Below are 144,179 nucleotides of genomic sequence, written 5' to 3'. Positions count from 1 at the left end.
TCTAGGTGAGGCCCTAGTCACTGTGGAGCAGAAACAAGCTGTCCCTGTTTTATCTGAATTCTTGATACTCTTGTCCCCAAAATTGTGAGTAAAATAAATGGCTAATGTTTCATATTTCTATGGTTTGGGGAATGTTTGTTACAGAGAAGTAGATAATTGGAACTCCAGTGGATCTTCCAAAATCTCCCCAGGCTGTTCCAATGCACATCTATGTTGAAAGCTGTTAGTGGAGGTGCAGGCTTGGGGTGCTCACATCTGATATCCAAGTGCCTATGTTCAAGTCCATGGCTTGCTCTCCAGTCCAGCTTCCTGCTAATGCATACCTTGGGAGGCAGCAGGTGATGGCTCAAGTAGTTGGCTCCCTGCCACTCACATGGGAGACCAGGATTGAGTTCCTGGCTCCAGGATGACCTAGCCTTGACTTTTGCATGAATTTGAGGAATGAACTAGTGGCTGGAAAATTTCTCTATGTCTTTGCCTTTCAAATAAATAAAGTAAATAAACAAAAATGTTAAAACATCATTGGTTTATATCATTAAAAGCTATATGAACATACTTAAAAATGATTGTGGAAAGTGGAATTAAAAGATAAATTTATTTTGGTGCAAAAAATTGAAATCTGTGCATAGGAGGGGCCTTCAAAAAGTTATAGGAAATTGTGTATTCTGAAAATATGATGTATAGATTTTAAAAAGTTTTTATCTTTTAATTCCATTTTCCATAAAGTTTAGAGTTTCCTCAAATTTTTGAGTTTCTGCTATGTGATTACTGACAAGTTTGTTTTCTTGAGTGAAAAATAGAAAGTTACTGAACAGTTTTTATATGATGCTACCATTTGAGTAAAAATTGTAGATAGAGATCATTTCTGAGAGAACACATTTTTTTTTTTTGAGAGGCAGAGTTAGACAGTGAGAGAGACAGAGACAGAGAGAAAGGTCTTCCTTCCGTTGGTTCACCCCCAAATGGCCACCACGGCTGGCATGCTGCGCTGATCCGAAGCCAGGAACCAGGCGCCTCCTCCTGGTCTCCCATGCGGGTTCAGGGCCCAAGCACTTGGGCCATCCTCCACTGCCTTTCCAGGCCACAGCAGAGAGCTGGAGTGGAAGAGGAGCAACTGGGACAGAATCCGGCACCCCAACTGGGACTAGAACCCAGGGTGCTGGCGCCACAGGCAGAGGATTAGCCTAGTGAGCCGCAGCACCGGCAGAGAGAGAGATCTTCCATCCGCTGGTTCACTCCCCAGTTGGCCAAAACAGCCAGAGCTGTGCTGATCTGAAGCCAAGAGCCAGGAGCTTCCTCTGGGTCTCCCACACGAGTGCAGGAGCCCAAGCACTTGGGCCATCTTCCGTTGCTCTCCCAGTCCATAGCAGAGAGCTGGATCAGAAGTGGAGCAGCCAGGACTTGAACCAGTGCCCATATGGGATGCTGGCACTGCAGGCAGTGTGTTTACCAGCTAAGCCACAGTGCCAGCCCTGATAGGCAATTATTTTTGACTGCAGGACTTCTCAGGATCTTTAGTGTGTCAAGAGTATTGTGGCCTCCCAGGGAAAGGCTGTGTAACAGGTTAAGGCCAGGATTGTTGTGTCCTCTTGTCCTGGAGTATCTCACAGAGCAGCAGCTCCCACAACGCACCTGAGAGTTGCTTTGCTGCTCACCTGTCTCCGCTCAGACATCTTCGCCCTCTTACCCACTGAAATTTCCTCACCCTGCAAGCTCTAGCTCAAGGACAAACTCTTCCATAGTAGTTTTTTCCTTTGCTAAGTCTGACATACTTGTCTGACTTCCCTCATAATGCACAAATTATATAATGGTTAATATTTCAGCCATATGATGTCATATATGCTTTAAAGACCCATGGTCTTTAGAGGACACTCGAGTGTTCAGCAACAGATCTAAGAGGGTGTGCTCCAACTACTTCCAAGCTGTCCTGGACCTGGGGCCTCCATTCCCTAAAGCAGTTTCCCTTCTGTTGTGTCAGCCCATGGCTATGTGAAGCTACAGACGGATTGTGAGTGACTCCCTCATCCTTTTACCTCTGCCCCCAGCCCATCATCCCTGAAGCCTGGGAATTTGACTTCTGAACCATCTCTTCCACTCATGGCTTTCGTCTGTCCCCTCCAGCGATGCTCTGGTTCAGGTTCTTACCATGTCTCACTTTGCATTATTGTAACAGCTGTGTACATAATCCCCTCACCTCAATCTCCCTGCTCCACTGACCTACCTCCCACTCTGATGCCAACACACTGATCATGCTTTTCTTCTGCCTCAGAACCTGCACGTGAATGCCCATGGCTCACAAGACCAAGTCAGAAGGGCTCGCATTGCAAATGTGCCCTTCCCAATGGGGGGACTTTGGCTTTGCAAGCATCGACTCGACTCCTGTTACTCTTTCCCATGCACCCTCTTCTTCAGTCATCGTGTCTTCTCAAAGCTTCCTGGACATACCACACTATTGCAAGGTGCCATGATTTTCATTCAGCCAGGGGTGCCTCTTCCTTTCTCTGTCTAGAGAATGGCTCCTCTGTAGACAATGTTTGTGTCCCTCAAAAGTCACATGTTGACTTACCTAACACATGTGGTTAGGTAAGGAGGGTGGAGGCCTGAAGAATGGCGTCAGTACCCATATAGAAAAGTCTCTAGAAGCTCTGTCACTTATGCCTTGTGAAGACACAGCAGGAAGACATGACCTATGAACCAGGAAGTAAGCCCTCACCTGATGCTAAGTCCACTGGCACCTTGATCTTGTACTTGATTTTTTCCCCTAAACATTTGTTTATTTACTTAAGAGGCAGACTTATGGAGACAGACGGTGAGACAGAGAGATCTTTCATTCGCTAATTCACTCCCCAAATGGCTGCAAGGGCCAGGGCTGGGTCAGGCCAAAGCCAGGAACCAAAGCCAGGAACCAAAACCAGGAGTTTCATCCAGGTCTCCCATGTGGGTGGCAGTGGCCAAGTAGTTGGGCATCTTCTGCTGTTCCCCAGGTCGTTAGCAGGGAGCTGGATTGGATGTGGAGCAGCTGGGACTCAAACGGGCACTCACATGGGATTCTGACATCACAGGTAGTGGCTTAGCCTGCTACACCACAACGCCGGTCCAAGACTTGATCTTCATCTTGATCACCAGTCTCTAGAACAGTGAAAGATACATTTTTGTTGTTTATGAGCCACTTCGTCTACTGTGTTCTGTTACAGCAGCCCTAGTTGATTAAAACAGATTTTTAGTCATTGGAAGACATTTCTAAATATCATTCCTGGGAAGTCATTTTATGACACTTTGATAGTGTTTGTATCCATTCCTTTTATCTAATCACAGGACAACAGAAGTTGATTGGTTTGGATGCTGTCTCCCTAGCTAGAATACGAGGCTTTGTGTCCCTAGCGCTTAGCTCAGCACCCAGAAGAGCATCTGTGACTCACAATGACCAATAGTTACTAGTTACTGAATCGTCACTGTGTGCCCAGCACCAAGTGCTGTCACACACTGGCCTGATTCTTTCACTAATTTGTCACACTCAGCCCTGTGGGAATTGTGAATGTCTTCATGTTATAGGAGCGAAAACTGAGCCCCAAAGGGTCTAAGGGCATTTCTAAAGACATGCATCTGGTCAGTGTAGGATTGTATTTGCTATTTTACTTTATTTTAGAACTTTATTTCATTTATTTGGAGGTTAGAGTGACAGAGAGAGTGGGAGAAACAGAGAAAGATATCTTCCATCTGCTGGTCCCTTCTCCAAATGGCCGAAGTGACTGGAGTTTGGAAAACTCAAGCCATGAGCCTGGAGTTTCCTCCAGTTCTCCCATGGAGATGGCAGAGACCCAGATACTTGGGCCATCTTCCACTGCCTTCCCAGGTGCTTTAACAGGCAGCTGCATAGGAAGCAGAGCAGCTGGGACTCAAACCAGCACTCTGATAGGGGATCCAGCATTGCCCAGTGGCAGCTCACCCTGCTGCACCAAAATTTGAATGCTGGTTTATCTGTTACTTTATTTTTTTTAAAATTTATTTGACAGGTATCGTTATAGACAATGAGAGAGAAAGAGAGAGAGATACAGAGAGAAAGGTCTTCTTTCGATTGGTTCACTCCCCAAATGGCCGCTATGGCCAGCACTGTGTTGATCTGAAGCCAGGAGCCAGGAGCTTCTTCCTGGTCTCCTATGTGGGTGCAGGGGCCCAAGCACTTGGGCCATCCTCCACTGCCCTCCTGAGCCACAGCAGAGAGCTGGACTGGAAGAGGAGCAACCAGGACTAGAACCTGGTGCCTATATGGGATGCCGGTGCCACAGGCGGAGGATTAACCAAGTGAGCCACGGCGCCGGCCCCTATCTGTTACTTTCTTTTTTATTTATGTATTTATTTATTTATTTTTTGACAGGTAGACTTATAGACAGTGAGAGAAAGAGACAGAAAGATTTTCCTTCTGTTGGTTCACCCCCAAATGGCCACTACGACTGGCACTGTGCCAATCCGAAGCCAGGAGTTAGGTGCTTCTTCGTGGTCTCCCATGTGGGTGCAGGGGCCCAAGCAATTGGGCCATCCTCCACTGCACTCCCGGGCCACAGCAAAGAGCTGGAATGGAAGAGGAGCAACCGGGACTAGAACCCATGCCCATATAGGATGCCGGCACCACAGGCAGAGGATTAACCAAGTGAGCCATGGCACCGGCCTCCTGTTACTTTTAATGCTAGTTATCATTATTTCTTGAATGAATTACTGAACAAATGAATGGATGCCAGAGTAGAGTGAAATGGATGAATGCTTCAAATAGCAGACCGTGGGCATGTCCTTGGATTGGAAAAGGGAGAGAAGACTTGTAGGGAGAAGCAGCAGAGTGTGCCAAGCCTGAGGAACATGACTCAGTGAAGTGAGGGCGAGAGTCAGGCTTTGAACTCAGGTTTCCAGCAGAGGGCCCTGAGCCTGGGTCCCCTGTGCAGCTGTCTGCTTCTCCAGGACAATTCTATTCCCAAGGCCTTTCTAGTTGGCTTGTGCTCCCTGGGAAAGACTGCCTCTCCCAGGCCTTCATTTTCCTTTGCCTGTGGCTGAGGGTGCCCACTGCTCGGGGGTATTTTCTGTGCCCCCTTAAGAGGAAGTGAGGAGGATGTTCCAGAACTCTGTGCTCCCGTCAGGAGCCCTGTTTCTCCTGCAGCACTCAGAGCTCCACCTAGTTCCTGTTCTGGGGCATCTAGGGCACCTTCTCTGTGCGCATTCTTGCTGTTACCATAGTCCCCACATAAAGCCCAGGTTGGGGACTTAACTCATCTCCTGGATCCCACACAGCTGTGCACAGTCCACGTGTGAGCCCGTCGCTCAGTGCTCCTTGTCTTCTGAAACCTTCTGCTGTCGATCTGGGACCCTAGGATCAACTCCCAACAGTACCATGTGAAATTTCCAAACTCCCCCCCTGCCTATCCCATTTTATTTTTCTTCCTGGTACTTACCCACCACCCAGCAAGCTGTATGTGATGGGACTTCAAAACATCCATGAGAAGAAAATGGAATTAAAAATTAAGTTTATTTTGGGACAAAAAAATTGAAATCTACAGTTTTTTTTAAAATTATTTATTTGAAAGGCAGAGCATGAGAGAGAGAGAGAGAAAGAGAGAGAGAGATATCTTCATTCTGCTTGTTCACTCCCCAAATGGCTACAACTGGGGCCGGGCCAGGCTGAAGCCAGGACCAGGAACTCCCTCTGGATCTCCCCCGTGGCTGGCAAGGACTGAAGCACTTGGGCCATCTTCTGCTACCGGGATGGCTGTTGGGGTCTCAAGCCCTAGGCTGGCCCCTGACCAGCAGGGGCCACTACAGACACTCCCCAACGAGGCGAACGGGAGAGGTAAGGTCGACGGGTGATGAACACACCACAAGCACCCGTGAGTTCTGTCGAAGCAGGAACTGCTTTATTGAAGAAGTGTGCAGGCTTATAAAGCTTACAAAAGACATGCGCAGTAGGGGAGCCAATCAGCGAAAAGGTCATGCAGCCGTGGGTGGGCCACACACACACGGGCATCTTAAACAAAGTTTAGGGATCAAACACTGTCCACGTGTCCAGAACTAAAGTGGACCTATCCCTGCTGGTGGTCTGATCTTACGTAGCTTAACCGCAGCAGCCACAGACAAGCCCCTCGAACATCCGCCAGGCGCCATATTGTAATGGAGGTTTTAGGCAATGCCCAACATTGGACTGGAGTGGGCACTCGGATAGACATGGGGTGTTGAGGTCACGAGCAGCAGCTTAACCTGCTGTGCTACATCAGCTCGGTAGTTTTTTCATAACACACATTTTTGATGAACTGTTCGCAGACTCCCTCGTGCTCTATCTTATTTATTCATGTGATCCTCAAGGGCTGAGGGCTTTCTTTTTCCCTCTGTTTTTCCATTGCTGTATCTTCAGCACCAAGTATAGTGCTGACACACCATAGGTCCCCGAGGAGTGGTTGCGGGCTTGTCTTTTCTGGCTGGTTTATTGCAGTGGGGCGATTCTTCCTGACAAACGGGGCGAGTGTCCACAAGGGTGCTACACTGCTGCATTCTCACTCAGAGGTCCTTAGAGGAATGCCTCTCAAACTCCAGTGCGCATCTGCACTGCATCTTGTTTGAATGCAGGTTCTGATTCAGCAGGTCTGGGGTGGGCCTGAGATCCTGCATTTCTGACAAGTTCGCAGGTGATGCACTGGCTAGGGACCCAAGCCACACTTTGAACAGCAAGGCTGTTTTCTTTCTCCTGAAAAAAAAAAAAGTGAGCACACATGTTTACCCTGTACATTTACATGCTTACCTTATAAACATGACCCTGAGTTCAAGCTTCTGTAGCTGCAGGATATGCCATTTGCATGATGTACCACGTGAGGAAATGTTGGCTAGTGAGCTGAAGAAATGATGACCATTGCTTCTTCTGGACAGAAAATACCTTTTTTTGTTTTTTTTGTGTGTGTGTGTGTGAAGATTGTTGTTGATGCTAATAAATTTCCTGGCACTTGTCTGATGCAATTTGCTGTGTTTTGATGTGAAATCAAGACCAAGGTGAGCCCTGCCTTTATGTTCAGGTTATTATTATTATGTCATTCTGCTTTTATCTAGAGAGCAGTGTGGAGAGCTTCTGAAGATAACCACCATCATCACTTAATTTAAAAGTCACAGTCAGAGCCTCCCTGTACAGTCTGTACATGGCATAGGGGGTCTCAGCTAACATGACAGGTGAGGATTCAAAACAGCCAGCATCCCTTTGCAAGCCAGGTACTGCGGATGGGCTTGCATTGCCTTTCTCACCAAGAGGGGATGCCTTTTTGCAGTCTGTATAAAAGTACTTGATGTTTCACAGCCCTAATCAGAAAGCTAAAAAGAGTTATAGAAGGGAACAGAGAACACCAACCTCAATATTTTCATTTTAGAGGTCTGGAGATACCGAGGACCAGAGCTGCCGTTCCAGTTCTCATCACCTTCATCAGCAGTAGTCTCACTACCATCTGCATCAGCAGCAGCATCACTGTCATGGCCATTTAGCAAGTGCTTCTGACACACAGACGCAGGGCTAACTGCTTTATGTGTGTTATGTATGCTTCCTACAGTGACCCCAAAGTTGAGTACTAGTATTACTCTTTTTTTAAAAAAATATTTATTTTATTTATTTGAAAGACAAAGTTACAGAGAGAGAGGTAGAGACAGAGAGAGAAGTCTTCCATCCACTGGTTCACTCCCAAGATGGCCACACAACTTGAGCTGCACCTATCTGAAGCCAGGAGCCAGGAGCTTCCTCCGGGTCTCCCCCATGGGTGCAGGGGCCCAAGCACTTGGGCCATCTTCCACTGTTTTCTCAGGCTATAGCAGAGAGCTGGATCGGAAGAGGAGCACTCGGGACTAGAACCAGTGCTCAAATAGGATGCTGGTGCTTCAGGCCAGGGTTTTAACCTGCTGTGCCACAATGCCAGCCCCACTAGTACTACTCTTACCATCCCCACTTACAGACATATAAACTGAAATGTAGGTTAAGCAATCGCTTAGGATCAAAGGGCTATGTTAAAGTATAAACTTCAAAGATGTAAATAGTAACTCCCAAGCATAAATAAAAACCATATTTCATGTAATGGGTTTTATTTAACTCATTAGCTAGTGAGGGAATCAGTAAGAAGTTACAACTTATCCAGAGTGTTAGAAAATTTAAGTACATGTAGATGTTTTAGGAAAGAAATGTTAGAAAAGGGTAGTAGACTGAATAGTGAAACTGTCTTCCCATCTTAACAACATGATGTACAGTCTTGGTCCCTGAAAATTGTGAATATGCTCCTTTACATATAAAAAGGACTTTCCAGGTGTGATTAAGTTAAGGATTTTTGGGGTGTGGGGAAATTATTCCAGGATATCTGGATAGGGCTGATGTGATCACTTTTGTTTTTACTAGAGGAAGGCAGGGATGTCAGAGAGAGAGAGAGAGCGAGAGCGAGAGAGAGAGAGAGAGAGAAATGGGAGCAGAGGCTGGAGTGCTGTGTTTTGATGATGGAATGACCCCTAGGAGGTGGAAAAGGCGAGGACACAGGTCCTGCCTTTGAGACTCTAGAAAGAACCAGTCCAGCTGACATCTTGATTTTAGCCCAGGATTCTGATTTTGAACTTCACTGTAAGCTAATAGATTCACATTGTCTTAAGCCCCAAGTGTGATAAATTATTATAGCTGCAGTAGGCAATCAATACAGAAGGATTCCTGGGTTAGATAGAAAGCTGGTTAATGTCCAACAAGACCACGAACCTTAATCCAAGGAGGCAATTCTTCCAGCAGTGTTAAATTATTTACCTTTTTACTGGCCCAAGACTTTTAAGTTAATATCCACCCCTAGGTGAATACTGCCTTGTTGGTAGAAAGCCCAGCCTTGTACAATAAAATCCACATTTCTTCTGCATTTCCTAATCTTAAGATATCATTTTGGGCAGCTAGGAAGTAGAAAAACTGGGACTTGAACTAAGCTCTTCCAAGTCTAGGATCTGAGTTCTTGATCATTAAGAAACATACTTTTTTCACTAGCACTTTTTTAGACTAGCAGAGCCATCAAAAACAGATAAAACTGTGAATGGGAACTGAGAACACAGCTCAAAATTTGCCAGGGTGAGTTCACCACCCCCTTCCTTTATGGTACTTCCCCTGAACAGGGGTCTGCAAATAAAGCTTTGTGTCTTCCTGAATACCAGCAGTGGAAATTCCTACCCCAGCTCTTTGAAAACTTACAGCCAGGCTTTTATTCGGTTTTAGATGGGTTCCAATTACTGTAACTTAAGGGATGGGATGGGAAGCTGAAATATGGCTCCCTTCTCTTCCTTGTAAAGCAAGGGATCATGACATTCCCCACCCCTTTAAACTATATTTCTTCGTTAGGCGTCATCACACCTTGCCTATTGAGAGAGGTAAAGACTTTGAAGCTGGAGAAAAGTCAGTAGGAGCAAATGAGTTCTATTGGCCACCAGCATGGCATTCTTAAGTGACAGTGCAGTAAAGGTCCTGATTGCAGTAGAGAACTTTTATGGGGAAGTGGATTATGTGGTTGGACAGGTAGGGAATCTTGAATGGGGGCTGAGGAATGAATGTAGGTTGACCTTACAAGGCATTCATAATTGACAATGACTGGACAGTAGAATCAGCTGAGCAAGAGTTAAATGATTATGCAAAGACTATTAATTTTCTAGGATTCTGAATTAGTCAGTCATTCATCACTACAAATAAATACCTAAAAGAGATCACTTATGAAGCAAGAAGGTTTATTTGGCTCATGGTTTTGGAGGTTCACAGTCCAAGATTGGGCAGCCCCAATGGTGTGGACAGCTGGTGAGGCTGGAGAAAGGCAATGGTGGTGGTGATGGTGGTGGTGGTGGTGGTGTATGTATGTGTGTATGTGGGGGAGTGGGTGTGTATAGGGAGGATCACATGGCCAGCCAAGAAGCAGAGAATGGCTAGGACCAATTTGGCTTTTAAGATCAATCCTCTCATGAGAACTACCTTCCAAGGGCATAGCCTAGGGATCTAAGGGCGCCCCCCCGCCATGAGGCTCACCATAGATACCATAATTGGATTATGTCCCCTCTTTGTGCCATTAGCTTATAACTTTGGAGATCAAATATCTGCATGAGTTCAGGAGCCATAACCTCTTGAAACTACAGTAGGCTTCCATAATGAAGGACCACAGAGTAGGTGAATTAAACCATAGAAAATTAATTTTTCACAGTTCTGAGGTATGGACATCTGAGATCAAGGTATCATCAGGGCTTCCCTCCTTGGCTTGCAGATGGCTGTCTTCACCCTGTGTCTTCACATCATCTTTGGCCTAAATACCCTTTATATACAAAGGCATCAGTCATAGTGCAGTAAGACCTACCCCAATAAACTCATTTTGGTTTAATTGCTTCTTTAAAGATTCTATCTTCAAATATAGTTACATTCTAAAGTATGGAAAGTTAGGATTTCAACATATTAAAGTTATATAATGGGTCTCATCCTCTGAGAGTCATTCACATTGGGAATGTGACTGAGCCTTCATATGAAAAGATGTATTTTAATTCATCCAGGAATGAGAAGCTGCGGGGTCTGTAGTGTAGGTGATTGGGCAAGCCAGCTGGAGACGAAGTGAGCAGAATTGTCTGCTGGTGATAGCCTTGTACCCAGCTCCCCACTGCCTCCACCAGTGGATGGCTTTGGAAAGTGACTTAAAAACTTGGAAGGGCGGTGTTGTGGCATAGTGGATAAAGCCACTGCCTGTAGTGCTGACATCCCATATGGACGTTGGTTCAAGTCCTGGCTGTTCCACTTCTGATCCAGCTCTCTGATATGGCCTGGGAAATCAGTAGAAAATGCCCAAGTCCTTCGGCTCCTAAGCCTATGTGGGAGACCCAGAAGAAGCTCCTGGCTCCTGAATTTGGATTGGCTCAGCTCCGGCCATTGCAGCCATCTGGGGAGTGAACCATTAGACAGAAGATGTCTCTCTCTCTCTCTCTCTCTCTCTCTCTTTCTTTCTCTCTCTCTCTCTCTCTCTGCCTCTGCTCCCTGTAACTCTGCCTGTCAAATAAATAAATAAATCTTAAAAACAAACAAACAAACTTGGAGCTTCAGTGGTTTTGTCTGTAATACAAGGGCACTAGCACCCTGTCTGCCTTTAAGCAGGGAAGTGGAAATATACTTTCTTGAAGTTTCTTCCAATTCTGAAATGTGTCATTCTGGAAGCAGTTATAAGGACAACTTTAGGTGCAATGAGGGTTGGAGTAGAGCGGAAGAGAGCCGAGTGTAATGTACTGTTATCACCTGCAGCCATTCCCTCACTACCACCATTATCATATCCATTAGCATCTCACTAAAATCACTTGTCCAGCCCCATAATTATAAACATTATCATCACCCCTGCTCTCTCTATGCCGGCCACCATCACCCTTTCCCAGCTATCATCATCGGGGTAGCTATAACGACAGCAGTTGCTTCAGCAGTAGGCTCAATATTGACAGAGACGTTGGTAGTCACACACATTTGAGAACCGATCACTTAGTCCAGGTTATTAAATTTAGGTTATAGAAAACTGAAGTGCAGACAGATCAGTGGACTTATTCATGGTCATGGAACTCTTTTTTTTTTTTTTTTTTTTTTTTTTTTTTGACAGGCAGAGTGGGCAGTGAGAGAGAGAGAGAGAGAGACAGAGAGAAAGGTCTTCCTTTTTGCCATTGGTTCTCCCTCCAATAGCCGCCGCGGCCGGCGCACTATGGCCGGCGCATCGCGCTGATCCGAAGCCAGGAGCCAGGTGCTTCTCCTGGTCTCCCATGAGGGTGCAGGGCCCAAGGACTTGGGCCATCCTCCACTGCACTCCCTGGCCACAGCAGAGAGCTGGCCTGGAAGAGGGGCAACCGGGACAGAATCCGGTGCCCCAACTGGGACTAGAACCCGGTGTGCCGGTGCCGCAAGGCAGAGGATTAGCCTAGTGAGCTGCGGTGCCGGCCCGTCATGGAACTCTTAAATAGAAAAACTGAGTTCAAGATTCTGGTTTTTGGCTTTATATTAAGAATTCTTTCTACTGACCCACATGACTTCATCACACCCCATCAACTCTGCTAGGAGGTTGGGCTATGGAGGTCTCCACTATCTAAATTTGTTGTTTTTCTCATCAAGAACAAACTCTTCACAAAGGCAACTCAATGAAACAACTCTTATCCCCTATGTTTGGGATCAAGTTTCCCTTCCCAAGGAGCTGAAATGCTCTCATTTAAGGATGCTTGGACTCCATCTGATAGAAAATGGCAGCATCCTCTAGTACATCAGAAAAGAGGCAGTCTGTTTCTGAAAAGGTCAAAGAAAACTCACAGAATTAATTAATTCACAAATATTTATTGAGGCTCTATTAGGTACCAGGTCTTTTCTGTGTTGGGGATACAGGAGGACAAAGAGAAAAGAGGGTCTTATCATCATGGAGCTTATATGAGCTGGTCCAATCCTCCAAGGAACTCTGATTGGACTGTCTTTAGGCATGTGCCATCTAAATCAATACTTGAACCAGGAATATGTGTTGTGCTGACTGGTTTGGGCAGGGTCATATGAGCCATTTACAAAGTGGAAACTTTTTGAGTCCAGGGACTATGACATAGTTTTGTTTGTGATGTATCCAGGCCATTCCCTAGGAACTTGCCCATAATAAGCAGATGAGAAATGATGTCAAATGAGTGAACGATTGAGTAAATAAATAAGCGAGGGGAAGAGAAAATACATGATGGGCAAATGTATAAAAACATGTCAAATGGGGATAAATTGAAAAAAAAAAATGGCTTTCAGCTGATAATCAGGTAAGAGACAAATGCACAGTAGATTGTTTGCTAAAACTATTTGCCCAGTGTGTGTCACATGAGGCCAAGGGCATCCTACTCAATATCTGGGGAAGTATTAAAACTGAAATGAGGTTATAGTTACTTTCAGAATTGTCCATGGAGTCAACAACCCAAGGACTCACTTCTGGCCTCACTCTTTGAGGAGCCCATGCAAGAAGAAATGAAGACAGCTCACAGCTGGTAGCTAAAATATGTTGACGTCATCATGTAGATAACTGCCATCCTCACTTTCCCACTGTCAGCATCACAACTTGTGTGGATACCTGGGGAACATTTCTCCCCTGTCTGATGTTCTTGGGACACAGCCTATCAATTCTCTTGATAGAGGCTCCCTTTGGGATTCATTTTGCACAGATTTCAATTGAGAAAAAAAATAAGGTCAGACAAAAGTCTAGAAGAAGAAAATTTAGGCCTCTAAAATTGTTAGCATCCAAGAGAGGCTTCCACTGGTCCCAGATGTTCACTGTGTGGCTTTGTACATCTTGTAAACAACCTGGGTGGGTCATCACCTAGGGGGCTCTGCAATTTTAATGGTTGTACTATGAGAGGAAGGACTTAGGAAAACACAGGAAGAGACAGACTAAATGATCAAAAGATTCTACATTTGAGCAAGAGCTCAAAGGATATGGATCCAAGAATGGAAAGACCAAAGCTTTGAAGAAATAAGTGCTACAAATTTGTGAAGGGCATAGAAAAGATGCAGCAAGTAAGTAAACTTGTTCGCCAAATTCCAATAAACCCAAATCAGAGGAGCACCCATGAAGTTTCCAAAGGGTTCAATATCAACTGTGAATACTTTTAACAATGCTGGTAAACATGTGGGATGTATTACCTTTGGAAGTGACATTTCCTAAAAATATAAAGTCCTTTAAGAGACAACAAAGCAAGAATGAGTCTTCAGAGACTTGAGGATGCTCTTGATATTATAGCCTTACTTGTGGAGGACAGTCATGTCTGCCACCAGTGCTTCTATCAAGAAGGGAATGTTAGACAAGAGCACAGAGCGGTCACAGACAGGTCCAAGACAGGCTGCAGCTTTGTTCTGAGAGTAAATAAAAGAGAGCTGCTGCAGGTATGCATGTTTGAGGTTTCTATTGATAGGGACAGTTATCATAATTAATGTCATGAATGAATAATTAAGGGAAGAAGTTAATAAAATGAATAGATGATGATGAATAGAATGGCTTGTGATAGTTTTTTTCTTTTGAAATAACTATGGATTCATAGAAAGTGTCCCCCAATAGTAATATTTTACAAACTGTAGAACAATATTAAAACCAGGAAATTTGGTACATTACTGTTACCAATTAGGCTGTATTCTGGTTTCACCATTTAAATTCTGTGTGCATGCGCACTCGTGTGTGTGTGTGTGTGTGTGTGTGTGTAATTTGTTCCATGTACAGATTCATGTAATTACCATCACAGTCAAGATTCAGAACGGGCCGGCGCTGTGGCTCAATAGGCTAATCCTCCACCTTGCGGCGCCGGCACACCGGGTTCTAGTCCCGGTCGGGGCGCCGGATTCTGTCCCGGTTGCCCCTCTTCCAGGCCAGCTCTCTGCTATGGCCAGGGAGTGCAGTGGAGGATGGCCCAAGTGCTTGGGCCCTGCACCCCATGGGAGACCAGGAAAAGCACCTGGATCCTGGCTCCTGCCATTGGATCAGCGCGGTGCGCCGGCTGCAGCGGCGGCCATTGGAGGGTGAACCAACGGCAAAGGAAGACCTTTCTCTCTGTCTCTCTCTCTCACTGTCCACTCTGCCTGTCAAAAAAAAAAAAAAAAAAGATTCAGAACGGCTCCATCTCACAGAAGAAATCATGCACCTCTTTGTATTCCTACTCTACCATCACCCTTTGCCCCTGGCAACCATTTAGCTATTGTCCAGTTCTATGGTTTTGTTATTTTGAGAATCTTACATGAGTGGGATCATATATACAAGATGTATAGTCATCTGAGACTGTCTTTTTTCTCTAAGCATTATGCCCTTGATGTCCATCCAAGTGTTGTATGTTCCAGTAGTTCATTTGTTTTGGTTGCTGAGCAGTATTCCATCATATGGAAGTACCTGGGTTTGTTCAATCATTCACCTATTGAAGGACATTTGCTTTTTTCCCCAGTATTTTGTTAATCTGAATAAATCTGCTATGAATGTTTGCACATAGGTTTCTGTGTGAACATAAGGTTTTATTTCTTTGGGATAAATGCCCAGGAGTGTATTTGCTGTGTTAAATGGTAAATACTTGTTAAATCTCATAAGAAACTGACAAACTTTTCCATAGTGGCTGCACCATTTTACATTCTCACTAGCCATGTATAGATTATTGTTATTATTCCTATTTTTTTGTTAGCAATCATTGATATTTGCTAGTGATCATTGATATTGATAAGGCTATTACGGCATATGATAATGATATGGTATGATTAGGACATGTGATTATGATAATGATATGATCACTGATATTGATAATGTTAGGGATCATTGATATTATCACTGTTTTTTATATTATCCATATTTTTGTTAGAGCTATTATAAGAGATGTGTAGGAATATATCATTGTCATTTTAATTTGCACTTTCCTAATGGATAATGATATTGAACAACTTTTATTGTGTTAATTTGCCATCTGTCTCTCTTATTTGGTGATATATTTGTTCACATCTTTTTGACAATTTTTATATTTATTTTTTTAAAGATTTATTTATTTGACAATTTTTAAATTGGATTTATTTTTGCTAGTGAGTTTTGAGAGTTATTTATCTGTCTTAGGTATAAGGTGCTTGTCAGAGATGTGGCTTGCAAATAGTTTCCCACATTGTAGGTTGTCTTTTCACCCTCTAAGCAGAGCCCTTGGCAGCATGAATAAGTGTAGGTATCCGATTCCCATTCCAGAAGCCTGGCCTTCCCTTGAGAGCACTGGGCATGGTCATACCACTGTCAGCACTCATGAAGGAAGATCACAGGCTCAGTTTCTGCTTGGCTGCACTCAACCACTCATTAGGGTAGCTCACTTACCATGGGCTTCTCCCTGTTCACTGGGCACATGTGAGTGTATGTGAGAACATCACAGAAAACGAGTGGAGAAAGAGCACACTACTGTCAGAGCAACTTGAAGAGCAAGTCCTCACTGACCCAGAAAGTGAGTCTGTAGCATCATCCTCTTGTAGGAAACCAGAGAATGCCCTAGGATCAGGACAGAATGAGAGCCAGCATTCCAAACAGCAGGAACCTTCTCAGGCCATTTCAACCCAAACTAAAGTAACAGACAGACTTGAATTCATCTGGTGAATTTGACCAACACAGACAGCCAAAACACACAAGGAATTCAAAACCAGAAATAATCTCAAGTTTGAGTCATGCAGTGTGTTTGTCTACATGGATTGCACTCATCAGAGAAAAGCCAAATTTGCTCCAAAGAGCAAAGCAGCCTCAGTGTTAGGCTGGGGGCTGCTGCCATGGAGACCATGAGAGAGGAGATTTTATGATACTCAGCCAGCATGAAAGGAATGGATCATAACTCCATTTTATGTACGTTTCCACTGGTGGGTGTGTGTGGGGATGGAGATTAAAAGGAAAATAATCATGCTTTAGTCCTTTTCATTTAGGGTAATGAGATCTTTTGACTCATTCTTGGAATAATGGGCAACAGTTTTTCCATCACAAATGGCAAGACACTTCATTCAGCACTTTGCAGGAACATCATCTTTAGCCAAATTTGACCCAATGGTTGCAGTGAGTGATGTTTTTCAGAGAGATAGATTTTCCAGTTGGCTTCAGACATGAGGAATTAAGAACCAATCGTACCAACCACAATTTCTGCAGTGGACAGAGAAATTTGATCTTTCCTATCTCTCTCTCTCTCTCTTTTTTTTTTTTTTTTTGACAGGCAGAGTGGACAGTGAGAGAGAGAGAGAGAGAGAAAGGTCTTCCTTTTGCCGTTGGTTCACCCTCCAGTGGCTGCTGCGGCCAGCGCGCTGTGGCCGGTGTGCTGCGGCTGGTGCATTGTGCTGATCTGAAGGCAGGAGGCAGGTCTCCTGGTCTCCCATGTGGGTGCAGGGCCCAAGGACTTGGGCCATCCTCCACTGCACTCCCGGGCCATAGCAGAGGGCTGGCCTGGAAGAGGGGCAACCGGGACAGAATCCGTCGCCCCGACTGGGACTAGAACCCGGTGTGCCGGCGCCGCAAGGCGGAGGATTAGCCTATTGAGCCGCGGTGCTGGCCGATCTTTCCTATCTCTCCATGATCATCCAGGCTGAGTGGATTGGAAGAATGGTGGACCATTGGGCAAAGAGTATGCCACATGACCATTAAGCAAACATTGTCTATTTACTCCTACGGCATTTATCCTTATCATTTTAGTCCCCAGCTGTCATGTGGGGGTGCACCCCCACCTTGGCTCTCAGTCCTTGTAGCTCCCTCACTGAACTTTAATGAATGAATGCTTCACCCCTCCACAACTCTGTGAGGTAGGTGCTGTTGTCATCCCAACTACCATTTTCTTGTGAGACAACTGCTTCCTGGGCAGGATACCTTTCCCTAGGTACCTCATCTTGGGGGCCACAAGCTGATAAACGCAGGTAACAGCATTGGAACCCGCATGGTCCTGCTCAGAACCCATGTACTCAAGTCCTCCAGCTCTCTGCCTCTGACAAATTTCACGGCCATCTTTGGTCTTTATCTCCTGCCTCAAATGATAGCTACTCTTGGTTACTTTTCTCTGTAACACAAGAGACGTGTGGAGGAATTTTTAGGTGAGCCATCTTGAGAAGTTAGTCTTACTTTGGGGAATTTCACCAGCATCTTTAGGTGGAGACTTTGTTATTTTTATTTATTTATTTTTTGCTGCCCTCTAGGTTCTACAAGAAGCAGGAAAAAAGATGGTGAGGATACCCTTTGCAGGGTGATGAGTAAGCAGCTCATGGACAGTTTTCCCTCATCCCTGCCATATGCTTTTCTGTCATTGCACCTGACACACACGCCAGACCTTGTGGGTTGGCCACCCACAACTATTCCTTTTCTTTTTTACTTGCTGGCAGAATTGCCTCTCTCAACCAAGGCAGAAAATACTTAGTAATTCCTTTTCCAGCCAGCCTTACAGTCAAGGTCTGGGTATGTGACTGATTTCTGCTTACAAGGATAAGATAGGAAATCTGCTAAGAGATTCTTGGTGAAGATTTTTCTCCATGATGACAAAAGAGTGATCATTTTTCATTTCTGCCATTGCATGCACTTTTGTGAGGATGTGATGTTTAGAGCTGCAGCAACCATCTGGTAACTGTGAGAGAGAAAGCCAAGAGAATCATGAAGAGTGGAGGAAAAGAGAGAGAGAGAGAGAGAGAGAGAGAGAGAGAGATATCCCATCAAGTGATTCACCGTCCACATGCCCATAACAGCCAGGCCAAAGCCATGAGCCCAGAACTCAGTCTGGGCCTCCTCCATGGGTGGTGGAGGCCTAACTACTTGAGCCATTACTACTGACTCCCAGCATGCACAGTAGCAGGAAGCTGGAATCAGAAGCGGAGCTGGGACCCAAACCAAGGCACTGTGATAAGGGATATGGGCATGCAAAGTGGCATTTTAACTGCTGTGCCAAATGCCGACCCTTCCTCCAAATGTTTTGGTGTGTGTGATGTGCTGACAACCCCCTGATGTCTAAATCACATTGTGGGGGTGGGTGGGTGGGTAGGTGGGGCATATTCTGTCACTCACAGGTGAACATATTCCAAATGATTTACCATTTTATGTGGACACTGTCTATGCATATCCCCCTATATTCTCCTATAAGATTTTTGTGGAGAAGGTCAATCTTATTTTCCCTAATGTCTAGCATAGAGTTAGAATTCAGTCAATGTTCACTGACATATTTCTTTTACCATAATTTTCACACTAAGCACTACAGAAAAGCTTATGTATGCCAGCCAACATCTGTCTGAGTCTGGAGGCAGCCCTTGAGTATTGGGGAGTGGGAAATATGTCAGTGAATATCAAACAAGGAACCCCCTAAGGATACATGGGAATGAAGGCTCTGATAGAAATGTTGCCTCATCTCCGTGCTGCTCAAGTTGCTTATTCAGACTGTTCTTCGTGTGAAAGCTTACCACAAGGCCAAGCGTGTATGTCAGGTGAAAGTGTGGTGCACTGGGACAAGGGGACAAGGGGTGGTTAGGTGCTTAGAGGACCTCTCGTCCACGTGGTGGTCCATGGGGTCCCTGTTCTGACCCCCTACACCTGCTCCGTGGAGCAGACAATGATAGTTGCTTCCATGATCTCAAGTCCATGAAATCCATCGAATTCCTTGATCTTCCCTTGGTCCTCAGCTCTGTTATTGAAAGCTGGAGGCCCCTGTTAGCTTCCTGGAGGGTTGTGAGGTTGCGTTGTTATTGAAATGTTTAGATTATTGCACCAGCTTCGGCTCAAGATGGTGCAGCGAATCCAAAAGGCAAAGCTACTTTGGAGACTCCATTTGGCAGTCCCAGTCCTTTAAGTGCACATATTTAATTTTATGGTTTGTTACATAAATCAGTCGAATTTGTCATACCAAAAGGAGCCATGTATTTTGGAAAGCCCCATAAATGAGGAGCAGATATCCTTACATAGCCTTTGGGCTTTTTTGTTCTTACTAATCAGGGAGAAAGTCACTTTAGATTCCAATATTGACTCATGGAGAAGACATTCTTCTTTCAAGTTTCCACACTCATGAGAACACAGTTCCAGTCTCCTCAGACCTTCTTGGCCCTAAAATTCAGAGGGTGGAGTCAGATCTTCATGTGACCTAGGGTCTCAGGGTCTGGAAAGAGAGCTGTCAAACAGCGCTGTCTTGGGGGATGGTTTGTGTGGGGTGGGTTGGAGGGATGTGATGGGATAAAATTATACCTGGATCATTAATGGCCACACACAAAACACGCCAGTGTGCTTTCTAAAGAGAGAAGGTTTGATGATAGTTTTATTTTTTTTCATGACTTCTAGTTGGCTTCCTTTTTGCTCCAGGATATTAAACTTAAATCTCTCAGCCTGGATAAATTGCAAACCTTGAGCCTTAAAGGACCCTATATCCTCAATTTCTTGTCTGGGTTCTCCTTGCCTTCAGGGCTTCTTGAATTCTGTGTCTTCCCTGAGGTAAGAGCATTTTTAAAGCTCTCTCAGTTGGCATCTGCTCTTTCTCCAGCCTAACCCAGGATAGAAAGATGCCTTTGATCCTTCCTTGATTAGCAAGACGAATGGGAGACTCTACCCGGTTCCCTTCATGTTGTAGCTCCTTTGCAGTCCGAGCTATCCATTCATCTGCCCACGCACCCAGCCAACAAGTATTTGTTGAGTACATTCATTTCCCAGATGTTCATTGTGGGAGCTGAGGATACAGAAGTAAAGACGCTTCCCCTTGTTGTTCTAGCATTTGCCTTTTAGCTCGGAGGACAACAATAAAAAAAACCAATAGAGAACATAATGTCAGATGTGGAAATGCTATGAAGAAAACTTGTAGAGGTAGGCATTTGATGAGGTGATTAGAATGCTATTTAGGCTACCCTTGTCCCATAATCGAGTGCTTGGGTTCGAGTCCTGAGAACTGGCAGCCATGTTCTGAAACTCCACAGTGTGTTGCTGCTGGAACTGTGTTTCTCTGGGACTCCTCCTCGCCAACAACCAAATGTGAGAGTGATGCTAAGACAGACTGGGGCTCTCCAGTGGGAAACTTGGACCTGAGCACCCTGTGAAGGCCTTGATAAAGTTTTCTTAGAGTGTTTTACAGACTAAGGCTCTCGCTCCCTCCTTTCTTCCTCTCCTCTCTTTCCCTCCTTCTCTCTTTAATAAACGGGGAGATCTTTACTGCTGGTTGATCGCTCTCTCAACTGCTCCAACTTGCTCCCTTTACTTTCTCGTACGTGTTCTCTAATAACGTTTTGCATTTCTTATCCATCTTTGCATCTGTTCCTAGAGAGCCTGGGCTAACCCAGGACTAAGGAGCTTGGAAGAAGAGAGGGTGACTTAGGGTAGGGGCTACTTTAGATAAGTGACATGGAAAGACCCCCTAGGGGAGGTGACTTTGGTGACCTGGCTGGAGGGTGGGGGGGGGTCTGTACCAACTCCTGGGGGAGGAGCACTGGGAGAAGGGAGAGGGAGAAGGGAGAGATTTGGGCTGCAGAGGAGTTGCCCTAAAAACTGCTGAGGAGCTGGAATGGGAGCAGACACATCTGTGGCTCCCCTCCAAGTCCTTTCCCACCATCTGCTGGTATGCTTGGTTTCACTTAAGAGTTTGCATGAACAGAGTTGTAGGTTTAAGATAACAAATACTCCGGAAGCCACTGCTCTAGGGGCACTCTGATGTCCACTGCGTTTTATGACTCTGTCAGGCCGTTGTCATGGGGAGAAGGGGTGGCAGAAGAAGCTACCTTTATGTGGAAGCCTAACTGTTCCAGAGAGACGCTAGGTGAGAGAGGGGGCAGGTGTTAGAGAGGGGAACAGGAGTCTGTGGTTGAAGGACTTGCTGCGTGGGCCTGGTGGAGAGGGTGAGGTTTGCTAATTCAGGGACTTTTCATCGTGAAGCCCAGAAGCCCTACAGTTGGACGGGAGCCAGCAAAGACTGACATATCCCGAGCAGGCACACGTGAAGAAAGGACAGTCATAGCAGTAAGGTCTGGGGTGGGGACAGGAGCTCAAGGGTTGTCTTCCATGTGAATGGAGAGCAGTCTAGAGAAGCAGTGGAGGAAGTCAGCTGTGCACAGAACTTGGTTTCAAGATGTAAAATATTAATATTGCCCAGAAGGAAGATGAGAGAACTCACCTGATGATAGAAGGCTTGGCAACTGAATGCATTAACATTTCTTGGCACTTTTTTAGTTTTATTCCTCCTCCCTTAACTCCCCTTAGTTTTCAGTGGACAGCAAGGCTGGCAGAAGTTACACAAAGGCTGAGCAAGATGTGATAGATTTCTCTTCTCCAGTGTTTTCAGGCTGGGTAGGGAATGCCAGCACCACTCGTAGGAGAGTGAATATATGAGACACTGAGACCAAGATGTGTTCACCCTGGTAACTCAGGGGGTCCTGCAGGTATGCTTTAGGATGTAGTTTATTTATAAATCAGAGGTTTAACTGTAGTGGCTTCAGCGTATAAAACTCTTTACTATCTTAGAAAAGAATTTTATTGGTAGGTGTTATGGGGCAGCTAAGGCAGCTCTAGGAGTTGTCAAAGACCCAAGAGCCTTCCATCTTTCCATTCTACTCTGTGAACCTTCCATCCTCTAGGGTCCAAGGTGGCTGCTAAAATTTCTGCCACTACATCTGGATTCCAGGGAGCAAGAAGGAGGACGGGAAGACCTGTTAAAAAGTCATGCTGCACAGCCTACACAACATCTCTGTTTATATGTCACTGCTCAGGCTTTAGCTTCTTGAGAACACAGAGTTGCAAGGAAAGTTGGGGAATACATTTTAATGCCCCTAGTTTAAAATTTGAGTTTTTTTTTTTTTTTCATGAGGAAGAAGGGGAGAATGGCTATTGGGAAGCAATCAGGTATCTGAGCAAAAATGTACAAGTACACATGTTTGAAATGGGACATAGCATTCATTCATTCACTTGCTCACTCGTTAGCAAATGCTGAACACCCACATTCTGGAGACATAAGAATGAATAAAGCACTGCTTTTTTCCATAGAGTGCTCCTGAGGTAGGCAGAGAGCAGGGTAATGGTGCACGAGAAGTGATCTAACACGTGAGTCTATGGGCAGTGGTGGTCAAATGGACACTTTAGTTCGGGTTGGGTTTGGGGGATTTGCAGAAATAAAAACAAGTGAACTGGGACCTAGAGGAGAAGCAGGATTTTTTCAAGTGCAGGAGGGGAAAGGCATCCTGGGTAGGAGGCTTGGAGGGTTGGTGGCATCTGCAGGTCCTGATGGTGTGAAATGCTAGGCAGGACCTATTTGAGAGCTACAAGTATAGCCAGGGTAGAGCTGAAGAGATGGCAGAGATGAACACTGAGGCTCTTTTGTGTTCTGCTAAAGACAAAAAGGAAAGCAAGCATGTGCATGTACTGTCTGCCTGATTCCAGTTAAGGATTGAGAACGGTTGAGGCCATCTGGATCTGATCCTGTAGGCAATGAGGAGCCACTCATGGATTCTGGCTAATGGAGTGTGTGTTGAAGTGACATGTGCCACTTATGAGCCTCAGCAAGGACCCAGGCTTCAGCTAGATTGGAAGTGGGGTAGCCTGAATTGGAACCAGTGCTCATGTGTCACATGGGCATTGTAGCTGATGGCTTCACCCGCTGTGCCACAGTGCTGGCTCCAGAAACAATTTACTTTATCTACACTCCTTGGTTGCCCTTGGTCTCACACTGTCATGTATTGCAAAAACATTAGCCACTGACAGTGCTCCTATAAGATTATGCTGATGCTGAAAGTCTGTATCTCTTAATGATGTCCTAGCAGTTGTACAGTCATGGCACAATGCTTTACTCATGTATGTGGAGATGCTGTTGTAAACAAAGCCACTGCACTTCCAGTTGTATAAAAGTGTAGCACATGTGATTATGTGCATGCAATACATAATACTTGATAGTAAGTGACTGTTGTGTATTTTCTATACTATGATTTTATTGCTATTTTACTTTAAAAAGTTTTAATTAACTGTACTTATTTGAAAGGCAGGGAGAGAGAGACAGAGAGAGAGACAGAGAAAGAGAGAGAGAGAGAGTCTTCCATCTGCTGGTTCATGCTCCCAATGTCTGCAACAGCCAGATCTGGGCCAGGCTAAAGCCAGGAGCCTGGGACTCAGTGCAGAACTTCTACGGGGGTGGAAGAAACCCAAGTAGTTGAACCATTCCAGGATGTGCATTAAAAGGAAGCTGGATCAGAAGTGGAGCAGGGACTCGAATTCTGGCACTCTGATATGGGATGTGGGTGTGCCAAGTGGCATCTTCATTGCTGCATCAAATGCCCTCCCCTCTGGTTATTTTATTTTAGTTTTAAAAGCTTTTCACTTCTGAGCAATTTTCAGTTCACCACACGAAATCGTGAAGTAGTGTGAAGCGTTCCTTTACACTGCACAGTCAGCTCCCCCTGTGGTTAGCATCTTCCATTCGTGTGATATATTTGTTATTTCAGAGTCTGCTCCTTCTGCTGCTAGCCCAATGCTGCCATAAAGCAGCGAGCCACATTGTGCTGGCAGCAGCCTCACACAGCTCCTCATTTTATCTCGTGCTTGATTTCATGTCACTTTGTCTATCCCGGCACTGGGAGCGATGGGCCATGCTATATACACACCAGGTGTGTGGCAGGCTGTACCATCTGGGGTTGTGTAGTGACACTCTGTGATGTTCACACGACATTGACACCACCGGATGACACACATCTTAGAACCTGTCCTTGTGGCTGCATGGCTGTCACGGAGTGGAAGCTGCAGGAGACAAGAGCTCTTTATGTATTCTCTGAGTCATTCCCCCTCTGGGACTGGCATGCAGAGCAGAGGCAAATGCAAGTGTGACTGCTCCTCTGTTTGTTATCTTTTCCAAGACCCTGAGTGCTGTGTTGGAAAGTCAAGAGCCGCGCTGGGTTTCTGGGTTTTGACTGCACAGCTGTTCCCTCCTCCTCTCTTGGACTCACCACTCTCTGGCCTCCCAGGCCCATTGGGCACCAAAAGTTTGGAAAGCACTTTGCTGGATATTCCAGTTCTGCTGGCGTCTGTGAATGGGTACATGTACCCAAATCTGTCTTGTGTGTTTCCAACTTGGAGTCTCCTGGAATGGAGGTGCTCCCCTGGGACAGGAGAAATGCAGCCCAGGGAGGTGGGGCCCAGAAAACTGAGCCCCCAGCACTGATCCTGCCCAGCAGAGCCAGTCTTCCTGTCCTGGCAGACTCTGTTCTGTGTGTCTTTAATGAGATTTGGCCTGAATTTCAGGCAGACCTGCTCTTGGGCACTGGGTATGGAAATGAACTGAGTTAGCTCTCCAGAAGAGAAGACAAGAGCTGGCTAGGGGCCTGATTGGAGCCCCGCTACTCTGCCAATGCAACGTAGAGAAAAAGGCAATTGTGCTGAGTTCCTGCATTTTTAAGTAGAGCCTGCTCACACTCTCTTATTTGATGGATGGAGGCTCAGAGAAGGGTGATGATGCCCAAGTTTGTGTATCTGGTTCAGCTGTAGGTGGGACCATGATGGGTTATGCAGAGCCACTGCATGGTTCAGGTGGAGAGAGGCGTGAGTCCCCTCTGAACATGTCCAGGTGCCGCCTCCCCTCTGGACTGTTCCCTGTCCCACAGTTGAGTTTGATGCTCCTATACATCTCTGTGTCACTGTAATTATCATCCTAGGATCACCAGATGGGTGCCTGTCGTGGACCTCAGGGATCCAGGATGGGGTGGGGCACTGATGTTTAGGGCTGGAAGTCACACCCAGGCCTTCCCGTTGGCGCTCCTTCTCTCTCCCCTTTTTCTCTCCTGAGCCTCCACGAGGCTGAGCGATTTCTGCTGGAGGAAACCACCCTGCTAACCCCAGGAGCGCAGCCCTGCAGGGAGGTGGCCAAAGTTTCCCCATGCAAAAGATAACTGGAAAGTGGCATAGAAGAGCCCTGCCCAGTAGAAATATCATAGGAGCTACAAATGGAATTTTGAACTTTCTGGGAGCCACATTAAAAAAAAAAAAGAAAAAGAGGGGCCAGAATTGTGGCAAAGTGGGTTAACCCGCCACTTGGGATGTTGGCATCACATATTGGAACTCCATTTCAAGTCCTGGATGCTCCTTTTCTTCCTTCCTTCCTTCCTTCCTTCCTTCCTTCCTTCCTTCCTTCCTTCCTTCCTTCCTTCCTTCCTTCCTCTTCCTCCTTCCCTCCCTCCCTCCCTCCCTTTCTTAGTTTCTTAGTTTCTTAGTTTTATTTATTATTTGAGAGGAAGAATTATAGGCACATTTGGTTCACTCCCCAAATGGCCACAACAGCTGGAGCTGGGCTGATCCGAAGCCAGGAGCCAGGAACTTCATTCGGGTCTCCCACATGGGTGCAGGGACTTAAGCATTTGCGCCATCTTCCACTGCTTTACCAGCCCATTAGCAGAGAGCTGGATTGGTAGAGGGGCAGCTGGGACATGCGTGAACTGGTGTCCATATGGGATGTCAGTGCCGCAGGGCAGAGGCTTAGCCTACTATGCCACAGCACTGGCCCCAGATGCTCCACTTTCGAAAGAGTTTCCTGCTAATGTGCCTGGGAGGGCAGCAGAGGATGGACCAAGTATTTGGGACCCTGGCATCCCTGTAGGAGACTAAAATGGAGTTCCTGGCTCCTGGCTTCAGCCTGACCCAGATCCCACTGTTGTGGTCTTTTGGAGAGTGAGCCAGGGGATGGATGATTTCTCTTGCTCTGTCACTTCTTATCTCTCTGTTACTCTGCCTTTCAAATTAATAAATAATAAAGTAAATCTTTTTAAAAAAGGAGAGGTTGGTGCTGTGGTGTAGCAGGTAAAGCTGCCTCCTGCAATTCCAGCATCCAATGTGGGAGCTGGTTTGAGTCCCGGCTGCTCCACTTGTGATCCAGCTCTCTGCTGTGGCCTGGGAAAGCAGTGGAAGATGGCTCAAGTCCTTGGGCCCCTGCACCCACGTGGGAGATGCAGAAGAAGCTCCTGGCTCCTGCCTTCAGATTGGCGCAGCTCTAGCCATTGCAGCCAACTGGAGAGTGAACCAGCAGATGGAAGACCTCTCTCTCTCTCTCTCTCTCTCTCTCTCTGCCTCTCCTTCTCTCTCTCTGTGTAACTCTGACTTTCAAATAAATAAATAAATCTTAAAAAATGGGAAAAAAGATGAAACCTATTTTAACAACACATTTTACTTAACCTAAGATATCCCAAATATTATAATTTCCTCACAGATCAATGTAAATAATTATGAATGAGATATTTTGCATCATTTTGGACTACACATGCAAAATCTGATGTCTATTTTATACTCATAGCATGTCTCAATCTGGACTTCACATTCCTGTAAGAAGTATTTGACATGGATATTGATTTTATAAAATTTACTGTTGAAAAAATAGGTTCACTTCCCCCAATTCTTCCAAACCATATCTGAATTGTGTCTGTTTTTCAACTTACATTTAAATTAGTTAAAAATTAATAAAACCATTCAGTTCCTCAGTCACACCACTTCGTGAGAGCCACAGGCTCTGGGGGGTAGGGAGGGGCGAAGGGAAGAGGCGGTGGGATCAGGAGAGAGTGCAATGGCTCCAAGACTTGGTGGCAGCTTCACGCATCCTTCCTGTGTGTCTCAATGCACATTTCATTCTTCTCAAGACCTTAGGGACTGGAGCAGTCACGGTACAGGCTCAGTCAGCTGCCAGTGTAATCTGCAGTGGGGTTTCACTTCTCTGCATTTTCAGCATCTTGGGGAAAATTCAGATGGTGCTGCTTTTCCTGGGGGGCTTGGAGGATGGGTACCCTGGGGAGAGTCTCCCCGGTTCAAGGAGCCCAGAGAATGCCAGGAGGTTGGGGAGGCAAGGGAACTGCTACACCCCCTGCTGGTAGCCAGAGGAAGAGCAGCCCTGCCTGGCTGGAAGGAAGCAATGGGCAGAGGCTGGTGGGGGCTGGGAGAAAGCTACCTCCTTTTCAGTTTCCAAGTCTTGAACACAGAGGCCCTTGACTTTGGAAGCATAGCAGTGTTAGTGCAGAAAATAATTTTGAAAACTTAGAATAAAATTATTTAGTAAATTCTGTGGTTTCCAAATGCAAAACAAAAATCATGTATTTTACTCTGCATTTAGCCAAGTGAAAAACATTTGGTTGGAATGTGTGATCACCACATTCTGAAAGACCTCATGCATGAAATATACATTGAAAAAAAAAATCACATGGCAAATTCCTTCCCTGGTCTCTTCTAGGGTAATTATAAAGGGAAAGTAGTAGTATGCATAGTAAAAAATTCAAACAGCACCAGAAAGTTAGCCAATGAAAGCAAACATCCCCTCTTCCTCCCTTGGGCAAGTGTTAAAGACATTTAAGCACTTGGCATGTAGTAACTGTTTGATAAATGCTAGGTTACTATGATTAATGCTGTATGTGGACCAAAAATTAGCAGCAACTAAAACATTATATAAAACCAAAAGCTAGCCATGCTGTGTAGGCAACAGGATCTCAGGGCCACAGGAGGAGCTGTGGCAGCCAGGCTGAGCAACGCTGCTCTACTATTTGACTGAAGAGTTTTCTCCTTTCTTTAAAAAAAGAAATTCACTTATTTTCATCTACTTGAAAGGCAGAGCAAGAGAGAGACAGAGAGAGAGAGACAAAGAGAGACATAGACAGAGACAGAGAGAGAGAGACAGAGAGATACATACGCACATTGAAAGAGAGACCTTCTATCTGCTGGTTCACTCCCCAAACGCCTGCAGTAGCCAGGGTTGGGCCAGCTGAAGCCAGGAGCCTGGAACTCCATTTGGGTCTCCCATGCGAGTGGCGGGGACCAGGAACTTGAGCCATCATCTGCTGGCTCCCAGGGTGCGTCTTCAGAAGCTGCATGGGAAGCAGTGTAGCTGGGACTCCAACTGGCACTCCAGTAAGAGATGCAGGTGTCCCGAGTGGCAGTTTAACTCGTTGAGCCACAATGCTTGCCCTGAAGTTCAAGACATTCTGCACCATTTAGAAAAGAGTTATTCTGTGCAGACATTCTACACCATCTAGAAAAGGTACTCCGACTGTGTTATTAAGGCTGGCTCTGTAGGCAGTGCACACGGGGTCATGGAGCACAGGCACTGCTTTCTACTGGAGTGTAAGGCTGTGACTGCCATTCTCGCCTTAGCAGCCAGGCTGAATGAACTTGGCCAGTTCAGTCCAACCAATATGCAGAATAGTTCACAGGAATGAAACGAGTCTCTATCTTCAATGAGTTTGCATTGGCTGGGGGAAGGGGGCATAGATTGATGTACAGTGTGATGGTGGCTGATGGCGCATGTCCATGGAGTCTAGAGGAAGCATTGGGGGACGACGGCCTGTAGGCCAAACACAGCCACCGTGGCCTTCTTGTTTTTAGAAACAAACTGCAGTGTTTAGAATAGGTTCTAAAACTTGAGAGGAATGTGCAGAGGTTTCCCTCGCATCCCCCTTCCTCCACACATGCACAGCCTCCACCATTATCAACATCCCCACCAGAGTGGTGCTTCTGTTCTGACCAATAGACCTACCTAGACACACCACTATTGCCTAAGGCTCCCAGTTTCCATTATAGCTCATTCTCATTGTACGTTCAGTCGGTTTGGGTGAACGTAGAGTCACATTTATCTGCCATCACACACAGACAGCTCCACTGCCTATACCCTCTGTGCTCCTCCTGCTCATCCCTTTGCCCCTCTAGCCCCTGGCAACCACTCATCTTTTTCCTGTCTCCATAGCTTTGCCTTCTCCAGGACATCACAGAATCGGAACCATACAGTATGCAGTCTTTTCAAAGCGACTTCTCTCTCAGTAACATGCGTTTAAAATTTCTCCATTCTTGTTATGGTAGTGGAGTATTTGTTTCTTTTTGGTGCTGAAAAATATCCATTGTCTAGATAAATCAGTTTACCTATGGGGTCAGCGCTGTGGCACAGCGGGTTAAAGCCCCAGCCTGCAGCACTGGCATCCCATATGGGCGCTGGTTTAGTCCCGGCTGCTCCTCTTCTGATCCAGCTCTCTGCTATGGCCTGGGAAAGCAGTAGAAGATGTCCCAAGTCCTTGGGCCCCTGCACCTGCATGGGAGACCTGGAAGAAGCTCCTGGTTCCTGGCTTCGGATCAGCTCAGCTCTGGCCGTTGTGGTCATTTGGGGAGTGAACCAATGGAATGGAAGACTCTCTCTCTCGGGCTGTATTTCTCTCTGTAACTCCTCTTTCAAAATAAATTAAAAAAAATTCTTAAAAAAAGAAAAAAAATCAGTTTACCCATTCACTTGCTGCAGGTCATCTCATGCTTTCCAGCTGGGGCAATTATGGGTGAAGTTTTTTTGTGTGCACATTGCTGTGTGGTCATAAGTTTACATCTCCTTTGGATAGACACCCACGAGCAGGAGTGTTGGGTTGTATGGGAAAAGTATGGTGAGTTTTACTGCCTGCCAAAGTGGCTGCCTTCTGCATTCCTGCCAATGATAAATGGGAGTTCCTGTTGCTCCACGTGCTTGCCATCATGTGATGTTGTCAGTATTCTGGGTTTTTGAAGAGTATTTTGCTGGGACACAGCTTGTGTACATTTTGACCATCACCACTTTCCTGACGCAAGTGTGGAATTGAGTAGCTACAACAGAGACAGAATGGACATTTTTTTTAAAGGCTTAAAATATTTACCCCCACTGCGAACATGGCGCTGCGAGTGGCGCGTAGCTTGCGGGCCGCGGCCTGCAGCCTGCTCGCGGCCTCGGCGCCCGCCGCACCCTGCTCACCTCTGCCCTGGCGGCTGCGGGCGGGCGCCGTCCGGACGCTGCGCACTGGACCCGCTCTGCTCTCGGTGCGTAAGTTCACAGAGAAACATGAATGGATAACAACAGAAAATGGTATTGGAACAGTGGGAATCAGCAATTTTGCACAGGAAGCTTTGGGAGATGTTGTTTATTGTAGTCTGCCTGAAGTTGGGACAAAATTGAAAAAACAAGATGAATTTGGTGCCTTGGAAAGTGTGAAAGCTGCTAGTGAACTCTATTCTCCTCTATCAGGAGAAGTAACTGAAATTAATGAAGCCCTTGCAGAAAACCCAGGACTTGTCAACAAATCTTGTTACGAAGATGGTTGGCTGATCAAGATGACACTGAGTAACCCTTCAGAACTAGATGAACTAATGAGTGAAGAAGCCTATGAGAAATACATAAAATCTATTGAGGAATGAAAGTGGAACCCTTACATGAACTAGTATGGAATAACTTAATCCAGCACAGTTTTCTCTTAAATTAGTGGCGGACAGGACTTAAAATAGCAACTTTTAGCAATCTTGATGGAAGAAATACCACTTTCAACTCTGCTACTGGAAGAAAATATACCCTAACTTTGTAATGATTGCAGAAAAAACTCAATATGCATCTTTTTCACAGTACCTTGTGATTTTTATAGTAGGCCCTAGGCACTGGTATTCAGAATACATGAAGTTATCTGTGGTAAAAACTAGTTTTACAAATAATGTAATTCAAGGATAACATTGTTATCTTAAGCCTTATGTAATATTGTAACTTGCTTATACTCATCCCTGGTTTGGGGTCAAAATATGTAATGATCTTTCCATTGGAAGTAACTGGGAATACACAACAGTTTTTGTTAGTTGCAGTGCCAGAGAAAGAACAATACTATCTTAATTTTTGCAATATGCTGCATTTGCTGGTGCTGTTGTATGCAGTGAAGGAGCAGCTCTACAGCAAAATAAGAAACATAAATAAATTTTCAACTTCCTCATAAAAAAAAAAAAATATTTACCCTCAGCCCTGGACTGAAAAGGTTTGCCGGCTGTCGCTCCCCCTCTTCATGGAGGAACGACACTAAGCCCTGCCTAGGCTTCATATCCGAGTCACGGCACCATTATGTCGCTCCCCGTCTTCGTGGAGGAACGACACAGGACCCTGCGCTGTTCTTTCGTCTGCTCGGCCCTTCCCGGGTTTGCTGCTGGTTCTTCCCGGGTTGGCTACCGTCCCTTCCACCTCCGTGGAAGGCGGTTCCCCCTGCCACATTCCCCACTTCCGCGGGGGAGCGGCACACCGCCGGCCGGCTCTCTCAGGGGCTGCACAGGTGTTCCTTCAGATAGATGTTCCCCATAGATGTTCCTGGTGCATGTTGTCTCTCTCCTCCTTTATAGTCCTCTTCCACCAATCCCAACTCTGCTACCCACACGCCGAGTACGCTGCTCTCCTCCAATCAGGAGCAGGTCCTACAGTTTATTGGTTGAACTGGAGGCAGCTGTGTAGAAGCTGTTTCCCTTCTCAGCGCCATATTGTGGGAAAGCAGATGCATAGAATAAGTCTTAATTCCAGTAACTTAGTCTAGTCCGAGTTGCTCCCCACAGCCGGCACTTGGTGTCAGATTTTGGCAGAGAAGGTGTGTTGGTGTCAGAGTAGCTTCTTGGGATACGGCGAGTAAGGGACGTTCCAGGCACGGATAACTGCCTGAGCAGGGACACAGTGACCTGCCTGGACGGGCACAGGCCAGCCTCCCAAATTCCGTTCTTCAAGCCTGTCCCCAGTCCTGAGCTGAACAGTACTGAATCAATTTTTCCACACTCTGAAGAGGAGAGAGAGGTTGCATGAGCTGATGTCTACAAATGCTTTGAGCAAAATGTGAGAAAAGCGCCCATTCATCACAAAACATTATTTCTATTTTATTGTTCAAAGGATGCCAATTTTGTTTTTCTTTTTTCCGCCTTTTCCAGACTAGACTGCCAATCTTCTCCTTCTATTGTCTGCCTTGAAAAACAAAACAAAACAAAACAAAACCAGCCGCACCACCGCAAACCATAACGTAAATGAGTTTACTTAAGGAAATACATTTTTCATTCTTTTCCAAGTAGGTAATATGCTCGCAGGGCCCAGAATTCAGAAGACTTCAAGTCTGTATGGAGGAACATCCCTGTACTTCTCCCTGGGGGCAGCCAATGGTGCTAGCTTCTTGTCTTGCAAAGCCTTTCAGAGAAAATTCTCAATGGTGCAAATATTTGCACATACATTACTGTTTTTCTTTCCTTTAACACAAATGCCTCTCTCTACCCCCACCCGCAACTACACGCGAATGTACTTTAAAATCTTCATGGAAAAGAGGACTAAGACATTTAATTGATAAAGTATTTTTGAAATCCATAGTTTTCACATAATCTGCATTTACCACGATCACATTGCAGACGTCATTTGACCTACCCTTGAATCAAAGTTTTTGGGGGGCTGGTGCTGTGGGGGAGTAGATTATGTATCTGCCTGCATCACTGGTTTCCCCTATGGGTGTCAGTTCGTGTCCCGGCTGCTCCACTTCCAATCCAGCTCTCTGCTATGGCCTGGGAAAGCAGCGGAGGATGACCCAAGTGCTTGGGCCCTTGCACCCTTGTGGGAGACCTGGAGGAATCTCTAGGCTCCTGGCTTCGGATCGGCCCAGCTCCAGCCGTTGCTGCTATTTGGGGAATGAACCAAAGGATGGATGAGCTCTCTCTATCTTTCTCTCTCTCTGTCTGTAACTCTACCTCTCAAAAGTAAATAAATAAATCTTTAAATAAAAGAGTTTTGAGCATTGTTCCACATCAAACTACATCAACAACCTTGCCGCTGTCTTTATAGCTACATGGTACTTTGCTGTATGGATACTGTACAAAGGTACTTTTAAAAAAAAAAGAAAATTGTTAAATCCATGCAGTTTTTCATAATATGAATCCTTAATAAACATTTTATGTCCCTTTAGATGCATCATGGATTTCAAATTTTTTTGCACCAAAATAAACTTATCTTTTAATAAAAAAAAAGTTTGTGGAAAAGTCGAAATAAGAGATTGACTTATTTTGGTGCAAAACAATTTGGAAATTCATGCATGACTTTTCAGAATATACATTTTTTCATGCCCTTTTAAAAGATCGCCTTGAATGCATGGATGTCAGTATTTTGCACCAGAATAAACTTATCTTGTAATCCTACTTCCCATAAACTTTCAAGTTCCCCTCATATCATGTTTAATTGTTTTAGTGGCAACTCAGGTCTGTTGCTCTCCCTTGTTTTTGCCAGCTACAAGCTCCTGGTAGCCCTGCTGTGTTCAGGAGATGGAGTCAACAGTGCTGAGGAGGTGGAAGTTCATGGAGCCGATGGATTGGACACAGCCCCTCCTGATCCTCAGGGCTGGTTTGGCTGCCCGGGTGGGACTGCCCTACCTCTATGATTTCTCTTCCTCAGGCTGCTGGTGGGACAAAGGGCCTGCTATTCCCAGAGACTGGAGACATCACGATTATTCTGATGGAGTGGGATCGGCAAAGGCGGTGGCATTTAGCAGGGGTGTTAGCTGTGGCTTTGTAATTAAATGTTAGAAACACTCCCCTTGAGCTAGCTGGAGCAAAAAGGAGTATCTGTGGGTTTATGCAGGCAAACAAGGAAATCTAGGGGTGGTGGCAGACATGAGCAGTTTCCTTTCGAGGTATTCTTGCAGCCAGGGGTGGCCAAATGTTTAGGTGTAAGGGGAAGTGTCCAATGTGGGACCACAGGCATCTGTTATTTTTCTGGTACAGAGGGATACTTAGGGAGCACAAGCTTTTTGCTGTTCCCATCTGGAATGTGGATATGATGTCTGGAGATGTGGCAATCATGTTGGGAGCATGAGCACAGTTGTGATGACGACAATGGAACAAATGATCCTTGATGGCGTCATGGAGTCAGTTTGCCACATCTTGCCTGCTTGTCCTTTGATCACTCGTCCTTTGACTAAAAGAAACTCGGTAAGCTTTGGAGTTGGGCTCTTATTGTATGCAGTTGAACATAGGCCTCGCTCTATGGTAATCTAGGGTAACTAGATTCTGGGGTTTGCCCAGTGTCAAGTCTCTCTCTCTGTTCCAAGTCTATTCTCAGAATTCTCCAGGAAGCAGGAGACACACCACACCGGCAGCTCATGAGTCTACTCTGACAGCTCCCAGTCCTGGCGAAAGAGAGAGCTGCTACTCTGATTCCAAATGGAGGCGAGGAACTCCAGTGAAGAAATTGGATTAGTTTGCTCTGAAGGCTACTTCTTAACCAAACCCTGTGGACAAAGGAAATGAGGGGGTGATGTGATTGGTCAGCTCTGCCTCCAAACCTGCCTGGAATATGGAGTGGGGAGCAGGTTCCGGAAGAAGAGCAAATATTTTAACCAGGAGAGGGGAAGCAAAGAGGCAGCTGGGAACAGCAGGCTCTGAAGAGTGAGCGTGAGAAGGAGAGGCAAGGGGATTCCACTGGGATTGTCTCCTCCACCAAGGAGCCTTCGCACAGCCTAATTTGGCCTCTGATGTCCCCACCCATGCACTGCCTTGTTTGCCCTTACTGTAGCACGGGTTACTGTATGTTGCTGTGTGTCCTGGCGGCTTTACAGGTGGGTGCTTCGTCCGGTTGATTCTGTCTCTCTCCGTCCCATAATTAGCATGAAGGGGCCACTCAGTGTTGGAGTGAATGAATGGAGGGACAAAGACGCAGAGGAAAGCCACAGGAAAGATCTTTGCTTTGGTTGGAACCTTGGAAGTGTGACAAAACTCCAACAAATGCCAGCATTCTTAAGGTGGTGGGTGAGGGCTAGATTACAGGGGGACCCTGGATACCAGGCTAAGGAATCTGTGCAGTAGAAGCGAGGGAGCTATGAACAGCTCTTGAGCAGGGGAGTGGCACAATCAGAGCTGATGTGTCCCGAGCCTCATTCCTTCCGTACCTGGCTGCTGTCCATCTGGGTTTTCCTTTCTCTGGTTTCTTCATGATTCTTGGTGTGGTTCTTCATCCGTCTTGGATGCCACTGCTGCTTCCTCCTTCCCCTACCTCATTCATGCATCAGTGCTTGGCTGATTCTGCCCTTCTTTGTGGGAGTAGAGAGGATGGTTTCCTCTGACTGGTGCCAACTGGGTGTCCTACAGGGGGATTCCATCGGAGCAGCTCTTGGCTGCCCTCTTCTGGTCACTGGTGGGTATAGCCACCTTCTCTTCCGAAGGCGATATAAACCATGTGGTCACTGCTTTGCCTTTTGATGTGACCTCTGTCTTCTTATACCTGCCCACCAGACCCCCTTAATTACAGAATAGCGAGGTTTTCTTTGCATTCCTACCATGTGTTTCTGCTTGCCTGGTGAGAGCTATGCACAGAATGCTTCTGACCTCCCATGGATCTACATATTTTTCCTTGTTGGATCTTAGTGCTACATAGAACACTTATTTTTGTTACTTTACATGTCTATCCAACTTGTCTGAACTGAGGTCACTTTAATTTTGAGAGCCAATTTAGAGACAATGTGTTCCCACTTTATCAACAGGGGAGACTTACAACTTGCATATTTATATTTCCTTGGAGGACAGCTTACGGATAAATTACACTCTACTCTCAACGAGGCACAGAAGTCCTCAAATGTATGTTTTTAAATTCACGATAGGATCAACACAAGGCCCTAAGTAGTGATTGTGTTAAGAAGTAATTGCTGTTTCAATGAGACTGGGGTCTGTGAAATGGACCAGAGACCGTTCCTGGATTTTTTTTTTTTTTTTTTTTTTTTTTTAGCTTATGAAATGATGGATACATGACTCATCAGAACACCTGTCTGGATTCTTGGCTTCACTGTAAGTGATAGAATTTTTTTTGAATAAATTGTTTAACTCAGGCCAAAGATGAATTGCCTTCACATTTTGATGAGCAGACTCTCAAGAAAACATTTGGGCTGTAGACATTACTCTCTCTCTCTCTCTGAAAATTTGGTGAGAGGACTAAGGGGCAGCAGGAAGACATATCCTATTCTCTGGTTCATTCCTCAAATGCTCAGAATGACTGGGCCAAGGCTGGGAGCTGGGAACTCAGATCAGGTCTCCCACGAGGGTGGCAGGAACCCAGTTACTTGAGCCATCATCGCTGCCTCCCAGGTCTGCGTTAGCAGGCAGCTGGAATCTGGAGCAGAGCCGAGTATTGAACCCAGGCCCTCTGATGTGGGATGTAGCCATCTTAACCCCTGGGCTGAATGACTGCCCCTGCTCTTGTGATCTCTTCACGGTGCCACGATCACGTCTCATGCTCCTGGATCCACACTCTGATTCTTTCCTTTCCTCTCTTCATTCAAACACCACCCGTCTTTCAACACATTTCTTTATTTTTTTTAAAGATTTATTTTATTTATTCGAAAGAGTTACAGAGAGAGGTAAAGGCACACACACAGACACACACACACACACACACACACACACACACACAGGGCTTCTATCCCCTGGTTCACTCTCCAAATTGCCAATACTGAGCTGGAGCTGAGCCAATCTGAAGCCAGGAGCCAGGAGCTTCCTCTGAGTCACTCATGTGGGTGCAGGGGCCCAAGAATTTGGGCCATCCTCTGCTGTTTTCCCAGGCACATTAGCAGGGAGCTGGATTGGAAGTGGAGCAGCCAGGATTTGCACCAGCGCCCATACGGGATGCTGGTGCAGCAGGCTGGAGGCCCTACCCCCTGTGCCACAGCAACAGCCCCTCAATATGTATTTCTCATCTCTCAGTGATTCTTTCACTGCATCATGATCTCTTTCTTCTAGACAACAACACTGTAGTACTAGTTTGTGCTTTTTATTTAGCAAAAGTCATGTATTATCTTCTTGCAGAGAAGTAAAAAAGACATCTTTTTGCTTTAACGCAAAACATTATTTATAAATTCATAGTGTTATTTAACTTTATAGAAATTTATGACCCATGTCTTCCTTTGAATACTAAAATCATTAATTCCAGAGGCTGTATCTTACACTTGGTTGTTTACCCGCAGAATGTTGAGTATCTACTGCTATATATTCAATAGATGAGCAGCAAGTGCTGTTGATTGATAGGTTGTTGTTATCATTTGCCTATCCTAGCTCTAATTAGTACACTTGCTTGAGAAATTATTTACAACAGACAGATTGGTCCAGGCCATCATTAACACTTCTCTGAAATATTTTCATGCATTTAGCTGCTTTGCAAAATGTATTGCTCAAATGGCACTGTGTGTTTATGCCTGCACATAACAAAGGGAAGCTAGATTTAAAAATTCTTCCTTTAAAGTATTGTTGATGAATGATCATTTTAAAATTAAGTCTTCATTTTTATCAAAGTTATACATGGACATAATTTTCCAGGTCAAATAATTTCATAAAGTACTTTGAAGAACAACAGACCTCTCTTGCCTTACAGTTTCCTACTTTGTAGAATCAACATGTTCTATTCCTAGTTTTAGGGAATTATCTTTGATATTACCTCTGTATTTCTGGCATATACTTACATAACTCCACCCTTTCTTTTTCCTTCTTCTAGCTTTAGGCAGTGTCTATTGTTCTCCCACTAATTTAGCTTTTTTTGCGCTACTCTTGTCTTGCCCCATGACTGACTCCTATACTTCTATTATGATACTACTCTTATTTCATAATTTTACTTACATTGCTATTTGGTGTATATTATCCTATCCATATAAATACTCTTCACAGCTGAAACATGATTATCTTCTTGTTTAACCTTTAGGTTTTGCTGGAGTTATTGATTGCATTGCTTTTCCCTTCTTTGTTTTATTTTCTATCACTAGTTCATTCCAGTTTTGTTCCTCAATTGTTTAAATCTACCCTCAGGACATCTACTCAAAGGAGGTATTCCAGCCAGACCGTCTTCAGGAACATTTTTCACGTGTCATTATGAGATCTTCTCCCTTGGACTAGTTTCTTTCTAGGCCGAGTGCCCAGCTGTACTTGGCTCTCACTTCCCCATTCATCCGCAGAATTCCCTCTGCTCCTTTTGGCTTGATGTTCTTACTTTCCAGACTTTGTGTCTTTCATTTTCTTGGTTTGCCTCCTAATTTTGGATAAGAAACTTCTTTAGTAGCTTCTGGAGAAGGGTTCACGATAGGTACATGTTTTGAGATCTGTCACACCTTAAATGTTTACATTTCACTGTAATATTTAACTGATATTTATTTTATGGGTCTAGAATTCCAGTAAGAAATGGGTTTTCTACAGAACTTTACATGGCCTTTTTGTTTCTAAAGTGGTTATTGAGAAATTCAGTTATTCTGATTTTTAAAATCATTTTTGCATTTCTTGTAGCAACTTAAGCTTATTTCTTTGTCTTTATTGTTCCGAGAATTCAAGATGATGAATCAACATGGATTCATTTATTTCCATCTGTTGCATTGGGTTTGTCATGTGCCCTTTCAGTCTAGAAACTCCTGTCCTTTAGTATTGGGAAATGTCTTGGATTATTTCTTGTATCTTCTTCCCTTCTGTTTTCCAAGTTTTCTTTTGCTGAAACTTTAAATATTCAGTTGATGGACTCCTAGACCAGCTTTCTGATATTTTGTCATACCTTCCATCTCTGACTTTTCCCAGTGATTTTTGAGAGATTTCCTTAGCTTCGTCTTCTGGCTCATCTACTGAAGTTTTTATTATGGCCATCACAGTTTGAATATTTGAGCAATCCCGTTTGTTTCACAATTGTTCTCTTTTTGCTGGAATAGAGTCTTGATGTAATAAATTCAATAACTTGTCCTGCTTGTCTGAGGATGTTAATTAGTTGTTATTTTCCTAGAGGTTTCTACAACTTGCCTTTTCTCCCCCTAATACATGGTCTCTGTTCTCCAAGTTCAAGAATACCCTCAGAGGTCTGTCCATGTTTTGAAATGAGGGGCCTGTACTATAGTGCAGTAGGCTAAGCTCCCGCCTGCTGACACCCCATATGGGCAATTATTTGTGTCCCGTTGCTCTTATTCCAATCCAGCTCTCTGTTTATGGCCTGGGAAAGCAGTGGAGGATGGCCCCAGTGCTTGGACCTCTGCATCCAGGTTGGAGATCTGGAAGAAGCTCCTGGTTCCTGACTTCAGATTGGCCAAGCTCTGGCCATTGCAGCCATTTGGGATGTGAACCAGAGGAGCGAAGATCTCTCTCTCTCCCTCTCTCTGTCTGCAACTCTGCCTTTCAAATAAATAAATAAAAGCTTAAAAAAGTAAATGAGTCACTTAAAAGCTATTTGGAAGTTTAGCACATGGACTGGAACTTGTCAATGTGGACTTTACTACTTGTAAGATGGTTGGTCTGATTCTTCAGGTCAATTCTGCTGTCAGCACTTCTGTGTACTTTCTTTGAGAACACAGATCTCCTAGAGATCTACGCTCCAGTTTCTGGCAAGGAGGAGGGTGTTGAGTCTGCCTTCCTATGCTCCAAGATCTAAGGAGGTTTGCTTCTTATTCTTATTAAGTGAGCTTCGCTTAATCTTCCTGTTTCCGGGGCACTGTCCTGTCAGCAATCTTGTATGTGCCCCAATATGCGTTATTCTTCCCAAGGAATGAACCTTCAAATGTTTGGGTTGGGGAAAAGTCAGGATTGGTGGAGGTGGATGGTACTTGGAGAGTCTTCTTATTTCTTAATTATACTTTCAAGCAACCATATCAGGCTAAAAGAATCAATGTCACACTTATGTCCAGAACCCTGGGATCCTACAGTGATTCTACTTGGGTAATTTCTGCTGTCAGTTGTGCTAGGTGGGTTACTACCAGTTCATCTGCTTTCTAGATCTCCAAATGTCCTGTCATTTTCTTTCATGTGGTTTATCATGGAGGTTTAACATCTTAAAATTTTTCTACTTTAATTTTTATAGAGATTTCTGGAAGGAGCAGAAAAATTGTGTATGTTTCATCCCTCATCTTTACATGGAATTCTGTAATATCCTTTTATAGCATTGAGTAATTTCATGATGAAAGCAGGAATATACTTTAGCAGTTGGTTCTAAGAAGACAGGACAATGTTTGCAGAAGGGATAATAGATATAGAAAGTTGGCATTACTGCCCATCTCTCTCTCTTTCTCCCCCCTCCCCCACATTGATTGAAACAGAGATCCCTGGAAGAATTAGTGAGAAGGACGTCTTGTGAAAGCTTAGCCCAAGTGTGGATTCTATCTTATGTTAGAGGAACAGGATGAGGGGTGTCTGCAGTTAGTTTGTAGTACGCTGATGCTTCTGTGGAGCTTTTGTGCCAAGAACCTTGTTGGCATTAATGGCATTAGGAGAGCTTGGAAACTGAGGATCATCAATTCCTAGACAGGAAGCAATGCTGTGGTTCCTACAGACTTATTGTAGCCAGTTTTTGACTTTGAGAGTACAATCAAAACCTGTGGGTCTTTTATTCTTTTTAGAGGGGAGAGGGCTGGGTATTGCAGTCAGAAGAGCATGTCTTTGGGATGATGTTTTTGGGTGTTGTGAATTGCAGCTTGCTGAAATGCTTAGGAAAGAGGTTTATATTAAAAATCTCCTAATCAGCCGGCGCCACGGCTCAATAGGCTAATTCTCTGCCTTGTGACGCTGGCACACCGGGTTCTAGTCCCGGTCGGGGGGCCGGATTCTGTCCCGGTTGCCCCTCTTCCAGGCCAGCTCTCTTCTGTGGCCCGGGAGTGCAGTGGAGGATGGCCCAAGTGCTTGGGCCCTGCACCCCATGGAAGACCAGGAGAAGCACCTGGCTCCTGCCTTCAGATCAGCGCGGTGCGCCAGCCACAGTGCACCGGCCGCAGCAGCCATTGGAGGGTGAAACATGGTAAAGGAAGACCTTTCTCTTTGTCTCTCTCTCACTGTTCACTCTGCCTGTCAAAAAAAAAAAAATCTCCTAATCAGTACTCCAATGCTAGAAAAGGTCTTCCTTTACCATTGGTTTACCCTCCAATGGCCGCTGCGGCCGGCGCACCACGCTGATCTGAAGCCAGGAGCCAGGTGCTTCTCCTGGTCTCCCGTGTAGGTGCAGGGCCCAAGCACTTGGGCCATCCTCCACTGCCTTCCTGGGCCATAGCAGAGAGATGGCCTGGAAGAGGAGCAACCCGGACAGAATCTGGCGCCCCGACCGGGACTAGAATCTGGAGTGCTGGTGCCGCAGGTGGAGGATTAGCCAAGTGAGCCATGGCACCGGCCACAATAACTACTGTTAAGTACTCATTAAGTTTCAAGTTCCACCCTAAGTAATTAACATGTATACCCTCATTTGATTCACACACAAAGACTATATGAGATTTTAATATCATCTGCATAAGCATTCAATAAATACATAAATGAATCACACTAATACTTACTGGAAGATCACTATGAGCCACATAATCTCCAAAGCTTATGTGGCATAACTCATGTAAGCCTCGTAATTACCTTGTAGAGTTGATTCATTATTTTATTTATTTATGAAGAATCTGAATCACAAAAGGTTAAGGAACTTTTTCAGTCAGATCTGGCAGATTTGAAGACAGGTTGGGATTGCATTATTCTTTCTACTCTACTAATGGGATGAAGCATCTGGATTCAAGCGACAAAAAGGAGCAACCATCTTTTGGGGGGATGGCAAGAGAAAAGAAAGTGAAAGTCTTCAGAGACAAACTTCATCTGTCTCAGAGTTCGGCCAAACAACAACCTGGTATCTCAAATAAAATACCAATAATCCTAAGTAATATTTCTGTAAACATTTGCTACTTAGAAGGCACATTTATATTCACAATCTGATTACCTGGAGTTACGGACTCCACTCCACTCTCCTTTTTTTTACAGATGAGGAACTTGAACTCTGAAAGCGAAGTGATTTTCTCATGTTCACGTAGACAGTAGGTGAGAGAATCTCATTCAGGCTTCATTCTTTCATTTGTTCATTCAACATGTGTGTACACATTTTTGGAGCCTATCTTGTACCTGGAAGTCATGTAGGCTCTGAGTATTTAATAATGAGGAATACTAAGTTCATGCTCTTGTGGAATTCACATTCTCTAAGGAATGAATGAATAAGCAGTTGTATAATATATTGATTGATTCTGATAGGTGCTGTGTGATAAAATAAAGCCGAGAAAGGAGATAGCAGGTAGTTAGGTGGGAAGAGGGAATGGACTACTTTAAATATATTTTATTTTTATTTATTTTAAAGGCAGAGGTAGCTAGCTGGATATGGATCTTAAATCAGCTGGCCACTTCCCAAATGCCCACAACAGCAGGGGCTGAATCAGATGGAAGCCAGGACCTAGGAGCTCATTCTTAGTCTCCCATATGGGTGACAAGAACCCAGCTACTTCATCCATCACCTGCTACCTCCCAGGATCTGTTTTAGCAGAAGCTGGAATCAGGAGCAAAGCCAGGACTTGAGTCCAGGCACTGTAATGTGGCACGCGGGTGTCCCAAGTCGTGTCTTAATTGCTGCACCGAATGTCCGCCCCTGGACTATTTTAACCAATTATTCAGGAAATCTCAGCGGAGGTAATATCTGAGCAGAGATCTATAGGAGGTGAGGGAGTGAGCCCTAGAAACACCCTAGATGGGGGGTCTAGGAAATGCAAACTCTCTGATGTTGAAATGTGCTTTGTATATGCCAGAAACAGCAAGAAATCCAGCTTGGACTGAGATGAAAGAGCAAGAGGAAAGGGGCAAAGTGTTGGTAGAGTAGTGGGCTAGAATTCCATGGGCTTATGGGAATATGAAAGGGCTGGATTTTATTCTAACCAGGATGGGAATCCTGTGGAGGACTTTGATTAGGGGAAATGACATATCTAATCCACCCTTTGGAAAATCCCTCTGGCTACTAGGTGGTGAGTTCACTGGTTGGGTGCTGGGCGAGGGCACTGACATGGAAGTAGGGAGGTCAGGTGATAAGTGTTATTCAGGATAAGCGCATGTGTGTTTTGCAGCTCTGTTTCATATCACCTCTACTCTAGGGTCCAGGTTATAGAGCGGCTCCATCTAAAACATTGCTGCGCTCATGGCTGAGGCAAAAGAGATTGCAGCAAATCACCTGCTGATCTTGAACTCTCTTGCTTGGAAGTGCTAAACATAATTTCCATCACCTTTCATTGACCATAGCAAGTCTGATGGAAAGCTGAGCATCATTATGGGGCAGGGAAGTATAATCCTCCCCCAAGAGGAGCAGTGAAGACAGACAGTTCTTGACTTACAATGGTTTGCTTTATAATTTTTAACCTAATGACTGTGTGACCGTAATATGCATTCAGTAGAAACTGTACTTTGAATCTTGACCTTTTCCTGGGCTGGCGATATGTGGTACAATTCTCTTTTGCAATGCTGAGCAGTGGCAACAACAGCTCCCAGTCAGCCATGTGATCATAGGGCAAACAACCCTTCAGTGTACTCTGTTGCAAAACTATGGTGGGGTTAATTGTTCTGCAGTGTACTGTGTTACTAAACTATGCTGGTAGTAGTTACTCTACAGTGTACTGTGTTACTAAGCTATGCTGGTGGTAATATAGGTGTATGAAATGTACTTTGATAGCTCTTTAAAAAGATTAACTTTTTTATTTGAAAGGGAGATAGAGAGAAAGAGTTATCTTCCCTCTGCTGGCTTACTCCCCCAAATGCCTGCAACAACTGGGGCTGGCTAGGAACTACATCAAAGTTGCAGGAACCCAGGTACTTTGGGCCAACATTTGTTGCCTCCAGGCGCATTAGTAGGAAGCTGGATTGGAAGCGTTAGAGTAGCTGGTACCTGAACTAGCACTGTGGTATGGAATGGGAGAGTCCCAGGTGTTGACTTAACCCACTGTACCAAAATGCCCACTCCTAAAATGCACTTTTGAGATGACATTTTAAGCTTATGGTGGGTTCATTAGGGTGTAATGCCATCATAAGACCAGGAGCATCTGTACTTGGAAACCGTGGTGCAGTCTGTCATAGGAGGCAATTGCTGTATTCAAGGCCAAAACGAAGCTGGCTCGGGCAAAGGTGGTACAGTTGAAGTGGTGAAGACTTGCTGATTAGATAAATGTGGAGTATACAGGAAGGAAAAGTTAAGGAAGACTCCAGGATTTTGGTCTGAACCCCTTGGTGAACAGTGGTAACAGTTGCTGAGTTGGAGAAGACTGGTGGGAGAGCAGGGTAAGGGAGGGCTGGGATTAGGAAGTCTATATTGAAAACGTTAGATTTGAGATCCTGATAAGAGAATCATTTGATCTGGAGATAAACCATGAGAGTCAACAACATATAGACTGACTTTGAAGCCACGAGGGTGGATGAAGTCAAATGGAGAATGAGAGGTGAGCAAAGGAACAAGAAACCTGAGGTTGAGACTTTGGGCACTCGAGCAGACACATGGTCAGGAAGAGGAGAATCCAGCAAAGAAGAGAGGGGAATGAGGAAAACAAGAGTGCGAGGTGGCCCAGAAGTCCAGTGAAAAAAAGGATTTCATGAAAAGAGACACTGGCAACATCAGCTATCAGTTGCTGTTGAGATATTAAGTGAGATGAGTATGGACATCCATTGTTGGATTTGGTCAGAGGTCACTTGTGACCTTGACAAGGCATCGGTGACCTTGTTATGCGATGAGGGTAAAGGTCAGATTGGAATGGGTGGAGAAGAGCCCACAGAGCCTTTTGATTTCAAGTCCAGCGTTTCCTTTGGATTGTTACACTGCAAGGGAAGTTCTCATGCACAGAATGGAGTTATTGGAGGTGTTATGGAACCAGGGAGTTTCTGCCTCATTCTTTGAATGACTCAACCCAGGAAGACATCTGCTTAAAAATGTGATAGCCACCTGAGTACACCTAATTCTCTACCTTTTCCTTTGTGAGTGTGTGGAGTCCAATTTGTGCAGAAATCTTCGTTCTGGTTGGTTTGCTCTAGGAAAAGCCTCTATAAAAGATGGGACATGATGTAAATTTGTTAGCCCCCTACTCATGGTAACAAGAAGGGAGGCTGGATGCTAGGATTGGGAAAAACAGAAATGTCTCATTTGTTGTCTAACATCAAATACAGGTAACAAGATCTGCTTCTAAGAGCAACACATTGAATTAAATGAGGTAATTTTACTCCAAAGCAGCAAAACAGACAGTAAAAAAACCTATGAAATAGAGTAAGAAAAAGGTAAGCAACAGAAAAGGAAAGGGGTACATCATTGTTTGGCCTGCTGACAAGTGTTCTGGCTGTGTGGGAGAAGTTCCTATGGAGGGTTACCTGCCACTTCTGTGCCTCAGTCTATAACCAAAACAAGCCAGGTTGGCAGGGCCAGGAAAGCAGGCTCGGGTAGGGGTGTTTCGCTACACTTGAAAGACTTTCAGCATTTTCCAAAGATGGTTATGATGATTGCTTCTTATAATTGTATGCTCCCAGGCAGGGGCAATATTCCAACTATTTCATAACCATAAAAGAAAAGGCCTTGAGTAATTGGAATGGGCACCAGACCAGTCAGAATAGAGGTCGACTCTACCCAACATTTTGGCTCCAGACGAGGCTTGTTTCCCAGCTCTGGTGATGAGACCATGGGTTCCAGAGTCCTTAAAAGTTGAGTTCAATCTTGGATGTGTTCTGAAATCCCTTTATAGTTCTGTCTTTGAGTAAGTTAGAGTGTTGCTGATCTTCATCTATAAATGGAGAAAATAATACAAGGATATTTCCAAAAACTTGTGGAAAATGGAATTAAAGGCAAGCTTCTTTTGGTGCAAAGGTTTTTGAAAGCCATGCCTGTGATGGATCTTCAAAGAGTTCATGGAAATGTGTATCATGAAAAGATATGCATGGATTTCAACTTTTTTTTTTTTCGCATCAAGATAAACTTATCTTCCATTTTTTCTCCTCCATAGACCTTTCCAAGTACCCTTGTACTTCCTTATAGGATTCTTTTGAAAATGAAATGAGATTTGTTTCAGTTTCTATGACTATATTGCAAATCATCCAGATACTTGGTAGAGCACAATTCAATAGGTCAAGAATCCAGGCAGTGCTCAGCTTGGTGGTTCCTCTGTCCCACGTGTTCTGTGCTGGGACTCATTCACTTGGTTGCATTTGCCTGGCAGCCGGGCTGGGCTGAGAGGTCCAGAAAAGCCTCATGTACATGTCTGGCACCTTGTGGCTCCTCCACATGGCCTTTCTCCCCATATGGTGTCTCATCCCTCAGGAATCTGAGCTTTTTCCTTGCATACTAGCTGACATCTCAGAGCCAGAGAGAAAGCTGCCTGGTGTCTTTAAGTTTAACCTCAAGACTGGCACAGTGTCAGTTCTGTCACAATGTATAGGGCAAGACAAGTCATGAGACTAGTTGAGATTCAAAGGGAAGGGGAAGGGGCCCCATTTCTTGTTAAGTGGAGCATGATAGGTGGACAGGGAGGGAAGGGATTACTGGTGGCCATTATTGGAGGATGGACACCTGAAAATGCATTATGTGAAAGGATTCCTAGTGCTTCAAATCCTCCACGGCTGCCAAAATTTTGAGGCTAGCATCCAAAGTCCTTGGCACAGCATTTGAGGCCTTCGATAGTATGGGCCCTGCCTGTCTCTCCAACCTCATTTCTCAGTGCTCCCTCCCTCACAAGTTCTACTATAATCAAATAAACCCTTTGCCATAATTCATCTAGCTCTGTGGCTTTGCATATGCTATACTCTCTAAACAAAACCCATTCATTTCACACCTTTCTAGTTCCTGATTGTACTTCAAAATTTTGCCCAGTGGCCACCTCCTCTGGGATGCCGTCCCAACTCCCTGCCTCAGCCTCACTTCTGTAGTCTCACTGAGCATTGACCCTCACTTGATCAAAGGCTTCATCTCTCCATGTTCCTTAAATCATTTGCTTAATGTGCTTTTCCAACCAGAGTCATTAAGGACAAGAGAAAACTGAAAGAGTTTTCTGTAGGTGGGAGTTGACTGACATGAACCAACTGTTAGCTTTCTGTCACTCAGTGTGACTTGGCATAGAGATCTATTAATTTATTTCACACGAATGGGTGGCTGGGATGAGATGCAACAGAATATGGCTGGAGTTAAGGAGCCAAAGAAGTGATAGACCAGCTTGTGGGATGTGTCATTTATGGGACATTAAACTCACCAGGAAAGATAAGAGGGACTGGGAAGAGGTCAACAGTCAGCCAGCCATGGAAGTGATCAGTGAATTATGCAGAGGGGCTTGGGGTCAGGAGAAGATGAAGAGAAAGGACAATAAGGCCAGAAAGCTCGGTGAAGCAAGCTCAAAAGAAGTGAGTTTGTTGTGGTTGTTTGCTTGTTTGTTTTTACTGGAGGGAGTTTACTGTAGTGGGAGTTTGCTTGTTTGTTTTTACTGAAGCAACAAGGAGAAATTGCTTGGAAGAAACCAATGGGGAGCCAAGAGGATTCCCACCTCACGTCCACATCCCCAGACTTAAGGGTTATGGGAGGAAAGACCATCATCCCTGGTAGAGAGGACTGGAATAACCAGGAGCTGGCTACATTTTGGTTAGTGGCAGAAGGTGGCTGGGATATTCACAGAAGAGGGTGAGGATGAAAGGGAGTTTGCTGGGGAAGCCTGAGTTCCAGAGGGCTCTGTGGGAAGATTTCTAGGGAGACACAGGGCAGGAGAAGGTTCTAGTGAGAGGATGCTGGGAAACAAGGAAATAAGTGTCCATGTGACACCCAGTGGAGCCTGAGTGGATTCAGGGTGTGAAACATGAAGGGGTTGCTCTCTTAGGTCATTGGCTAAGAGTATGGCCCAGTTTTTAGTTGGGGTCACCAGAACTCCTCTGTCCTGTGGCTCATAGAGTTAGGGTAAGAAGTAGGCAGGGAACATAAACAGGTAGCTCACAAGCTGTGGGAACTTGTGGGCAGGACTTGGAGACAGTGTGTGTCTCTTAGCTGGAGTGGGAGCGGCTGGGCTGTGACAAGGTGAATGTTGTGGGGCAGTGGACTTCCCTTCTGTTGAAAGTGGATAATGGACATGAGCGAGAGGATTGGGTGTCTCTCTCAAGGTTGGAGTGCAGCATTCAAGAGTTCAGAATGTGGGCCACAGTTTGTTGAAGGTCACACAGCCAGTAGATGTCAGACTTGGAGTTCAAACTCAGGTTTTCTGAATGTGGGCTCATTTCCTTTGGGGGAGGTGTGACGGGCCTAAAGGGAGGGAAAGAAAACTGCAGAGGAAGGAGAGAGGAGCAGGGAGATGGAGGGTTTTCTAGAAACTTCAGAGATTTTAGGCATCGTCAACTCTTGTTCTGGCTTCCCGGGATCTACTGAGAAGTTCAGCCTCGTGGTGGCACTTGCAGTGGGTGAGACACTGTGGAGGGGGCAGCTCCATCAAGGGACTGAAGCAACACTCCTGGCTCTCTACAGTTGTGAATGGAGTAAGAGGCTAAGGGATCCTGGAGTTTTCAGGTGGCCTTCGGAGGATGTAATAGGTTTAACTGTGGTCCCCAAAAGAGATGACAGAGTCTTAATCTCTTTGTACGTGTGAATGTGACCCTAGATGGAAGTAGGGTCTTTATGGATGAACTTAAGTTAAGGGTCTGCAAAGGAAATCATCTTGGATTCAGGGTGGACCAATATCCAGTGATTGGCATCCTTAAATAAGATGTTAATAGTAGGGGAAGCTGGGTCTGGGTTGTTTGGGAATTCTTTGTATAACTCTGCAATTTTTGTTTTGTAAATTTAAAAAGATTCTGAAATAAAAAGTTAAAAATAAAAAAGGAGAAGGGTATTGAAGCACAGAGACACAGGGAAGATGGTGAGTCAAGGATGGAGGCAGACACTGGAGAGATGTTGTCACATGTTGAGAAAGGCCAGGACCTACCCAAAGGTGGAGGAGGCAAGATGGACTTTTCCTGAGAGTCTTCAGAGGGAGGGAAGACCTACTGACACCTTGATTTTGGAATTTGGAAGCTTGCGAGAGAATGAATTTTGGTTGTATTAAGTCACTCAGTTTGTGGTGATTGATTATGACAGCTCTAGGAAATGAATAAGGTGAGAGATGTGGAGCCTGAAATAGCTGCTAGGTTGGTAGAGGTCATGATGAGAACTGATTATATACAGACTTGTCATTTGCAAGCAGGAGATCAAGACCAAAGGCTTCAGTGAGTTGTTTCAGTTTATTACCCTGAAGGACAAGTAGGGACTCACCGTGCCCCAGGAGGCACCCAGGGGTCAGCTCAGCCCAGCAGCTGCTCAGGGAAGACTTTCCCCCTCCGGAGGCAGCCCCACTTCAGATCTTGTCCCTAGGTACCATGAGATGAATGCAATCATCTGCAATCAGGCAGGGGAAAACACCTGAAAGACCCTCCCAGCCACTCAGCTTAGAAGATGCTGCTTTAAACTGGATGGAGTTGGGAAGCCTTCAGTTGCTAAGTTAATGCTTTCCCCCCACTCCCTTGTGGAATGGGATTCCCGAAGAAGTTGAGATCAGGGACAGAAAATAGAAGAGTGAGTCTTTTCCTCCTACGATTGAAGTGCCGTCTCACTTAGTAATTGCAAACCCCTTACCATGGCAACGAGAAACAAAAGGAATTTTATTCTGGAGCCATGCTGCTGTTTCCCAGCTTGGGAAGGAAGATCTTCCATGGGGTGAGTGGCTAGGCTGTGGGATTACCCGCGGGGGGCTTGCTGGGGGGCGGGGAGGGCAAGGGGAAGCCGTGAAGGAGCAGCATCAGGTGGTATTGCTGGCCTGGGACTCAGGCAAATTATGCAATTGTCATTTGCTTTCAAATCTGCTCCCCTTCCACCCAATATTTTTGCTGAGGGGACAAGTGAGATTCCAAAGATCAGTTTGCTGGAGTGTGCAAAATGCTAAGCAGCTTCTGAGGGCTGCGAAGCGGCCAAGGGGTGGGTCTCTCTGGAGAGAGGAGGAGAGGAGCAGGAGCCAGGGGAGGCTGACCAAGCAGCCTTGGACAGGCACACTGTCTGCCTAGCTCATTTCCACCGCAGTGACCTCTTCTCAGCGGTCAAGGGGAGGACTCACAGCAACTGCTCTTTTTTTTTTTTTTCCCAACCAAGAAGGGTGATGAACAAGGGAGGTCATTCACAAGATGATCAAAGGTTTAGCTCTATTGGGAGATGCTAATTTGAATAAATGCTTCTCTATCTCTACAGGTGTGCTATTCCTGGTCCCCTCTTAGAATTCAATGAGATGTTGGAAGTTGTCCGTTGCACAGTGGCTTGCAGCCTGGCACCTATTAGATGCTCTTTAAATCTTAGCTAAATGAATGAATGGATGGATATCGTCCAAGCTACTCAGTCAGCATCCAGGCGGCGGTAGAGTCAGGGCTGTAAGAGCCAGTGCTCTAAGGGCTCGGCTGGAAGTTTCCTTTCCATTTCATCTTGTGCTAGGACAATGGCAACCATCCAGAAGGATGCTCCAGTACTCTTGAAAGTTCCCTGGCTGAATGTTGCTATGATATGGTCTTGCAATGAACCGGTGGCTCAGTAGCAAGGGCAAGTGTTTTTATGTTGGGTGAGTCAGAAGGGATGCTGCCCTGCAGCTGCCATTCGGTAGATGCCTATGGGCATTTTGTGAATGTGCACAGACTGGTGAGTGTCACCTTTTAGTGGCTGTGAAATCTCATGGCTCTTTGATTTAAAAATCTTTCCCTCCCTTCATACACATCTACAGGAAGAAGGAACAAAAAACAGCAAAAAAGCATGTGTATATAGATGTACAGTTGTATATACACACATATGCACACATATTGTATACATACCCAAACATACAAACACACACAGATATATGCACACACATATATGAAGATGCTTCAAAAATTTAGTGAACTGCCATAAACATGTGAGTGCAGATATTTCTTTCATATGCTGATTTCTTTTCCTTTGGGTATTTCCCAGAGGTGAAATAGCTGGGTCATATGGTAGGTCCATTTAGTTTTTGGAGTAATCTCAATACTGTTTTCCGTAATAGTTGTACTAACTTGCACAATAGCAAAGGTATGGAATCAACTTATACGTCTATCAACTGCTGAATAAAGAAAATGTGGTATATATACACAATGGAATACTACTCAGCCATAAAAAATGAAATCATGAAATTTGTAACAGAATGGATGGTACTGGAGATTATTATGTTAAGTGAAATAAGCCAGACCCACAAAGATAAATATCACATGTTTTCTCTTATTTGTGGAAATTTATATATATAGAGAGTATAAAATTGTGTGGATGTCATATAACTTGGTGCAGAGTTATAAATATTGCTTCACTGAATTATACCATATACATACAATATACCCTTCTTCCCCCACTTTGTTGTATTCATGAATCCCACATTTTGTGATATTAATATTTCTGTCTTTAAGACAAATAGTATATATGTACATATTTAATATCTACATATGTCATAAATATGGCAAATTATTAAACATTGCTAAATCTTAAAAAATCCCATAAAATTTAATTGAAAAGTGATATCACAAGATAATATGAATTTTCATGATCATTTTGAAACCCCTTTATGTGTATGCATGTGTGTAACTATCTATATCACCAATGTATTAAAACTAAATTGACAGAATTTTTGAGAAATTTTATAAATATCTCTTCAGGTTATTTAAAACTCTAAAGCTAGACTGGGGCTCATGGTCTCAAACACTTGCGTATAAGGGTTTATGGCTCTGATGATATTGTTAATTTATCTGTTATTTGATTTTATCCCACTTATTTGCATATGGTTTTAGAAATCAAGTTAGTTGCTCATAAAATTGTACATAATTCAGCCCATGTGAGGTGGAATTTGTCATTGTCAGCTAACTGTCATCGTATATTTCTGTTTATACAGCTCAATATTAACTTCTGAAGTTTGACAGAGGAGTTTTGTGGGCTTGATGGACTGACTTCTCCAAGTTGAGATTCTGACCCCAGAGTGGATAGAGAAGGCCGGCAGTGTGCTTCCTCCTGCAATGCCCCCAGTCACGTTCCCAAGGGTCTACAAAGAGAAAGACCACACTTATGCCTACAACACCACAGTAAGGGAAAGGGACAGCCAATAGTGCCTAGCAAAAAGCTTAGTGCACAGTACTCATTTCAACATTTTGAAATGGATGAATAAATAAATTTTATTGCCTTTATATGAGAAATGATTCAAGAGTTCTTCAAAAAATTCATGGGAAATGCATACTATGGAAAAACTATGCATGAATTTGAAATTTTTCTTTGCACCAAAATAAACATCTCTTTTAATTCTGCTTTCCCATGCATTTTTTTGAAGTACTCTGATAGATTATTTCCATTGGATACTTTCAGGGATTAATACATTGAAGGAGACAGGGAAAGTGTTCAGGACTCTCCCGCTCCTTAAAGATTCAATTTGAGAATACACTCAGGAAACCAAATCTAGGCTCCCGTTGGTCCTCTCTCCATTTATCTTTTTGGTTTTATTTTTAAGGATCACCAATTTGAATTAGTAAAATAAGAAGGAATTCTTCTGAGCCACTGAGGAACTAAAGACTGCCCCAGACTCTCAGTGATTCCACCTAGCAGGAAAACCTCACTCCAGGATGCCAAGCCAGAGTGTTATGTAATGTGATGTAACCATGGGAGTGACTATCCCACCACCTTTGGCAGTACAGCTAGCTAGAAGCCGGCACAATCCCTCCATGAGTGCAAGGGGATGGGCTATACAAGGGCAGGATGCCTTGCGGACCATTAGGGTGTGCCCAGTACAAGTAGTAAGTAGTATAACTTCTCCAGCATGCCTGCTTTGCTGAGCGATTCCATACCTTCCTCCACTGTCTGTGGTGGCCATTCTATTTGTACCTCACTTATACTTAGTGTGAGCACTCAAACTTCCAAGGGCCACCCAAGATGCCCATCAACACTACCTCCTATGGTTATTGCCAGGGTGTTAAATCATTTTCCAGTATAAGTGCACTCTCTTTTCTAATTTTACTTCTAGTTTTTTATGAGAGAGGATGAAAGAAAGAGATGGGCAGAGAGAGCCCCCATCTGCAAGTTCATTCCCCACAGGCCCACAATGTCTGGGGCTGGAGCGGACAGAAGCCAGAAGCTAGGAACTCAGTCTGGGTCTCCCAGGTGGGTGGTAGGGACCCAACTACTTGTGCTGTCACTTGCCCTCTCCTAGGGTGTGCATTAGCGGGAAGCTGGAGTCTGGAGCCAGGGCTGGGGATCAAACCCAGAAACTCCAACATGGGATGTGGATATCTTAACCTATGTTTTAACCACTAAGACAAATCTTTCACCCCTCCATAAACTCTTCCTAACCCAACTTTATATTCTGTCATCTGGATCCAGACTGTCAAGGCCCAGTCCTATAATATCTTTCTGTTTCCTGTGGGTGCCATCTTGGCCAGGTCCAGCATCTCCTGTGGCATATGGGCCTCTCTTAGCAGAGACAGAACTTTCCTGGACCGATTGTGTCATGACTTGACCCTAGGTTTTATCTGGGCAGTCTGGAGAGGTGGGGCAAGAACCCAAGAAAGGTGTGTGTTGTCTTGCACCTGTACTCAAGAGGTCTTCAAGCAAGGGAGTGGAGGGACTGTTGACCTGTAATGGGGAGGAGTGGGCCAATTCTTCAGAAAGATCTAATGTCTCAAGTTTCCTGAGTGCACTGACCCATTGTCCTCACCCCAGTATCCAAGCACCAGCCTCCAATTCCTTCCCAGTTTGAGCTCTAGCCCAGGCATGGAAGCTGTACTTGGAATTTCAACCTTCATAGCCGCTGAAGGCCCAGGACTGATGTTCATTTTTTCTGTTCTCTGGCTGCAGGAGATTTTTCCTTTCTGCAGATAAGGCCCTCTGACTTTCACTTCTCACCTTGTTAAGGTGGTGAATCACCTTGGCCCTCTATTGTCTTTCTCTAAGGTATTTATGGCACTCAGCAGCAGTCATCTGATTCCATTGTACTCATAGTTATCACTTCTCTTGCCTCACTTATCTCTCAAATGCTTAATCTATTCACACCTCTCAAATGCTTAAGTTGCCAGCCAGTGCATTCCCTTTCATAGGTATCTCGTCCAATTCTGAACAGGTGACAGTTTTAACAATTGCAGTGCCAGCATGTGGAGTTCTTAGTATCAATGATGGAATTGTTATTCCAACCAACTGGTGAGGAGATCAGTTTCCCACATCCTGTATTAGAGGCTGCTTCCCTGGACACCTCCTGACAAGATGTCCCAGCTTATATTCCTCAGAGACAGATGGAGAGTTGCATGCAGGAGTTTTACTGGGGAATGCACTTGGGAACAACACCTGGAAGAAGTGAGAGAAACAGGAACACTAGGATGCAGTCTCTCTGAAGGACTTGCTGATCCTCAGCCAGCTTTGGAGTTGGAAGGCCTTGCACAGTTTTCTTGCCTTCAGGCAAGGGGGCCAGGCCATTAGCGTCCCAGTCACTGGATATGGGCTGCCCCTAGGGAGGCAGCATTACCTGCCATGAGGCAGGTCTCTTCGGCCAAGGGCAATTTCCAGAGAGGGCTGCCTCTATGATTACTCAGCTTCCAACACTTTCAGTTTCTGGGATAATGAGCTCTGTTGGGGGCAGCTGAGCCATTGCCCACAGTGTCCATTATCCCAAAACTCCTCAACTAGGGATATGTGGAAATAGCTGGAGACATTCATGGTTATTAGATCTGGAGGGGCAGGGTTGCTACTGATATTTACTAGGAAAAGCCCAAGGAAGTTGCTCGATGTTCAACAGTGTTCAAGGTTGCCCCTCACCGCAAAGAAGGTCTGGCCCTCGTGCCAGTAGTGTCAAAGGTGAGAAGTCCTGTGCTGTGCCGTCCTTCCTTGGGTCAGCTCCCAAATAAATTACTTCCACCAAAATCCTCACCTTACGGTCTGTGCTTAGAGAGTCCCAAGCTAGGACAACAAAATCAAAGCTTCAAGAGCTGAAGTAATTGGGATAGTGAGGACTGAAATCCTGGGCTTTCTGTCTCCTAAGCCCATGTCCTTCTCTATGTACTGTACATAACTAGTGCCATTGTAGATGCATGGAAATAAGTTAATTTGTGACATACAGTGGTTGCCTTAGGGCTTTAAAGGCTAATTCTCTTGCACAAATCTGATGGATAATGGCTATTTGGAAATAGGTATTCCTCCCAACTTATAGAGCTTCCATTTATTAATGTACTTATTGATTCATTCTTTCTCACACCTGTTTATTACTTCACTTAACAAGTAGTTTAGCTTAGGAGTAGACATTGACATATCATAAATATAATATTTTAGAACAGAAAGTGACTTGAGTTATCACTGTCATATGATTCTACAAATGATGGAATTTAGAATCTAGACAGATTGGGTAATTTGCTTAGGTCTTGGAGCTTACTAAAGTCACAGTCAGGATTAGAACCATGTTCCAGAAAGGGGCAAATGTGCCTATGGATGACAACAATACGATTCTTTACCACAAGGACATAAATACATGACTCATCTTCATTTGCCTTTTATTAATATGCATGTCATATTAATTTTCTCTGCCCACACCCCAGAGGTGTAGGATAGAGCCCTTCCTTCTGCCTACATTTCTCCAAAAGCTGTGTGCCACTGGGCACTTCCGAGCTGGTGGAGTTCATGGTCCTGGTTTTCACTTAGTTTGAGCTAAAGTGATGGTCTGCGTCTTACAGCCTCTTTTTCCAACTATTACTCAAAGTACAGGAATGTGAATATTACCAAATATCTATGAAATGAAAGTGCCACCTTGCCATTTAGAGAGAAACCTGTGAAACTCTCTGATCTCCCCAAGCACTAGGCCAGCTCGTGGCTGACCTTAACTGAAGCACAGACACCATTGTCAAGAGGACATTAAATTGAGATTCTCCTCAGGCTCGGAACCTTGAATAGAAACCACAATGCTTCCTCTCTCAGCCCCAGTCCCTGTGTAAACTTCATTTTCTTATTCTTCTGGCACTGAATTATGTCCCCTTTTGTTGCCAGAGCATTGCTGGGGAGAAATCTGATTTTGTTTATACTGACACACACCAAGTTCACTCTGGCCAATTCCCAATCTAGTTACCCAGTCGAGGGTACTGTACTATCATTGCCACAAAGGTGGCCTTCCCTGGTATTTAGGTATTGGCTGTATGCCAGAAATTAACATGATCCAGGAGGAAACTAATATCTAGTATGGAACTTAGAGGAGAGTTATTTTGATAGTAAGCACTCTTGCTCCAATTTTTAAAAAAGATTTATTTATTTGAAAGTCAGAGTTACATACAGAAAGAAGGAGAGAGAGAGAGAGAGAGAGAGAGAGAGAGAGAGGTATTCCATCTGTTGGTTCACTCCCCAAATGGCTGCAATGGCCAGAGCTGTGCCGATCTGAAGCCAGGAGCCAGGAGCTTCTCCTGAGTCTCCCACTCGGGTGCAAGTGCCCAAGGACTTGGACCATCTTTCACTGCTCTCCCAGGCCATAGCAGAGAGCTGGATCAGAAGTGGAGAAGGCAGGACTCAAACCAGCACCTATAAGGGATGCCAGCACTGCAGATGGCGGCTTTACCTGCTACGCAACAGCGCTGGCCCCTCTTGTTCCAAATTGACTAGCAGTGGATCTAAGCCTAAATTATTGACATTGAATTTCTATTATGGTCAACTTTTTTTTGCTAAGGATTTACAGGTGAATCCTACTAGCACTTGCTTAGGAGCAAGGGGCTTTGCTGGCTCAGGTAAATGACTGTGTCATGGGTGGAACTGGGCTTTGTATCTGGAATCAAAGGCTGGGCTGCTTTAAGTGTTGGTCTGGCCAGTACATACTCATTAGGGGTAAATGTGTCCCTAATCCTGCAGCATGCTCAGTTATGGAGGTGGCGCCACGACGTTCACACTCTGGCCTTGGCCTCCCCTTTCTTTGCAGGGGAAGAAGATGTCCTAGCTCCAACCATTAATTATGGGAGAACAGGCTGGGCATTGTTCTTAGCCCACAATTCTTCCTTTCAGGATCCCAGAGAAGATTGTCTTTTCTGTCCCTCCCTTGTGCTTGGGAGCAGATACGTGATTGTCCAGTATTTCCCAGGACTGGGTGGAAAAGTCTGCCTAACTCTGGGGTCTCTTATTACTCATTTCCAACATTTGCCCACAAATAGAATCAACACTCTTTAGGGGCACTGTTTTCAGTAATAAAGGTGATATTTTGGCTCCCATAGGTCTGATCTTGTCTCTCGGGTGGTTTTGAAATGGAGTAGAAAAAGAGGTGGTGTTGCCTAGGCCTGCTTCAGTCCCATTGTTTGTCTTTGCTTCAGCAGTTGTTTCTTGTGTGGTCATTAAATGTATCAGGTGCAGAGAGAAAGAAGAGATAGTGCCTGCACACAAAGGGCAGGGCTCCTCAATATGAGGAGTCTTCAAAAGGTTCCTAGAAAATGCATCTTAGTTCCATTTCCACGAACTTTTTGAAGTCCCCTTGCATTTGGTGAGTGAAAGAAAGAGTGAACAAGAACACACTCGTGAACATGCGGAGGACGTTCATCCAGATCTCTCTCCACGACCCAGGGGCTCTGTCTTCCAGCTGCCAGGAGTTTTGGCTGCTGGTGGCTCTCAGTTGGGTCTGTAGGAATTGCCCTTGGTGGAAAAAAGCAGCCTCACTTGAGATTTTGCCCCCCTTTTCCCCGAGGGCAGCTATGTGAGGCATAAAAGCTTGGTCCATGTGTGTGAAAGTGGGATGACTCTGAATGGCCATCTTAGTTCAGGGCTCTCCATGGGACCATGCTGAAGCTCTAAGGTGACTGTATCACCGTTCAGCTTCTCTGCCCAGGCCTACGCCCTTTACTCCTTAGGCTGTTGATCCTGAGAGCACCACCTTGAAATCCCCAGTCTGACTACTCCCATGTCCAACTTTGTTGCCAGGAACCTGAGAAAGACATGGTAAAACCACAGTATGGTGATAGAGGAGGGGTTGCTAAGTCCATCTTGGCCTTTGGAGAAGTGGAGGTGGTACTGTGGGTGGAGGACAAGGGAAGCCTGGACAAAGCGTGGCAGGGGGCTTGACAGACAAGAAAGGGAAGGATGCTGTTTGGAAGGAGGGGCAGCTGGAGTGATATGACAGGAACTCATGCCCATGCCCGTTGCAGAGAGAAGGTGCTTCCCCCTTGCTGTTGTACTCAGTGTAGCCTTTCCAAGGAAGAAGCCCAGCCGGGGAGTCAGGGGACAGATGCAGTAGTATCAGGACTTACTCATAGCAATGAGGGAAGAACAACTGCGGGGTCAGGGATTTGAGGGCATTGGAGGGGGAAGCGTGGACTGGGAGTGGGGATTCCTGGGTGGAAAAGAACAGAGGCGGCAGATCGTCATGACCGACTCTGGAGGGCTGACTGCACCCGACTGACTTCGATAGGGTTTGCCTGCATTCCTGGGGTTCCCTGATGTAATGCCTGGGCATGCACAGGACGCAGGGAGCAAAGAGGAAGCCAGAATCCTGCTGTGGCCACGCAGGGCTGGCCAAGATGAGCATCTGCTCCTTCCCTGGCAGGTGCCAAGCCAGAGAGACGAAGCCAGCAAAGGGCAAGCTGCTGAGAGGGCAAGAGACAGGGAGAGCAAGGGCTGAAGAGGTGGCACGAGGTAGGGGTCAGGCTGACACGAAAGCCTCTGACTTTGTTTTCTTGGTTTTTCATATAAAACATTTATCACTCCCCATCAAGAGCAACACACACACACACACACACAGCAAAGAGCTTTAGCTCTCTAGGGACTAACTACTTCTTGCTTCTACTTAATATAAGATTTGTGAATCCAAATGAAGTAAGGCTGCATATATTTTTTTGATAGGCAGAGTTAGACAGTGAGAGAGAGAGAGAGAGACAAAGAGAAAGGTCTTCCTTTTCCATTGGTTCACCCCTAAATGACCACTACAGCTGGAGTGCTGTGCCAATCCGAAGCCAGGAGCCAGGTGCTTCCTCCTGGTCTCCCATGTGGGTGCAGGGCTCAAGCACTTGGGCCATCCTCCACTGCCTTCCCAGGCCACAGCAGAGGGCTGGACTGGAAGAGGAGCAACTGGGACAGAATCCGGCACCCCAACTGGGACTAGAACCCTGAGTGCCGGCGCCGCAGGCAGAGGATTAGCCAAGTGAGCCATGGCGCTGGCCCAAGACTGCATATTTGATATAAGCTGGGAGCTGTGCTCAGCAACCTGGCTTCATTTGATAGTGGGTATAATCAAGGAAGAAGCAGTTCCTAAAATAATTCTCTTTAATGGGAATGGGATAAACATATACCATATACCATTTGGTTGACTGTCCTTACCTTGTTGTGGATGTTAGGTAGCTTGGCTCTGTAACAGCTAGGACCTGTTCATTCTATGAATTTATGAAATATAATACAGTACAATAATCTTCTGGTGGGCGTTGGGGATTGGTTCCAGAACCTCCTGTTGGATACCAAAATCCAGAAGTGCTCAAGTCGCTTCCATAAAACGGGGTAGTGTTTACATATAATCTGTATACACCCCTGTGTATACTTGAAACCATCTGGAGATTAATTATGATCCCTAATACAATGTCAGTGCCATGAAAATAGGTTTACCTTGCACTTTTTAGGGACAATCTGGATGTGTTCAGTGTTGATGCAGTTTTATTTTTTTTTTAATATTTGAAACTCATGTTTGGCTGGATCTGCTGATGAGGGCCCACGAGTCAAGTGGGCTCACTGTCCTTTTGGTTTGGAGGTGACTGAGGCCACCAGTGTCAGGGTGTGGAGATTCATGTCCTTGGTGCAATGCGAAGTGAGACGAGACTTGTGAGCTTGCCAGACTCGAAGTCCTGCACAGAAAGACACACAGGACTTGCCAAAGGCAATCCCTGCCTCCTGAGCTTCTGTTGCTCCGGGCCTAGTAACAATCCCACCCTCATGGGAAGGTTCTAGCGAGGCTTCCGAATCAACCACAAAGTACGTCCAACTCAGTCTTCACTCCCAGTCTGTATTGGGTAGTGCAAATGTGTTTTTTTTCTGTATTCCCTGGCTTTAGGTCATTTGGCAACTTTGTCACTGTCTGTTTAAGCCATCCTGTTAGCCATTAGTCAGACTATTTCATTAACCAGAAGAAAACTAGTTCTTCTTTAACCAAGTAGACTAAACATTTACTTTAGTCTCATATATGTGTTTTTCTCATGTACTGTTTGGTAATGTTATTTAAAAAGTTGCTCAACTTAAGGGTTTAGCCTTTTATTTGGTGATGAGGTTTGCTTTCACTACACATAAGGACCACAGATTTTGGACTGTTAGCTTTTAATACACAAGGACAAAATTCTGTTCTTGGGCATTGTGAAGATTTGGTAAAAATATAAAGATTAGAAAAATTTTAGACTTTAACTTTCAGGAGAATTTGACCTTTGAACATGTATTTTTTTCTCTAAGATTTTGATAATGGGGCATCTCCAAGTTGCAATCATTCTGTTTATAAATGTCTTTTTGTAGTTCATTAAATGCTGTCATTTAATCTCATTGCTGAATCTTGGATATACTCCAGTGCCCAATGGGGCTGCACACAATGTGACATGGCAAATATAATACAGAGTGGATTTTCAGTGTTGGGTTGGACTCATTCTCATGTTGATTGCATTTTGGTTCTGTTCTTAGTGCTTTTCAGAGTCTTCCAGAAACAATGTCTTACAGACCCATCAGTGGTCCCAGGAATAACATTTGGTAGTGGGGGGTGCAGTTCCATATCCTAGTGACCTTCTGAGAGGACCATGGACTTAGCAATGAAGTTGATTGAGCTAAGAACAAAAAGCTAAACCATGTTAGGGGAGATCATTTCTTAAAGTTCCTAAATTTCTTTTTGTGTTAAAGAAACTTAATTTTCATTGAAGCCTCTCGCCACTCCAGAAGAAGTAGAGCGACATCTGGTTGGGAGCCATGAGAAGAGAAAACTGGGCACATTTGGATCCTAACCGCCCTGCCTCCTGTAGGGAATGAGCTGCGCTTGGAGAGTGCGGTTTTCCTGGATTCTCCAGGGGAAGGCTTGCCGCATTCACCCCAGCTGCCTGCATCAGGCTGGCTGCTTGCGCTTGGTTTACTTGGTTCACCAGATTTTGTTGTAACCCAGACAAATGGAGATGCAAACAAAGACTTCTGGGAGCAAACTGTAGGCTGCCACTCACTGTATCTCAGGAGATCCCAAAGGGGCATCTGGCACTCAGATCCATTTGGCTCCCACAGGCAACAATGTCCTCTTATCTTTCTCATAACAGAGGCGATATTTTGAACTCACCCTAGGAACACCTATTTTTCCAATTTGTACTTTAAATGTGGGAAGATGGAGCTATTTATGTTCCCTTCAAGACCTCAACAATGATAAAGGAAATCTGTGGGCAGCTGGAATAAAAATTGAAGCTGCAGCTAAGCATGCTATTTTTTTTATTATATAAAGATTTATATTTATTCAAAAGGCAGAGTTATAGTGAGACAGAGCGGGAGGTTCACTGCTGGTTCACTCCCCAAATGGTTGCCAGCCCAGAGCTGGGCTGATCCTAAGCCAGGAGCCAGGAGCTTCTTCCGGGTCTCCCACTTGGGCGCAGGGGTCCAAGGACTTGGGCCATCTTCTACTGCTTTCTAAGGCCATAGCAGAGAGCTGGATCAGAAGAGGAGCAGCCAGGACTTGAGCCAGTGCCTATGTGGGATGCCAGCACTGCGGGCAATGGCTTTACCCATGATGCCAGAGTGCCTGTCCCAAGTATGCTATTTTTGAGTGTGGAGTACTATTAGAAGAGTGGAGACCAATTCAGCCGACCTTACATCCTTCATAGCTCAGCCTAGTGCCAGGTTCCAGTAACCCCTGATGCACTCCTCCCCGGATTTACTGTGAGGTGCTCCTCCTCCATGTCTTTTTTTTTTTTTTTTTTTGACAGGAGAGTGGACAGTGAGAGAGAGAGACAGAGCGAAAAGTCTTCCTTTGCTGTTGGTTCACCCTCCAATGGCCGCCGCAGCCAGCGCACCACGCTGATCTGAAGGCATGAGCCAGGTGCTTTTCCTGGTCTCCCATGGGGTGCAGGGCCCAAGCACTTGGGCCATCCTCCACTGCACTCCCTGGCCACAGCAGAGAGCTGGCCTGCAAGAGGGGCAACCGGGACAGAATCTGGTGCCCTGACCGGGACTAGAACCCGGTGTGCCGGTGCTGCAAGGCAGAAGATTAGCCTAGTGAGCCACGGCGCCGGCCCCTCCATGTCTCTTTATAACCATGGCTGCCTCTCTCATAGAGTACTCATCACAACATACTAAAATTCCCCATCTACATGATTGCCCCTGGGTCAGTTTGGGTCCTCCAAGAAGCAGACACAGAGCTAGAATCAGAAGCACAGGAGACTTAATTGGGGGAATGCCTGTGAAGAGTAAAGGGAGAGGAAGGAGCAGTAGTGGAAGAGAACCTTCAGACCTAAATGCTGGTCTGGCACCTGTGAAGAGAGAGAGAGAGAGAGAGAGAGAGAGAGAGAGAGAGAGAGAGAGGAGAATGTCGCTCCCCCTCTTCGTGGAGGAACGACACAGGACCCTGCGCTGTTCTTTCGTCTGCTCGGCCCTCCCCGGGTTTGCTGCTGGTTCTTCCCGGGTTGGCTACTATCCCTTCCACCTCCGTGGAAGGGCAGTTCCCCCTGGCCACATTCCCCACTTCCGCAGGGGAGCGGCACACCGCCGGCCGGCTCTCTGGGGGCTGCACAGGTGTTCCTTCAGCTAGATGTTCCCCTTAGATGTTCCTGGTGCATGCCGTCTCTCTCCTCCTTTATAGTCCTCCTCCGCCAATCCTAACTCGGCTGCCCACACGCCGAGCACGCTGCTCTCCAATCAGGAGCAAGTCCTACAGTTCATTGGTTGAACTGGAGGCAGCTGTGCGGAAGCTGTTTACTTCTCTCCCAGCGCCATATTGTGGGAGAGCAGATGCACAGAATAAGTCTTAATTCCAGTAACTCAGTCCAGTCCGGGCTGCTCCCCACAGGAGAAAAAAGCCCAAGACTCTCACATAAGCTTGAGAATGTTTTAGCCAGGTCAATGGAGAGTTCCTGAGCCAAAGTCACTCAGAAAATCGCTATACTGGGCAAGAGTGGCCTTATTGGTTGGGAGTAGCCAGGGGACGCATGGCCTTGGCATTCATGGAAGTCGCAGCTGAGTGTGCCTGTTATGTTCCCTGCAGCAGGTTCTCTGGAAGGCTATGGAAGAGATGTGTTTCCATGGTCACCACAATCCCTCATGCAAACAGGAGGCTCTTTGTGGGTAGGGACTGAGCTGACAGATCTTTGCATCACCTTGGCTTGGACAGGAGGCAGGTTTGGCACACAGATGGCACTTGATAAATGTTATTTGAACATTTCCAGGAATCTGTTGCAAAGAGGTTTGAAGTTGGCTGAGTACTTTGAATTGACTTAGTAGGAAATTGAAAATTATTGAAGGTTTTAGAAGAAGATTAGAGCTGCATTTAAAGCAGATTGGATCTCAGTGGGACTCTCACTTTTGCAGCGTATAAGAGAAATGTGATTGGCAGCACACATAGAAAGGAAGACAACGATAGCAAAAGATTTTGGACGTAGCATCTTTAGGACTTGGAAACTTATTGGGACTTGGGGGAAAGCGTGGAGGCACAGATGACAATGTGGTTCTCAAGCTCAGAGTCTGGGTGCATGGGAAGAGAGGGGAAGAGGAGCGGGCATTCCTGGAGGATGTGCTAAGTGGGTGTTAGATCTGCTACGCTGAAAGTGCTTTTAAAATATCCAGGTGGAAGCTTCAAACTGACAGAATTGCCAGCCAGGAAGTTGCTAGAGAGGTTCAGACTGGAGATACACATTGAGCAAAAAGGTAATGAGATCAAGGCGAAAATAGACAATGGGGTTCAAAGATTAATTGAAATGGACCTGCTGGATTTTTTGCAGACAGCTGTTAGGCCATTTGTGCATTCTTTCATAGGTTTCAGTAACACGGAGTGCTACTTTTCTCTTTCCTTTGATTCTTTGGTGGCAGAGATTTCTCTCATCTGTCTCTTTTTTTCCTCCTAAATTGTTAGCTTCCCAAGACTCTTTTCACCTTTGATGCTCAGAGATCAAGCACAGTGATTTGCACGGTTTGTGAATTCCTGTAGCCTAGAGACCTTGCTTGTTTATCTCTGTCTAGTGTCTAAAATGGTACCTAGAAAATAGGACACACTCAGTATATGTAGAATTGTATTATTTAATTTGTAAAATGCTTTATAGTTTAGTAAGCTAGCTTTTGAAAGGTTTATGTATTTATTTGAAAAGCAGAGTTGATAGACAGAGAGAGTGAGAGAGAAAGAGATATTCCATGCTCTGGTTCACTGCCCAAAAAACCTGAAATACTGGGACTGGGCTTGGCCAAAGGCAGGAGCCTTTGGTCTCCCATATGGATGGCAGGGGCTCAAGTACTTGGGCCATCTTCTGCTGCTTTCCCAGGCACATTAGCAGGGCCTGGATCAGCAGCGGAGCATCTGGGACTTGAACTGGTGTTCCTACGAGATGCTAGTGCTGCAGATGATAGCTTAATCTACTGCACCACAATGCTGACTCCTGCATTGGTTCTTAAATCCTTTCATCAGGTAGTATATTGTACACTTTTTTCACCGATGAAGACGCGTGGTTCCCAATGATGGATTTTGTGTGTGTGTGTGTGTGTGTGTGTATTTTGCTCTGTCCTTATTGCCTAGACCAGTGCTTATATAAATGAAAAATCCAAGGTCAGTGAGCCAGAGACCCGAGGAGCCAGCAGAGGAACCCAGGCAGTCTGATTTCAAGGCTCTTGCCCTGAGCCACTGCATTGTCGTGTGACCTCTGGCCTCCATGTGGCACTTGCTAACCCTGAGGGAGCCTGTTTGTCAGCCTTGCTGCCCTCCCTCCCCTATACTATGAACACCTTGAGAGGCGGATGGTGCCCCGATTCCTCTTGTACTTCTCTCTTTCTCCAAAGCTGAGTAAACAGTAGGTGTGAATTACATGTTAATTGGTTGCTTGGCTGCAGAACTGTTCTCCTACCCCAGGGAAAGTAGGGAAAGGGCCCCAGGTTTTGGCAGCTGGTTTCAACACTGGGAGAAGTTCCATCTCTCCACGGGCCGCCTTCAGGAGACTGGGCCAGTGCACTTTCGCTGCTCCACTAGGGGGACCCAAACTCACACAGAAAATTCTCTCCAGCCCTCAGTTAATGGGATTCCCACTGCAGCCCTCAGGTGGAGTCACTTGGCACTGGCCTGGTCCAACCTCTGCCGGTGTACCTAGGAGCCCCTCTCTGCTCTGGCTCTGCTTTCGCTTTGACTGCTGGCAGCCTGTACAATGAGGGCGTCTGGAGTGAATTCCATTCTTGTGGGGCCAGGACTGCTCAGTTCTTGGGATCCCTGCCGCTTCTGCTGGTGCTGACATATGGATTTGTCTTAGGAGCAGAGAAGATGGATTTTGAAGGGCTGCCAGCGTTGATGAGGCTGCTCTGGTTTCATATGGAAGCCCTGAAATCAAATCTAGTAAAGGAAGGGTATTTAATCTGTCCCAGCTCTTTCTCCCTCTCAAAACTCAGGGGGCCTTCACCACTCTGCTATTTCAGTGGGAGGCCATTCAAAGTTTAGTGCTTCCCTTCCTATAGCAAAGGGCTTGGGACTTGGTTCTTGCAGGGTAACCTGACTTGCTGAGACTCCAAGGATCTATTTTGACAACCAGCCTTACATGAATGGACGTATTTGTGCAATATTGGACAGTTTTATTGTTTGATTGTGTTTTAACGGTGCTGTGGATCACTTTTTCTTACTTGCAACAGCTTGTAACTTGCTGCAAACATTCATGAAAATTCTCAGTTATATATTCTCCATGATAAAATCTGAGCAAAGTCATTTCTTCTTTTCTATCGTTTCCAATTAAATAAAAACATGATTTGATTTTTGTTGTAGAGATTTGATTTGTATTAAGATCTGATATTTTCCTTAAGGAAGAATCATATAGATGTTTTTAATGAAAACATTGTATTCTGGGTTATTGGTCTGTTTTCTATTGTTAATAACAGAAAACCACAGAGTGGGTGAGTTATAGACAAAGGAGGCTCGTTTGGCTCATACTTCTGGCCCAAGGGTGAGGGACTGCATCTGGTTATGGTCTCTTTGCTGGCAGAGTCTAGATGTGGTTAGAGTGATCACATGGCAAGAGAGCAGACCTACCCTTGAGATAACCCATTAACCTACTAATCAATTTATCTGTTAATCATTTGAATGGGCTAATCTATTCGTGAAGGAAAGAACCCAATTACCTTTTGAAGGTCTTACCGGATCCCACCTCTTAATATCTCATTTTTCAAAAGGGACAAACTCTATTAAAGCTGTAGTAAGGGGTTTGAAAAGGTTTTAGAAATACTGGGATAGACCCCAAATGGTGCTGGCAAAGGAGTTTCCATGATATCCGCCCATTAAAGATGAGGCACAGGAGATTGGTTGACATTAAAGCCAGGCAGGGCCAAATCATTTCATAGAATTCAACTCTAGAGGCGTCCACTGAGATTTTCTCATTTAATGACAGAATTTGACAGATGAGCCAACGGTAGTCCAGAGGGGTAATGACGTCTGGTCACAAAGCTGGGTAGGTGCAAAGCCCTATGGGTATCGAATCGTCACTTTTCATTAACTCACAGATTTTTTTGGTGTGAACCGAGGGCATCTGTTTTGTTTTCCTTCCTCTGCAACACTACCTGACCTTACATCTTATTTGACACTTCCTACATCAACCAGGATTCTGGGTGAGGCTGGCTCACCCAAGTGTTAAGAGGACATTTTTGGAGAGATGCAGGTAGGTCACACAATTTCAGCACCAGACCTGTCCAGGGAGCAGGAATGAAAAGATAGTCTCTTCAGGGGTCTGGCTTTGCTTGGTGTTGGCTTTGACTGCCTTCAGTTTGTGGGTTATTCTGATCAAGATCTGCTCTTCAGGGTGAGGGTGTTTGGCCCAGCCTTGGAGTGCATGCACACTCCTTGGCCAAGAAACTATTGAGGCACCTTTTGTGAAGGACTCACAAAGCTGTATCCAAAACAAAACCTGGGTGCTGTCGATAAAAGAAAGGGAAATCATGAAGAGATATTCCCTACATTCCCTGTGAGGTGGGATGCAAATGAAATGATCACTTCCATTTGTAAGTGAGAAAGCTGAGGCTCAGAGAAGTGAAGTGACTTATCCTAGGTCACACCACTATTTAAGGGTGCTTGGAAGAATTTATGGAAATGCACATTATCTTTGAATTCAATTGTCTGTGAACTTTCTGGGGGCACCCTTATATGTAGCAGAGTATGGTTAGGTCTCCAGTTCCTGCTCTTTCTAAAAAAGGGTTTCAAATTAAGTTTGTATTCAAAATAATCCCCGTCCTTTCTTACTGCTGGCATTGCCCTCTTACTTACCTCTCCTCTGTAACAGCTCCCTCACCTCATCACCTGGCATCTCTGGACCTTGAAACTTAAGGCTTTACTCCATTCCATGATCCTGAAATTTCCACATAGAAATGTAGTCAACTGAGGAATACTTTGTACTATATATTGTATGAAAAGGCACTCCAGGTTGGCCTTTTGGATCCTCTCCCACTTCTGCTGCCTTGATTGACTTGTGAATCTGGGCCTGTAGGAGAGAAGATCAGGAGACCAAGGAAGTTACCTATGTAGGTTTCTTTGAGATGAGGTTTGCCTACAACTAGGGTCTGGCCATGGAATCACAGCACCATTGTGATATCTTATAAGTGGATGAACCCTTAGGGATAATGTCTCAAAAACATATACTCTCTGTTGTCTGTAGGAAAATGCCTGTATTCCCTTGCCTCACTCTAGACATGCCACTTACTGATGCTTATAGTATAGGGTAGTTCTGAAAGGCATTTGAATCTGAGCACATTGGGGAAGAATTTCATTCTCTACTAGTGGTGTCTGCTAAAGCCATCGAGTGAAGAGGAATGGCATGTCTGCTTTGGGTTTGATGGTTCAGTCGAAACCCTCCATGGTCTTCTCCCAACCCACTGTTCCTGCTTCATCTTCCCTATCCCCACCCTCCCGATTCTGCTTTTTGTAACCTCCTATGGAAATTGTATCCTATGTAAGTATACCTAGTCTTAACATCTTGTGGTTTCCATTGGGTAGAATATTCTATCGCTTTGCTTTCAGTCTATGTATAGTTTGTAGGCAAACAGTCTCTTGTAGGGAACAAGGGGAAGGGTGGAGTGGATGGAGAGGTGCTAATCCAAGGATATATATTTACAATTAGAAAGGAAGAATATAAAATGTGTCAAGAATACATAAAAATATAGACAGGAAGCAGGTAAGTCATTGCCTGGCGTCAGGGCATGGTGGAAGAGAGAGGACAGGTGAGGATGGGAAGAAATGATGACTGACTATTAGTGGAAATGAACTTTCATCTTTTATGTGATCAAAATACTCTAAAATTGACTGTGGTGATTGTTACATAACTTTTTTTTTTGACAGGCAGAGTGGACAGTGAGAGAGAGAGACAGAGAGAAAGGTCTTCCTTTGCTGTTGGTTCACCCTCCAATGGTCACTGTGGCCGGCACGCTGCAACCGGCACACTGTGCTGATCCGAAGGCAGGAGCCAGGTGCTTCTCCTGGTCTCCCATGGGGTGCAGGGCCCAAGCACTTGGGCCATCCTCCACTGCACTCCCTGGCCACAGCAGAGAGCTGGCCTGGAAGAGGGGCCACCGGGACAGAATCCAGCATCCTGACCGGTGTGCCAGCGCCGCAAGGCGGAGGATTAGCCTAGTGAGCCGCAGCGCTGGCCTTGTTACATAACTTCTAACATTTTAGGTGAATTGTCTCCATGAAGTTATTTAAAAATGGAAATTAATCAAATTGTTTCTTCAAATGAAATTGCAAACAGAAGCCAAATGTCTGATATAGTTGAAAGCCAAGTTACTCTAGAGATGAAATGGGGGCGCCATTTGAGGCCACTGTGGCCCTGAGGCTCTACCTTCATATCTGTGGAGACAGTGTTCCAGCCCCAGTCCACTGGCTGCACTGCCTGGGACCTGCTCTACTTTTCCCTGCCTTCCTGTTCACTTAACCTGGAGTGATGACCTGCTTGCTTGGCAAGATCCCAGGCTGACCTCTCCCTAAGCCTTCCCCAATCCCCTCTAGCTGAACCCAGTCTCTGACAGCCATAACACTTTTCTTCAGCTTCTCTCATGGCCTTTGGAGTCACTCATTTGAGTATAATCTGCCCTGATGTGCTATAGACAACTTTGGGTAGGTCCACGTATGATGAGCAAACTGAGATCTGTGCAGTCACCTCTGATGAGAAAGGGAGTACTTTCCATGTATGGACGTTGTCCATTTTGCTTTATATATTTTTCAAACTCACTGTAGTTTTTTACCTGTAACAACCCCTAACCTACAAAATTTTCTTCTTTTGTAAAATTGGGGTAGCAATTTGCACTTCAGAGTTTCTGAGATGAGTTAATTTATGCAAAGTACTTATAGTAGCACAGCGTATGTGCTCAGTAAACATAAGCTATTATTGCTGTTGTCATTAACATGAACGGAACACCATCAAGATAACAATACTTTGACTTCATGCCCAGGCTCCTGCTGGAGGGGAGGCAGGCACTTCATTTTCATAGGGATGCAGAAAGAGGTGACCCTTTTGACTCCTGGCTTGGCTGCTGGGTGTATGAAGTGAGAAGTAATCATGACACTTTTCACAATCTGAGAATATTCACATTTGTTGCACCTGCTTGGAGGAGCTTGAATTCAACCAGCATATTGTGTGTTTCCCAATCCCAGCCTGGGGAAGAGTCTGGCTTTAAAAATCCTGCACAGGCTTCCTTCCAAGGCTCGGTGACTTCATTCAGGAACTGGCCCCTCTGGGAGCTGAGTGAGATGAGTTCTGCTCAGACAAGAGAAAGCTGTGTCAGCTGCAGCTGTTTTCTCAGGCTGGGTTTTCCTGGGGTGCCCATCCTGGCCTGTTCCCCGAATATGCATTCAAACTCAAGTAGCAAAAGAGCATCTTTTGTCTAACACTAAGAGCCATTCGAGAACCCTCTCCTTTGAGGGGACATGTTGAGATACCAGGTTCTGGCCTGGAGCCCATCAGTGAATTTGCAGCCTGATCTGCTGCAAATAAAGCATCCACATGGCTGGGAAGGGCTTTGGCTGGTTCTTAGATGCTAACTTTTTGGGACACTTTGTGTGTCCTTTGTCCTGTATGTTGGTCCTCCCAAGTGCTGAATGATTGCATTCCTATATTTATCATTTTCTATCTTACCTTTGAGTCTCTACCTAGAAAAATTGCCCCATTTCCTTCTCTCATGCTTCATTCCAGCCCTTTAGACTTCAGCTTATACACTGTTCTCCCTGTAAGTCTTTCAGCCGTTGGAGGCTTTTCAATACTCTCTTCCTTCAGTGTAATGTATCTGCCTCCTCCAGGAGGCTAATAACACTGGAGGATCACCGCCTGTTTCCTTGTATACCTCTTTTCCTGCTGGGGAGTTACCCAAAAGCTCACAGGATTGGCATTGTTTTGTTTTAGGTTGATATCCTGGGGCCTGGCTGGGGACTTGCTAAAAAATGTACAAATACAATGCATGAAAAAAATAAACCGTAAACAAGTAAAAGAATCAAGAATAAATATTTACATTTATCTCATTTTTAATGATCTTGCCCCAGAATGAGAGAGTGAAGAGTGATGCAGAAGAACAAATATTAAATTTCATTCCACATCAGCACCTATTTTTTATACTGAAATCACTTTTGTGATGACAGGAGGGGTCATAGCCAAGTCTAGCTTGACTTCTCCTGTTTTGGAGGTACCTAAGCTTCTTGGGCAGAATTCGAGAATGGCTGTCCCTAAAAAGATAGAGCTGTTTTGAAAAGAGCTGAGCAGAGGGGACACACTCCAACTAAAGCCCCGCTTCCCTCATAGCTATGGCTAACAGCACTTGTGACACACGAAAGCTGGACTGGCTGCTCTGCTAACTGCTTTATGTGGATCTTTCATCCTCAGATTCATCTGATGTGGTGTGCACTGTCATCATTTCCATCTTAGAGAGGAGGAAAGAGATGTTATGTAGCCTTCTGGGCTTCCATGACTGCTGTGTGGAGTTGAGTTCCATTTCTGGATGCCCCAAGAACTTCTGCCATCCACCGAGTGAGGCTGTGGGTGGCTGCTGTGCTAAAGCCTCCACGGGGTCATTAGCTCATCCCGTCCTCCCCATGCCTGCTCTAAGGTAGGGACCCTCACTGCCCTGCTGTCACATTGGCACCAACTTCAGCTCTATCCATGCTTTCTTACCAGGCTACCTTTTGCCAACAAGGTGATCAAGGAGAAAATAATAAGCCCGTCTTTTGCATAGCTTTTGTAAAAGCTTTGTAAGAAGCCTTAAGAGAAGCATAGATTACTTGAGACCAAAGATGCTAATTAGGTTTGGCTGCCTCAGCAGGATAAAATAAATTGATTTAATCTACTTTTTAGGAAGCAGAAGGGAAAGTGGCTACTGAACGAACAATGAACAAAGGGACAGATCCTTGTTTCTTAGAAATTGTCTTTGACAATGCCTCTAGATGAACCCGGAGAGGAAATCTGGCACACACCCCAGAGCAGGATGAAGCTTGCAAATCCTTTCAGATATCGTAACTTAGGTACCTCTTCCATCTGCCTCATTTCTGTCTGTTGTTTGTAAGAAATGTAGTCCTCTGTTACCTTGGTTCTTATCACACAGGTCAGACTCCAAGATGATAACCTAAGAAGTGGGACTGCCTTTTCCAGTGGCAATTTACAGCCTCCTGATCAGACCCTCAAAAGCTGAGCGCTCTGTGCTAAGAGGTCTAATGAGAGGCACTTCTATCAGTATCTGCCTTTTGTCCTGTCTTCCTTCAAGGGGCTCTCTGTGGACCATGAGAACAGAAAGCTTTATCAACACAGTCAGAGAGGGAGAAATAAAAGGCAATGCTATTCTTTATAGTGAAGATGAGATTATGACAGCATAGCATTCCTTAAGGGTGTTCATTAATATTTTGGTTCTGTTCTTGGTCCATGATAGAATTGTAGGACTCCACTAAAGTTAGGTGTGGCCATTGACTTGCTGTGGTCAATTAAATAGGAGAGACAGTGGGATGCATCAGTTATGGAAGGAAAGGTCCAGAGCCAGTGTGCTTTCCACGCTCTCTCTTTGGCTGTACAATGATGGCCAATATTTGAGATAAGTGCTGAGCTTGGTTAATTTTTGTTTAAACTTGGCCAAGCTTAGGGTGCCTAGTTGTTTGGTTAAACACCAATCTGGACTTTGACATTATGGGATTTTTGGATGAGATTAACATTTACATCAGTGGACTTTGAGTAAAGCAGGTTATCCTCTAGGATGAAGGTGGGTCTCATCCAATCAGGGGAAGGTCTTAAAAGCAAAGACCGAGGTTTCCCAAAGAGGGAGGAGTTATTTCTAAGAGCACAGCATAGAAACCCCATCTTAGTGTCCAGCCTGCTACCCTGTAAATTTCAGACTCAGGATTATGACCTTGACTTCTCTGTTAATTTCTAGACTGCTGGCCTGCCACACTGATTTTGGTGAGCCAGTTCCTTAAAATAGACTTCTCTATGTGTGTGTATTTTATGGGCTCTGTTTTTTTTGTTCTGTTTCCTTGATGGATACACTGGGCGAGGCTAACTTATAATGGAAGTGTATCATGAGCAAGAAAGAACCCTCTGTTGCTGAAAGACACTGAGATTTTGGGGTTTATTATTGTAGCATAACCTCAACTATGCTTACTGATAAGGACATTATGCATAGTATGTTCCATTCATCTACTCGTCTATTTTTTTCCTTATACTTTTTCAGGAGCACAACTGTGTATCCATTGGACATTGTGATTCATCTTCCAAGAATTCCAGTCATACCAATAATGGTTTGAAATATCAAAACTGTATCTACACAATAGTAACTGGAAGGATCACAAGTTGGAAGGAAATTAACGTTGGTTTATGGCTTTCTCCTGAATCAGGTACTGAGTCAGGTAGTTGGCATACATTATCCCTTATTTCTAAAACCATTTTATAAGGGATATATTATATTATTTTTTACAGATGATAATACTAAGGCCAAGGACACAAGACTATTGAATATCAGAGATAAAATTTAGGGTCAAATTGTGTGTTTTAGAGCTTGTGGTAATTCCATAAATTAGGATTTTTTAGAAATGATTTGTTTATTTATATGAAAGTCAGTGTTACAAAGAGAGAGGAAGAGACAGAAAGAGAGAGATGCACACATAGAGAATCTTCCATCCGCTAGTTTACTCCCCAAATGGCCACAATGTCTGGGGCTGGGGTAAGCCCAAGCCATGATTCAGAAGCAGCTTCCGAATCTTCCATGTGGGTGTTGGGGCCCAATTACTTGGGCCATCTTCCACTATTTTCCCAGACACATTAGCAGGGAGCTGAATTGGAAGTGGAGCAGCCAGGTCTCGAACTGGTGCCTATATGGGATGCTAGCATTGCAGACGATGGCTTTATGTGCTATGCCACAATGCTGGTCCCAGTTAGCATTTTTAATAACAGAAGAAGACTGTATTGCATTGAATAGCTTATAGAATTGAAGGGAAGAACTGGAGAACTAGGTTCAATAATGAGGCCAGGGATCTAGGAATCAGAAATATTTCCATGGTCTCGTTGGGAGATACCTCTGGAATGAATGTGTCTTTATGGTGATTTATGTTTCTGTAAAATTTCTTATCAAGTTCAAAGCCTCAGGTTCAGCCTGTACCTTGAAACATGGGCTTACTACCTGGCACTTGCATTGATGGTTCCAGTAAGACTACCTACCACTGGGGATAGCTGAATCCTCAGAAGGAAATCAAAGGCTTTTGTTAGGAAAAAAGCATGTGTATGTGTGTGTGTGTGTGTGTGTGTGTGTGTGTGTGTAAGAGAGAGAGAGAGAGAGAGGTGAGTGATTCTATGACTTGGTTTGGTTGGAAGAGATCTAGTTTTCTGCCTATTGTCCTAACATAGTTATTAATAAAAGCCACTCTTATTCTTATAAATGTCTTGGTTGGAGGATAAATTATTGGGTTATTGCAATGGTTTGGATATAGTTTGTCTCCTCTGAAACTCATGTTGCCATTTAACATCTGCTGTAAGGTATTAAGAGAGTGCAGACTTAACTTGACTGTAGGGTGTAGAGGCAAAGCCTTTGGGAGGTGGTTAGGGTTAGTTAAGGTCACAAAGTGGATTCCCCATGCATGAGTCCTAGTGGCTTTATAAGAAGAGAGAGACAAAGATACACATACACACATGTGCACTCTCTGCTTGTCAAGTGATTCCCTGTGCTAGTTTGGGACCCTGCCTGCAAGGTCACCGCCAGATGCAGCCGCTTCACGTTGGGCCAAAGAAAGCTTCTTTTCTTGATAACTTACCCCGTTTCTGGTACTGCGGTATTAGCCACAGAAAATGAGTTAAGATAGCTACTGAAGAGCATCTCACCTACACAACCCTGTTGTTCAGCTGGATCCTGGAGTGGCTGAAATGGGCAATGGGCCAGGGATAGGGAGGCGTTATTATAGAGTGCTTTATCTTCAGATTTGTTTTTGGCTTAGTTCTTGGCAGTGCATTTCTCAATCTCTGAATCATTTTTATGTGATTTGGTTATTATCTACTTCTACAAGCTAGAAATTATACGTGCTCTTTACTGACTTGTTCAGTTACTATGTGACAGTTTGGTCCTCTCTGATGAGAAGGACTAGTGGCAGTGGTGCTGGAACATGTTCCAAGCTTTGTGCAGGATTTCAGTTGTTCAAGAAGCTATACCCAGGGCATGTGTCAAGTTGGATAAAAGCATGAGCAGGTCCTATAGATTTATTTCCTAAATATTTGCTTTCTTCCATCTTCATTGCTAGTACTTTTGTTCAAGCTGCAATCACTTGTCACTGGGATTTCCAAGACTGCCTCCTGATTGAGAGCTGGCCTTCCCCATCAATCTACTCACCGTGGAAGTTAGAGCAATCTTTCTAGGTGCAAGCCTGATCACATCAATTTCCCAGCTCTGAGGGCTCCCAGTTGTTCTTCGTGAAAGCCTGAATGCCTTCATCCAGCCTGCAAGTCCCTGAATGATCCAGCCAAGCTCACCTTCCCAGCCTTCCCTCTCGGAGTCCCCACTTTGTGACCCTTCCTTTTGATTACCTGTGACTCAGGCCTTTTGAAGTTTTCCTTCTGTCTGGATATCATTGTGCTTCCCCATTTACCACCAGCTCCTCCTTATTCTTAACTCAGCTTAACATTAGTTATAATCATTTATTCATAGGTCATTTCCATAGAGATTTATTTATGTGCCAGAAGCCATGCTAAGGACTTCACACAGAGTCTCTCATTTAATTCTTTCAACAATCGTAGCTCGTGCTGTGGACGCTAAAATCATTACATCCCAATTTTCCAAGTCAAGAGGCTGGAGTACAGGGGAAATAAATATCTTGCCTGGATACACAGCTAGTAAGAGGTGGAGTCAGGATTTGAACCTGTGGAAGCAGACAGAGAGCCCCTTTCTTAAACCCTGCTCAACACGGCTTTTAGAGCATTTCCTCCAGGTGGCCTTTGTTTTCCTTGACCTTGTAAATCTGCGGTAGGTGGCTCTTCTTGGTGCTGTCATAGTACGAAACTTTATCTAGATTAGTCACCACCACTCTGTACTATAAAGATCTAATTTCTTCTGGAATGTAAGATTATGAGTTTAGTGCCCTCTTCTTACTCAAGTAGGCATGCTGTGCCTGAGAGAGTGTAAACAGAGGAGGACCACACACTGATAAAATTTGACAGTCCTTTATTGCTGGTGGTTCAGCACAGGCTCATGCCCTAAAGAACTCTTGACCCTGAAGGTCAATGCAACAGGGTTTATAAAGGCAAAAACCACAAGGAGTGGAGAGGTAATACATGATTACTAGGGTCAAGCTGACATAAAACATATGGAGATCTAATATCCATTGCAATCTTAACAATACCAATTACAGTCTTGACATTAATCCAGGTACTGACCTAAATCATATGTGGGATATAGACAAATTACAATCTTAACATTAATCCAGGTATAATCTATCTGTTTTAAGCTTGAGAAATCATGTTAGGAGATTTCTATGTTCTGCCAAGTGGAATGCAGTGTACTGTTACTGTCTGAGTTTTAGACCATAGTTAGTGTCAAACCATACTCTCATGGTAGAGGGTGCTTTCTCAAGATGGAGTCTTGGGTGCTCAAAATGGAGTCCCTGTTGTCAGGGTGTCACTTCAGGCATAGTTTTTATCTTACAGTAGGTACTCAAGAAATGCAGGTTGAATGGATTATTGAAACTGAAATGTGGATACTTAGATCTGGATAATTCATCTCCCACTTTCTTCTATACTCAATTCCTCAGGTTATTTTCCATCACCATTGTCTCAGGAACTGTTTCACCTAGTACATTAGCTTTTATGTTTTTTAAAAAACTTATTTATTTATTTGAAGTGCTGAGTCACCAAGAAATAGAGAAGGTTCAGGGGAGAGAGATATTCCATCTACTCCCCAAATACCCACAGCAGCTAAGGCTGGGCCAGGCTCAAGTCAGGAGCTGGGAACTCCAATTAGGCCGTCCACATGGGTAGCAGTAACCCAAGTACTTGAGTCATCACTGACTGCATTCACAGGCTTATTAACAGGAAGCTGGGTCAGAAGTGGAGCAGCTGGGACTCAAACTGGCACTGATAGGGGATACAGGCATCCCAAGAAGCGGCTTAGCTCACTGTGCCACAATACCTGCCCCTACATTAGCTTTTAATATTTCCCTCCTCTAGGCCATTGCCCATGAGATTTCCTCCATGCAGAACTCTTTCCCGTATTCTTGCTCAAGCCAGTAAGGCATGAGTATGCTTTGATTTATTCATTTGATTTCCTTTTCTTTTTAAAGATTTATTTATTTATTTGAAAGTCAGAGTTACACAGAGAGATGAGAGGCAGAGAGAGCGAGAGCGAGAGCGAGAGAGAGAGAGAGAGAGAGGGAGAGAGAGGTCTTCCATCCACCCATTCACTCCTCAATTGGCCGCAATGGTTGTAGGTGTGCCAATCTGAAGCCAGGAGCCAGAAGCCTCTTCCAGGTCTCCCACATGGGTGTAGAGGTCCAAGGACTTGGGCCATATTCCAGTGCCTTCCCAGGCCACAGCAGAGAGCTGGGTTAGAAGTGGAGCAGCCGGGTCGCAAGGCACCCATATGGGATGCTGGTGCTCAGACCAGGGTGTTAACCAGCTGCTGGCCCCCTCATTTGATTTCCTTTATCCAATCCTCTTCACTTGGAAATGGCTTTGGGTGTGGCATAAACCCATCTTTTCTCTCCAGTTTTTCTTTCTTTCTTTCTTTCTTTCTTTCTTTCTTTCTTTCTTTCTTTCTTTCTTTCTTTCTTTCTTTCTTTCTTTCTTCTTCCTCTTCCTCTTCCTCTTCCTCTTCCTCTTCTTCTTCTTTAAAGATTTATTTACTTATTTGAATGTCAGAGTAGCACAGAGAAAGAATGAAAGGTAGAGAGGTCTTCCATCCACTGGTTCACTCCTCAATTGGCTGCAATGGCCAGAGCTGCACCGATCCAAATCCAGAGCCAGGAGCCTCCTCCAGGTCTCCCATGTGGGTGCAGAGGCCTAAGGACTTGGGCCATCCTCCATCACCTTCCCAGGCTATAGCAGGGAGCTGGATTGGAAGTGGAGCAGCCGGGACTTGAACTGGTGCCCACATGGGAAGCTGGCACTATAGCAGTAGGCAGCAGGTAATGGAGCAGCACCGGTCTTCCTTCCTTCCTTCCTTCCTTCCTTCCTTCCTTCCTTCCTTCCTTCCTTTCATCTTTTTCTTTCTTTCATTTATTAATTTATTTGAAAGATCGAGTTTACAGATATATATATATATATATATATATATATATATATATAGAGAGAGAGAGAGAGAGAGAGAGAGAGAGAGAGAGAGAGAGAGGCTGGATTGGAGGTAAAGCAGCCAGGACTTGAAACGGGGCCCATATGGGATGCTGGTGTTGCAGGCGGTGACTCTACCTGTTATACCACTATGCTGCCATCCTTTCATCCTTAAGGAGATGGCAGATTTTTAATGGAATGTCTCAACTCTCCTTTGCAATTGACTTCAGATTTTGACTAATGAAATAAAGGTTGTGAATAAAGTCAAGAAATGTCCTTAGAGGGAAAAGGCATACCTCTCTTCTTTCTTCCCCTCCCCTATACTGTCAAATGTGCAGGCTTGAGCTCTGGCAAAGCATCTTGAAGCTTGAGTTCCAGAATTGCACTCCATAATGATGTCATGATATCGCAACATGCTAGCAAGAGTCCCAGACAACTTGGTGTTGCTTCTATGCCATCCTTAGACTACCTACTGTTGACTTTTTTATTTTTTACATCTGTGAGCAATATGCACCTTATTTTTAGCTTCTCTGTTTTGTATAGCCAAATGCAATCCTGTATGACATACTGACCCATTGGAGACTCTGTACCAGTCTTCAGATGCTGGTTGGTGACTCTATAAGTAGTGGGTGGAGGATTCCAGGGAAAAGATGCAGATTTCACTCTGCTATTTAAAAGGTTCTTAAAAGACCAGCATCTAAACGTGTTCAACAAGTCCTGCAATGGTTTTGCTATGAGGTGTCTGTATATCCATGGGCAAGATACATCACCCCTCTAGACTTCATTTTCCCACTGGAAATGACTGGTGGGTAGGTGAAGTTGGACCATGATATTGAGAAGGGTCTAGTGTCAAAGGTCACTTCCTCAAGGTGAGAACTGTAAAAGGCAGAGTCTTGTGCTCCTCACTCCCCTTGCCTTGAAAAAAAAATCCTGATCTTGGGGAGAAATTCTCATCCCCCCTGCCCCAAGAGGTTTCTATGCTTTTCCCAGATTTACTGTCTGGGCCCTTGTGCCAGCCTCAGGTATTGGTGCTGTTTGTGAGTGACAGCCCTGACCCTACTGTTCAGCATTTAGGTGTCTCTTAGATCCCAAAGTCTGATCTTGCTCTCCTGTTCTGCCCCAGACTCCATTTCTCTCAAGTGCAATAAAATCATTTTGGTTCTAAAATGATCTTCCTCTAATAAGCTCAAAACGAAAACAAAGCTGGTAGGACCACCCTTGTCCTGTGTATACACATACCTCCTCCTCCATACAACCATCATGTAAATTGTTTGCTCTTTAAGGTTTTCCTAACCTTTATTTGACCTAGCTTCGTAGGGTTGTTGTTTGTGTGTGTATGTATATGTGTGTGTGTGCATACAATTGTGTAAGTCTGTGAGTGTTTGGAAGTGAAGGGAGAAGACAGAGGAGACAGGAATGGAATTATACTCTGAGGTTAAAATGCGGTTGTCCCTGGTCTAGATCTTTCCTTGAGATAGACAAGTCTTGTACACTACTTTGGATTTCTCTGCATTAGAAATTGCGCCATTCTATGTACCTGGGTCATCAAGCTGTGTGATAACAACATTCAACCTCCCCATTCTCAATTATTAATGTTCCCATGAAGACATTGTTTATCCATCTCCTTCCTTTTTTTTCTATTTGAACTGAATAATGTCTCAGAAATAGGTTTCAACATGAGTCATCCAGGCAATTTTTAATAGTCAATTAAAATTGACCCCAAATTGCACTGAGTGGTTCTGAGCCCCCTGTCCCCCGAGTAGAGTGTGTACTTTCCTATAGCAAGTATCTGTGTTAGGTGTTGTGCTGGGCAGCCAGTGCACCTCTAGGACATATCACTGGGAAACTGAAAATCGAAGATTAGCTGGTAGATTCTGAAGATTCACTGAAATGACATTTCTCATCTATCTAAGGCTTCTGTGTTCTTTATAGTTCAACTGCTTTTGGGGTGTTCTTTCCAAAGTAGAAAAATAGAAGCTCTGAAATTGGGGTTAGGTGGATTAGCTTGAAGGTAGTGTGAACAAGAATGACGTGAAAAGATGACGTGAAAAGTGTGACATGCCAGTGGCGGAAGGAGCCCAAGATCCTAAGTCACACAAATTCTGCATGTGTTGGTTGGTGGTCCTGTCCTTAAAGATCAAGCTACACATTCATTTCACACTATACATACTTGTACTACCTTAATGATAGGAAAGTACTTCGTGGACCCCTTCAGGTTCCATTGCTGATGATCAATAACATGCCGTGTGGGCCTGATGATGGAGCACAGTCAGGCGTTTATATTAAAACCAAAAAAATAAAAAAACCCAATAAATTAAAAACTCACTCAGATGGGTTCTAGTTCAATTTGTTAGGATAAATTGTCATACCTGGTTTACTGAAAACAAATGCCTTTAATATTGTTTTATCTCAGGACTACACACAATGAAATGGGTGAGGGATGAGCTGTTGAGAGGTAGGCCTGCTAGCATGATGGTCTCCTCTCCCTCTGTGTGCTCCTGCCCACGGTGACAGCCACGCAGCCCGGTGGCACACTCAACTGTGTTGGTTTAGCGTCTGCCTTGTGTACTAGAGTGCAGAGGGTGCCAGGCTGTCACCATCCATGCAAATTTTAATAAGAAACCTTTCCCAAGGGAGCATATTTGAACTCTCTGCTGTTTTTTTAGAAAGCTTTTATTTAATAAATATAAATTTCATAGGCATACCTTTTGGAATATAGCGGTTCTTCCCCCCATACCCACTCTCCCACCTCCTACTCCCTTTCCCATCCCATTCTTCATTAAGATTCATTTTTAATTATCTTTATATACAGAAGACCAACTCTATACTAAGTAGAGATTTCAACAGTTTGCAATCATACAGGCAAACAAAATATGAAGTACTGTTTGAAGACAAGTTTTACCATTAACTCTCAGAGTACAACTCATTAAGGACAGAGGTCTTACATGGGGAACAAGGGCACAGTGACTCCTGTTGTTGATTTAACAATTAACACTCTTATTTATGACATCAGTGATTACCTGAGACTCTTGTCATGAGCTGCCATAGTGATGGAAGCCTTTTGAGTCCACAAACCTGTCAGTATTTAGACAGGACCATAAGCAAAGTGGAAGTTCTCTTCTCCCTTCAGAGAAAGGTACCTCCTTCTTTGATGGCCCCTTCTTTCCACTGAGTTCTCACTCATGGAGATCTTTCATGTAGGCCATTTTTTGCCACAGTGTCTTGGCTTTCCATGCCTGAAATACTCTCATGGGCTTTTTAGCCAGATCCAAATGCCTTAAGGGCTGATTCTGAGGCCAGAGTGCTGTTTAGGGCATTTGTCATTCTATGAGTCTGCTGTATGGCCTGCTTCCCATGTTGAATCATTCTCTCCTTTTTAATTCTATCTATTATTATTAGCAGATACTTGATCTTATTTATTTGATCCCTTGACACCTATTCCTATCGTTATGATCAGTTATGGATTTAAAATGATTGCTTTAACTAGTAGGATGGCATTCGTACCATCCAAACTAATGGGGTTTGGAGGACTCTTTGCTTTTAAAACCTTCTGAACCATGACTTGGAGCTGGCAGAGTAGGCTGTAGCTGTGGACTCCAGCACAAACATAAACATAGCTGCTCAAGAAACCATGATTTATGTCCTTCCTAAATTGTAAATGCTAGTCTTTGTTTTTCCCAATAAAAAAAACCATTAATTAAAAAAAAAAAAAACAGGGTCCTACTTCTATAATGTTGATGGCTGAAAAGAGAGATCTTTTTCTGTCTGTTATGTGAAGATACAGTGTGAAGGTGGCCAGGCAGAGAGCCCTTGTCAGAACTTGACTATGGCAGTACCCTGGTCTTGGGCTTCTACCTACAGAACTCTAAGAAAACAAATTTGCATGGTTTATGTCCCAACTCTGTGGTGTATTGCTATGGTTGCTGTGCAAGACTAGGACAGACTCTTTGTAAGAGAACCAGAAAGTATTAATTTATTTCAGAGATTTACCTTACAATATCAAAGGAGATAAGCAGAGGCACTATGGGGCTGGTACAGGGAATGATCTTTCAGAATCATTAAGGAGCTGTTCTCCTATTTTTCACTTCCAAGGCATCCATGTCAAGAGCACCTTATGGTCCAGGGTGGTTGTTGGAGTTCCAGCTGTTACAACAACATCTCAGGTAGCAGTAGAGAAGATGAGAGACAAAGCAAAAAAGATTGACCTTTCTGCCTGAGTCAGCTCCTTTAAGCAATGCTGCTGGAAGCTTCCACAGCCTGCTAGGCATCTCTGGCCAAATTAGTTTTGTGGCCTTGTCTAATCTGTAGGAGATGAGAAATTCAGTATTTTATCTGGATGGGTTTCTGCCTCAAATAAAATTGGGATCTTGTTTCTAATGAGTCATGGATATTATAGATAAGCAGTACCCTCTGTCACAGGGGCCTTTTTTATTTGAAAAGATTTATTTATTTGAAAAGTAGAGTGACAGTGAGAGAGGGAGAGACAGAGATTTTCCATCCGCTAATTTACCCTCCTAATAACCTCAACAACTAGAGCTGTACCAGGTCTTAACCAAGAGCCCGGTATTCCATCTGTGGCTGGAAGAGACTCAAATACCCAGGCCATCATCTGATGCTTTCTCATGTACATTAGCAGCAGCTGGGACTGAAACTGGCATTCTGATGTGGGGATATGGGATGCGGGCATCCTAAGCAGTGACCTCCTTAACCCCTGGTGTGCCACAATGCATCTTCCCATAGGTGGCTTTTGCATACCTGTTTGTGCACTGTTTTTGTTGAATTGCTTTTCTTAAAGGCAACTGGCAAGCTTGGGTGATTATATTGCTCAGTAAATCTTAAATGGGTTATTGAATTAGAATGCTTGTTAAACCAATACACTGATTGAAGGGCAGAGGAAATGTGAGCTCCTCTTTTTGAAGCTCTGGTGGTCAGGGCCAGAGCAAACATTCCTCATAATGCTAACCTGGCTTGCAAGAAGCACCACTGTTCCAACAACTCAGCATGGGTCAGAACTTGATCTTTCCTCTGTTGCTGCTTCCCATGACAGTTATTCATTAGTACATTTTGCAAGGTGGCTACTGGTGCCCTAGGAAAGAAGTTTGTGACTCATGAAATTACTCCTTATCCAGAAATGTATTAAGTAGAAGTAATGAGGCAATGACTTTTTTAAAATCTATATTTTGTAGAGTACTTGCCAGTGATTGCTCAGGGAAAGTTGGCCTTGACATGAAATACCAAGACTTAGTGGATATTGCAAGATATTTTAGGGTCACCCCTAACATGGAAAACTCAGACCATATGTATCAGAACGTTAGAAGCTCCATTTCATTGATTTATGCTTTGAGGTGTAGATCATTCCAGTAGAAATAGTGTGGAGCATATGTGGTGCCATAATGTTTTTAGGGGGGCATCTACAAAGAACAAATGTTTAGTTTTTGCTTTCAAAGATCTTACTGTTTACTGAAGGATATAGATTGTGCATGGATGGTAGATTTAAGCAAGATGGAATAAAGGGTAACACTAATGTGGGAGCAGTGAGAAGCAGAGCAAGGAGGTTGGGGTAGGCTTGGGAGGGGGAGTCCGAGGAAAGCTGTATGGGAGAGGTAGAGATGAGGAAGTTTGAACTGATGGATACTAAGGTTGAGAGAGTGGAGGAGCATTCAGTATGAAAGCAACAGCATGAGGAAAGCTTGAAGATGGCCTGGGGTTTCTTGGGAAGCAGCTGAGAAATCTAGCTGTGCTATGTAGATGTAAACACGCACTCTGGGAATAAGAGCCCCATAAGCAAATAAATGTGGGAAAATGCCAGCAATTTTAATTCAATATTAGCATATTGAGGGCTCTGAGGAGGTCCTTTCTTTAAAGTCACATTGACATTTATTTAATTCTGTTAAGCAAGCAAATTCATATGAGTAGGAAAGAGCTGTTCTACCCAGAACTACTATTTGCTGAATGTTTTCCTATAATATTAGTTTGGGAATTATTGATATGCCTGGAATAAAGATTTAGGCTCTTAAATGCTACACAACAATGATAATTGTATTAAGCATAATTAAATAAGAAGATTTAATTTTGACTGGAACACAGGGAATATAATGTAATTTTGAGGAATAATATTGGAAAGGCACATTGGGATCAGAATGTAAAGGGCCTTGAGTACTCCATGAATTAGCCAGGGTTTTCCTTAGAACCAGAAATAGGATATCTATAAGGACATGTGTTATGAGGTATTGGCTCACATGATTATGGAGGTCAAAAAGTCCCATGATCTACTGTCTGCAATCTAGAAGACTAGAGGAGCTGGTGATGTAGTTCAAATACTTGAGGTGCGGATTCCTGCTGGGTCTGAATGACTGACAAGCAGGAGCACCAAGGGCAGGACATAGATGCTCCAGGTCAAGCAGTGGGTCTGAGAATGAGGCCAACCTTCCTCTGCCTTTTTCTTGCACTCAGGCTCTTAAAGGACTTTAAAGGGCCAATCTGCTTTACTGACACCATGAATTCAGATGCTAATCTATTCCAGAAACTCTTTCACAGACATATCCAGAAACAATGTTTAGTCAGATACCTGGGTATCCCACAGCTCAGCCAAGGTGACACATAAAATTTACCATTACACTATGTAAAGGTGTTTTGGGTATTGTCTTGTAAACAGAGAGAATAATTACTATTACCATCACACCTGGGAAGTATACCCTGCATAGACTTTCTACAATAACTTAATGTTAAACAGATGAATACCTAGATTTAACTTCAATAGACTTCCCATCAGTGTAGTTGGACCCTTCAAGGATAAAAAGTTACACTTCAGTCATGAACCAACATGATTGTTTGATTACATAAACTGAACCAATTGGTCAATATACAAATTAGCTAAATTAAATTTGACCACAGTTTTGGTGTTCGTATGAAATTTAGACTGATACATTTGTTGTAAGCAAAGCCATATGTATGGGATGAGAGAGGTCCTTCCAATGTGGAAAGAACACACTTAGGAATCAAATTTCAGCCAGGGATATTAGTAGGTATATATCAGGATAATCAGTGATTTCTCTCACACACCCACCCACGCACACACACATCCACTATGTGAGTACACATATTTTCTACTTACACAATGTTTACTGCAGTTACTCTTGGTTAGGAGTCTCTTCTGGGCAGTCCCTCTAAGAGGCAACTCGGGATCTACCTGCCTTGTGACTACACCAGTTTTGACACATGGCTTCAAGTTCATTCTGGTGTCATCAGCTGGTGGATGAGAAGAGAGAAGTGCAGAGAAGGTATGCTGCTCTTAACCACCTTGACCTGGAAGGTCACATCACTTTTTCTTGCTTTCCATTGGCTACAACCAATCTATTCAGATGCAGAATGCTGGAAATATGCATTTTGCAGAAGAAATGGGTTTGCTGGGTATCCAGCCAGTCTCTGCTCTTTACCATACTACTCAGACTAACATGACCCAGTGACAGGATAGGATTGAGAGCCCAGCATTTTTCCTTTATCACCAATTCTATTATTTATTTTAAAAATAAAGTAAAAAATAGTGGTTTTCAAAGTTTTTGGTCCTTTGTGCCCTAAAAACATGTTGCCAAATTATGCCTCTTCTACACATTTCTTAAATTGGCATGCTTTTTTCTTCATACATTGAAATAGTTTCAAAGGATGAACCTTCTAACATATTATACATATTGAGCAGTTTACTATAAACTGTATTACTCTGGGGTGAGCATTCTGCCTAGTGGTTAACATGCTCATGTTCCACATTGGAGTGCCTGGGTTTGCTTCTCTGTGCTACCTCCTGAGTCTAGATTCTTGCCAGTGCAGACCCTGAGAGGCAGCAGTGAAAGCTCAAGAGTTGTGACTTGTCACCCATGTGGGACACCTGTATTGAGTTCCTGCCACCCATGCCCTCCAGAGCCATTACTGGCATTCAGGGAATGATCTAGTACATGGGAATCTTTCTGTTCATCTGTCTCTGTCTGCCTCTCCAATGACAAACAAACAAACAACACAGTAGTCTTTTAAACTAATCCAGTGCACAGGCAAAGACTTCTTGGAAAAGACCCCAGAGGCACAGGCAGTCAAAGCCAAAATTAACAAATGGGATTACATCAAATTGAGAAGTTTCAGTAGTGCAAAAGAAACAGTCAGGAAAGTGAAGAGGCAACAGACAGAATGGGAAAAAATATTTGCAAACTATACAATAGATAAAGGATTAATAACCAGAACCTACAAAGAGATCAAGAAACTCCACAACAACAACAAAACAAACAATCCACTTAAGAGATGTGTCAAGGACCTCAATAGACATTTTTCAAAAGAGGAAATCCAAATGGCCAACAGGCACATGAAAAATGTTCAGGATCACTAGCAATCAGGGAAATGCAAATCAAAACCACAATGAGGTTTTACCTCACCCCAGTTAGAATGGCTCACATTCAGAAATCTACCAACAACAGATGCTGGTGAGGATGTGGGGAAAAAGGGACACTAACCCACTGTTGGTAGGAATGCAAACTGGAAAAGCCCATATGGAAGTCAGTTTGGAGATTCCTCAGAAAGCTGAATATATGCCTACCATACAACCCAGCCATCCCACTCCTTGGAATTTACCCAGAGGAAATTAAATTGGCAAATAAAAAAGCTGTCTGCACCTTAATGTTTATTGCAGCTCAATAAACCTAAATGCCCATCAACAGTAGACTGGATAAACAAAATATGGGACATGTACTCTATAGAATACTATACAGCAGTCAAAAACAATGAAATCTGGTCATTTGCAACAAAATGGAGGAATCTGGAAAACACCATGCTGAATGAAATAAGCCAGTCCCAAAGGGACAAATATCATATTCTCCCTGATCGATGACAACTATCCGAGCTCCAAAAAGGAAACCTGTTGAAGTGAAATGGACACTATGAGAAACAGTGACTTGATCAGCCCTTGTCCTGACTGTTGATGAACAACTTAATACTTTATCCCTTTTAGTATTTTTTTGTTCTACTTAATACTATTGGTTGAACTCTGTAATTAACACACAATTATTCTTAGGTGTTGAAATTTAACTGAAAAGTGATCTCTGTTAACTATAAGAGTGGGAATAAGAGAGGGAGGAGATGTATAATTTGGGACATGCTCAAGCTGACTTGCCCCAAATGGTAGAGTTAGAAACGTGCCAGGGGATTCCAATTCAATCCTATCAAGGTGGCATGTACCAATGCCATTTCACTAGTCAAAGTGATCAGTTTCAGTTCACAATTTATCATACTGATAGGTCTAAGAGTCAAAGGGATCACATAAACAAGACTAGTGTCTGCAAATACTAACTGATAGAATTAAAAAGGAGAGAACGATCCAACATGGGAAGCGGGATACACAGCAGACTCATAGAATGGCAGATGTCCTAAACAGCACTCTGGCCTCAGAATCATCCCTTAAGACATTTGGATCTGGCTGAAGAGCCCATGAGATTATTTTAGGTATGGAAAGCCAAGACACTCTGGCAAAAAAACCAAAAAACAAAACAAAACAAAACAAAACAAAACAAAAACAACCTAAATGAAAGATCTCCATGAGTGAGATCCCAGTGGAAAGAATGGGCCATCAAAGAAGGAGGTACCTTTCTCTGAAGGGAGGAGAGAACTTCCACTTTGACTATGACCTTTTCTAAATAAGATCGGAGTTGGCAAACTCAAAAAACTTCCATAGCCTTGGCAGCTCATGACAAGAGCCTAGGGTGATTATTTACACCATAAACAAGAGTGTCAATTGTTTAAAAGTCAGCAACAGGAGTCACTGTGCACTTACTCCCCATGTAGGATCTCTGTCCTTAATGTGCTGTACACTTTGAATTAATGCTATAACTAGTACTCAAACAGTAGTTTACACTTTGTGTTTCTGTGTGTGTGCAAACTGTTGAAATCTTTACTTAATATACACTAAATTTATCTTCTGTGTATAAAGATAATTGAAAATGAATCTTGATGTGAATGGAATGGGAGAGGGAGTGGAAGATGGGAGGGTTGCAGATGGGAGGGAAGTTATGGGGGGGAAAAGCTACTGTAATCCAAAAGCTGTACTTTGGAAATTTATATTTATTAAATAAAAGTTAAAAACATAAATTAATCCAGTGGCACAGAGGTGTTACTTCTATCATCTAATATTAACAAATCACACCATGAGGCATTTATTTAGCAGTAGGTCATCTACATTGGATTTTGCATCTTAAATAGCTCATTTCCATTCCACTCTCATCACAAAGTTTTTTCTTATTGGAACATAATTTTATGTTTGATGCTCTTCTACTGATCAACTATGAAACATTTATGCAAAAGAAAGTATGTTTAAAATTTGAAATGAAAATATTTTCCTGTGACTTCAAATTACATTTCAGAACAAAATTCTTTTGGATTGCATTATCATTATCATAATTAGTTTATAATTGATCAAAATGACATGTGTATGTACTGTATATTTTAATAAGTAGTCACAGAAATAAAATAGTATTAGATATATTTTTTCTTAATGGAAAAATATTGAGTTTAGGTTATATTTCCTTACTTTAATATTTTTGTTTATTTGATTTATATTTATAAAGTTTAGTTTATGCATTTGAAAGGCAGAGGGATGAAGAAAGAGACAGATAGAGGTCTCCCATCTGCAGATTCACTCAGGTTCACTCCCCAAATGCCTGCAACATCCAGAACTTGGCCAGGTTGCAGCTAGGACACAGAAACTCAATCTGTGTCTCCCAAGTGGGTTACAGGGACCCAAGTACTTAAGTCACAACGTGCTGATTTTCAGGATGTGCACCAGCTAGAAGCTGGAATGGAGAGCAAAACCAGGTATTCTGACAGGAAAAATGGGTGTCGTTTTTTAAAATTTATTTATTTGAAAGATAGAGCTAGAGAGAGAGAGAGAGTCCATCTTTTGGTTCCCTCTCTAAGTGGTCATAATGGGCACCGCTGGGCCAGGCTGAATCCAGGAGCCAGGAGTTTCATCCAGTTCTCCTATGTGGGCGGCAGCTGCCCAAGCGCTTGGGCCACCTTCTACTACTTTTCCCAGACCAATAGCAGTGAGCCGGATTGGAAGCAGAGTAACCTGGTCTTGAACCAGTGTCCATATGGGATGTTGGCATTGCAGGCAGCAGCTTTACCTGCTACACCACAATTTCCTGTCCTATAACTTCCTAGTAATGGAGACTTTGCAGTTCTCTTGCTTTGGCACCTTGGTTTTGGTACATATTTGATGTGGCTGAGAAGTATGCCTTTTTTTTTTTTTCTCAGAATGAGTGAAGAATGGAGAAAGGGCTGGAAAAAGAGAATGTATTTGCTGCCTCACAGTGCTTTCCCAAACAGATCAATTTTATAAAAGAACACACATTTGGTAACTGTGGTCTGGAACTGGCTTCTTCCAAATCTGCTATTGGCCCTCCTTCTCAAGAGTTCTGCATCCATGGTTGTAATCAACTATGGGTCAAAAACATTTTGTAAGAAGTTGCATCTGTATTGAACATGTGTGGACATTTTTTCCTTGTCATTGTTTCCTAAACCAAGCAATGTAACAACTGCTTACACAGCATTTTCTTTGTATTATGTATTATAATATAGAGATGATTTAAAGTATGTGGGGAGGTGTTTGTAGGTTATATGCAAACACTACAGCTTTCTATGTAAGTAATTTGAGTATGTGGATTTTGTTGCTGGAATAAGTTTTTGTGGATATTGAAGGTAGAATATATTTTATTTGTGACCACTTATGCCTAGTGAGATCTTCACGTGAATGTAGCCCCATATGAACTGACCCTGGTTCAGGATGCCTCATTTTGCTCATAGCTGACTGTATCCTCTTAAACAAATTATTATTTATTCTTTTTTGTGCTGCCTTCTCCCCAAAAGAAACCATTTATTTAATGAGTACAAATTTCATAAGTATAATTTTAGGAATATAGTGATTCTTCCCAGTATACCCGTCCTCTCACCCGACCTCCTCCTCCCTCTGCCATTCCCAGTCCAATTCTCCATTAAGAAAAAAAAACCACCTGTTTCTCAACAGTCAAGACAAGGGCTATTCAAGTCATTGATTCTCAAAGTGGCAATTTCACTTCTACAGATTTCCTTTTAGGTGCTCTATAGTTATCACAGATCAAGGAGAACATATGGTATTTGTCTCTTTAGGACTGGCTTATTTCACTAAGTATTATGTTTTCCAGATTAATCTGGAAGTGACTGGATTTCATTTTTTTTTACTGCACTGTAGTATTCCATAAAGTACATACCCCATAATTTCTTTATCCAGTCTTCAGTTGATGGGCAGTTAGGTTGATTCCATGTCTTAGCTATTGCGAATTGAGCTGCAATAAAATGGAGGTGCAGATACCTCTTTTATTTGCTGATTTCCTTTCCCCTGGGTAAATTTCCAGTAGTGAGATGGCTGGGTCATATGGTAGGTCTATATTCAGATTTCTGAGGTATTGCCAAACTGATTTCCACAGTGGTTTTCCCAACAGTGGATTAGGGTTCCTTATCCCCCACATACTTGCCAGCATTTGTTGTTTTTTGATCTCTATGAAAACCATTCTAACTGAGGTGAAGTGAAACCTCATTGTAGTTTTGATTTGCATTTCTCTGATGGCTAGTGATCCTGAACATTTTTTCTTGTGTCTGTTGGCCAGATTTTCTCTTTTGAAAAATGTCTAAGTCCTTGGCCCATTTCTTAACTGGGTTGTTTGTTTTGTTGTTGTTGAGGAGTTTCTTGATTTCTTTACATATTCTGGTTATTGATCCTTTATCTGTTGCATAGTTTGTAAATAATTTATCCCATTATCTCAGTTGCCTTTTCATTTTCCTAAGTGTTTTGCAATACAGAAGCTTCTCAATTTGATGTATTCCCATTTGATGATTTTGGCTTTGATTGTCTGTGCCTCTGGGGTCTTCTCCAAGATCTCTTTGCCTGGGCCAATGCCTTGCAGGGTTTTCCCAATGTTCTCTAGAAATTTGATGGTATCAGGTCATAGATTTAAGTCTTTAATCCACTTTGAATGTATTTTAATGTATTTTCATGTAAGGTGTAAGGTAGGGGTCCTACTTTATACTCATGCATGTGGAAATCCAGTTTTCCTAGCACCATTTGTTGAAGAGATTGCATTGTTCCAGGATTGGTTTTAGCTCCTTGGTCAAATACAAGTTGGTTATAGATGCTTGGATTGATATCTGGTATTTCTATTCTGTTCTATTGGTCTAGCCATCTGTTTTTGTACCAATACCAGGCTGTTTTGATTATAACTGCCTTGTAGTATGCCCTGAAATCTGGTATTGTAATGTCTCCAGCTTTGTTTTTGTTGTATAAGATCACCTTAGCTATTCAAGGTCTCCTGTGTTTCCATATGAATTTCAGGATCATTTTTTCTAGATGTGGGAAGAATGTCTTTGGTATTTTGATTGGTATCACATTGAATCTGAAGATTGCTTTTGGAAGAATGGACATTTGATGATATTCCAATATTCCATTTTGATTCTTGCAATCCATGAACATGGAAGATTTTCCCATTTTTTTGTATCTTCTTCTATTTCATTTTTTGATGTTTTGTAATTCTCATCATAGAGATCTTGGACATCCTTGGTTAAATTTATTCCAAGGTATTTGTTTTTTTTATAGCTGTTGTGAATGGGATTGATCTTAGAAGCTCAATCTCAGCCTTGGAATTGTCTGTGTATACAAAGGATGTTGATTTTTCTGTATTGACTTTACATCTTGCTGTTTTACTAAACTCTTCTTTGAGTTCCAACAGTCTCTTGGTTGAGTCTTTTGGATCCCCTATATATAGAATCATGTTATCTGCAAATAGGGATAGTTTTACTTCCTTACCCCCAATTCCCTTTGATTTCTTTGCATTTGAGTCTATGTCTCCTTTTAGATTCCTTAACATTTCTTTTAAATAGCCAGATGCCCTGTAATTTGATGCATATATATTTATAATGGTCACATCTTCCTGTTAAATTGATCCCTTAATCATTACAGTGTCCTTCTTTGTCACTTTTAATCTTTTTTTGTGTTAAAGTCCATTTTGTCTGATATTAGGATAGCTATACCAGCTCTGTTTTGGTTTCTGTTAGCATGGAATATCTTTTTCCATCCTTTCACTTTCAGTCTGCATGCATCTTTGTTGATGAGATGTGTTTCTTATAGGCAGCAAATAAGTGGGTTTTGTTTTTTAATCCACCCAGCTAATCTGTGTCTTTTAATTGGAGAGTTAAGGCCATTTACATTGGAGGTGACTATTGATAAGTAACGGCTATGCCCTGCCATTTCATAATTATTCCCACTTTTTATGTTGAATTTCCTTGCACTTTTACTGGGAGCTTTTCTTCCTTTATCTTCTTGCATAGTGATGACCACGTTTCTATGTTTCTGTGTGCAGTACACCCCTCATGATCTTCTGCAGAGCTGGACTGTTGGTGACAAATTCAATTTCTGTTTGTCATGGAAGATCTTTATTTCACCTTCATTCATAAATGAGAGCTCTGCAGAGTATAGTATTCTGGGTTGACAGTTTTTTCCTCTTAAGATTTGGACTATATCTCACCGTTCTCTGCTAGATTGTAGGTTTTCTGATGAGAAGTCCACGTAAGTCTATTTGGAGATCCTCTGAAAGTAATCTGGTGTTTCTCTCATGCACATTTTAGAATCTTTTCTTTAGTTTTACTGTGGAGAGTTTGATTAAAATGTGTCATGGTGAAGATTTTTTCTGGTCATGCTTATTAGGAGGTCTATGTGCTTCCTGTACTTTCTTTCTCCAAATTGGGGACAGTTTCCGTTATTATTTCACTAAAAAGGCCTTCTAATCCCTTCTCTCTTTCCATGCCTTCAGGAATTCATAAAACCCTTATGTTGGGTCATTTGATAGTATCCTGTAGATTCCCAACAGTGTTTTTTGGTTTCCTAATTTCTTCTTCTTGTGTTTGGTCTGACTGTATAATTTCCTGTGCCTTTTATTCTAAGTTGGATATTCTTTCTGATTCTGTTGTTAAGGCTCTCCACTGTATTTTTTATTTTTCTATTGAATTCTTCATTCCCAAGATTTCATTTTGATCTTTTAGATCTCAATTTTGTGGAAGAATTTTCTTTTATGTCATGTATGGATTTCATTAGCTCATGCATTTGCTTCTGATTACTTCTAAGTAATCCTATGATCAATTTTTTGAATTCCATTTCTGGTATTTCTTCAGTCTCATCATCTTCACAATCTAGTATTGAGATGTTGTGTTCTTTTGGGATGTCATGTCTTCCTTTTTCTTGTTTCTTGGATTGGTGTGTTTGCTACTTGGCATTTGTGGGGATACTCATTGGTTTCTTTGATTTTTTGCTGTGGTGGCTTTTATCTTTGGACTATGTCTGATTGGATTAGTGGAATGTCTGATTTCAGGGAATCCCTAGAGGCATGTGGTGGGAGTTATCAGGGAGCTCTGTTCAGTGCTCCAGGGTGAAGGGTGTGTCTGAGGTGACACCCAGGTTTGACATGGTAAATCTCCTTTTTTGTTTTTATCAGAGGGGAGGTTTCTTTTGTCTTTTAGGGTAGACTCAGCTGAGTGCCTCTCCTCCAAGGAGACCAGTGCCTGCCCGCTAGCCCCAGTGAGTATATTATTCATCCGCTCTGCCATAAGGACCAAAAAATTATCTGTGCAGTCCTCAGTATAAGCTCAGATTTCCAAGCAATGTCTCTCACCAGGTAACAAGGGAGCCCTAATTGTGTGGAGCCACCCACAGTGACTGCCCCATGTCCCAACCACACCCTGATTCCTCCCAAACAGCCTGTGTGTTTTCACAGTCTGGGCACACAAGTCTCCCACAGTCACAAGCACTCAGCCCCTTGTCTGTGCTCCCCACCAGACTCAGGAGTCTCCACTTGGCTCATTGCTGGGTGCGGATAGGAGCTGGTGCAGCTGTTATGTATATCCAAAATGGCACCTGCTCTCTGTCAGCTTGTTACAGGACACCTTTGCAGGATGATTGGGGAAAGAGAAAATGTGCCCTCTCCCTTTGTTTGCTCTTCTCTAGTTTGGTGGGTACACTATTCCCCATGGGGCTCCAAGCAGAATTCCCTCTAGGATCTTCCTGCAGCTTTTTTGCCAAGGGCTTGGGGTGCTGCAGTCTGGTCTCACCTTGTTCTCTAATGTTGGTGCAGAGGCTCTCAGCTGGTGGGATCCTAAATTGTGTGCATCTCCCTCCATGTAGGTCCACTGTGTTCCTCCAACTTACATAGTTTCTTCTGCTGTTTTCTTTGTAACTCTTCCCTGAGACTGCACTCTTTCCACTTTTTAAAAACTATCTCTCCTAGAATCAAGCAGCAAGCTCCCTCCTACCTCACCATCTTAATCCACTTTAAACAAATTATGTACCTCAAGGCACTCAGTCTGTTGTTCCAAAGAATATTGGGGCCCTTCCAGCACCTACATTTTGATTCTCAGGTATCTCCCTGGACACAAAAGAGATTGTATATCTGAGGCTACTTTGTGGCTGACTACCCATAGCAGATTATCTTTTCTAAGCAGGTAGATACTGCAGGAACCTGGTCCCAATTTACCAAACAGATTTCTGAAATTAATCTTTGCAACCACTAGGGAGGCACATCAACGCAGGCATTTCTTTTCATTTCTTTCTTTCTTTTTTTTTTTTGCTTGATTAGATATTTGGTTCCCATAGCTTGCATGATTAATTCTGTGCTTCAATGACTTTATTATAATCTTAGCATGTAAAGATGGAAAATTCCCCCAAAATTTTCAGGGGACATTTATTACAGATTATTTTATACAACTGGACAGAATGGGCTAACTTATTTTTCACAAGAACAGAATTTGGCAGGAAGCCTGGCCTCCCTTAGTCATTCTTTTGCCAAGAATCACTCTGGAGCCAGCCTGGAGTCCTCTTCATGTTCCATATGAGGCCATGTTGAGAAATGGCTTGGGTGAGAGCAACCCTCTTGCCTATAATCAAAAACAAGGTCTGAAGAAAGGTGGAGGATCCCTCCTCACCTGTGCTTGCAGGAAATGCTAGGGAAAGCTTACTGATTCAATGGCCCTGGACAGAGAATGATGACACTTTGCACATGGAAAAGTGGGGAGCCTACAGAGGAACAGGCCATGTGCATCCTCTTAGCCAGCCAGAGGACATTTGGGAACATGGTGGACCCCAAGGTTTCATTCTGTACCTGTTCCTGACCCCACTGTTGCATCATCCCCTGCTCCTCCTCCACTGTGGTCACTTGATCCTCATCAGAAGACTCAGCCTCACTCTGCCTCCCAGGACAAATACTGACAAGAGGCAGGAGACCCTTAAGCCACAGGAGAAGTATAACCAGTGATGTGTTAGGATCAGATTTCAGCTTTCAATTTACTGCTCTGGTTACAGCTGTGTGGAGGATGTTCCGGCTATACTGGGGTGATAAAGCTGTTATGCTGTTGGAGAAATCCAATGAGTTTTACATGTGTGTTGCCTGTGCTGTGTGGTGAACCCTGACAATTTGCTGCAGGAGGTGCTTCCTATGGTCATCTTTCTGGTGATGAGCAAACCAGGCTGTTTTTAGAAATGGGAATTTCTGATGATGGTCTCCAGTAAGTCGTCTTGGTAAGGCTTGAGCACTGGACTTAGGTGGTGCATGTTCTGATCACGCATACCTCTGCCTACTGTGTGATCTTGATCCAGTTACAGAAACTGAACTCCTTTCTGTCTCTTCCTCATCTGTAAACTGGGGACAGATCATTGAGACATTGTGTTCCTGGTCTGTATACATATTATGCTATTTTCTTTTCTTGACCAGTGCTCATGAAGCAGTTGGTATGCAGCAAGTTAGGACATGGAGGGTCTGATGTCCCTGAGTTAGAAGGGTAGAGATTCTCAGTATTGACTAAGACTGGCTCCTGGTTCTGTCCATCTCAGTTCTATCTCAGACACACGAATTGATAGCCTAGAGATTGGCAGTAGTCTAAAAATATTTTTGTTTGGTCCCCACAATTAGAGGAAACTGAGTAATAATTGCTGGTCTCTTGCGATGTGTGTTCTCCAGAAGAATTGAACCCACAGGATATGTGTGTGTGTGTGTGTGTGTGTGTGTGTGTACACATATATGAGGGGACTTCAAAGAGTTCATAGAAAGTGGAATTAAAAGACAGTGTGCATTTCCACACATTTTTGAAGCCCTTGTGTGTGTATGTATGTGTATCTAGAGAGTGATACATTTTAAGAAATTGGAAAATCAAAGTCTGCAGGGTGGCCTGGCTGGAGACCCAGGAAAGGTTACTGTCTGCTTCCACAGGGAGTCTGTTGGAGAATTCTTTCTTGCTTGGTAAACGTCAGTCTTTGTGCAACTGATTGGATGAGATCCACCTGAATTAGGTGAGATGCTCAACTTGAAGTCTGCTGCTCTAAATTTTTATCTCATCCAAAAAAACATCTTCACAGAAACATTCAGAATCATGATTGACTCAATATATGGGCCAAATTGATGTGTAAAATTAACCGTCATAGTGGGCATGCCTAACAGTTTGCTGTGACTGGGATTGTCTTACCCCTGGTCTATACCACTCTTTTACTTATCTTCCTGATTCTGGTAGGTGATTGAGGGCATGGCCCTTACTCTAGCATCCCTCTTCATGATGATGGACAAGGGTTCATTGTTAGATAGCACATGACAGTTTGATCAGCTGGTGTCGAGTCTCCTATTTGCTATGAACTGACTAAAGAACACCCAGAAGAGGTGTTGGAGTCTTTGACTTGGATGGATGTGCTATAATCCACATGTAGGAGTTATGACAGCAAGGCCCCAGGAACAGAGAGGAAGCCTGGCAGCTGGTGGGTGCTGGGAAAGCTAACTGGCAGGAGCAACTGCCCTGGGGCCAGGCTGTGGACTCAATTCACACTGTCCAAGGGATCTAGCAAGTTCTGGTGTGTTTGGGCAGGTGTGTATTTGGACAGGAAAGTGCAGTCGGCAAGTCCTCCTGGAGAGGGAGGGTCCAGCAAGTTGGCAACAGCCTTGGGTTCTGGGCAGTTCTTCATAGCAGACTCTGAGCAGGGAGCAGAGCAGTCTGAGCTACACTGAGTATGGATTTTCAAGCAGAAAGCGCAGGTTTAGAGATGTGTCAAGCTTTAGCAGGAAACAGATAGGACCTGGACCCAAGAACGGCCAGAGGATAGGACAAGGACAGGAGCGAAGGCTTCTGGGGCTTGGAGGCTGCCTGGTGAGCTCCAGGGCTTCCCTGCTCAATGGATTACAGACCACAGGTAGCGAGAGGCACCTCAGACTTGTCTGCTGCTGCTGCTGCCCCAATTTAGACTGACAGAGGGTTGGGGATGAGCTGCCCGCGAGAGACATGATGTCATGGTCGACTGGCAGGCAGCCAACAGGGTGCACACAGCATGTGTGTGGGAAAGCGTGTTCCAGGCTGTGGTGCAAGTGGAAGAGCCTAGCTGCTGGACAGAGGTTGATCTCTCCATGAGGTGGCGCTCATAGTTTGTCTTTGTGTGTGCTTGTCATTTTGCTTTATTAAAATAAAAATGCATACTGTAAATTATATTCTGCTTTAGAAGTCACAGAAATATGATTTGTCTTTCCTAATCTCAAAAGCAGATTGTGTGTACTTTCATGATTCCTAGGGGATCAGATTTCTGGTAATATGTTTTTCCCTGCTGGGATGTGGTGACAGGGGGAAGAAGAGAATATGTTGCAATCTCTCCCCCAACACCCCTGGACTCTCCCCTCCCTAGGAGCTCACCGTCTAGCTAGAATGGACAATCCATTCACTCATGTGACACCAGATGAGCTGAAGATGGTATTCTTGGCTGATAGACGAAAGATGAGCTTCTTGAGGAAGGGCTGGGGACATCAGTCATAAAGAAAGGTTAATATTTAAGTTGGACATTTTTTTCCTGAAGATTGTGGAGTAGAGACATCACAAACAACCTAGTTCTCCCTGTGACAAAGTTGCCTATGAACTGCTTAAGACAGAGACCTCATTTGTGAGTCTGCACTTACAGAGAAGAAGATTAGAGGAAGGGAAGGAGCTTTGCAAAATCTGGAAAGTTCCCCAGTTTCTGGGGAGGGGAGGGAATGTGTCAGGTAAATACCGAAGTGGAGCTTTAGGCAATGAGGAGGGGTCATGCTCTTTTGAAGTTATGTTAAGCAAGAGTTAACATGAGATAGTAAATGCACAGCCTGGGAATTAATCAATAATAGGCAGCACTTTTATATCATACTTTAAGGTTTAGAAGGCATGGTCCCATTGTAGGGATTTTTGATATTTCTATTAACATGTGTGGAAGCCAAGGCTTAGAGAAGTGAGTTACTTAAAAGCACATAAATAACAAGTGGCCAAATCCTATTGCAAGAATGGGTCTGGAATAGTCCATCAGAGTTTTAGCAAATTGTGAAATTTTAGTTTTTCTATCTTCAGTAAACATTTATGAAGCATACACTATGTGGAGACAACAGGAATCATAATGTTTCTGCCACGGATCCTGCTATCTGGGAGCTCTTAGCTTAAGGAATCATTGTCAATTGGGTGACTATGCCTTCCAGGGGACATTTGGCAATGCTTAGAGACACTTTTGGTTGTCATGACTGGGGGCTTTGTGTCACCAGCATCTGGTGGATAGAGGCCAGGGATGTTACTAAGCATCCTACAATGCCCAGGGCAGTTTGGGCTGCTGTAATAGAATACTACAGATGACGTGCCTTGAACAACAAATATTTCTCCTGGTCTGCAGGCCAGGCAGTCAGATTAATGGCAGATCTGATATCTGGAAAGGACCACTTGCTGGCTTATAGATGACATCTTCCCCCTCACTTGGCAGAGAAAAAGAGAGAGAGAGAGAGTGAGAGAGAGAGAGAGAGAGAGCAAACTTTGATCCTCCCTCCCCTTAGAAGGGCACTCATTCCACCACAGGGTTCTACTCTCATGTCTTTGTTCAAACCTAATTACCTCTCAAAAGCCCCACCTCCAAATATCACACCATTGGAGCTTAGGAAAACATGCAGTCCATGACTCTGTCCATGGTATAGTAGTTGAGAAGCTCTGGTCTGGCTCATCACTCATTCTATCCTTTACTCTATAACATTTTTGAGCACTTGTAACAGACGAGGTACAGTTCTAAGCATAGGGGATACAGTGGAGAAGACAGAAAGTCTCTGTTCTCTGATCATTTCCAATCTAGGTGCAGGGTAGAGTGAGTGGAAGCAGAGCTGGACATGAACAAGGGAGTGAATGAGTAACAAGGACAATGTCAGGTAGTGATGAGTGCTATGCAGAAAATAAACGTGGTGGTGGCTTTATGTTGGCTGGTCATGGGAGGCCTTTCAGAGGGGTCATATTTAAGAATAAATCTGAATGGCAAGAGATATCCAAGGAAGGGGCATGCTGGGCTGAGGGAACAGCAAGTGCAAAGACTCTCAGGTGGGAATGATGTTGGGAGTTCTTTCAAGGAACAGACAGGAACCCAGGGTGATGGCAATGATTCTAGCAAGGACAATATACTACTGGGGATTTTTTAGCCAAGATACAGAGTTTGGATTTCCCTCCAAAGCCTTAAATGTGACTGTTCTCATGGTGGAAGCAATGAGGATTATGAAGAAAATGGAAGAGTATGGGGGACAAGGGATCAGAGTGAGAGCGGCACTGAGTTTGCTTCTCTGAGACTCAGATGTTGGAAGGAAGTCAGTTGTCAGAAGGCCTGGGGGCGTCTGTGAGTTCCCTGGGGTTGTGGGCTCAGTTGTGGTTCCCCCAAATTCCTGTTAAAGCCCAACTCCCTCTACTTCAGAGTGTTACTGTATTTGAGGACAGCACCTTTAAAGAGATGATTAAATTAAAATGAGCCCATTAGTGTGCCCTTAAGAGAAGAGGAAATTCAGACACAAGAAAGAGAAATTAGGGTTGCACTCTCACAAAGACAAGATCATGTAAGGAGGACAGAGAGAAGCCAAGGACAGGGGCCTCAGGAGAAAACAAACCTCTGAAGAACTTGATCTTGGACATTTAGCCCACAAAACATGAAAAAAAAAATACATTGCTGTGTTTAGTCATGCAGCCTCTGATATTTTGTTTTGACAGCCATGGCAAACTAATATGTGGATTTTCAGTTTTCTTAGCTGTTGAGTAAGGAGCTGTTGTGGGTCTTGACGTTAATCTTCTTTTTACTTCTATGAGACTTTGACTCCAAGAAATAAATATCCGAACTCCTTGTCCAGGCAGCATGCACCCCTTGAGCCTGAGCTAGTGTCCTTGAATCGGAGAATATAGACAGAGCAGTCCTCAGGGGAAGCAGAAGAGTGTTGGGGGAATTTGGATTTAGATAGGGGTTTCCCATCAGTTTCAAAGAGGGCTCTGTCTGGGAGAATCACTCAGTTTTACTCTTCTCCCCCACAAAGGGGATTCAAAACCCCATATGGGGATTCACAGGATGACAGTGGCATGTGTGTCACCACTGGGGGACATGCACAGCTCTGTGTCAGAGTTTCCAGAAGAGAGTTAGAACTTCAGGAATTTCCCGTTGGAAGGAGTTCACTAGAGCCTGAGGGACCCCCGGGGGGACATTCAACTCCCTTGGTGCTGGCTGGAATGCACTTTTCTGGGCTTAGGGGAACCTCTGCTTTCTGTGTGAAAGGAGACTCTTGGCTCTTGTCTTGTGTTGGACAGGGAAGGTCTGAAGATGTCACTGGCTGTGAGACTCAGGAATGAGGTAGTGGGAGCCTCAGCAAAACTCATGAGCTGCCTGCTTGCTGAAAAAATTTGACCTAGGAAATGTCTATAGTGCCTGATAAACAGGAGTGTGATGAGTGATGGCTACTGCTTGAGTTGACTGTTGTTTCTAACTTGTTCTTCACCAGTTGGGATGAATCAGAACATCTTGAAAGGGCAGACTCTGTGCTTTGATGCCTCGCATTTTGTAGTTAGCCATCTGTCAATATATCATGAATTCAACAAATATTTACTAAGCAATTCACATTGCTTAAAATTTTGGGGATGGGTGGGAGGGGAAGGAGACAGGAATACTAAACCAGTATTGTCTGTGTGTGTGTGCGTGTGTGTGTGTTTTAACTGAAAGAAGGAATGACTATGAGGGAACAAATGATTGGACTGCACATTTCACACTTGAGATTCTATTTGTTTTCTGTGTTGTTCCATTCTGTATCCTCAACATCCAAAGTAATACCTGACACACAGTAGATTCTCAACTAATGTTATGAAAAAATGAATGACCTTAACACAATAAATTCATCTCTCTTTGTCTCATTCATTCACTTGATCAACACATGCTAAAGGCCGCACAGATAGTGAAGCTAATGTCTCTGCTGTTGAGCAGCAGTTTGCTGAGGAAAACAGGCAACTGAGGGTGCACTTACAAAGCACTGGGATGGTTGCCATGATGTTGGAGAGCAAAGGGAGTGGTAAGATCAGAAAAGGAACCAGAGCTGTCACGTGAGTAGAAGAGAGCTGGGCAAGAAAGGGGCTAGGAGATGGCATGGATGAAGAAGGCACAGAGGTGCAGGAAGCCTTGGAGTGGTGGTATAGAGTGGCTGGACTGTGGGCAGTTTAATGAGGTGAGAGAGTATTAGATGAAGATAAAGAGGTGATCAGAAGGGAGATCATGGAAGGCTAAAAATATTGAAAGGAGGAGGGTGTAGTGTCCACCTTGGGCATTGAGAGGGGATCATAGAGGTGGGAGGGAAATGAGGATAGAATCATTTCTTCTAAAATCAGATCTTGTCTTTTTTTTTTTTTTTTGACAGGCAGAGTGGACAGTGAGAGAGAGAGACAGAGAGAAAGGTCTTCCTTTTGCTGTTGGTTCACCCTCCAATGGCCACTGTGGCCAGCGTGCTATGGCTGGTGCACCACACTGATCCGAAGCCAGGAGCCAGGTGCTTCTCCTGGTCTCCTATGCGGGTGGAGGGCCCAAGGACTTGGGCCATCCTCCACTGCACTCCCGGGCCACAGCAGAGAGCTGGCCTGGAAGAGGGGCCACCGGGACAGAATCTGGTGCCCCGACCGGGACTAGAACCCAGTGTGCTGGTGCCGTAAGGCGGAGGATTAGCCTATTGAGCCACGGCGCCGACCAAGATCTTCTTACTACAGGTTCCTTGAGTCCTAAAAAATTAAACCTGAGTCATTAACACACATGTTTGGGCCACATTGCAAGTTGCTGACCCAGAATTCATCCCCTTGTATTTCTTCCTTCCTAACACAATTCTGATTCACTCAGGTAATCACTCCAGACTCAAAGGAGGGTGACCTCATCCCCAGCTCCATGGATACATCCTAATTAGTCTTGGCCACTCTGTACCTGACAGTTTCTGATGACTGTCCCTGGTTCAGGGACCTCACATGTTCTAAAATGGCCCCATCAGATTGAAAACAGTGTTTTCCATTTCATGCTGGAGGTGAACAAAGATTACAGTCCTAGTTCCCACTCACAGCCTCAGGACAAAGCTGGCACTGTGGATGGCTGAGCAGAGAGGCAGAGGCTTTGGATGATGGTGATTGTTTTAGTCTATTTGGGCTGCAAAGGCAAAAGCCTATTAGACTGGATAAGTTATAAGCAACAGGAATTTATTTCTCACAGTTCAAGAAGCTGAGATCTTCAAGATCAAGGTGCCAGCAGGATCGAATCCTGTTGGTGGTCTGTTCCTCATAGACGGTGATTTCTTGCTGCATCTTTGCATGACAGGAGAGGCAAAGCAACTCCCTTCCACATCATTTGTAGGGGCAATCCTCCCATTCATGAAGGCAGAGTGCCCAGCACTTGATCACTTCCTCAGAGGCCCCGTGTCTTAATACTATCACATTGGGTATTAGGTTGCAGTATAAGAATTTGGGGGTACCAACATTCAGACCACAGAAGTGATAGATTCTATTATTATTAGATTTTGTAGCTCTTTGTTCCTGCCTCACCTTTGCCATACTGAGCCATACCACTGACTTGGGCATCGGACAAGTAATGGGCTTGTGCCAGTGGCTATGAGTAGATATTTCATTTTCTCTTTCTGAGCAGAAGCTGTAAGTGTGATTGGGTTGTGAATGGGGTGCTCTTGCTTCTGTTTTTCACTCTGAGAACAGTCTGTCTGGGTTCCCCAGATGAGAAGACATAAGGGCTGAATTGAGGTGAGAGTAGCCGAGCATGGTCAAGACCAGCTGAGTCCAGCAGAGCCCAGTCAAGCCCAACTGACAGTGTCATGAGTAAGAAATAAATATATTCTGTTGCAAAACTGTGAAACCTTGAAATGGTGTTGTTATGCAGCATAAGAAAAGAAAAGGCTGCTGAGTAGCTGAATCCATCGATCCAGGCTCACTCACTGTGTACTTTTAGATAATCAAGTAAAATATCCTCCTCACTTAAACCATAGTGAGCTATGGTTTTCTTTTATTTGCAGACAAAGTCATATGCCTCAAGTTGCACATGATTGACTTTCCCCTAAACATTTTGGGCCTTTGTTAGCATAATTTTCTGTCTCTGGAGATCCTTGTTTTACCTGACATGCTTTTTGTCATCTCTTACAACCCAGATCAATGCTTTTTCCTGTGAGCAATCTTTGTCTCTCCTGAGAATAGTTTCACAGCACTTCAATCTTCTCATTATAAATTTTACCATGTTGCATTGTTGCTGCTTGCAAATATGTCTCATCCACCAGACCAAGAGCATCATCTGTGTCTTATGAATTTTTGTACCTGTTGTGTCTTGCCTAGAATGTAGTAGTTGCTCATAAAAATTTTACCAAATAAATAATTTCTAAAAATGCATTCCTACAAGTCATTACTGAGAGGAGTTAAAGTATTTTCTCCTATGAGTTGCCAGTCACGATGAAGTGAGGCCACACTGGGCAGAATCTTCTAGAAGCATCAGGCCTCTCTACCTTTCAATGGAAAGGTGGAAAATATTGAGACCTCAGGACTGTATTATTTTAACCAATACATTCCAATAAGTCAGCAAACCCTGGGATTTAGTAGAAGTTTTGTATATTCAGGGACTCAAAGAATTTACCAACTCCCTGAGAATCACTTTTACAGACTGTGAGACTTTTGTGTCACTACAAATGGTCTGAAGAAGTGTATGTCAATGCACTCCACTGAAGTCTGATTTTTGTCATCTAGCTATACAGTTTGAACCAGCAATATATTGGTTCCTACCATATTCCAGATACTGTGCCAAGCATTCTGAATAAAACCTTCTTATAATACCAGATATCCACTTTACAGATTGGAAAACTGAGAATAAGGGGGATCAAATAAGAAACTCAACATCACAAAACTCATGAGGCACATTTGACCTATGATTTTCTGACTTCAAGCCTAATTTTTTGGTTTGTTTTCTTGACTGCAAAAGGGAGATAACATTTAATTTTATCACCTTCCAGGGTTTACGGATCTAATGTGATCATATACACATGGAGTTCTTATTTAGATAGTGTTAAAATCAGCGAAACTTGACTAGAGTGTGTTTTTAATGTTTTCACCCAAAGGACTGAGAAACATGAAGACTTTTGAAAGTCTAGCAAGTGGGAGAATATATTTTGTGGGAAGAATGGGCTGCCCAACCACATCACATATCCCATAATGGAACAAGATATCTCATCTGCCAAGATCAGTGTAGCAGATATCCAAAGATCTGTTGCTTCTCCTGTATTATTTTTAGTACTGCAACAACACAGGTCTTGCATTTTCTTTTTACTAAGGAAGATAGTGGGTTTTGGAGAGGTTAAGTAACTTGTCCAAGGAAACACGGGTGATGGAGGAAACTTAACTCTTGAGTCTAAAGAGCAGGATCAACCTATAGTGGTGCTATTTCCTTATTCTGATGGCTTACAGAGATGGTTCTGGGTGACTACTTATTATCATAACTTAGGATTTTTAGATTTTCAGTATCCTTAGGTGAAAATTCTGTGGTTTTATTATTTATTCTGTACACATTTTAAACTTAGTTTCAGCTGTTGTGGGTCAAATATTAAATTAAATTTGATTCTGTGTGGGTGAGTGGTTTGCAGCCGAAATTTGAACATACTCATAGGTTGAACAAGAACATTTAATGATTTGAAAATTAAATGGCTGGCAAGTCATTGCCTCTTACCCTCCCCCCATCTTAATAATCTAGTGCTCAGTCAGTCATTATCTGAACCATGAAGAAGGTAGATGGGCATAGACGGAGCACTGGAGGACACCTGCTGGGGTTGGCCATTAGTGACCTGGAGGCCAAATCTGGATGCCGCCTGTTCTTGGATGGAAATGGTTATTGCATTTATAAGTGGTTGGAAAAATTCTGGAAGTTTATTTTCCTGTTATTTACACAGCCCTCATAATTTTTTTATTTTGCTTCCTGGTACATAAAGCCTAAAATATTGCCTCTCTGTTGTCTTATGGTGAAAGTTTGCCAACTACTAACATGGGGGAGAGTGAGCATCCCTTTTGTGACTGGAGCCTTTCTGCGCCTTCTTGCATTCCATGTGGCAGGCATTCCCACGAGGGCTTTGGCCCAACGCTGCCCAGTGCAGTATGGAAATGAACTGGACGAGGCTCTTGGACTCTACGGAATTGCCTGCAACTGAGAAAGAGGGTGTTGTTCTGGGAGGAAAGGTGAAAGTTCCAGGGGAAACAATTGTACGAGCAGAACAGACTCAGTTGTGAGCCCCTGGCTTCCAATCACAGGCCCGCTATGACCCTTTGCCTGCTCTGGGCTCCATTATTGCACCAATACCAGGAAGAACTTTTATTTTGCTGGGAAAAGAAAGCGTTCCTCTTTTTCTGTGGGAGAGAGAAATCGGTGGAGCAAAATCTGAGGAAAGCTCCGCTCTTCGCACCAAGAATGAAAGGGAGTGTGTTGTTTGCACAGGCTCTGGTCAGAATTGGAGCTGACTGCGCTCTTGGCTGGTCAGCGGGCCTTTTAGCTTCCTGCCGTAGCAAAGCCTCCAGCTCAGGCCTCCTGGCAGTGTGGCCTCTTCAGAAGGCCTACATGGTTGACTTTGAAGGCTGGGATAACAGCTCAAAGGGACTATGTCCAGAGCATGTCTTCCTTCAGATCTGAGCTTCCAGCCGGCGAGAGCCCAATCAGAGCCCCCAGGCAATGCCTCACAGCCTTTAGAGGTGGGGCAGAGAGATGAGGCCTTGTGACACTGGCATCCAGTCACCCCGCAGGCTGTCTGCTCTCCTGTCCTTAGTGGAGACACAAAGTTGGATTTCTTCAGAGAGGTTTAGGAAACCTGAGCCCTGCCAGGCTCCTGCTCTGTGCTGCTTTGCTGGCAAATTGGTTCCATGTTCTTTTCAATGCAGGGCCCCTCTCGGTTCTGGAGACCTCTTTTCCCACCCTTGCAGCTCCCTTCCTGCCTCACTCCTCTCTGTGTGTCTCTCTTCCATCACTGCAATGGATTCCTGGCACTTAGCCTCATCCGCTAAACATCAAACATCCTAGGAACGCAGGGAGTTGGGGGCGGGGTTTCTTTGAATTTTCCTTTATTCTCAGGGCTGGGACACACTTGTAATACATGGAAGAGTACCTAGCTGCCATTTGAATGTTCCAGGCTGAGGGTACAAAGCAACATCACAGTAACAGCAGCAATGGGATTTTTTCTGGCCCTGACCTTCTTACCCCAGACACCCTGAGAATCCTGTCTGTGCTCCCAGAAGTGATGGCTGTGGCTTCTGTGGGGTTAGAAGTTCCATCCTGGCTGGGCTGCTGGCTGGGCTCCTGCCTCCTGATCTGCTCTGGATTCCTGAGATGATGTCCCCTCGCTTAGGCCTTGGAAGCTGAGTCTCTTCTACAGTGAGTCTGCTGCTGGGCCCACCCATCTCGCTGAGCCCTGGAGGGCCAGAGCTGGGTGGCTGCAGAAGCCTTGCCATGCCACTCAGGAGATGGGAGGCCTCCTTCCCTCCACCCAGAGGCCAGTTCTCATCCCTTCTGTCTCATGTAGGCAGTCTTGTGTTGTGACTCAGTGAGGTCTTTATGGAAATGGCTCTTTTGCTTCCTAAAGCTCCTCTCTCTAAGACTCCTCTCTTGGGGAACCCACTTGGGAGCCCAACACAGGAAATGCTCTGTGGAAGCCTTCCCTTACCTGGCAGGGGCTTCTATGGGGATCCAAATGTGGGTTGGCTCCTGGCTCTTACTGTAGATGCCAGCCCTCTGCCTAGGGCAGCTTCTCCCAGCCTTGAGAACTAGACTCACGGCCTCCCTACCTCACCTCATCCATCCTCTGAGCTTAATGAGACCTAAGAGACAGAGACAGCACTTTAGTTGCAGTTCCGGGCTCCTGCACATACACAGCTCTGCCTGTGGGTGTAGACAAAACTGACTTCTTGTGTCTATTGTTCAATGTCTAGACTATCAGCAGCCACTGAGTCTTACTAATTTGAAATCTTCAGTGATAATCAGAATGCCTAGTACATAACAGGTGCTCAGTGAACATGTGTTGAACACAGTGTGACTAAGCCTCCTTTGTGAACCAGAGGCATTCTGAGTTTAATTATGAGTGAGGAACCAATCCAGAGGGTGGTTTGAGATTCAAGTAGAAGCTGTCAAAGACTGGGCAGGAGGCAGTCCAGGGAGCCAGGTGAGGAGAAGGCCAGAGGGCTGGGGTACCCCCTAGAGTTCTTTGATATTCAATAATCCAGGCTTCGATTGCCATGCATGAGGCTCAATTGCTGCCTTTGTATACAGATTGGTCCAAGGGAGAGGAGGTCTTTTTCAAGTGGAGTGTCCAGTGAAATCCGTACAGTGGGAACAGAAGTCTACAGTTTCGGCTGCTGTTCCTGGACACGTTTCAGAGGAGACTCGTGCAGGATTCAGGGGTCTCCAAAGCAGAAACGTGCCTGTGGTTACTAATGCCAGTCTGCGGAAGCTGGAAGGGTATGGGCTGGCAAGCTCTGGGGGCTGGGCTGTGGGATTCTTTGCTTTGATTTCCTGCCAGAGCTTGTCAAAGTTGGCTGTGGGCAGGAGTCTCATGACAGCAGGACTGTGGGGCTGGGGAGGGAGGAAAATGCCCTCACTCTGCTTCTAGAGAGGCATTTGTGACTTTTGAAATCTTAGCAGAACTGTCAGAAGAACATGACGAACCTGGCTTCCTAAACTGGCTGAAAATCAGGCCTTTGCTTTGGCTGTTGCCTGACAACATCGACTTGTAAGTTGTTGTCAACACAGAGAATGAAAAGCAGTGAGCCCTGTGCTGTGCAGACATGGACCTGGTACCCAAGCAATCAGCTTGCCTGTTCCCTGAGCTGCCCCTCTGCCCCCTCCCTATCATGTTGGGCATGCTGTGCCAATATCTACAAGGGTTTGAAGTGACAGGTTGTTGCCTTCTCGTGGTTGATTGACAGTTTCTGTTCTTTGCATTCATGGCTGCTCAAGTACCTTGTTTAGATCTGTAATTTCAAGGCTCATGCATGCTTTAACATCCTCAAATTTCACCAGTTTGGGTTAATTTATCCTTGTGCATAACCATGGAAAATCTATTGGGGGGGCTTGATATTGTCAGTATGGCCAATGACACCAATGAACTACAGAGGATAATGGCAGGAACACTTGAAAGGAGTCTAGTCATACATGTTATTAGCCATGTGACTTTGAAGAATAAAACGAGCCGGCGCCGCGGCTCACTAGGCTAATCCTCCGCCTTGCGGCACCAGCACACTGGGTTCTAGTCCCGGTCGGGGCGCTGGATTCTGTCCCGGTTGCCCCTCTTCCAGGCCAGCTCTATGCTGTGGCCAGGGAGTGCAGTGGAGGATGGCCCAGGTGCTTGGGCCCTGCACCCCATGGGAGACCAGGATAAGTACCTGGCTCCTGCCATCAGATCAGAGTGGTGCACCGGCCGCAGCGCGCCGGCCGTGGCGGCCATTGGAGGGTGAACCAACGGCAAAGGAAGACCTTTCTCTCTGTCTCTCTCTTTCTCTCACTGTCACTCTGCCTGTCAAAAAAAAAAAAAAAAAAAAAAGAATAAAACGATTACACTGGACATCTGTTTCTTCACATTCAAATGAGAATATTGGGAAAGGTTTGGTCTGTCCAAGTTGTTATAACAAAATACCAAACTGGGTGGCTTAAACATCAGCATTTATTTCTCACAGTTTTGGAGGTTGGGAAGTTCAAATTCAAGGTGCCAGCTGATTTGATTCCTGGTGAGGACCTGCTGGCTGGCTTTGCGATGTGTGTCCTTTCATGGCAGGGGGAAAAGAGAGTTCTCTCATATTCTTTCTCACAATGGCACAGATCCCATCCCAGCAGCTCCAACCTAATCACCTATCAAAGCCTTCACTCCCTAATACCATCACATTCATAATATAAATTTTGGGGGGCATAATTCAGGCCATAGCAGGGAAAGATGAAAGGTTGATCAACATTTGACTTTTTTTTTTTAAAAGATTCATTTTATTTATTTGAAAGAGAGGAAGAGGTAGAGGGATCTATCCACAGATTCACTCCCCAGTGGATGCAACAGCTGAAGCCAGGATCCAGGAGTTTCATCTGGGTCTCCCTTGTGGGTGCTGGGGCCCAAGTACTTGGGCTATCTTCCACTGCTTTTCTCAGGCCATTAGCAGGGAGCTGAATTAGAAATGAAGCAGCCAGGACAGGAACCAGCACCCACATGGGATAACTGTGTTGCAGGAGGTGGCTTAACCTGCTTGGCCAGAATGTGGGTCCCAACATTTGACTTCTAAGTTATGTTCATCTCTGGAATGGAGAGACTTTATTAATTTACTTCTAGAAACTGAGATTATGACACCATGCATGCCTTGGCTCTATTAAGATAACAATGGTCTCAAGAGGTATTTGTCATCTCAGAAACTGAAAATGACAAACCTCAGCCCTGAAACTGTTAGGTTGTGGCTCATTATTTCCAAAGTCAGTGTCTGAGGAATATGCTCCTCTTAGACTGACTGTGTTGAGATGCACACACGTGGCCACTTCCATGGGTGGGAGTGGGTAAGGCTTCAGCACAGTCCAGGCTGACATACTATGTCATCAGAGGAGGACGCGTGGAAACTGGCATCCCTACCCACTCCTGGGGCCTGTGGAAATTGGTCCAGTCCTTGTGGGAAGCAATTTGGCAGCATGTGCAGAGAGCTATCAAAATACTCACACCCTCTGACTCACTCACTTCTGGGAGTTTATCCCAAGAAAATAATCCAAAAGAAATAGAAAGTTATTCATGAAGGTGTCATTGGAGCATTATTTTTTAGTGGTGAAAAATTAGAACTGTATATGCGAGAGGTTGACAAACCATTTCTGTAAAGGGTTGGATGGTAAGCATTGCAGGCTTTGCAAATGATGCCATTTCTGTCTCTTAAACTCAACTTTGTCATTGTATTGTGCAAGATGCCATAGATAATGTGTAGCTGAATGAGCAAGGCTATTGTAGGGAGGACATGAAATTCCCCATCTGCCCTCTGAAGGTTTGCTGGAATGAACCAACAATAGATAGCATCAGCAGGAGAAAAGGCTTCCAAGCTTCTTAATGTGCAAAGGGGGAAAGATCAGAGCACAGGAGCACCACAGGGGTGTGGCCACCTGTGTCCCAAGGTGATTCAGCAATGTATACAGCCTTTTCATAGGAGAGGCTAGGAAGGGCAATGTCAGGGACAGAGTGAGTGATTTCTAGGGACTCCCTGGGCCTGAAGAACATACAATGGCATGGGACGAAATCCGGTGGGCCCGAAGGACAATGGATTGTAAATGATTCTCTATGGGGCTGACTTTGGGAATAATGGTGTGTGACAAAAGTTGACAGCAGTCTGTCCAGGTGTGTTGGCACTCTTCAATCTTTCTGTAATAGACACTGACTTAGTCCATGAACACTCAGGGGAGGGACCATAGATAATTTTTTCTTCACTGTTGGGCCCAGAGTTGAGAACTACATGGGAACTTTGCAAAAAGTCTCTGGGTTTTTTGGGGGAGAAGTAAGACAGGTTAGAGGGTTCCTTGATTCTGTTTCAGATCTTTTAATTTTCTTTAGATCAACGTGCTCATCATGTCAAAAAAATGCCACTTTACTAGGCTGTTGTTCTCTGATCCCCAACACTATGTTTTTGTGTAAACATACATTTCATATTTCTAGTGTGGCTGCCTAAGCATGCTATTATATTGTTATGTCATAAGTATATACTTAGAATTTTTTAAAAAAGCCCTCAGACTGATTTCTGTAGTAGCCATATCATTTTTATATTCCTACCAAAGAATGAGAAATCCAATTTCCTTACATCTCATTAACATCTGATAATATCGGTGTTTATTTACTTTTTAAGCTATCTTAAAAGACGTGCAATGGTGTCTCATGGTAGTTTTAATTTGCACTTTACTAATGTCTTTCCATGTACTTAATTACCACTTCCATATCTTCGTTATTAAATGTCTGCTTACATTTTTTGCTCATTTTAAAATTCCATTGTTTTCAGACTACTTAGAGGGTCCTTCATATGCTCTGGATATGGTTGTCAGGAAACATGCAACTATTTTCCCTCAAATGGTGGCTTGTTTTTTCAACCTTTTAACACAATCTTGGGGAAAGCAAATGTTTTTAATTTTTATGAGGCAAATATATCTGTTGTTTTCTTTTATGGATGCTGCCTTCAGTGTCCAAAGCACAAGGATGACATTATCATCGACAAAACCATGCTTCTGAAAAAGGATCCTTTGCAATATTTTGCTAAAACTTTAAGTCATTCTGTTTTGGGAGGAATGAGAGAGTACTCCAACATTCGTGGGAAAATTGTATTAATCAAATTTATTTTGATACATCACATTTTGAAGTCTATGCTTTTTAATATTTATTTATTTTATTTGAAAGTCAGAATTACACAGACAGAGGAGAGGCAGAGAGAGAAAGACAGAGAGAGAGAGAGAGAGAGAGAGAGAGAGGTCTTCCATCCATTGGGTCACTTCCCAATTGGCCGCAATGGCTGGAGCTGTGCAGATCCGAAGCCAGGAGCCAGGAGCTTCTTCCTGGTCTCCCACATCTTCTACTGCTTTCCCAGGCCATAGCAGAGAGCTGGATTGGAAGTGGAGCAGTTGGGTTTCGAATCAGCACCCATATGGGATGCTGGCGCTTCAGGCCAGGGCGTTAACCTGCTGTGCCAGAGCGCCAGCCCTGAAATCTATGATTTATTTTTCATAATATGCATTTTCCAAGATCTCTTTGAAGAAGATCATTTGTATGCATGGATTTCAATTTTTTTTTGCTCCAAAATGAACTTATCCTTAATTTTATCTATTTTGTGAACTTTTTGAAGTATCTTTGTCTTTCTGTATGTCTAGTCTGCAATATCTTTGGAGAACAAAAATGCACACCATCTTCCTATTTTTAAATAAAAGTCAGCAGGGTCATGTTCTCCAACTCATACATAGGAGCATGTACTGTGGTCTTGCAGCTGGAGTCACCTTTCCCTCTTGGCTTTTGGTTTTCATTTTCTTTTACTGTTCCAAATTCAGGGGCTTTTCAGAAAATTGTTTTATGCTGAAAATGATGGGTTGGTTTAAAAATAAAAACATTGGCATGAACATTTAGCATAATTGAAGTGCTTATTCTGTGAAAAAGCTTATATACTCATTATCTTATTTAGTTTTTGTTGCAATCCAACAAATTAAAAAAAATTCAGGAAGATTAAAATCTTGCCCAAGATTGATAGTTTGTAAGCAGCAGGGTCATAAATTTACCTGTTGTGGTTTCAAGCTACTCTACTGATGATCTCTCATGATTAGTTGAAATTTTCGACAGATAATTTCAAACTCATCGATCAACAAGTTCTTGGTGACCTTTTCCAGTTCTTTCCAAACCAGCATTTAACTGTTCATTGAATGGTGGCTTACTGAAAACTAGTGACACCAATGTGCCTGTGACCTAGTTTCTGTTTTATTAGTATAACCATGTAAGAAGTATTTATTTACGTAAGTAAATACTACACCAAGTGTTAATAATAGAGTCATTCACGAGCCATTAGGGGTGGTACAAGTTGGCTGTTCAGGAAAAATCTGTGAAAGGTGAAGAGATGCATGAGTTGCAATGCATTTCAAGAAGTGGGAACAGGCACCAGGATTGTGATGAAGTGTCTGAAGCCACCGTTTGTGACACTGGAATCCCCTATTGGAGTGCTGGTTCGAGTCCCAGCTGTTCTACTTCTGATTCAACCTCTGCTTATGCACCTGGGAAGACAGTGGGAGACGGTCCAAGTACTTGGTTCTCTGCCAACCATGGGGGAGACCTGGATGACATTCAAAGGCTGACCCAGACTTGGCTGTTGTGGCCATCTAGGAATAAACCAGAAGATGGCAGTTTCTCTCTCTCTCTCTCCCCTCCCTCTTCTTCCTCTTCTTTCGCTTCTTCTCCCTCTCTTTCTGTTGCTGCAACTTTCAAATGAATAAATACAAATAAATCTTGAAAAAAGAAAGAGGGACCAGCATGGGCAAAGGGAATGTGAGGTAGCCCTGTTTCCATGTTTTACCACAGCTGGAGCACAGGTGCATGCCAGCTGTGTTGGGCCAAGAAGATGGAGATGTAGTGTTGAAGAGGTGTAGAAGATGATCTTGCATGGTGTCCTGAGGAACTTGGATGTGATACTGTCAGACCAGTGTTTTCTTCTCATCTTCAAGCCATGGATCAGTGATATGTTGCCATAACATTGCCACATTTCAATCACACAATCTTAGTAGCACACAACACTGAGCGCTCATTGTTCATATATTTGGGAATGTTGGCTCGGTGTTTGGTTCATCCCCATGTTTAGGAATTGGCTGGATGTCAGAACATTTCAGATAGCCTCTGCTGAGATGACTGGGATGATCACTACCTTTCATCCTTTGTCAGAGTAGCCTAAGCATGTACTCTTGGTGATGGCAAAATCATTCAAGTGTTATTTGAAGTCTCTGTTCATGCCACATTTGTTAGTATTTTATTGGTCCAAGCTAGTGGAGATTCAACATATGGGAAAGTAATCTGTACTGTGGTACTGGGAAAAACTGCAAAGTCCCGTGGCAAAAGGTGTGGCTCCAGTGAGGGCAAATAATTGTGACCTTTGATACAATCAATCAGCTTTCGAGTATCTGCCTTGGAATCATCAGGGCGCTGTTCATTAATGTAGTGCATGGACCTAATAATATTTAGGCTCAGCAAAAATTGCAGATGCCAAATCTAAAGGGGAAGGGTCTTGCAAACATCAGCATTTTTTACAAGCTTGCTGAGTGATTCTCACCCACAGAAAAGGGTGAGAATTGTGTTTCTGGTTAGCTCAGAAGAGACATGATTGGATTTGCCTTTAGAAAATGGTTGGAACATGTGCTAACCACAAAGATAATGAGGTGAGGTGATGCATATGTTAATTAGCTAGATTTCATCATACCACATGGGCCTGGGTTTGGATGTCTGTGTCCTGGGGGCTTCCATGTGCCTTTTGTGTAGCTAAAACCTAGGATGCTAATGGGGACTGGTTGCTTGGGTGCTAAATTTGCGTCTATGGGATGTTTCAATGAAATTGCCCATCATAAGTGCTTAGATAGGTCTTGACCTAAAACATTAATTATCCAGTAGGGAAAAGCCCTGGGGAAATGAGGGGGAGGGGTTTTTCTTAGCGTCCCAACCTGTGTTGGGAGGGGTTTATGGAAGTAACCAACTGGGCACTGCTGACCATAGAGATGGTGCTGGAGTGGAGAGAAGGTCTCCAGGCCACTGCTGGGCCATCTGTTGGGAACAGTGCACTTCCTATGACCCAAGCCCTGGGAGTACTGCAAGCAGGCGGGCTGATTAATTATTTCCCTGGGGTCTCCCCAACAGAGGATAGAAACTGATGCTCGGTGGGCGTGAAAGAGAGGCCAAACCTTTCAACTAGTGGGGAATTTGTTTCCTGGTCTAACTGCAGCCACATGTGAAGGTATTGAAAACATATGTGCCTCTGATAAAAGATCACATTGAAAGTAAAGACTAGAAAGGAACCAGCATCCTGTTTCTCATCAAACCCCACACCCTGCGTGTTCAGAGGCTTTGTGTTACCAGAGGTTGTTTAGAAGTGTTCAAACAGGGCTGGCTCAGGTTCCATTAGCACCTTTGACACGTTTCTAAGGCCTACCCTCTGTACCCAGTGAAGTCAGTCACTTCTTGCAGTTCTTCTCTAGCCTGGCAGTCTCTCAAGCCCATGAATCAGAATCCACAGGAGTGGCCACTAGAAACTGAACTTTTTAACAAGCTCCTCTGGCTAATTCTTATGCAGCTGGCCTTGAACTTCTCTGTGAACTGAGATGAAAAGCTAGAGGTTTAGAGTGGACATGCATGAATAAGGAACTGTGCTGAGTAGCTGATAGCGCACACACATACACACACACAATATTCCACATAAGTTTTCTATCCGTGTGTAGGGTAAGGGGTTGGGAGAGACACAGAAGGTGGCAGGGAGGAAGAAGAGGCACTGAAAAGAGCAAAGGGGCATTATAAGTGCAGTAAGTCCACCGTGTGCAGGAAGTCTTCGACATAACTAGCTACCAGTAGATGTCTTTGCTAATGGGATCATCATCCATTTAATCTCCCAAGATAGAAACCTTAGAAATATTTGCAACTCCCACTTTGCTTTTCTTTCCTTCTATTCCAAGTGATCAGCAAATCTTGTTCACAGGATTGTGTTAGTCACAGTTGGTTGCTAAGTCAAGAGACAGTCTGCATTATCCAACCTTTTGTCACTATAACAAATATTCAGGAGAAATTACTTATGAAGGGAGGAGGTTTATGTTGGCTCACAGTTTTGGAAGTTTGTAGTCTGAACTGGGGAGGATCCCATTTATTTGGCCACTTGGTGAGGCCAGGAGATGGCAATGGTAAAGCGTGTGCCTGTGTGGAGGAAGGATCACATGGAAAAGCAGGAAGGAGAGAGAATGGCTGGGCCCAGCTTGGCTTCTATAACCAGGCCTTTCATGAGAACTGCCTTCCAGGGACATACCTCCAGTGACCTAAGGACCTCCTAATAGGTCTACCCCTAAACACCTCTATTGGATTAGGTTTCTACCCTATGTCATTCTGGAGTCAAGCCTGGACACCAAGACCTATGTCCAAACCACAGAACAGTCTTTCCTCTTCCCTTGTCAACAGACCTTTGGATTGCTGGGGATCAGGAAGCACTGTGTCCAGCTGGACTCCTGCAGTAGCCTCTCCCGTGGTCTTTTGGCCAGTTGACTCTCCTTTCACCCATCCTCCACTGCATCTTGGGAGTAATTATCCTTAAATCTCTTCTAATAAGCATAGTTCTCTCTTTAGGAAAATAATCCTCTTTTTTTTTTTTTTTCAGATCAAACACAAATCCCTAGAGATGGTTTGTGAGATCCTTCTGATCGACTCTGAATTTCTTCTCCAGATTTATGTCTGTGGTGAATTAAATGTGGTAGCAATTATCCCATAGAAAGATAAGGTCTGTGTGACTTTTCCTTGTTTTTGGGTGCTTTGTGACTTTTTTTAACCAATATATTGTGGTGAAGGTGAAATTTTGGAAATTTCTGACCCAGGCTTTAAGAAAGTATGTATTCCATTTCCTGTATCTTGCAATCTATATTTTTTTTTCAGGGAGAGCAGAGATGCATGTGGGGATTTCAGTCACTCTGACGGGATAGGCACAGGAGCTTCAATGATGTTTTCCTCTCTGCTCAGCTCTTTATCTACCTTGCCAAAGTGCCAGACACACTGACTTTGGACTCTACAGGCTAGATAACCTACCAGCTGAATATTGACGAGTGGTCTCCTTGATGCCTCTGGAACATAAGAGTATCCTGACTAAGCCCTGTTCAACTTCTCAATCCATAGAATCATCAGCTAGAGTAAATAATTGTTGTTTTAAGTCCCTTGGTTTTGGCTGTAGTTTGTCATGCAGCAGTAGGTGACTGGAACCATTTCTTATCAGTCTTCCTAAGCAATCTATGCTCCAGTTTCATGGAACTCTCCTCGGTTTCTTGAACATACTGAGTTCTCAGATATTTATTTATTAGACACACACACACACACACACAGAGGCCACCTTCTGCTGGCTTACTTTCCAAACACCAAAAAGAGCTTGGAGCCGGGCTAGGGGTAAAATCAGAAACAAGGAACTCAGTTGAGGTCTGCCACATGTGTGACAGAAGCCCGGCTGCTTAAGCCATCACTGCTTCCTCCTATGGTCTGTCTCACCAGGACACTGTCGTTAGGAGCAGGAGCCAGAAATTGAACCCAGGTACTCTTAGATGGGACATGGGCAGCTAAGCAGGCATCTTAACTATTAGACCAAATGCCCACCCTAAGTCCTCATACTTTCTGGATCAGGAGTGTCCTTTCTCATCCTCTTCACTTGGCAAACTCCTGCTTATTCTTCAGAAACAACTCAGACATTGGGTCTCCCTCAAAGTCATTGTTGAATAAATGAATTTATCAAGTAAATCTTTTCTGCTCAATTCTGTGTTGTCGCAGGTTTTTGCCAAGTCTTTTAAAGTGACATAGTAGTGAGATTTCAGAAGTATCATCTTCTTCAACTGCTTGACAATTTCTGAAGGGTAGGAATTGTGTCTGGTCACCCTCGCATATCTAGTGCTGAGCATATAACCTGGTCCATACAAGAAGACTTCAAAAGTTTGTGGCAAAGTGGAAGTACAGCATGTTTATTTTGGTATAAAAATTCGTAAAATTCGTGTTTTTTCATAATACCCATTTTCATGAACTTTTGGAGAGCCCTTATGCTCAATGGATATTTGTTCAATGAAGAGAAGGCTCAATAAAAAAACAAACACGAAAGAAGAATTGTTCTCTACATCTTTTGAAGATTCTATTATTACGTATAGGCCTCTTTCTGTTAGAGTCTCATGTGAAATAGTGTAATACTGGATCCTTTTGTCTTTTGTGAAATTCCTAGTGTTTGAAAGCCTGGAGAGTTAGATTGGCTTGTCAATGTGTTAGGAAACAAGAGCCCCATGCCCCAGAAGGTGCAGGTGTTCCTGGTATGTAAGTCTGGTGGGTTGAATGTGGTGAATTACATTTTCTGAGATATAAAGAGACAGCAGGATACACTAGAATGAGCTTTGACTTGGGAAGAATTGTGAGGGAGTTGGCCACGTGGCTTTAACTCTTTGAACCTCAGTTTCTCTTTGGGAAATAGGGGAAATAGCCAGAAAATGTGTCAGTTGTTCTCCTAGCCCTGGCATTCTGTATCCATGGCAGTAACCTGGACTCTTCCACTTTATTATTTAGCCAGGAGAACCGACTCCCACATTTCAACCTCATTCCTTTTTCTGATTTCTGATCTCATTGTGCCTTGGTGGTGGTCGTGGAGAATTATTTGTTTTATTTTACTTATTTATTTATTTTTTTTTTAATTTTTATTTTTTGACAGGCAGAGTGGACAGTGAGAGAGAGACAGAGAGAAAGGTCTTCCTTTGCCGTTGGTTCACCCTCCAATGGCCGCCGTGGCCAGTGCGCTGCGGCCAGCGCACCGCGCTGATCCGAAGGCAGGAGCCAGGTACTTATCCTGGTCTCCCATGGGGTGCAGGGCCCAAGCACTTGGGCCATCCTCCACTGCACTCCCTGGCCACAGCAGAGAGCTGGCCTGGAAAAGGGGCAACTGGGACAGAATCCGGCACCCCGACTGGGACTAGAACCCGGTGTGCCGGCGCTGCAAGGCGGAGGATTAGCCTAGTGAGCCGCAGCGCCGGCCAGAATTATTTGTTTTAGAGAATCTTCACAGAGTAAAAGTTGCTGTGTGGATGTGGATCAGTCCTGTGCAGCAAAGTTGTCTCAATGCATGGGCAGATTGTCCTGCCAGTTGATGAGGCATTTCTGAGAGTCTTCCTGAGACGCCATCATCACCTCTCCATCAGTTCCTTTCACATTAGCTTACCAAGGGTCTGCAGTGCTGCTTGGAGTTAGTCTCTTAAGGGTTTGAAGGTCCACAATTCAAGTGCAGACACCGTTAACTTATCAGCCATCAGCAGGCATTAAAACCTTACTGAGTGAGCTCCCTCACACTGATCGCCCTAGAGCTTGTGTATCGACAATGCTAATCTATTGCAAATCCAGGTATCCAACCTGGTTTTGCACTTCCTGATTCTTTATAACACTCTTTCCAAAACATCACATTGCTCTTACTGGCAGGGTCCTAAGAGAAAGATAAGGACAGGTGAGTTTTGGAGGAAAGGATGAAGGAAACAAAACAAAACAAAACACAACTCCAAAGTTTGAAGAATTACTGAGCAAGAGACATCAGCATGGAGGTACCATCTATCTAGAGGGAACCAGAAAGGAACTTCAAGAAAGGTTAATGGAGGGGCCGGTGCTGTGGTGCAGTGGGTTGAAGCCTTGGCCTGAGGTGTCGGCATCCCATATGGGCACCGGTTCGGGACCTGGCTGCTCCTCTTCCAATCCAGCTCTCTGCTGTGGCCTGGGAGAGCAGTGGAGGATGGCCCAGGTCCTTGGGCCCCTGCACCTACATGAGAGACTGGAAGGAGTCTCCTGGCTCCTGGCTTCGGATAGGCACAGCTCCAGGAATTGTGGCCATCTGAGGAGTAAACCAGCAGATGGAAGACCTTTCTCTCTGTTTCTACCTCTCTCTGTAACTCTGTCTTTCAGATAGATAAAATAAATTTTTTTTTTAAAAAAAGAAAGATTAATGGAAGGACATAGAAGACCAATATGGTGTAATGAACACAGCATTAGACTTTGAATAAGAATATCTAGACATGCCTTCCTGGCAATGTGACCTGAAGGAAACTACTTAATTTCTGTGAGCCAAGTTTCCTCAATTGAAAAAGAAGGATCATTGCATCTACCTTGTGGAGTTACGGTGAGGATGAGACAATTTATATGCAAGTACTCAGAAATTGTTCTTCCTACTCTGGTTAATATCAATATAAGTATTATTGCATTATATGTAAAATTCCTGATACTAACTGTTAGGATGGCACAAATTCAGGAGAGAGCTGGATATGATGATTTTTCCTTAACAGTAGGAAAGTAGACAGGATGGTGAATCTGTAGGACCGTGATTTCACTCTGATTTCAGTATTATTCTTGCCACTCTCTAATGTCTTCTACTTTACTTCATAGAGTATTGATAAAGAGGGATGTTGTCTGAGGTTCATGTATTCATTAATTATCACTGGGGCGGCCATTTGGCACAGAGGATTGCATGGCTGCTTGGGCACCTGCATATTGAAGTGTCTGATTGGAGTCCTGGCTACTCTGCTTCTGGCCCAGCTTCCTGCTAACGTGCATCCTGGGAGGCAGATAATGATGTGTTTGAGTCCTTGCTCTCTACTTGGAGGCCTGGCTGGAGTTCCTGGTCCTGGCTTTGGAATGGCCCAGCCTTGAGCATTGGGGGAGTGAACCCACGGATGGAAGATTTCTTGCCTATCTGTCTCTCTTTGTCCCTCTGCATTTCAAATAAACATGAAAAAGAAATCATAAAAAGTTATGAAAAGTAAATTTTTGCTGCCATTGGTAAGCTAGGAACCAGGTAGAAATTCTGACTGAAGATTTATGTGTAGCAGTGTCAATACCTCAATTCCATCATCCTCTATCCCTTTCTCTATGTCCTTGAGTTTGATTTCCCTTCTTCCAGAACATAAAACCTGATGTGCTATTTATTTTCTATATGTAATGATGATATGTGGCTGCTGTGTAGGAGAGATTTTTAGTGAGTGCTATGAATGAAGTTTAGAGGAAACCAGAAACACTCAAAGTAGGTCTTAGAACACAGGCTTTGTTTTTTAAAAATTGAGATGAAACTCATTTAGTATTAAATTAGTCACTTTAAAGTGTAAGTGGCAGTTGGAACACTTTCAGTGTTGTGCAACCACCACTTCTGTACTTCTAAAATATTTTCATCACCCTCAAGGGAGACCTGTGCCCATTAAGCAATCTCTCCCCATTCTCACCTCCTCTAGTCCTGGGCAGTTGCCCATCTGTATCCTGTCTCTCTGGATTTACCTATTCAGATATTCGTGTAAATGGAATCACAGCATACAGGCCCTTTTTTGATGGACTCAGGCCTCGTAGCTTGGTGATTTAGCAGAATGTTTTTGAGATTTCTCCACATTGTGGCATTATCCCTACTTCGTTCTTTTGAAATGGTACGCTGGAGCATGTGCAAGTAGGAGGCTGTGTGTAGTTCAGCAGAGTTCATGTTCCAGTTCAGGTTGGTTGAAGCAACATTTATTGAGTATCTCTCCTGTGCCTGTTACTGAGCTGGGCGCTGTTCTATTTCCTTGCTGACAATGGGTATTGGATGAGAAGGAATGGATCTCTGCGCTCTTTCTCCCATTCAGGAGCCTGCACTAAAATTCATGACCCCTGAGCTCAGCCTTACAACACACTGCAGCTCTGTACATGATTTTACCCTAAAAACTTTACTCGATCATTTACTGTTTCCTGGAAGGAGGTGGAGATGTACAGGGGGAAATGTAAGACTTACATCAGGAAACAACCCAGAGGAAAAGAAGGAAATTTCATGACACCTTTGGAATTCACTTCAACTCACTGCCAGGATGTCTCCCTGTGGGAGGGATGAATAAGCAGCTCGGGTCACACAGCAGAGCATGGAGCTAGGTCGTCTCTTGCATGAACCTTTACAGCATGTGAAAGTGAGCTTGGGACTTATCGAGTGCATGAATGTCTGTATGGGAAGCAGGCACGGCTATCTATGGGTTGACACTCATTTGCTCCTGGAATCATCTCCTTTCATTTGCCATTCCTTGTGCACTATCACGGAGCCACCCCTGAGGGCTGCTGTGCCAGTGGGAATCATAATCCAATGGGAATTATGACCTTCAGTGTTCTTGCATCAGCCTTTGTAGCTGGGTTTCCCTTCAGCAGAGAAATAACCAAGCAGGTGAACAGTGAGCTGCTGTGTGTAGAGCTCTGGCTGTGAGTGAGTCCTCTGACACTAGCACTGCTTTACTCATTTTAGCCTCCCAACAACTCCAACGGGAGGGGATTATCACCATCTCCATTAGAGATAAGGAAATTGAGACTTGGGAAAGCAAGTGAGTTTCTAAGGACTCACATTTAGTGACTGCCAGAGCTGGAACTCAAACCCAAGGCAGTTTGCCTGCACGTGTGCTGTTCGTGACGAACAATTTGGGGAGGGAATGGAGCCTGCCCCTGCTGCCTGGAACTGCCAAGGGTTAAACAAAAATATCCTTTGGATTTTAGAGCTTCAAAGATCCAAGGGTCTTACTGTGCCAGGTATGCGAGGGAGTTTTAAATTTTCGTGCTTTCAGATTTTGGAGGGGTTCTCCCATACAAGAAACAATCAAGTGTGGATTTAAAAGTCAATTAATGCATTGAGACAAGGGACCCCAACATACAGCTGGAGAATGGGAAAGCTTGCCAGGAGAGGCCTTCGTCTTGGAAGTAATTGTATATTTTACTTGGCTTTGGCTTTCTGGAATGAGATCTTTGAAAAAGGCTTTTTAATTTTATATCACTTTCAATCCAGTGGTGTGGACTAGGTCTGTGCGTGAGCTGTGCTGGGGACATTTTTCTCAATAGAGAATGGAGACTTGATTAGCCATTGCTTCTCCCACTCAGCACCCTATGTTGGGTTTTCCTGTCTTGAGGCTGTAGATGGACACTTTCCCTGTCTACTGGACAACGGGCTCTGGAAGCCAGGTCTGGGGGTGCAGCCTGAGCTCTCCCTACTGGGAAAAGGTCTTGGGCTTCCTGTTCTCTCAGGTACACGCTTCTCTCCTGCAGTGGGTGAGCTCTGTGAAGGGCACATTTGCTGAGTCCCTGCTGTCTGTGGCAGCAGCACATGGCAGATCTACGAAGCTGTGAAGGACATTCTGGCTCCTCGGACATTTTGCACACACGTTGAACCCTAGATCTGCCCCCAAAAGTTTGGGACCAGTTATGTGTCAACTTGTATAGTTGTCAAAACTGGCTCTGCCCTGGCTCCTTTGGAGGTTTTCATCTCATCTCCTGGAATATTTTCTTCCCTTGCTGCCTTACTGTTCTTATAATCGTTCTCCCATTTGCTCTTCTGTTATCCTTCAACTTACTCTTCCTCTGATCAAAATACACTCTGCCACAAATTCTTCATTATAATTAAAATAGATCAAGTTCACATCAAATATGCCTAACAAATCCTGCAATCTGGAACCTGCTTAACTCTTTGTCTTTGGCTTTGATACAACACCGTCTTCCTACTCAACGACAGTTTGAAATGAACACTGTGCGAGTTACTCTCAATACCCTCTTGCCTCAGGACCTTTGCACATGTTGCTCTTGCCACCTAGAACTACCTTTCTAACGATCCTTCATTTTGTCACCTAGGATGCTCTTCCTTCAGGGAAACCTAGTTCTGACCCCCCTCACCCCCAAGGCTAGACTGAGTGCCTGGCACACTCTACTCCTCTTTCTCCATGTTGTCTGTTTTCTTAAGTCTCTTTCATTAATCTGTGAGCTCCTCAACTGCAGGGATTATATACCCCACATCTGGAAGAGTCACTCATTTAATATTTTTGAATGAATGAGAAATGAATGATGTATAACTGACTGCTATATTTGTTTCTTACAGGTATCTACACTTCTAGATGATGAATGCTAAGGTGCCTTTGGACAAATAAAGGATTTTGCATTCAACTCCTTTCTTTGTATCTCACTTATTTGGGAAGATAATGGCTTCTGAGATAAGCTTGCAAGAAAAGAGATTACAGAACCCATCAGTACCAGAAGGAACTTAGCTTCAAAAAGATAAGGTGACCAGATCAAAATATTTAATGTGAAAATTCATGGTGGAGAGCAATGATACAGGAAATAAGTTTTGAAGGGTATGCACAATATAGATAGACTTCTCTATTTCATTTTCTACTATGCAGCTGGACATTAGAAACCAAGACTCTTGAGGTAGTAGTGGCTCTAGGAAAACCAAATATCTCCATTATCATGGATGGTAGGACTCTGTTTATTGGCATTTTTTGACTTCTGGGTATGACGGGAAATGTTTTCTTGGGGGAATCCTGGTTCAATGGAAATCCCTAATTGCAAAGAGATTTGAGAAATGGAACCTTTAACTTTCTAGCCCAGTGCATGGGAAGGTATTCTACCCTGTGTGCTGGGGACTAACTGAGCCAGATTGTAGCAAAGATGAAAAGTACAACTTGGATGAGAAATTCAGTATAAATATTTTAAGATAGCTCTAATTCTGTATGTACAAAGCATAAATTAATTAATGTGATCCTACTTTAGTGATAGAGAAAACAAAAGATCCCATATGTGTATATATGTCTGCATATGTACTGATAAAACTCATTGTCCAGTTGGCTATTACAAATGAACTTTTCAATCTGCTTAGAATAATATTCGTATATTTATATAATCTCCTTGCTTAGTTTTCCCATGTATTTTTAAATAACCAGTGATAGAATATTTCAACAAAATGAAAACTTAATAGATCACAAAAATGTTTTAGAGCAAATTGATGAAGCTCAAATATAACTACCAGGTGTGGATGGTGTGTGGGGTGAGGGAGAAAATATAAGATCAATGAGCATATGAAACATTACATTCTGCACTCATTGAAATGAGTGATGGGAGGATCTAGCCTGGGAAGGAAAGAATGTCCAAGGGGCAGCTCATTTTGACGACTTCTCTTTCAAGGCTGTACTATGTGGTGGTCAAGAGAAAGGATTTGTGCTGAGCCAGCAGGATTTCAGTCCTGCTCCATCACTCACTACCTTTAAGGCCTGGGAAAATTTACTTAACCTCTCAGTGTTTGATCATCTTTAAAAATAGGGCAATAAAGATAATACTTGCTTCAAGGTGCCATAATGAGTATTAAATGAAGTAATTTGTGTAAAAATGCTTAGCCCAAACAGGTTAACCAGTAAATGCTTCATAAATGCTGGATATAATTGGTGTTACGTTAAGGTCCTTGGCATGGGAAGATGGGAAGAGTCTTGGTGGCCAGAGTCAGGGGTGTGATGCAGGGGTCTGGTCTTTGATACCCCTGCCTCTTTTAAGAGGTATATGAACCACAGGAAGGGAGAAAATAAGAAACCTAAAGCTTACTAGGTCAAACTGAAGAAATACATTGCAAGATCCACTATTTACTGTGGTGGTTGAAGATCACATTCCGTGGACCATTGTCTTTTGGAGGAACTTAATCATTCAAGCAATCATCTTTCTTTTTTTTTTAAGATTTATTTATTTATTTGAAAGAGTTACACAGATTTAAGATTTATTTATTTTATTTGAAAGAGAGAGAAAGAGAAGCAGAGAGAGAGAGAGAGAGAGAGAGAGAGGTTTTCCATCTGCTTGTTCACTCCCCAGTTGGCCAGAGCTGCGCTGATCTGAAGGCAGGAGCCAGAAGGCAGGAGCCAGGAGCCAGGAGCCAGGAGCCAGGAGCCAGGAGCTTCTTCCTGGTCTCCCATGCGGGTGCAGGGGCCTAAGCACTTGGGCCATCCTCCACTGCCTTCCTGGGCCACAGCAGAGAGCTGGGCTGGAAGAGGAGCAGCCGAGACTAGAACCCGGTGCCCATATGGGATGCCGGTGCGGTAGGTGGAGGATTAACCAAGTGAGACATGGCACCAGCCTCCCCCCGACCCCCGCCTTTTAAGATTTATTTATTTGAAAGAGTTACACGCCGGATTCTGTCCCGGTTGCTCCTCTTCCAGTCCAGCTCTCTGCTGTGGCCCAGGAAGGCAGTGGAGGATGGCCCAAGTGCTTAGGCCTTGCACCCGCATGGGAGACCAGAAGGAAGCGCCTGGCTCCTGGCTTCGGATCCGTGCAGCGTGCCAGCTGCAATGCGCCAGTCGTGGCAGCAACTTGGTGGGTGAACCAACGGAAAAAGGAAGACCTTTCTCTCTGTCTCTCTCTCACTGTCTAACTCAGCCAGTCAAAATAATAATAATAAAAAAAGAATAGAAAAAAAGAAAAAAGAAAGAATGAAAGGGAGAGGCAGAGAGGCAGGTGGAAACGGAGGAATGGAACATCATTACATTCTTAGAACTGCATCTATGAACTACATTGAATCTTTTCTCTTTGTATTAACATCACATTAACATGAAAAAAATAAATTGAAAAAGAAAAACTATGAACTCATCATTACTTCCCATAAAAATAAATTTTATTTATTTTTACTTTTTTAACTTTTATTTAATAAATATAAATTTCCAAAGTACAACTTTAGGATTATAGTGGCTTTTTCCCCCCCATAACTTCCCTACCACCTACAACCCTCCCATCTCCCTCTCCCTCTCCCATTCCATTCACATCAAGATTCATTTTCAATTATCTTTATATACATAAGATCAATTTAGTATATATTAAGTAAAGATTTCAACAGTTTGCACACACACAGAAACACAAAGTGTAAAGTACTGTTTGAGTACTAGTTATAGCATTAATTCACAGTGTACAACACATTAAGGACAGAGATCCTACATGGGGAGTAAGTGCACAGTGACTCCTGTTGTTGACTTTTAAACAATTGACACTCTTGTTTATGGCCTCAGTAATCACCCTAGGCTCTTGTCATGAGCTGCCAAGGCTACGGAAGCCTTTTGAGTTTGCCACCTCCGATCTTATTTAGAAAAGGTCATAGTCAAAGTGGAAGTTCTCTCCTCCCTTCAGAGAAAGGTACCTCCTTCTTTGATGGCCCGTTCTTTCCACTGGGATATCACTCACAGAGATCTTTCATTAGTTTGTTTGTTTTTTTTTTTTTTTGCCAGAATGTCTTGGCTTTCCATGCCTGAAATACTCTCATGGGCTTTTCAGCCAGATCCGAATGCCTTAAGGGCTGTTTCTGAGGCCAGAGTGCTGTTTAGGACATCTGCCATTCTATGAGTATTCTGTGTATTACATATACATTCTGTGTATCCTTCTTCCCATGTTGGATGGTTCTCTCCTTTTTAATTCTATCAGTTAGTATTAGCAGACACAAGTCTTGTTTGTGTGATCCCTTTGACTCTTAGACCTATCAGTATGATAAATTGTGAACTGAAACTGATCACTTTGACTAGTGAAATGGCATTGGTACATGCCACCTTGATAGGATTGAATTGGAATCCCCTGGCACGTTTCTAACTCTACCATTTGGGGCAAGTCAGCTTGAGCATGTCCCAAATTGTACATCTTCTCCCTCTCTTATTCCCACTCTTATAGTTAATAGAGATCACTTTTCAGTTAGATTTCAACACCTAAGAATAATTGTGTGTTAATTACAGAGTTCAACCAATAGTATTAAGTAGAACAAAAAAATACTAAAAGGGATAAAGTATCAAGTTGTTCATCAACAGTCAGGACAAGGGCTGATCAAGTCACTGTTTCTCATAGTGTCCATTTCACTTCAACAGGTTTCCTTTTTGGTGCTTGGTTAGTTGTCACCAATCAGGGAGAACATATGATATTTGTCCCTTTGGGACTGGCTTATTTCATTCAGCATGGTGTTTTCCAGATTCCTCCATTTTGTTGCAAATGACCAGATTTCATTGTTTTTTACTGCTGTATAGTATTCTATAGAGTACATGTCCCATACTTTGTTTATCCAGTCTACTGTTGATGGACATTTAGGCTGATTCCAGGTCTTAGCTATTGTGAATTGAGCTGCAATAAACATTAAGGTGCAGACAGCTTTTTTATTTGCCAATTTAATTTCCTTTGGGTAAATTCCAAGGAGTGGAATGGCTGGGTGGTAACCCTTCCATAAAACCCAGCCATCCCACTCCTTGGAATTTACCCAAATAAATTTTATTTATTTGAGAGAGCGAGAGCAAGAGCAAGAGCGAGAGTGCATTCCTAGCCACCAGTTTACTTCCCAAATGCCTGCAACAGCTGGGACTGGGTCCAGGACCAAAGCAAGGAGCCAGGAACACAATCCCGGTCTCTGACATGATGGCAAGAATCCAATTACTTGAGCCATCATTGCTGTCTATCAAGGTACACATTAACAGCCTGAAGTCAGAAGCCAGAGCTTTGAACTGAACCAAGGTTCTCTGATGTGTGATGTGGACATCAGAAAAACTAGCTAAAAGCCTACTGTCTGTTTCTCCTATTTTTTTTAAATTAATTTATTTATTTGAAAGTCAGAGTTACAGCAAGAGAGGGATGAAGTCAGAGTTACAGCAAAAGAGGGGATGAAGCAGAGAGAGATGAGCAAGATCTTCCAATCTGTTGGTTTACCCCCCAAATGACTGCAGTAACCAGGTCTGGGCCAGGACAAAGCCAGGAGTTTTATCTGGATCTCCCACGTGAGTACAGGAGCCCAAATACTTGGGCCAACCTGTGCTGCTTTCTCAGGTACATTAGCAGGGTGCTGGATTGGAAATGGAGCAGCTGGGACTCAAACTGGCACCCTTATGGATGCTGGTGCTGTAGATGGCAGCTTAACCTGCTGTGCCACAGCTCCAGTCCCTGGCTTACTTATTTTTAATTGAGTTTTATTGCAAGCCTAATGGACAAAAGGTGAAGAAGGTTGTTAGTAGAGAAGAATGTGTTTTGCCCATGGCTAAAGGAAGCAGGAAAAGTAAGGCAGGGCATAGTAGAAGAGGTGTTAATAAGTTGGGATTTACTAACGTGAAAGCAATTTTAAATGTGATGATTTTAGTTAATATTTTGTAAGACTGTTTAACAGCATAATGGAGGCTTCTTATTCTACTCTATTACCTGACCATATCCCTTCCTGCCAAAGTCTCTCTTTCTTATCTTGAATGGATTATCTATCTATCTATCTATCTATCTATCTATCTATCTATCTATCTATCGTCTACCTATCTAATCTACCTATCATCTGTATACTATTACTATCTTTGGGTAAAAATAGAGAACACACACAAGGAATAGGTAGATTCAGCAAATGTTTCCTTGCTAGGTCATTGGAACCTATTCCTTTGAAAGTTAAGATATGAACTCTGCTTTGAGCTGTTTTCCATTCTAATAAACACTATTCTTGTCTTTCATTAGCTCCTTCCTATAAAAAGCATGGTTAACAAAAGTAGGACGACTGAAGAAACAAATAAATTGATTGAACAATGAACACTCACATGATCAGTCTATTTCCAAAGTCTTCCCCTCAGACCCTACACAATCATCCCATGTTGGCACCATTTGTTGAAACACATCTGAAACTTATCTTCTGAAGCTGCCTTCATACAGCTTGTCAGTTGGACCTGATGGTTTCTGAGGTGTCAGATGTCTTTCCTTTCACAGTCTGTTTCAGTTTGAGATGTAGCTAGAGGTCATGATGGGACAATTTAGATGAAACTGAGGGTTGTAGTACAATATGGACATTTTTATTTGCCAGAAATTCTAAGATGGTTAATGACTTGATCAGGTTCATGGTGTTCAAAGTTGTTGCTGAAATTCGTAAAACTATAGATGAACTGGGATCAATCATTCAGTTATGCTGACATACTCCTGATGGAATTTTCTTGGAGCGAATTGTGTTCACTGAAACTCCTCATTGACCTTGTGCTTGTTAATTATGAGATCATTCGTTGAACTTTACAGTAGCAACACTTGAGGAATCATTAACTTTGATCAACCTGGCCACGTTTTATTGCCATATTGCTTGTTTCTTAAGTGTAGATTTCTTTATGTGAGCATGTTCCTAGAATTAACCTGAATCCTTGTCCTTTTTCCCCCCTCTCCTTTGCTGGCACTGTGCCATATCAAGCCCAGATGCCATTAGCACTCTGTTGTCCCTTAGAGATTCAAGTGGAATTTATCCAAATTCTACTTCTATGGCTTGCAGCAGTCTGGCATCTTTGCCTTAGTTTATGTGATTCTTACCTTTTACATTTTATTTTCTCTTACTTTTGTCTTCAATGTCATTGTTTTTGCATGATTTACTTCCTTATTAGTTTTGGATGGAAATCTCTGCTAATCACCATTTTTTTTCATAAGAAATACAGTCACTCTAAGCACTTAGTATTTTTTAAAGGGAGTGGTGGTGGAGGTTTTATCCTGAATGTATGGATAAAGTATATGTGTGGATTGTATGTATGTATAATGCGGAGAGGTTCACAGCCTTCTGTGGATTACTTGGTCTCTCTTTGCTCTTTTGCAGAGTGCTGATCATTCATCCCTTATGATGTTTTCTATTCTATATCTTTTCAAGGGCATGCACTGTATAATATTAAACTGGCAGCAATAATCCTCCAATTTATAGTGACTTAAATATGATAGAGGTTGAGTTTTTGCTGATTTAAAGTTTAAAATGGTGTCCTTACTCAGGGATGCCCTCTCGCTGTGTTCACAAGCTGAGTCAATCATTTAAGCTGATTCCATCTCCTGGCTCAACTCTTCAACACACAAGGGCAACATGCCTGCATGCATCCTGCTGATGGGAGGGAAAGCACTCTGGCAATGCTACACCTCAATTTGTTCACTGCAGGGGGACTGGGAAGTATGATCCTGGCTAGCTCTCCTAGAAATGGAGTATGGTTGACAGACTCCAAGATGGCCCTGGTGCTTCAGGTATTTCTGCTCTTTGGTAATCCCCTCCCCTTAGTGTGGGTGATATAGTGATTCACTTTTTTACTTTACAGGTTTATTTAATTATTTGAAAGGTGGAGTTACAGAGAGGGAGAGGGGGGAGAGAGAGAGAGAGAGAGAGAGAGAGAGAGAGATCTCTTCCATCTACTGGTTCACTCCACAAATGGATACAATGGCCAGGGCTGGATCAAGTCAAAGCCAGGAGCCTTGAACTCCATCTGGATCTTCCGTGTGAGTGCAGGGATCCGAGCACTTGGGTCAGCTTCTGCTGTTTTCCAGCCACATTAACATCTGAGACTCGAATTGGCACCTATATGGGATGCCAGCATTATAAAATGATGCATACGATTTCTGTGGTTAGGTTACAAGAAACCATGACTTCTATTCTAGAATATTCTCACCCTTGCTTGCTTTGATGAAGCAAGCTAGGCTGCCATTTTGGGGGGGCCCAAGTAATATGTAGCTGAGAGGGGTCCCTGGCTAACAGCTGCCAAAGAACTGAGGTCTTCATCCCAAGAACTAGGAAGAACTGAATTCTGCCAACAATCACTGAATAAAATTGGAAGTGGATCCTTCATCATTGAGATGAATTGAACCCATCTGACACCTTCATGACAGTCTTGTGAGAGACCCTGAAGCAGACAGTCTGGCTAAGCTATGCCTGGGTTCTTGGCCCACAGAAACTGTGTGATGAAATGCATGTTGTCTTAAGCTTCTATGTTTGGCAGTAAGTTGGTATGCAGCAATGGAGAGCTAATACAGAAAGGAACCCAGATTATGAAGAGTTTGCCTATCCCTTCTCAAGGGTGAACAGACCCTTTGGGCTGCTCTAGTCTCTCTGGTTTTCTCAGATTGCTGGTGAACGCATGTACAATACAGCTTGACCACCACCTGGTGCATAGCTTTCACATACTGACTGCATTAGTTTCTTACTGTATTGCTACTGTAACATATCACCACCCACTTAGTGACTTAAAACAATGCAGATTTATTCCCTTACAGTTATATAAGTGAGAAGTCCAAAAATGAGTCTTACGGGGCCAAAGCCAAAATGTTGGCAGGGTTATGTTCCTTTTAGAATCTGTAAGGAAAATCTATTTTTTTTTTTTTGACTTTTCCAGCTTCTGGAGTTCACCTGCATCCTTTAGCTCATGACTTTTTCCTCCATGTTCAAAGCAGCAATGATGCATCCTCAGATCTCTGACTTCCCTTCCTCTCTCATTGACAAGGGTCTTTCGGATTCCACTGGGCTCACCTGGATAATCTGGAATAATTTCTTTATGTCAAGGTCCTTAGCTTAATTTTGCACCTGCAAATTCTTTTTGACAGATAAGGCAATATATACAAGTTCCAGAATTTAATATGTGGGTCTCTCTCTCTCTGGACATTATTCTACTACTGCAAGGTAGGATTTAATATTCCTTCCTGGTTTCCTTTTATTTAATAAGCTGATAACCTGAGTGATAACTTGGGAATCACTACCTCTAGGAAAGACTTGGAAGTTGGGGAAATTTTGTTTTTGTGTCCTGGGTCTGTTAAGTCTCTGCTCTTTGCTTGCCTCCCAAAGCTTGTGTTAATCTCAGGTTAATCTCAGCTTCTTTGGGGGGAAGTTCCACTCTTGGAGCTATTAAAAGGAAAAACAGATTTTCCAGCATTGAGATTAAACTAGAGGGTAGTGAGGATTTGACGGATATAGCAACTGAGGTTTTAACAGATTCCACAATTTGTCCAAGCTGAACTTGAATCAGTTTCATCGGCTCTGCCCTTCCTGTTCCTTTTATCTGAGCAACTTTGGAGTTCATTTTAAAAGAAGGGAATGAGAACTGATATTTAAGCCATGTTTAAAGTCCTAATCAGATATCAAACTATCAAAAAAGGTGAGAAATAGGAAGACATTTAAACTGACTGGCTACAAATGGTGGAAACTGGAACACTAGCTTTCTACTTACAAACCAGAGTGGTTTAATTGTGAAACTGAGAAGCAGGAAATACACTAATCAATATCAAGTATATTTAAGACTTATGAAGGAAGGCATAGTAAATATTTCTCTCATACCAATATTTTGACATTTCATCCCCCCTCTTGATGGACAGAAACACATTACCCTCTACAACAACTCCACGATAGACCCTCCATCTACTGGAGAATCCTGACATCATCTACACATTCAGCAATCAAGATAGTGCCACATTTCATATTCTGTACCTTGTATGTTTTATGGAAATGCATTCTTTTTCTTCTCCAACTGTAAAATCCCACTATAATTTTGGATATTTTTTTCAAATCATCCCAGCCCTCCCAGGGCTGGGGTGTGTGTATCTGCAGGACTGAACCATCACGCAGAGTGAGGAAGGTTCTGTGCTTGGCTCAAGTGTAAATGTTTTGAGGATTGAGATCGTTTGCTCTGAGGAAAATATAATTTATTGCTTCTGGCATGAAAACAAAATTAATAAATGATATAGCACGTAAACTCGTCTTGGCCTTGTACTGCTTAGCAGTGTTCTAGAGACTTACATTTCAATGAATGGGAAACATATGGATGAAATGTCCCTCGTGGCTACTTCTGTACTCAGAGATGGAAGGGCGGACGTGCTTAACCAAATGCACCATATTTTTCTGAACACCATGTTTGAGAACACATTTGGACATATTCCCTGGAGTCACTAGGAGTCTAGCCTTTCTTCTATGTCCCTGAGAGTGCATATTGGCAGGACTGGGTGATGCTCCCCTGTGTCTGTCTTTCCTGGGTTGGTTCTATATGGACAGCAGTGGGATTTTCAAGGTGTAATAGCAATGATTAAGTTTTGTTTATTCCTCTAATACAAAACTGTACTCAAACAACTCTTCTGGTAAAGTAGATTTCCAATGAACTGGTGCAGCAGGAGCATCTCAGAGCCAGGAGATGAGGGCAGAACCTCTGTGGGTTAACCACCAGGTAGGATGATTGGCTGATTGATTCCATCATATATTGGGAATCTCAGTACCATGCTTTCAAAACCCAGTCTTGTTTTAGTGACAGAGGGAGGCCCCAAGACTCTTTCCATCAACTAGATTAGATATGAAGGGAACTTGTCACTCAATTCTCTTTCCTGGATGCCTCACAAGCAACTACTCAAGACAGGTGCTGTTATCCAGTTCCAATAGATACAGAAATACAGCTCAAGGAGAAAAATGAGCCCACCCAGAGTTGCCTTGCTGGCCAATTGCAGGGCGAAGCCCTGCAGTTCTTTCTTCTTTGCTGTCTTTCCGTAACAGTCACACACATGGCCTGGCTCACACACAAGATGCTGTGAGTAAACCTGCAGGAAGATCCCTATTTTTACCTCTGTTCTCCCTTGAGGCCAGGTCCCAGGGCTTTCTGTGTCTCTGACAGCCACACTGGCCTCTCTCCACTTCCTTCTCTTTCCTGCCCGCTGAGTCACCCAATAATAACAGTCTCAGTGAATAGGCCAGTGTTTACAGCCTACTCAATTCCTGCAGGACAGATCTAGGGGTGAAAATTCCACACAAGCAGGTGAGCCGTCAGGACTCGGCTTAGTCCTAGATTCCTCTTGGAACATCAGCTACATTCAGTGAAGGACTCCACTCAGCTCTTGCTGGTTTTCTTCCAGTCAGTCACTCACCTTTGTAGACCCAGGAAGGGCCTACAAATAGACTTCAGTTTCAGGTTCAAATAACTCTGTGGGCTCTCACAGGTAGTTATTTGTTTCTCTGAGAGTCTGGCCAGAGTCTGCAGACCTTAACCCTGAATCAGTGCACCCCAGTTGTGACGGGACCCCTTAGTCTCTTCTTTCAGTTCTGTGACACGGATTCTACTCTCCTGTTCATTGCCTACGACGCTTGCTTTTGCTTTTGTCCAGGCTTTCCTAGGACCTGTTAATGAACTTTGTCCCGCCTTTTCTCAGGTGGTGGCACACCCTTGGCCTTCACTTACTTCTAGTTACCCCTGCAAGTATGTGGGCCTGGGTTTCTCAATTTCTTTGTTTACAAACAGGCATAGCATGCTGTATTATTGTGGGGAATAAGATGAGCTACTATTGAAAATGTCTGTAGGAATCATTTAAATGATAAGTAGACCTGCCTTCCGTTTAGTTACTAAAGAAAATTGTAGAACTTGAGTGAGTGATATAGGATATCATAGAATAAGAATCTATCACCAGAGGGGGATTCGGCCCCTCCCCCACCCAGGATAATTTGGTAATGTCAGGAGACATTTTGGCTTGTCCCCATGGGAGGGCAGGTGCTATTGGCATGCATTAGACAGAGCCCAGGCAGAGGCTGTACACCCTAGGGTAGACACGACAGCACCCACAATGAAGAATATCTGCCCCAAAATGTCAGATGTGCTGATATTGATAACCAGTGCCGTACGTGATCAACTATATACTTTGGGCTCAAAGACATAAATAAGTCTTGCTTGATCTTTGTAATTTAAATATCAATGTTTATAAATAATTAAAATTAATATCAATATTAATGTGGTAGCAAAAATTTTTATTAAGCACTTATTATTGGCCGTATTCTAATGTATTGCATCATCATAATGAACCTTTTAAAAGTTACTTTTATTACCCTTATTTTATATGAGATGAAAACAAGGCTCAGAGAGGCTAGGTGACTGTCCCAAGTCACACATTCTGGAATATGTCACCAGGTAAGAGAGGCCTTTAAATATTACTGGAGTCCATCTTCCATCCTGTTACACTGGGTATCAAGGCTCGATGGGAGGAGAAAGATGGGGACGCCATGGTCAGCAGGAGGCTGTCTAGGTCTTCGGAGGAGCCTGGTCCAGCTGCTGCGTGTCAGAGAAGCAGTGCAATGAAGCTGGCCCCTGCTCACTGGAGTATCTGGCACTTCTATTGGATTTCCCCCTCTCAAGGGCTGTTTGGGACTCTCCCTTGTATGTGTGTGTGCAGGTTGGGGATTCCTCAGTTGCTGTGTTAATCCCCACTAGAGGGAGTTTCCTCAGATGCTATTTGGAGGAGATGAGAATGGATGAGCTAAGGGTAAAGACAATGTAAGATGGAAAAAACCTGTCGCCAAAAGATTCTCTTTTTCTCCTTGCTTTCCTGGTGATGGAGACCATCTCTGAAGCCCCCTGTAGTGCCGAGAACAGTGGTGGCAAACAGCAAACTGGGGTGCTTTTGACTCCCTAATTATGTGGAGGTGGGAGAGAGGAGAGAGGTGCACGGATAGTTCCTGAAGCTTTGTGTGCTTTCCTTTCCAGAAGTTGTTGACTCTCTAACGAGACATTTACAGGGAGGGAAAATCCTTGAATGTATTTTCGCATGGGAGGACTTCCTGTGGCAAAAGGAGTCACATATGTGTCGGCAACCTCTGTTCATTGTGCGAAGGCCTCTGGCCATCTGGACCACCCAGGGCTCGTGTTTTCCTAAGGAGGGCAGGACAGAGGAGCGGCGATTGACACCTCGGCCCCAAGGTGATTGCCAGATGGCAGAGTGCTTGTTTTCACTGTGTGATTCAGAACACTGGGTCACCCCTGGAAAGCCAGTTTGACTTAGTCTTCAGCAGCGAGCTTTTCCCCTTCTAAGATGTGTGCTCATTCTCCCCGACACACAACCTCTTCAAGGCTGAAAGACAATGGTCTGACTGGGAGACACTGGGAGTGCGGGTCAGCCTCTGCTTCTTCCGCTGGAGTGGCTAGGAGTCCTAGATGGAAGGTTCCTGCACTCAGCAAGGTCCCTCAGCCTGGACCAAGAAGCAGAGGGTAATGACCTACAAAAGAAGCTCAACCTGCCCGCATGCCAGGTGGGTGGTATAGGCAAGTTACCTCAATCTAGAATGTTACAAAATGGGGTGATAACTCCTGCCTTGCTGGGTTCAATGAGATATCACATATGTGTGATGTGCTTCTCCTTGGTGGACTCTCAGTGGCATTAGCTCCTCTCCCATCACCATGCTCCACTGACCCTGGGAACAACTGGCCAGCACTCTACTGAAGGGAAACTTCAAACAGGGTTTCAGGATACAGATATTTCATGGGCTCCTAAGTCTTAATCATTCAGAACACACGTGCAGTCATGCATATATGTGCAGACACACATGTATGTGCAGACACACGTGTATGTGCAGGCACATGCATAAGGCCCATTACTGCAGTGCCTTGTCCCAACTCCAGTGAACTCCAGCTCTTCTTCCATCATGCAGTTCTCTGCCCTTGTGCCCACGCCACTGCCCTTCCAGCCCCAGAGGCTTAAATGGGGGAAATGTATGTGACCATGTCTTGTTCATGAGTCTTTTCAGTCAACAGAAGTTATCTTTAATTTTTAACATTCTTCCCTTAAAAGTTTGTTTTGCTAGGGCTCAGAAATCCTACCATTTCTGATTCTCCATAAGAAAATTAAGAAGATAGGGCATGGAGGGACCTAGGACTAGGGCAATTCTATCGCAACCATCCCTCCCTGCTCTAGCACACACTAATTTCTTGCAGTGAGTCCTTGGACCAGCAGAGGGCACCAAAGCACAAGGGACGGGAGTTAATGGCACCCAGTGCTTTCCTATTTACATGCAGGTGGGCTCAGAAGCCAGCTGCATTGGGTCTAACCCTTTGCTTCAGTCAGTAATTTCCTTCATCTGATACTTAGCCTGCTGGGTGCATCAGCTAGGGAATAAGAATGGCAGACAAAGATAGAAGGGTTTGAACCCTGATTGCCTCGGTTTGCTGATCTGAAAGACAAAATTAAAACCACTACAACATATGAAGTGTTTCTGGAATGAAGGGTTCATACATCTTAGGTGTAAAACTCATTTAATGGTCATGGAAGTCCCAATTTAATAAAGTGACTGAGACACAGCAGCACTTGATATTGGGAAAATAATAAGGTTGTGAGGATCGAAGGCAAACAACATAATTACTTTGGGAAATATATACTTGATAAATACATAAGAGTTGTTACAAATTAACTTGATTTTAGAATTTTTTACACTTGAAGGGCAATATCCAACATGCACAGGGTATATTTCTCTGAGTACTTAAAGAAGATACTGTGGACCTGATGTTGTATTAAGTAAAGGGTTGAGTATTCTTGTTACTTTTACTTTCTTTGTTCTGCCTTTTCTCTGCTTCTGTACAAATGCAGAAGTGCGGCATTGAAAGGAATGAAAGGTCTGGGGGCAGTAGGAGAGGGATAGTAACACCTGCTCACCTTTCTTCCTAGATCACTGTGTTTGTGGCACTCACTGGGCATTGTCTTCCAGCTGGAACTGGGCTGTGTTACTGGGACTGTCCTGCGGATTGTGTCTGTCACTCTGGGGCTCCTCAAAACGGTGCTCATTGGTTTACTCAACAAACATCTATTAAAACACAACTACTGCTATGCTGGGGATTCAACTGTAAGAAGAAGTTTTGTTCAGTCTCGAAGAATTCACAATGTATTGAATAAGAAATAAGGGTAGAAGAGCTTGGATGATGCTGTCTTGCATGATACTGTTCTGAATGCAGGAAGGTTGGGCACATGGCGCTTCCTAGAGGAAGGAGTGGAGTGAGGGAAAAGCCAGAGAGGACTTCCTGGAGGAGAGGGTAATGCAGGAGCTGAGTCACAGAGAATGAGTGGGAGGGAACTATTTCAAGCCAATTATGCTTGAAAATGAATGGAGAAATAAGCTTAGAGTTATGATGTGGAGTCCATCATAGCCTTCACTTACATTTGTAAAATGACTTAATATGATTATGGAAATAAAAGCAGGCACCATAATTTTGCCTCCCCAATGTAAACGGTTGTTATTATTGTAAGCATACTATCAATAATTGTGGTGCATCATTCTAGAAATTTCTGCATAATGGCAAGATCAATGCATACTGCATTTTAAAATTTTTAAATTTAGTATTTTGAACATAGCACAGGGAGAAAGTTCATGGGCTCAGAATCAGTCTGTCCTGGCAGAGTGTCTTAACTCTATCCCTTTTGAAGATGAACTCGGGCTTGTTGCACAAATTTTCCATGCCTCGGTGTCCTCACCTGTGGGATAGAGCTAATAAGCGTAACTGCCTTATAGAGTTGCTCTAAAATGGAATCACTTCATTTAATACATGTAGAGCACTGGCTCTCAGTTAGGGGTGATTTTGCTTGCCAGGGGATATTTGGCAATTTAAGGAGATATTTTTGGTTGTCAGCACTGGAGGGGAAAGTTCTACTGGCATCTAATGGGTAGAGGCCAGAGCTGCTGCCAACCACTCCTACCACACATGGGACCCTCCCCCAAGAGCAAAGAATTATCTGTCCCACAAGATCCACTGTGTTCAGGTTGGGAAAGCCTGCTGTAGACTGTGAGAACAGTGTCCGGCACAAAGGAAGCCCCTACTCCTGAGCCTTCCAAGTCTGTAAGCTGACAAGGGTCGGAGAGACTCCAGTCACATTGCTGCACTGCTCCCTTATACAAACCACAGTCTCTGCCAGGTGGGTCCATGGGCCATATCCTGACTGAGTTGTCCCATCCTGAGTCTGAATCTCAAACCCTCTACAGGCACCTCTCCTCTCTTTAGCCACAGCAAACTCTCTTACTTCCTTCCAGACCCATCTTCTCTGTGGAAGCTCCAAAGCAAGTATGAGCACCTGGGAACGCATGGGCCCTTTGCACAAGCCACTCTCATGACATGTGTATGCATTTCCTTCTGTATGCAGGCCTGTTCCTTCTTTGTAGTCCTGGGCAACTTCTCATGGGGTTAGCTCTGGGCCAGGCCCTGTGCTATATCCCAGAAGCACAGCAGTTAGCAAGGTACAGCCTTATCTTCAAGGGGCATGTACTGTGGCTTACTTGACTGAGTATGTAGTAAGAGCAGATCAAATACATCAGAGGTCACGAGCTATAACAGGGTGAGTATTGGGGTCTGGTACACTGGGAGGGGTTAAATCTAAACTAAATCTAAACTCTGATCTTTTTAGCTGTGTGATCCTGTTCTAATAACCAGTCATTAGATTATCGCCTTAGTAATGGACATGACAGGCATTTCCAGGGAAGTGGATTGAATACTTAGCCACTACCTAAAAAAATATTATTTTTTGTGGCAGACATTTGGCACAATGGTTAATATGCTGCTTCAGACACTCACATTCTATATCCGAGTGTCTATATTCCAGCTTTCCACTAATGTGCACCCTGAGAGGCAACAGGTGGTGGCTAAAGTAATTGGATCCTCGCCACCCGCGTGGGAGACCCAGACTGAGTTCCTCCATTGTTGCTGGCATTTGGGGAGTGAACCAGAGGATGGGAGCTCTCTGTCTGTTTCTCTGCCTTTAAATAAATAAATAATAAATGCTAATACTTTTCTATTCTTGTTTACTTGTCTGTTTTATAAGTGCCCAACTCTGTTCTAGCACTGCAGGAGTCCCTCCTCCACTCACTACCACTCCCACGCCTGTTCTTCTCCAGGGTCCAGCCTTGTCCCAGTAAACATGCACTCCCCTGCCTCAGGCTGTCACTCAAAAATTCTGTCCAGGTTGCATGTCTGTGGTGTTGAGCCTGCACTATGGCCCTTAAGTAGAATTCCAGGAAAAGTGGAGCCCTCCATGGATCTGCACTTGGCTGAGTCTGTGTGTTCCCTGCTCATTCTTTTTTGTGTATCCAAAGTACGTTCTAATTCTGCCAGGGAGATTCCTTCTGGGTTGTTTCCACGCAGCTGGGGGTAGAAAGAGCTTTTCTGATTCTTAATGTATAGTGCAGATGTCATGTGTTTTGACTTACACCGTGCAGCATCTTCTTTGCAGAGTCAAAAATCATGTACATGTTTTTGGTTAAACTGATCACTAGACTTCACATTTGCAAGGCATGGAGCTTAGAGAGAGGACCAAATGGCACAATGTGGCAGCCAGCCAGAGGTGAGGATTGCTTTGTTTATTGAATGGGTTTGGGTGCCTCTTCTCAAGTCGCTCATCCTCTCTAGGCTGTTGGAGGCAATTTACAATAGAGTTTGAAATTAGGTTCACCTGTGTCTGCTGGGTGGCTTTGGACAAGTTACTTACCCTTTCTGAGCCATAATTCTCTCCTTTGTGAAATGCAGAGGGCAACAACAAATAATAAACACGGAACTGTTGCAAGGATTGGTGGAGGGAAAGCTCAGGGCACTCCAAGCACAGCAGAGCAGACGCAGTATGTGTGCCTACTCCCACCCTGGAAGTTACCTGTGCACTGACAGCTTCCTGTGCCCTTGTTCCTCAGAGTGATGCCTGGTCCTGGGAGGGTGCTCAGTGTACATGGCAGGTCAGGAACCCGAGAGTGCCAAGGATTTAATGCTGCAAACTCGAACACACATGTAGCAGGGACTGGTGTTAACTTGCTCACTCCTTAGTGGGATAATGCTAAAATGTGCTCAATACAGTCTCAGGAATGACTTGGGGAATTGAGCACCAGTTGCCCACAGTGGCAACTTCCTCATTCTTACTGGTTTGCCTCCATTCCCTCTCTCAGTCTCCTACTCTCTCCCAGTGCTCCCTGGGATCACATCCCAGATGAACTGTGCACCCTAACCTTTGTCTCAGGTTCCACTTTTGGGGGAACTGTAGGTCAGTGATAGCTCTGACACCTGCATGCTGTTGGTATGAAAATGTGAAAGCATTTTGAAAATGATAATCTGCTCCCCACATGTACATGTTAATTCCATTTCTATGGACCCAAAGTGCTGCTGTTATTATTTAGTCAGTGGTACTACAGAGAAATTTCCACATACTTTGCAACCAATTGGTAATAGCAGGTGATATAAGTGTAGTGCAGCTTACATTTTGAGGCCTAACCTTGATAGTCTTGGGCATTGCAGGTATGGAGGTTTTGGCTAGGTTGCAAGGGTGGTTGAGAAATACGATTATTTTGACATTTTCACCAAAAATCCTTCTATGGTAATATATAAATTTGTTTTTTATTATGTGAGAGGCAAAATAGTCAGTATCAAGCTTTTTTTTTTAAAGATTTATTTATTTACTTGCAAGTCAGAGTCACACAGAGAGAGGAGAGGCAGAGAGAGAGAGAGAGTGAGAGAGAGAGAGAGAAAGAGAGAGGTCTTCTATCCTCTGGTTCACTCCCCAGTTGGCTGAAATGGGCAGAGTTCTGTTGATTCAAAGCCAGGAGCTTCTTCCAGGTCTCCCACATGGGTGCAGGGGCCCAAGGAACTTGGGCCATCTTCTACTGCTTTCCCAGGCCATAGCAGAGAGCTGGATCAGAAGTGGAGCTGCTGGGTCTTGAACCGGTGCCTGTATGGGATCCTGGCACTGCAGGTGGTGGCTTTACCTGCTATGCCACAGTGCCAGCCCCAACAAGCTGTTTTGATATAGCCAAGATGACAGCAGTAAACACGGAAGGTGGCCACGGATTCTTTTCCCATTGAGCGGTGGGTTCCATGCCCCTTGCGCTGGATTTTGTGCTGGCCTTACTGAATTGTATCCAACAGAATGTGCGTAAGTAATGCTGCATGACTTCAGAGGCTAGGCTAGAAGGAGTCATGCAGCTTCCAAAGGGAAACCCTTGCTCTTGGGAACTGCCTTTTGGGACCCTCCTTCTGTATTGAGAGACCACCAATCCACATGGAGAGGCCACCTGAAGATGGCCTGCTTGATAGCCCTGTCTGACTTCTCAGTCTGCTGCTGGCATCAGCTTCCAGCCTCATGAATGAGATATTGTGGATATCAGTCCTATGGAGCCTTTAGACGACTACAGTCTCAATCAAAATCCCACGGCAATGTAGAAGAGACCTCTAGCAGAGCTCTTCCTGAATTGTGGGTTCACAAAATCATCGACAAGATGAAATGGTTGCTTTGAGTCTCCAAGTTTTATGAGGATGTTTTTCTGAGCTGGTTGATAGTCAAAAGAGAGGAAAAGATGTATGGAGTAAAGTCAGACTCACATCATAGGAATGCACAATTTATATAATATCCTTAGCAGAGAAATAGAGGTAGAAATAGAAGTAGAGAGAGAATGATTGGGCAGCTTACATTGGGTGGACAGTCTCTTTTTCACTTCTTGGACGTGCATGAGTCCAGAGAGTGCCGTGGTGATGTGACTCTTCTTCTCATGAGTTACTCAGTGACTGTGTGTCTCCCACCTTGCCATGCTGGACATGGTTCTGGTACTTAGAATTCTGTATTTTCACCTGTAGTGTACTCAAAACTCAAGCAGACTTTTCACCTGTTGCTTGAAGAAGAACTTGTTCTTAAATCAGAAGAAATTACATGCTGTTGGGCTTCTTGAAGATTGTTTCCTAATCTTTAGTACAACATCCTCCAAAGAGATTTCTAGTATGAAAGTTTAGCCTTATGACCTGAACTCAGAATGTAGTCATCAAATCAGATGTGACTCAATGGGATTATATTTCTTTGTATCCACCACAGTACTTACATAAGGTATTCACAGAGCATGAGTTTGATAACTATTGGTTGGCAGAATCAATTAGGTTCTAGGAAAAGCCTTTTAAACATATTTACACTGAAAGTAAGTGTTGGCTCATTCTACAATGATCCCACTATTGTCAATTGCAACAGATAATTTGAAGGTTTCTCTGTTTTAATGATTTTTCACTTGAACTCGGATTTTTTTTTTGTACTAGACAAAATTTTAACCACTTCCAGTATGGAGAAATAGAATTGTATGGAGAACAACCAAAGTGCTTACTGGAATAATTTAAGTAAGGCTATAAGATGAAGATGTAATCTTGACTCACATGGAGTTAAACAGTTAAGGAGGTAGGCAGTGATCAAGTATTTATATAACCATGATGAACATAGAGCAAGAGACTGAAGTTTATTTAGAAGATAAGGGAAAGTTGCTCTAAAGAAATGACTCTGAAGAATAAGAATGTATTGGAAGGCAAAAGGAAAAAGGGAAATGTGTTTTAGGAAGGGTACCAAACATGTACTCCATGGAAAAGGATGGCAAGCCTTTATGCAAAGGGCCAGATAGTACTCAGGCTTTGTGGGTCATACGGTTGCTGTCATAACTACACTTCATTGCAGCATCAGAACAACCATAGGCAACATGTAAATACATGGACATGATTGTGTTCCAATAAAATCTTATTTCCAAAAGCAGGTAATGGGCCAGCTTTAACCAATTCCTACAACAGTTGGAAGAGGCAAATAATATTCCTTCTATTTTACTGATGAGAAAATGGAAATCCAGTAACAATAGTTAGGCGGCCTGCACTGTGGCATCACAGGTAAAGTTGCCTCCTGAAATTCCAGCAACCCATATGGGCACTGGTTGGAAACCTGGATGCTCTGATCTAGCTTCTTGCTAATGTACCTGGGAAAGCAGAATAGAATGGCCCAAGTGCTTGGGCACCTGCACCCATGTGGGAGACCCAGAAGAAACTCCTGATTCCTGGCCTTGGCCTGGCCCAGCCCTGGCTGTTGTGGCCATTTGGTGGTTGTGGCCATTTTGGTGGTCAGTGGATGGGATCTCTTTCTCTCTCCCCCACAACTCCATCTGTCTCTTCCTCCTGTGCAACCCTGACTTTCAAATACAATAAATAAATCTTTTAAAGAAGAAAAGAACAATGGTAACACACTTGAAATTCAAGTCCTGGTTATTATAATTCCCAAACCTGTGCTCTTTCATCATGTTATGCACCTATTTTTTAAAAAATATTTTTTCTTTTGTTTAAAAAGCAGAATTGGGAGAGGGAGGGAGGGAGGGAAAGAGAGAGAGAGAGGGAAAGAGAGAGAGAGAAAAGAGAGAAATAGATATCAATCTTCCATCCACTGGTTGACTTACCACTGGCCACAACATCTAGGGCTGGACCAGACTGAAGCCAAGAGCCTAGAACTCCATTCTAATCTCTAATGTGAATGG

General features: G+C 43.9%; 1 protein-coding gene and 1 long non-coding RNA gene across 2 annotated transcripts; both read left to right on the top strand.

The window, feature by feature from the left end:
- The first annotated feature begins 30,117 nt into the window (after nucleotides 1–30,117).
- Nucleotides 30,118–31,215, top strand: LOC138850053 (glycine cleavage system H protein, mitochondrial). The gene has a single exon (XM_070075798.2). It carries the CDS (start codon nucleotides 30,123–30,125, stop codon nucleotides 30,642–30,644), a length of 522 nt encoding a protein of 173 aa, XP_069931899.1. The 5' UTR covers nucleotides 30,118–30,122; the 3' UTR covers nucleotides 30,645–31,215.
- An 8,278-nt stretch (nucleotides 31,216–39,493) lies between these two features.
- On the top strand, nucleotides 39,494–116,341 carry LOC138849975 (uncharacterized). The gene is made up of 4 exons (XR_011389314.2): nucleotides 39,494–39,646; nucleotides 71,049–71,271; nucleotides 72,877–73,039; nucleotides 116,223–116,341. It is a non-coding gene; the product is annotated as an uncharacterized LOC138849975 (long non-coding RNA).
- The last annotated feature ends 27,838 nt before the right edge of the window (nucleotides 116,342–144,179 follow it).

The sequence above is a fragment of the Oryctolagus cuniculus genome, chromosome 6 (genome assembly GCF_051225735.1).
Source record: "Oryctolagus cuniculus isolate XC-2025 breed Fujian yellow rabbit chromosome 6, ASM5122573v1, whole genome shotgun sequence".
Taxonomy (NCBI): domain Eukaryota; kingdom Metazoa; phylum Chordata; class Mammalia; order Lagomorpha; family Leporidae; genus Oryctolagus; species Oryctolagus cuniculus.
This window is presented reverse-complemented; position numbering and strand designations above follow the sequence as displayed.

What these genes read in the sequence shown, in the direction of transcription:
- LOC138850053 (XM_070075798.2), top strand. Translation starts at nt 30,123, where the DNA reads ATGGCGCTGCGAGTGGCGCGTAGCTTGCGGGCCGCGGCCTGCAGCCTG.